The 144,179-nt window shown below is 38.0% G+C and overlaps 6 protein-coding genes across 11 annotated transcripts; 4 read left to right on the forward strand and 2 right to left on the reverse strand.

Annotated features, from left to right (window-relative positions):
- Positions 1 to 2,097: 2,097 nt before the first annotated feature.
- On the forward strand, positions 2,098 to 64,855 carry LOC108275431 (proprotein convertase subtilisin/kexin type 5). Of its 2 annotated transcripts, XM_017486246.3 has the most exons (16): positions 2,116 to 2,435; positions 6,663 to 6,866; positions 7,668 to 7,736; positions 7,893 to 7,935; positions 11,689 to 11,834; positions 12,400 to 12,594; positions 14,959 to 15,045; positions 15,271 to 15,469; positions 16,254 to 16,477; positions 18,913 to 19,155; positions 21,864 to 22,109; positions 22,332 to 22,530; positions 23,952 to 24,157; positions 27,577 to 27,677; positions 28,558 to 28,729; positions 31,681 to 32,716. In XM_017486246.3, exons 1-16 carry the CDS (start codon positions 2,231 to 2,233, stop codon positions 32,085 to 32,087), a joined length of 2,946 nt encoding a protein of 981 aa, XP_017341735.1. In that variant the 5' UTR covers positions 2,116 to 2,230; the 3' UTR covers positions 32,088 to 32,716. The 2 variants fall into 2 exon arrangements, with proteins under 2 accessions (XP_053541479.1, XP_017341735.1); XM_053685504.1 differs by lacking the exons at positions 18,913 to 19,155; positions 21,864 to 22,109; positions 22,332 to 22,530; ... (2 more) ...; positions 28,558 to 28,729; positions 31,681 to 32,716 and adding exons at positions 53,463 to 53,705; positions 56,883 to 57,128; positions 57,355 to 57,553; positions 61,218 to 61,423; positions 64,710 to 64,855 and having other exon boundaries at positions 2,098 to 2,435.
- On the forward strand, positions 34,716 to 36,695 carry LOC124627616 (beta-1,3-galactosyl-O-glycosyl-glycoprotein beta-1,6-N-acetylglucosaminyltransferase 3). Its single transcript, XM_047153954.2, has one exon. It carries the CDS (start codon positions 34,807 to 34,809, stop codon positions 36,106 to 36,108), a length of 1,302 nt encoding a protein of 433 aa, XP_047009910.2. The 5' UTR covers positions 34,716 to 34,806; the 3' UTR covers positions 36,109 to 36,695.
- On the forward strand, positions 43,854 to 51,729 carry LOC128634891 (proprotein convertase subtilisin/kexin type 5-like). Its single transcript, XM_053685507.1, has 3 exons — positions 43,854 to 44,378; positions 50,353 to 50,498; positions 51,071 to 51,729. The coding sequence occupies exons 1-3, from the start codon at positions 44,356 to 44,358 to the stop codon at positions 51,172 to 51,174; spliced, it is 273 nt and encodes a 90-aa protein (XP_053541482.1). The 5' UTR covers positions 43,854 to 44,355; the 3' UTR covers positions 51,175 to 51,729.
- Positions 64,856 to 68,651: 3,796 nt separating the features above from the next.
- Positions 68,652 to 70,543, forward strand: LOC108274561 (beta-1,3-galactosyl-O-glycosyl-glycoprotein beta-1,6-N-acetylglucosaminyltransferase 3). The gene has a single exon (XM_017484775.3). The coding sequence runs from the start codon at positions 68,742 to 68,744 to the stop codon at positions 70,041 to 70,043; it is 1,302 nt and encodes a 433-aa protein (XP_017340264.3). The 5' UTR covers positions 68,652 to 68,741; the 3' UTR covers positions 70,044 to 70,543.
- A 1,559-nt stretch (positions 70,544 to 72,102) lies between these two features.
- On the reverse strand, positions 72,103 to 107,509 carry bnip2 (BCL2 interacting protein 2). Of its 5 annotated transcripts, none has more exons than XM_017485880.3 (13): positions 107,263 to 107,509; positions 106,635 to 106,985; positions 95,666 to 95,761; positions 95,316 to 95,389; positions 94,197 to 94,379; positions 92,652 to 92,834; positions 91,191 to 91,293; positions 90,879 to 91,010; positions 90,529 to 90,615; positions 90,331 to 90,429; positions 87,217 to 87,252; positions 82,737 to 85,252; positions 72,103 to 82,304 (listed from the first exon to the last, which is right to left on the reverse strand). In XM_017485880.3, exons 2-12 carry the CDS (start codon positions 106,976 to 106,978, stop codon positions 85,204 to 85,206), a joined length of 1,386 nt encoding a protein of 461 aa, XP_017341369.1. In that variant the 5' UTR covers positions 106,979 to 106,985; positions 107,263 to 107,509; the 3' UTR covers positions 72,103 to 82,304; positions 82,737 to 85,203. The 5 variants fall into 5 exon arrangements, with proteins under 5 accessions (XP_017341369.1, XP_017341368.1, XP_053541481.1 ...); XM_017485879.3 differs by having other exon boundaries at positions 107,227 to 107,509; XM_053685506.1 differs by having other exon boundaries at positions 72,103 to 81,118; positions 82,216 to 82,304; positions 106,635 to 107,509.
- Positions 97,757 to 100,547, reverse strand: LOC108275225 (E3 SUMO-protein ligase ZBED1). Its single transcript, XM_017485877.3, has 2 exons — positions 99,718 to 100,547; positions 97,757 to 99,073 (listed from the first exon to the last, which is right to left on the reverse strand). The coding sequence occupies exons 1-2, from the start codon at positions 100,475 to 100,477 to the stop codon at positions 98,049 to 98,051; spliced, it is 1,785 nt and encodes a 594-aa protein (XP_017341366.3). The 5' UTR covers positions 100,478 to 100,547; the 3' UTR covers positions 97,757 to 98,048.
- Positions 107,510 to 144,179: the final 36,670 nt, after the last annotated feature.

The raw sequence follows: 144,179 nt of genomic DNA on the forward strand, positions 1-144,179 counted from the left end.
AGAGTCACCTGGTCACAACTACATGCAAGGAAATCTTACTGGCAGACCATACAATTCCCTGACATTTAGATAAAGTGATTGCTAGCAAAAAGGCAGTTTTCAAAGATAATACCCATTTCAGTTCAGCTGTGACACATTTCTGTTCATGGTGTTTGGGGTCCAGCCATAGATTGATAAACCACTTCTGAAAAGCCTGTAGCTCCAGCAAGCCAAAGTGTATCCCTAATGCAGCTGCCATTAGCAATCCTAAAATCTTTAATAGATGCCGTTATAACATATACATACACACAATAACATCTGCCACATGTTGGGGTAATGGCATGAGTAGAATTCTTAGTTAATCTAGCTTCAGGACAGTGATTTAGGTGGCTGAGGTTCCAGTGAGACCAAGACTTATAATGTGCTCAAGGAGGGTGGAGTATGCTGATGTCACTGGCCAAGTGGTGGTAGAGAGAGGCTGAGGACTTTGAACTGAAATTGAAATGCCTGTCCTTGGAACACCACCCTTAAATTGCATCTGTATTGTAGGGTGATAGGGACATGATAATAAGTGTTTTGCAGATCCTCTGACAAGAACCAGTCATATGTTTGTACTACCTAACCCATGGTATTGGCAAAAGGCTCTCAGATGCCAACCAGGAGTGCATGATTTTCCCTGCTGTCTAAGGCAAAGGATGAAACCCTGGTTAGTGTTTTAAACAGAACCAGACATAAAGGTGTCATGTGCAGGATCTGTTTGGACCATGCTGGGTTCTTGGTTCTGAGACCTGTGCTGTCCTATCCAGAAAAAACGTGTAAAGCTGCAGATAAACAGAAATCCAGTTAATTTAGCAGAAATAGCAATGAACAGCACGTGGTATGACAAGGGAACACAATTATAGCACAATATTCGGAGGAGGGAGAAACTGACTTATAATTTAACAAACAAGGCAGTGACGGTATAATACAGGTTAATAAGAGAACATCATCTCGAAGCTAATGGATGATAAGGAGCCCTAAAATGTTCTATGAAAAAAATTATATATACAAAATATACAAAAACACACTTACCTATGTAATAAAGGGGCAAGGGTGAGAGGAGTCTATCCCCAGCTTTTGAGGACAGGAGACCTTTAGCTCTGACCATGGTCATAAGCTGCTAAGTGGATCATACATATTTCATACATGTGGCAAGAGGAAGAAGAAGGGGGTGGCTGATTAACAGCGGAAATTATGCATCATATATTACTAGGTCACTTTGTTGGAAGTTTTGGCATGTGAGACCTTATTAAAGGAGATTAAATCCATCCATCCATTAATTTTCTATACTGCTGATCTTACACAGGGTCACAGGGGAGCCTAGAGCATACCCAAGGGAACTCGGGGCACAAAGTAGGGGACACACTGGACAGGCTGCAAACCTATCGAAGGGCACAATTGCACACACATTCACACACCTAATCACACACAATTTAGAGATGCCGATCAGCCTACAGCGCATGACGATAGACTGGGGAGGAAACTGTAGTACCCGGAGGAAACCCCCAAAGCATAGGAAGAACATACAAACTCTGAAAGGGCTGAAATGGGAATTATTATTCATAAGGTAGCAATTACTTTATTAAGAAACATCGAATTTGGATTCGATGTAATCTAAGAGACATTTACAGTACTAAACCCTAAGCTTAAGAAGACAATTGAATGAACTATAAATTTTACACTTCAGAGCAATGCTCTACTCAGTGGTCTACCTGCTAATTCTATTGCTAGGTTGCAATATATTCAAAACTCTGCGGCTAGACTTCTCACACATACCAAGCGCTCAGCTCACATTACTCTAGTTAACTAGACCTTATTATTGCTGTTTTAGTAGTTAAGTAGACCTTATTATTGCTGTTTTAGTAGTTAAGTAGACCTTATTATTGCTGTTTTAGTAGTTAACTAGACCTTATTATTGGTGGTTTAATAGTTAACTAGACCTGTGATGGGAAATGATTTTTTACAAGATCACAATCATAATCTCTGTTATGCAACTAAGGTAGAGAATTTTAGATAAATGATACATCACAGACTACAACATTTTCTAAAATGCAGTGTGAATGAAGCCGGACTCTAGGTGGCCCCTCAGTCCCTCTGTCCCATCCTCCGTAACTCGTTTAGAGAAGCAGGGTTTGTTAAGAAGCCGGACCGCTGGTATTAACTCACACAGCGCCGCTTACGTTTGTAAAACCGGGATTTCTGCGCACTGAAAATGCGTTTCAGAGCTTCGCAAAAGATGAAAGCTGTTTTAATACAGTTTTTAGTATTATTACTGGGTTGCCTTTTTATTTCTGTACAAGCAAACGTGTCGTGTCCCAGTGGACAGTTTGCTTTTAAAAACCGCTGCGTCTTGTGTCATCCCACCTGCGCCGAGTGTGAGGGCCACGAACTCTTCCAGTGTACCGCATGTGGCTCGGGTAAGTCATCATCCACGCATTTCTTATAAAATATCTCTCAGTGTGGCAGGTGTTATCCCTGCAAATAAACTTTTAAAAGTTGTACACGGTGCTAAACTCTTCTGCGCATGCGCCCGAGTCTTCGAGGTGTTTTTTTCTCTTTAACTAAAGGGCACTGATTTTCTTTCCATGCTGTAAACGGTATTAATATATATCTTTATATCTTTTCTTCACTGTTATAACCAACTGTTTTATCGTTTAAATTTAAGTGAAAGTTAAGTGTTTTAAAAGACTCGTTAAAGGTATGCTGTGCATCTTTGAAGTGGTCGGTAGCAGGAGGCTAATTGGTGTTATCCGTCATTTGTTATACTGAAGCTTACACACTTAGCAGACTTTCCAGAAGGACTGTTTTAATTTCCCATGCCACTGATCAGCATTATGATAGTGAGTCACTTGCTAAATTCCTCCACATGTATTTTTAGTTGTTGGAGGGGGATGTATGGGGGTTGTTGCCTCTGGGTTGGAGGGAAAACACTATTGTATGTATCCACAGGCGAAACAGTGAGAGCACTGCTGAAAAAACCACAACAGAAACCCTCATAGAATTTGTAATGGTTATAGCGGGAATTGTATTGGTTTGAATGGAAACTATAATGGTCCCTGTGGGTTTCTACTGGTAATTTGGTGCCTTCTGTGGTATCATGTTATGTCTAGTGGATACCGTTAAGGGCCAATAATGGTAATGGGAATTGTTTTAATGGTTAGCTGATGGTTTGTAGTGGTATTTGTAGTGGAAACCAAGCCACTATTAGCTACAAATTTATTTATATAATCTTCTTTATTTAATATTCAGTTTTTCAAAAAATATAATTTCCCCCGTGGGATCAGTAATGTCTGTCTATCTAGCTATCTTTCATTGTGCCAGTGATTGTCCTAATGTAGAGAAATAGTGGTAGACGGGTGTTAAAGGAGTAGAAATGTCCAGGTTTTGTCCTCTCTAGCATTTACTCAATAATTCTTATCCTTATCTCAGTCCACTGCATATGTAGCACAGTGAGAAGAATTTAACACCTTTCATTCACCTGGGAAAAAGCTGATTATTCAAAATTCACTCATAATGAAAGTCTTTTAAAAAAAAAAAAAAATTATATATATAAACTTGCCTATACAGATCAATGCAGTAAAAATGATTTCTGGTTCTGTATACTTCCCCTGAGGATTTACATTTTTACATGATCAAACCATCACAACTCTGAATACCATCTCTGAATACAAACCAGATGCAGTAGATGGAGTTTAGGTTGAGCAACTTAGAAGTATTCCATTAACAGTTCAGCTAATAGTAAACAGAGAACCATTGTAAGAGTCAGAGCCTTCAGGGTATCTGATACTTTAGTATGTGCTGCTGCTCAGACTACCTGTCTTCCCCTGTTCTTTCCTGTACAGTCCAGTTATGAATAGAAAACTGTAGATCAGCTACAGTTGCAATCAAAATTATTCAACCCCCATTGCAAATCAGGTTTATTGTAGAAATTTACAGACTCTCAGCGGTTTGCAATGAACAAATCAAACAAAAGCAATTGAAATAGTTCAACACAACAAATGCTTCAAGTGATTTCCCCAAATTCAACTGAAAATGCAACTTCTCCAGTTCAAAATTATTCAACCCCCTGAATAGAATCCCTCACAACAGCACAAATATACAAAACAGGTGTTGTCTGAAGCACAACTGATGCAATTAATCAAGGGCTTCATTAATTGCACCAGGTGTGCTTGAGATATAACAGGAAATACCTGAACTGGCTAGGGGCAGAGAAAGGAATCTATCAATGGCTGCAACCAGATTTCTGAGAAGGCCGGTTGTGAAAAACCCTCGAATGACAGCAAAAGACCTGCAGCAAGACCTGGTGGCAACAGGCACTGAGGTTTTAGTGAGCACAGTAACACATGTACTTAACTCAGAAGGTTTCCATGCCAGAACTCGACATACACCTCTTCTGACCCAAAATCACAAGAATCGTCACCTCAAAATCATATAAATAAGCCACAGAAGTTTTGGGATTCTGTTCTGTGGCACGAAGAAACAAACTGGAACTTTTCAGCACAGTGGATCAGCGGTATGTCTGGAGGAAGAATGATGAAGAAAGAACACTGTCCACAGTCAAGCATGGTGATGGCTTGGGGCTGCTTTGCATCCTCCGGCACTGGAAACCTGCAGCGTGTGGAAGGTAAAATGGATTCATTGAAGTATCAGGAAATCCTAGGAGAAAACGTCATGCCGTCTGTGAGGAAGCTGAAGCTTTGGAGTCATTGGACCTTTCAACAGGACAGTGATCCCAAGCATACCTCAAATTTCACCAAGGTTTGGTTGCAGAAGAAGTCCTGGAAGATTTTACAGGGCCATCATGGTCATCTGACTTGAACCCCATAGAAAATCTCTGGTGGGATTTGAAGAAGGCGGTTACAGCACACAAACCCAAGAATATTACTGAACTGGAGGCCATTGCTCATGAGGAATGGGCAAAGATTCCTCAGGAATGCTGCCAGAAGCTGGTGTCTGGCTATGCATCTTGTTTGCAGCAGTTCATAACAGCAAAAGGGAACTCTACTAAGTACTAAAGATGCTTGCCATGAAGGGGTTGAATAATTTTGAACTGGAGAAGTCATTATAAATTGCATTTTCAGTTGAATTTGGGGAAACCACTTGAAGCATTCGTTATGTTGAACTATTTCAATGGCTTTTATTTGATTTGTTCATTGCAAACAGCTGAAAGTCTGTAAATTTTGACAATAAACCTGATTTGCAATAGGGGTTGAATATTTTTGATTGCAACTGTATTTAACACTCATTCAGTGCTTCAATGTACTTGACTTGTGAGTCATATTTGCTTAAAATTACCAAGGATTAACAGCCACCACACCCAGCTAGTTGCCCAAATAGCCTTTAAAAATCTTTATAGACTTTCAGTACTGCATATGGCCTTGGTATAGAAAGACCATCAATATCTTTATTGATTTATTTTGCAGTCTTCTTCAATGTTTTATGAAAAAAAATTTGAACCAAAACAGCAATATAATGAGAATTTTTGGATCTATTGCAGACTGTTAGACACTGGTAATTTGACAGTACCTAATTAACTCAAGTAATATAACACTTAATTGAGCTGGTTTGGAATTTAAAATATATTTTCATCTTTTTCTGAAATTTATATAACTCTTTATCAAACATTAATCACATGTAATAGATTCAAAATAGGTTTTCCTAAATTGTGCATTCCCATGGTAAATTATAAAATGGAAAGAACCATACAGAGTTCCACAGGAATTGCAGCAGATTCACAGACCAAATAATGGTGGTCCTCCATTTCCCTTCAAGAATTTTTATCCTGTTAGGAGCAATCAACAAATCTGGAAGCCCTAGTGTGTCTAGCAACACAGTTTGTAAGCATGGCCATAGCTAACTACCAGCACAACCAGGGCTGTGCTTCTTCTGCCTTTTAGTCTCTAGAAGGCTTCAAGAACTGCCATTATTGACATCCTTCTTCAGAATGACTGCATAGCTTCAAGGCTTTCTCAGATACCCCAGCATGCGTTCGCTGCCTTTGGCCATACATTAAGGCAACTAAACAACACCACACTGCCAATGACATTCACTCTTGATTACCCTTGTTTACTTATCTTCCAGTCCTGGCAAAGTCTGCCAGACAGAGAACCCCCACTGTTGCTATTTAGAGAAAACTTCATGACTGACACAGACAGTTGACAACATTGGGGTTTCAAAAAAATCAAGCTCCTTATTTGTTATTGCCAGTTTTATGATTCCCTTTTAACTGCATGTTTAGTTTTCAGTGTTGAATAATGGCAGTTTCCAAGCTATATAAAATAATGTAGGTGTTTGTGTGTTTATGCTGGTGCTTATTTCATTCTGTGAATTTGTGATCTTTGTCATTTGGCTATGGCTGTTTTTATAGCACTTAACCCATGTGATGGCAGGGTGCAATTTATTAAGCACATACTCCACATACACTGCAGGGCCTATGAAGGCATTACAAAAGAGAGCTTAGGGTGTGGCTAGATGCTGCCCTTTAACAACAAGCTATGATTGGCATTTTATCCCTGTCTCATTTTAACTCTTGAAAGAAAATCTGCCACTTTTCTCACATTGATTTAGGTCATTTTATGGCAACAGCCTTGCATCATTGAGTAGGCCCATATTAAATATTAACTGGACGTTAATGAAATTTCCAGATGAGGATGGGAGGGAGCGCTTCCTGTACCAAGGCCACTGCAGAGCCCACTGCCCGCGGGAGTTCTACCATGATCGAGCTCAGTACACCTGCCTGCCCTGCATTGCCAACTGTGAGATCTGTGTGGATGGCAACATCTGTGCCAAGTGCAGGGAAGGATATAAAGTCCAGAGTGGCCTCTGTCTGCCAGTGCCATGTGGTGTGGGTAAGAGTTTTGTTTGCATCTATGCTGAGTTGAGTAGGGAGAAGTCAGGTAAATTGGCCAATCAGGTAAAATGGGCCAGATAAGGTTTGAGCTCAAATTCTTTATACTTTGGTCTTGTTGAAATCTCGTTTCTGATTGGTCAGAGAAAGTTGATTAATTTCCTTTAACAGGTCAACTCTGACAAGTGGTTTCACATCATGATTGCATCATGCCGTTGATTATTTACCTGTACCTGCCTGCCATGTCATGCTTTTATTACATAGCCAGTTGCTGCTAATAACTCATTTAAAAAAATGATCATCATTGTTTCACTGTCAATATTGTATGGTCTTTATAGTAAAATATAAATGAAGTATAGCTCATGGGACATTTTAATGTAATAAAATGAGAATATGTTCCACATTAGGTGAACAGGTGGCCCATTTTACATGATCACAGTAGGACTATCTTGGAATCTTTCATTTAACAATTTAATAGCTCTGAGTCTTATGACTTTTTGCTAATTGAATAATTTCAATTTAGATTAATAAAGGAGACTGGACTCATTTTGAAAATCATGCATTATTGGGTTGTTGAGGATATAAGTAGGCCAGTTTACCTGATTTAACCCTGTGTTACCAGTGAAGGTATTCAGTATTTTGCTTGAATTTTCTATTACCTGCTATCTTGCATTTCTATTGATTTTCTATTATCTCATAAGTGTAAAAATCATTGTTCAACAGATTAAATTGGTTTGTATTGATGCTTCTTGTACAGGCAATGCATTCTTTATTTTTAACCAACTCTACTATTGTATTACAGGTCAGGTCCAGGATCCAGGCTCAGGAGAATGTATTGACTGTGAGACTGGCTGTAAGACCTGCTCTGCTGGTAAATCTGACAGTCCTCACTCTCGCTTATTAAAGCAGCACTATTTAAATTAAACACTTATGATAATATAGGTATTCCTCTGCAGGTGTGATGTGACATAATCATGCATAGTTTGAAATGTTTTCTTGTCACTGATTACTCTATTTCTTATTCCAGATGACCCAGAGTACTGTAAGAGCTGCACAGATGGCTACTTTCTGTGAGTTGATCTATTACTTTTCACAGTGTCACAAGTAACTTACTGATATATCATACGTGTTCATATGAGGTGTGTTATTGACTAGGTGTTTATGTACAGTACTTTACTGTTATCTGCTGTATGGAATACACGGACTGTGCTGCATAGGCAAGCGAACAAACCACTGATTGAGCTTCTACCTCATGTTATGGACTTTTACTGTTGTGTGTTTCAGGTTTCAGGTTTCCATTGGCACATAGTCAAGCCTGGTTACCCAATATCAAAATGGCTCATTGTTCAGCCTTTACCTGCCTTTTAGAGGTCTTCCATTCTCTCTGATTCTCTCATTACAGCTTTCTCTCTCTTTCTTGATCTGCCTGCCTGTCTATCTTTTTCTCTTCACTTTTTCTGTGTGGTTTGGAGTCGTCAGAGTTTTCACTAATGAAGAACCAACATTCCACATGCTTCCCTTGTGCTTGCTCTGTTGCTGTGGAGGTTTGTCCACTCACATGGTTTACTTAAATGTGAAGAAACCAGATGAAAGGACAAAGAAGACTTTTTTCCAGAAGCACTGTGTCATGCAATAATTCATTTATTGCCCTTTCTGACAGATGGATGGATGACTTTATTAAGCCCCAGTGGCGAAATTAAGGTGTCTTCACAGCCAGGTACATTAAGTACAGTCACAATACAATATAAGAAGTAGAGTACAATACAATAACAATATAATTTCAATTAAATACAATTAGTACCACTGAGGTAGTGCGTATAGAAGGAGGTATACAAATATAGTGCGGATGCATTGCACAGTTAAAAACTTCACTGTGTGAAATAAGTGGATAAGGTGCAGAGCGGGAGATAAGACGGATAAGTCCGTAGATGAATAGATCCCATATAATTTATAAATATGATGAATGTAATATAGATATGGGATATGAAGAAATGATGCACCAGATATATAAATATGATTATAAATATGATAAATATTATTATATATAAATGGAGTGTGGAGTGCAAAAGTTGAGAGGTAACTTAGTCTAGTTCCTGACCATAGGTCTAATGTGCACAGATGGATTCATCTAACAAGGGCAGGTGAGGTCTGACAGGGGTAGATGAGTTATAAAGTTTGATTGCACCAAGCAGGAACGATTTCCTGTAACGTTCCTTAAAACAGCGGGATTGAATAAGTCTGTTCCTGAAGGTGCTCTTGAGTTTATCTAGTGTATTGTGAATAGTGTATAGTCATTGCTGTATTTAAGAAACATGAGCCACAAATGCATATTGCCATGGGCAAGAAATGTTGATGCACCATATTCTTCAGATAAGTATTTGCACTTGGAGATTCCTCCCTCTAGTGTTCTGTTTGTGTGAGTCCATTGGAGATCTGTGTTCTAGAACAGCAACGATGGATGTGCTGGCTGCTCTTACTTTACTAATTCCAGCACCACAGCAACACAGCAGGAGGTGCCAAGTAATACTGGAGTCTTTACCCATGGTGAAGCGAAAAGATCAGACATTAATTCATGCTTGAAGCTCTCCCTTCTCTCTAGTCTAATCTAAATATGAAACCATCTGTAACATTGTCTTGTATATGACTTTGCTGTATTGTGAGCTGCACACATTGCAATCTTTCATGTGACCTCTGACCTGTTTTGCAACACAATAGCCAGAAGAACGATTGAACCGTTTCAGTGAGTGTAAGGATGAATTCTTTCAGAATGCTACATACAGTCATGTGAAAAAACAAGGACATCTAATGGAAATTGTGTTTATTTATTTATTTATTTATTTATTTATTTATTTATTGCATATTTGGACAAGCAAACATTTGATCCTCTTTGAAACTGTGCCTGTTAATAAGGGTGATACACTCTATCAAATAACACATAAAATTGACATTTTGTAGTAATTTTCACAATTTAAATGAACAAAACAGATTGGTCAAATGGAAAAAGAAAGTACACCCCTACATTCATTACACCTTCAAACCTATAAAATTAGAACCAGGTGTTCATGATTGAGTGCCAGTGATTAGAACCTGCTTACGGAGTGCAGGTGGAAGCTGTCTTATTTAAACCCCTCTCATATTTAGTGTCTGGTGTTCCCTTTATTATTGAGGTGTGTTGTGTCATCATGCCAAGATCTAAAGAGTTGTGTAAGGCCTTCAGAAAAACATTGTGGATGCCTACGAGTCTGGAAAGGGATTTTACAAGCTCTCCAAATTATTTGAAATACATCATTCCACTGTAAGGAAAATCATCTACAGATGGTGCAGATTTCAAACGACTGCCAATTAGTCCAGGACTGGCTTTCCCAGCAAATTCAGCCCAACAGCAGACCTTCTGATACAAAAAGAAGTCTCCAAGATCCCTAAAATTTCATTACAGGATCTGCACACTTATACAATCAGAAAGAGATTGCAAAGATTTGACCTGCCTAAGCATATAGACAAAGACCAGGCCTTTTGACATAATGTGCTCTGGACAGATGAATCAAAGATAGAGTTGTTTGGCCACAGTAACAGCAAACATGCTTTTCAGGAGAAGCACCTCATACCAACTGTGAAGCAAAGTCGTGGAAATGTTATGGTTTGGGGTTGCTTTGCTGCCTCAGGGACTGGACAGCTTGCATTCATTGATTCAACTATGAATTCTGCATCCTATCAAAGAGTGCTTGAAGATAATATGTGGCCATCTGTCCAAAAGTTGAAGTTGAACCGAAAGTGGACATTTCAACAGGATAATGATCCTAACCACACTAGCAAATCCACCAAGGAATGGCTCAAAAAGAAGAAATGGTGGGTTATGGAATGGCCTTGTCGAAGTCTGGATTTGAATCCCATTGAAATGTTGTGGGGGGATTTGAAACAGGCAGTACATGCAAGAAAACCCTCAAATATCTTTCAACTGAAAGAATATGGCATGGAAGAGTGGTCAAAAATTCCAGAAAGCCTGGTGTACAATTATGCAAAATGCCTACAAGAAGGTATTTCTGCTAAAGGGCTTCTGAGGCCAAGGGTGTCTAGGGCCAATATCTATTGATATTTTTGTTGAATAAATGATTGAAAAAGCTTATTTTCCTTGTGGTTTTGTTCAGGTTTACCAACTTTATTAATAGGCACTCTTTCAAAGATGATCAAATGTTTGCTTGTCCAAACATGTCAAAAAAAGCCAACAATTTCACGTGACTGTACATTTCTCTGCTAACCAAATTTTTGATTATGAGACTATGTAAGAGGTATACAGTGAGGTGAACAGTGAGAACATTTTCATGCTTTGAAGCTTTACTAAGTGTAGTGCAACAGGTTTGTTGTTGCTTTGTAGGTGTTCGTTTGCTCTCCAGTATGTGGGTGGACTGTGTTCTCTGGTTATTGTTCACCCAGTTCAACAGGCTGCCTTAGGCATCTCTTTGTGCTGTTCATCCTGGGAGAGAAAGGAAAGATCTGGAGTGGAGTGCTGGCCATTTGACCTTTAAAATAACATTATTCTCTCTGCTTACTGTTTAAAGAGAACATTTAACCTGCTCATTTTATTCCTATTATTCATGGTGTAATATGTATATCTGATTAACTCCTTATAGTCCTGGCTTCTTCTTCTTCTTCTTCTTCTTCTTTTTGTAATCTTCAAGCATTTAATTCAGGAATTATTGAATATCTACAGTGAACCTAATGGAAATAAGGAAATGTGTTTGATATGGTTCCGCTTAGTGAAGATTTAAAATGGATTATTGTGAGGTTTGAGCCATAAAGGTTTATCATCAATTCTCTGTGTATAGGTACAGGCACCAGTGTCGCCATCACTGCCCCCAGAGGAGCTATGAGGAGCCAAGTAGGGGTGTGTGTCTCAGCTGCCCAGAGTCCTGCTTAGACTGCAGGAGTGAGACGCTCTGTCTGACATGTCAGACAGGCCACTTTCTCCACAGTGCGTATTACATCCACCTGAGTAATTTTACCCATCCCCTTTTCTCTCATCCATTATGTCTATCTGTGCTTTAGCTATGTGCGTTGTAACCTTTACTCCTAGTACCTTTATATGACTTCACTAGGCAGCAGGCAAGTATATAAGTGTGTGTGTGTGTGTTCATGATGTTAGAGTGAGCACAAGTGCATTGGGGTCATGATATTCATTTGACTTGGAAATCTACACCTACAACTGAATGCAAACCAGCAAAATGCAAAGTGTGAAATCATGGTTCAGTGCTGTGAAAGTATAGCAATGCAGTGGCACTCTAAATCATGCAATGAATGTTATGTAAAATTCAGCACACAGATGAAAGAAATCATAGGTATTAGACAAGATTAAAGAGATGAATCCATGAGAATCAGGGTTTATTAAATGAATGAGAACAATAAAGACATAGTCATGCAATAAGATAAAGGAGAGAAAAGATAATTGAAAGACCATCAATTCTGAATGTGTGATCGCTTTGTAGTATTGTTTTTTAAGGGGATCAATATTTGGATGTTTTCTTTTTCTTTGTTTCCAGATGGAGCCTGTGTGAATGAGTGTCCCCAGGACATGTTCGGAGATGCCAGAGGATGGCGCTGCCAGCCCTGTCATGCCTCATGTCTAACCTGCCATGGCCCAGGAGCTAGAGACTGTGACAGGTGCAATGGCTGGAACCATCCCATTTATGGGACGTGTCCCATCATCAGATGCCCTGAGGGCCAGTTTTTTGATAGTATGTATTAAAAGAGCACCTAAATTAAGAGAGCACTAGCTTTACTCTTAGTGCATTTTGGGAAGACATGACATCATTGAATTCATATAACAGATTGATGATATGGGATTTTAAATGTAGAGTATTCTGTAGTGGCCAGATATTACATGTTGTCAAAGGAAAAAACGGAAATTAAATCCTGTATTGTATATTTATTAGGTGAAAAGGACACACAAAGTATCGGATGTTCCAAAATTATATTACAGTTTAGTGTTTCATTTGTAAAAAAAAACTTTGAAACATTTATGAAACCCAAAAACCTAAAAAGCCAAGGCAGATAATATCAAACAGTAATGTTTAGTGTTGTGTGTGCTTGGTATTAATACTCACGAATCATAATACATCCATGCAGTGTTGTGAATTAATCACTTTTTAATACATTTTGAACAAATCCACCCTGCCGACTGACTGGGAGAAACCGCTTGAAGTGTGTGTGTGTGTGTGTGTGTGTGTGTATGTGTGTGTGTATGTGTGTGTGTATATATATATGTGTGTATATATATATATGTGTGTGTATATATATATATATATATATATATATATATATATATATATATATATATATATATATATATATATATATATATATATATATATATATAATATAACTATGAATTTAGTGGCTGTGTTTTGCTGAGTTTCTTAGAAATTTGTTTGCATATAGTGCAAGCCTGACCTCTGCTGGACACCTATTAATGTTGCATGTCATTATTTTGTAAGCAAATAAAGTTTTCTTGCTACATTACAACCCCTGGCAAAAAATTAAGGAATCACCACATTCACTGGATTTTTACTTCATAGCATATAATCAAATCACAGATATGAGATAAAACAATTTTTATTTAATAGCTTCATGCAACATACCTCACACAATTTAAATTAAATTGTTTTAATTTATGGCATATGTTTTCCAGATCAAGTAGAAAAAAAATGATGGAATCATCAACAAAACAAATCACAATTAAAACTTTATTGGCCCTCCTTGGGCTTTTATGACGGCCTGAATTATTTGAGGCAACGATGTCACTAATGAAAAACAATATTCTCCAACTTTCTCAAATAGCGGTTCACAGATCAGCTTTGCAGGATGGAGCCTTGTCATGGACCAATTTTTTAAATTTCCACTATAAATTTTTAATAGGACTGAGATCTGGACTGTTAACTGGCCATGTCGTTGAGTTGATATGCTTTTCCTGAAGAAAAACTTTAACACTCTTTGTTCTGTGGCAAGATGCATTATCAACCTGAAAAATGACTTCATCACCAAACCTATTTTCTATCGATGTATTGAGAAAAGTGTCCAAAATTTCAACCTGTGCATTGACCGTTGATGTCTCCCGTGGTCCTTTAACTTACATGCAACCCCATGTCGTTAATGAGTGCAGAAATGTGACTGTTTTCTTCTGGCAGTCATCTTCATATGTTTCATTAGAACAACACTAGACAAAAGTTCCAGCATCATCTCCTTGGTGTAGATTCATGAATCATCACTGAATATCACGTTCATCCAACCATCCACCTCCATGATTGCTTCTCTTTAGCCCACTGTCACATTGTTTTCTTCTGTTTAGGTGTTAGTGCTGGATTTCATTTGGCTTTTCTATACGTAAATGGCATTTCATTTAAGCCGATCTCTTACAGTTCTATCACAAACATTGACTCCTGTTTCCGACCATTTGTTTTTCATTTGTTTTGTTGTGCATTTTCTATTTTCAAGGCATATTGCTTTGAGTTTTCTATCCTGGCATTTGTTATCTTCCTTGGTCTACCCATATGTTTTCCTTTTATAACCTTCCCAGGGTCCCACAGAGTCAGCCAATGCTCCCCTTGGAGCACATAAGGTTAAGGGCCTTGTTCAAGGGCCCAACAGTGGCAGCTTAGCAGTGCTGGGGCTTGAACCTGACCTTCTGATCAATGTCCAAAAGCCTTAACCGTTGAGCCACCTACTGTCCTAAACTGAGTGGACAGTTAACCCCACACAGACAATTCCAAGGCATTTTAAACAATTCCATGATATTTTAAACAATTTTCCAGTACAAGTACTCTGTACACGCACCCATAGAGTAATGTTAAAAGGGGTTGATGTTTATAAGACTTTTCCATCTCAGATTTTGGACTTTTTTTTTTTCTCCATTTGTTAGAACATGCATTGGAACAAAAACCACCAATTCTTTGAGTCAACACTCATTTATTACATCATTAAAAAATCTGACATAGGTCAACATTGTACGCAGAATAGAATTTTGATATAATCGCAACATTAAAAGTAAAAAATATCAGACTGAAGTGTGAAGTGTCAGTGATACGTTATTTTCATGTTCGAAGGTGGGACTGATGACTGCCGTTATTGTGACGTGTCCTGCAGGACATGCTCTGGTCCAACAGTGCAACACTGCGAAACATGTGCAACTGGTAATGTAGAGAAGACATGTTGACTTTTTGCTCCTTTATAGTTTAGTAAACAGACCATACTGGTGTATTCTCACAAGATTTCCTTTAAATATCTCTGAAAGTGTGATTTGCAAATTGTTATTGCAAACATTATGTATTCTGTTATGATCTGCAGTGTCTTATAATTACTCCCTGTATATGTCTCTCTCGCTCTGAATTTCTGTCTCTTGCCATCTTTCTGTGTAGGGTATATGTTGGAACAGCAGGAGGCAGTGTGTGTACAGCACTGTCCATTAGGGTTCTATGGGAACAGCTCCAGTCTTCAGTGTGAGAGGTGCTCCACTAACTGTGAGGCATGTGAAAGTGGAGACCAGTGTTTGAGCTGTAAGAGTAGCTCATATCAGCTCTTTCTGTTCCAGGGCAGCTGCTGGTCAGAGTGTCCAGAGTGAGTAATTAACAGCAACTCAACCCAGCTATATATAGTGATTAATGAAAGCTTACATGATCCATTTAGCGCAGTCTCTTTTCTGTAATGGTTTCTGTTACACAGAACTTATTATTAGCAGTGCTATTTTTGTGTGATTAAGATAACAGAAGGGATATGTAATAGACTCTTGTATTCGCTATCAGATGTCATCACTGTAAAGAGGATAAGTAAACTTAGGATAAGTTCCTGCTTATAAGCTTGACTGCCTCTTAACTCACAATTCCCTTTAACCCATGAGTATCAAAGGCCATTATTAACATGGACTGAGATGGCAGCAGGGGTGGCAGATATTACAAATATTACATTCATTAGCTAGATCACCACGCAATTGGAAACTCCAGTTTGCTGCCCAGTCTCACATTTTGATTGCCTGGAACAGTTTATGAACACTATTTGCCTAAGTGGTAGCTAATGTAATATAATAATGTATGGTGGGATAGTTAGCTGTTTAAATGCCTTAATACAAATTAAGGGACATGAATGAGTAGGAGCTTTTTTCCTTTTTTCTGGTAAACCTACTTGTCCATTGGTTATCTCTGAATAAGAAAAAACTAATAGCCCAGACACAAAATCTGATTGGATCAGGTGCCCAGGCTACTGACTTGTCACCCCTGCTCAGCTATTTTTCACAAATTACTCAGAACCAGACTTTACATTTAAGATAGCATTTCAATATTGATTTATGCCAAGTGAATACTTTTTGTGTGTGTGTGTGTGTGTGTGCGCGCACGCATGTTGCCAGTGGTTATTTTGAGACAGAAAAAGGGACATGTGAGCCTTGTGATGACATCTGTTTGACCTGTGATGGGAGCAGAACTCAGTGTCTTGAATGCAGAGATGGTCTTTTCCTTGAAAACAGCATGTGCAGAGATAACTGCTCAGTGAGGACCTATGCTGCTGAGGATGGCACATGCAGACGCTGTGGCCCTCACTGTGACACCTGCACTGATACCAGTACATGCACCAGTGAGTCCACACACATGCAACAGCAGCAACATAGAAATAAGATTCATTCATTCATTCCAAACATCAATGATCCATTACATTACTGTACAACATGAGTGTCGAACATACAGTCCCTTCCGAAACTATTGGAACGGCAAGGCCAGTTCATTTGTTTTTGCTGTAGGCTGAAGACGTTTGGGTTTGAGATAAAAAGATGAATATGAGAAGAGAGTTGAGAATATAATTTCAGCATTTATTCATATGTTGATGTGTTAAACATCATGAAAGATAGCACATTTTGTGTCAGATCACCCAATTTGTGGGTGAGCACAAATGTTGGAACATGCGAAAGACAGGATTTTCTTGTTACCCAGGTGTCTTCTGTTAGACTTTTAAACAATAAATAGGTCTGAACATCTACTCTTGGTTTTAGCCTTCAGTTTTAGCTGTGAAGACTGTATTTGTTGTTAAAAAGGATAAGCCAACTGAAGATCAGAAGCTGTCTATGGGAGAAAAGCAAGCCATTTTGAAGCTGAGAAAGAGGGAAATCAATCAGAGGCATTGCACAAACATTGGGCATAGCAAATCCAACAATTTGGAATGTCCTGAAAAAGAAAGAACCCACTGGTGTACTGAGCAACAGATACCGAATGGGTCGGCCATGGAAGACAACAAGAGCGGATGATAGAAACACTAAGAGCTGTGAAGAAAAACCCAGAAACAAGAGTCAGTGACATCACCAACAACCTCCACAGGGCAGGGGTTAAGATATCACAATCCACAGTTTGAAGAAGACTTTGAGAGTGGAAATATAGAGGCCATGCCATAAGAATCAGAAAGCCAGACTGGAATTCGCAAAGAAATACAGAGATGAGCCACAAAAGATCAGGAACCAAGATTAACCTCTACCAAAGACTTTATCAGGGGACAAAAGTGGAAGGTTGTAGACTGGACAAGTCAGTACCAGACCTTAACCCAGTTGAGCAGCATTTCACCTCCTGAAGAGGAGACTGAAGGGAGAGAGCCCCCGAAACAAACAACAACTGAAAGAGGCTGTGGTAAAAGCCTGGAAAATCATCACAAAGGAAGAAACCAAAAATTTGTTGATGTTAGTGAGTCTCAGGTTTGATCCAGTTATTGCAAGTAAGGGATATGCATCCAAATATTAAGTGTTAGCCAAAAAATTGTGTGGTCTGATAAAAAGGTTCTTTATTCTATGTTTTTAACAGCTCTAGATGTAAAAATACGAGGAAATAAAAGCTGAAATCCTAAACTCTCTTTCATATCCATCTTTTGATCTCAAACCCAAATGTGTTACGCCAGTAGATGGCACTGCGGCGCGGCTTCTGACTGGATACGTGACTCTTGTTTTGGTTTGTTCGCTTCCTGTTTAGATATTGGCTTATGTGCAAGGGTGTAGCATAATCTGAGCCAGGTGTCTATGTTTAGTTTGATTATGTTGACTATTTAAACCCCTCGGTGACTGCGCACTTCGTGCAGTATTATATGTTGTAACGTTAAGGGAGTATAGCTCTAGCTCTAGCTCTAGCTCTAGCTCTAGCTCTAGCTCTGTGTGTGAGTGACAATGCGTGTAGCATGCTAGCGGTCTCTGCTCTGCTCTGCTCTGCTCTGTTCTGTTCTGCTCTGCTCTGCTCTGCTCTGCTCTGTTCTGCTCTTGAGTGATGCCTAGACTATAGTTACATGTTTACCCCAGTTCTCTTATTCAGTATAGACTGTGCTCCCTGTGTTTGTTGATTTTGTTTGTTTATTAACAAAGACAGCGCTCCTGCACATACTTCTTGTGTATCGTTACAAAATGTCTTTGGTGTAATGCACAAAAAAATGATTTGGCCTTCCTGTTCCAATACTTTCAGAGGGGACTGTATGACTGAGACCAGCCTAATAAATTATCTAATCTGGCCCACCAAATGAATTTAGAATCTGTGTTCTAATTAAAATCGTTTTGTGGACCGTCATTAAATTTAAACAATTAGAAAAATAACTTGTTGGGGTAAACAATAGAGGAATAAACTCGGGGACACAAATGTGCCAATGATGCGTAATTTTTAATTAGCATACAAAACATTTGATCTAACTATTTATCTTTCCAAAAAAAAAAAAAAAACACACGTCTTTAGGATTTGACCGCAATGGGGGTGAACACTTATGCATTCACAATTGTTATGTTTTGTTTTTTTGTGGGTTTTTTTGCAAACAATAATATGGTACAGTACATACAACATACAGTCAGCATACCTTTTTATACAGTACATTTATTTCCAGAAAATGTTTTATATTTTATCTTAATGATTTATTTGCATTTAGAGACTCCATAAAAGTGCAACCAAAATATCAAGCTTAATATTATGTTCAGCCTGTTGATTCTCATTAATCAGTATATCTCATTAATATAAGTGCCCCCCCCAATGTATATGCTTTGCATATGTGTTTTTCAGGATGTACTTTTCTTTACCTGCTTTTGAATGGCATGTGTAAAGCCAGCTGTCCAGAGGGTTATTTTGAAGACTTGGACCAGGGTGTGTGTGTGCAGTGCCATGAGTCATGTGCTACATGCTCTGGGCCTCTCTCAGATGACTGTGAGAGCTGCTCCACTTTGGCACCGAAGCTGTATGAAGGCACATGCTCAGAGGAGTGCCCTATTGGCACCTATTACCAAACCACCAGCATGGAGTGCCAGGGTGAATATACATTACACATTAGGTCATAAAAACGTCTTATTAAGCAAACTGATTAAAATATTATTTAGTATAATTAAGCAAGACCTGTAGATTTGCATGCTCTATTGTCTGTTTAAATAATGTCTGTCCGGTTTGGCATTTCTTATTAGCTAAACCAAGTCCAATTCACCTGAGGCATAATCTAAAATTATATGTTTAATGAGTGTAGGAAGGTGAAATTAAAGTTTGTGAAATCAAAATCGTTAGTTGCAACCCTAATTAAAATACATCTGTATCGAGTTATTTCCAAGTGAAATGATAGTTTATTGATTGATTGGCATGGTATTTATTTTCAGCCACTTAGTTTGCTATTTAACTTAAACTTCAGTTTACTGTTTGTCAACGTTACCTTTTATACCCAACACGACCTCAGTCTCCATCAGACGGAGGCGTAATAGTCAAGTGACTGACTGTGACCTCCAAGTCCTCTAAGGCAGGGGGACGTTTTATATTAAACACAGCAGAGAAGATAAACAGATTTTGTGTAGCACGGAAGCATGACAGTGATGCACGAGCACAAATTTATGTTATATCCAAAATGCTCCACTGTGTGCAAGGGCTTGGGGAAACTGGTACAAGTTTCTTAAGAGGTTTAGTTAAATTTAAGTTTATTGTCATTATAGGGTGCATTTGCATGCTTTCAGTGTAACTTCTGTTGTTTATTATAACGGAAGTGATCTGTTAGTAACGAGGCCGTGTAGCTCCTCATGCGTGGTGTAGGTGCACTGATACACAGTGGGAGCTCAAGTAAGATCTGTAATGTCTAATTATAATACTATGATCAAAGTAAACATAAGTATAAGAATATGCCCAAAGGCAGTGAGTAACAGACACACAAGGTGCAGTAAAAGTGAGATTTTATTATTCATTTAGGACTGTAGATTAATTCCGTGCTTTTTGTGGAAACATAAAAAGTAATGCTTTTTGTGCATCCATAAAAAGTAATGCATTATGCATTACTTTTTATGGATGCACAAAAACCACAGAATTAAACTACAGTCCTAAATGAATAATATATATTCTGGTGTGTATTGGGTTCTTTTCAGTCTTATATAATTGGACAAACAGTTGTATAAAGTTTTGGTCTGAACTTTATATTTGTATATAATCCATACTCAGTTTGTGAAAATAAAATCGTTAGTTGCAACCCTAATTGAAATACATCTGTATCGAGTTATTTCGAAGTGAAATGATACAGTTTATTGATTGATTGACACGGTATTTATTTTCAGCCACTTATTTGCTATTTAACTTAATTTTTAAATTACCAACTATACACATCAAATGATAATTTGGTGAATTGTTCAAATTTATTAGTTAACACATTCACAGTGCAGTATTCACATGCATATTAGAAAAGAAGGTATTGTCGACTTTTTAATTAAGTTAAGGACAGATTGGGGAAAATATATATAGTTGGATTTGTTTCTTACAATAGTTGGAAGTAACTAGTCATCAGTTATTTAGTTAACACCTGGATGTATTTTGTCTAATGTCTTAATGAGAGATGGCATCTTCGACCTAGGGGTACGAGTACGAGGTACATTTTGCACCAGGTTTACCTCTGGAGTCAACTTGAGGACACTGACAGGAAATCCCTCAAAAATGAAACCCAGCAAAAAAAATAGTTCTTTTCTACTTTTTAAAAAATAAACAAATAAAATAAATGTGACAGACAATAGTATTCTCTTTTTTAGTTTTAAATATAATAAATATATTTATTAAATGTAATAAATAAGCCTAATAGTAAATAAACATGACAAGCAGTTTTAATTATCTTTGTTAACTAATACAATAAACATGAGAGATGAACAGTGAGAAAATGAACTTTACTGTTTTACGATACGATCCATAATGCTCTCTGACTCCTTATCAGCGTCCGAATTCGCTCACTCCTTTTCCTTCCATTTCTTCCCCATAGAGTGGACTCAAATGTCATTCGCTATATAGGGAATAGCGAATGAGTGAACGAGTGAGCGGTTTCAGACACAGCACAAGAGTAGAGGTTCAGAGCTACAAATTGCTTAAACAGTCTAACAGGACACACCTTGGTTACAGGAAACACCATCAGACACATGTTGCAGTATTTTTGCTCACTTACAAATTGAGTGGTCTGATACAAACTGTTCTATGTCGTTTTAACACATCTACATATAAATAACAGGAAGTAAGAGCTGAAATTCTAAACTCTAGAGCAAAAACAAATGAATTGGCCTTGCCATTACAATAATTTCAGAGGGGACTGTATTTATGTTTTTGTTTTGTTTTTGAATCAATTATACTGTTATAAAAATTAAAAGAATATGATCGGATCTGCAGAGAGGGGGACAAAAGAACAAAGGGACAGCCCGTACAGTAATTAGCTGTTACAACATTGCAGTTTTAATAGTTTCCATTTCTCGAATGGGGTGTGTACATATAGTAACATGCTCGGGGATAATATTTTTAGTAAAACTCAACAATGTTAATTTCACCCAAACAGAACTGATTAAGTGGAAAATGAAAATGATTTTGTTATTTTAAAAAATTATTAAAATGGTTTTGTATAGTTTTTAGGACGGGCAAGCTGAAGGTGCTTTACTGGAGGTTAAGACATGTCAAGAGGGAGATTGCATACATAGCAGAGAGCATTTTGTAGTATTAACCAAATTGTTTTCTCGTGACTCTAGAATGCCACCAGACATGTGCATTGTGTATAGGCCCAGAGCCCACCCAGTGCACACGGTGTGTGAAAGGTCTAGCCCTGGACCCCAACACCATGATGTGTGGTGTGACCGGAGACTCAGACTGCCCACCCAGAACCTTCCTCCATGCCAATCAGTTCACATGCCAGGCATGTCATCGTCACTGCCAGTCCTGTGAGGGCCCTGGACCTACAGATTGCCAGACCTGTGCCCTGCCCCAGTATCTCCATAGTGAGAGTGCATTCATTTCACTCAGCAATTGAAAAGTGTCCTTGTAATTTGATTGGTCTGTCATAATGTAAATTAGTTTTTTTGTGTGTCTTAGAATAGAATAGAATATTATCATACTTTTGTAGACTTTGTTGACTTTTAGTTCCTGTTGGCTATCTCTCTCTTTTATAAATACTATTCTCTTTATCTAGAAAACGTAGGTATGTGTTTGTGTCTTCACAGATCGCTCTTGTGTGACTGAGTGTCCGGTTGGCACGTATAGTGCCCACGAGGAAGCTGATGGCGTTGAGCTGGGGTTCTGTATGCCATGTGATCATGTGTGTGCCACATGCTCTGGAGCATCTCCTAAAGACTGTCTGAGTTGCTCTCCTGGTTATTTAGACCTGCTTTCACATCTGTGTGTCCGCCATTGTCCAACGGGGTAAAACTCATTCCACACACACACACCTTCAGATGTGGCCAAACACATAGAACTCAGTTAAGTGTTTTAAAAGAAAGTTCATGAACAAGTGATGAGTAATAATTGATTCATTCTACTCAGGCTTTAAAAATGACATACTGTTTTGAAAAGAAATAAACGCACCCTTAGCAAGATGTTACAACAAAGAGATGACTCTCAACTACATGGGCAGTGCCAGAACATATCTTTCCTTTTAGAAGTCGGGTTTAATGAGAAACATTCCTGTTGCGGTTGGTCTGATCTGTTCTCCCACAATTGTATGATCTGTTCTCACACAATGTTCTTTAAAATTAGCTTTAGTGAGAATTACTTCTCTGGGTGTGTTCAGGCATTGAGACACTGACATGACATTAGTAGGCATTGAAAATAAATATACTATTTAGCATCAAGCTGATTTGACAGACAGTACTGCTCTTTATATTTGATAAGTCTCAACTGTAATCAGCGGTTACGGCTGGTCAAATATCGGTACATCATTGTGCAAGCTGCGCAGTTGAATTTAACATTCGGCTTACATTGTGACACATTTAGATTACTGAATGTAGGTGAGTTTCTTACAAGCACTGTAAAGGAAGAGAGTGCTAAGCTTGGTCTTGTTATATACAATACTTGTAATGTAAAAAATACTATATTTGGAAATAATGAGTGTGCCTGCAATCTAAATTCTAATCATTTACATCACTCTACTCAACCTTTTTGGCACCAGTGAACAACAAAATTGTTTGCTTGTTTGTGAACCAGCTTTTATGGGTAGGTTTGAAACTTTTTCGTAAAGTTGCCTTGAAGTCTCTTTTAATGACCAAAGACACAGCAATACAAAATGTTATGTAATCATCAATATTTAATATTGAAACGATATACAGTACCCTTAATGCAGTCATGTGGAATAAATAAGTACACCCCATGGAAATTGTTGGCTTTTTTGACATATTTGGACAAGAAACATTTGATCCTCTTTGAAAGTGTGACTCTATCAAATAACACACAAAATTTTAGTAATTTGATACAGCACCCTTGGAGCAGAGAGGGTTCAGGGCCTTGCTCAAGGGCCCAACAGTGGCAGCTTGGCAGTGCTGGGGTTTGAACCCCCGACCTTCCGATCAGTAACCCAGAGCCTTAACTGCTAAGTCACCATCGCCCCCCATACTCTAACTATAGTAACTAGTCACAGAGGTGGACAGTACAATTTTTTTTGTATGAGCCTACAATGAGTGGGAAGGAATCAGTCCAAGGGAAAATAAGCACTTACTTAGGCAGTTCTCCTAGAATCCTGAACCTCTCAGGGCCTGACTATCTTTTTTTTCACAATTTGATGAATATATTAAGATGATCTAGAAACTCAGAAATCAAAGTGTGGTTGACAAAATGTTCCTTATCACCAGGTACTACAGTACAGGCCACCATTGTGAGAAGTGTCATGTGTCCTGTGAGATGTGCTCAGGCCCGGGACCAGATGCCTGTATAGTGTGTGTCCCACCTCAGCTGGAGCTTCAGGGCACCAGGGTGTGTGTGGAGCGGTGCCCTCCCCGTTTCTACCAAAGCACACATACCTGCTGGGAGTGTCACACTAGCTGCAAGACCTGCACAGGTACAAGCTCCATCCACCTTAAAGGGGTCATATCATGATTTTTAAATGTTTTTAAACTGTAATTATTGTTTATTGGGTGTAATAGAAAAGTTTAATGTGTTTTTATGTTCAAAAAACACATTGTCACATACTGTACATTATTGCAGTACCTTTATTCCCAGGCTGACTGAAACGCTCAGATTTTTCCTTCCGAAAAGTCCCCCATTGCAAGTCTTTTACAGGACTAGCTAGTTTTGTCTTGATAGTTTTCTTAGACCCAGACCTATTTACATACTAGCATGAGGAGGATATGTTTTAATAGAGACTATAAACCACTTTTACAAATTGCTAAATGCTGTAAATTTGGTTTACACACACACATATATAATGTGTGTGTGTGTGTGTGTGTGTGTGTGTGTGTGTGTGTGTGTGTGTGTAAACAAAGCCATTAATTGTACACAGTGTACAATTGCTGTGCTGAGAATAGTTATAATTTCCAAATAATTTCATGTTTGTGGTGGTCATATGATGTTCCCTTTCCAGTGATGGGCACGCTGAAGGGCTGCTGGCTAATTGTGCGTAGCAACAGATGAGCTACAGTCAGTAATGATACTCAGTGGTCACTTTAATAGGAACACCTGTACCCCTGCATATTCATGCAAATAGCCAATCATGTGGAGTAGCACAATGCATAAAATCATGCAGATACACGTCAAGAGCTTCAGTTAAAGTTCACATCAAGCTTCAGAATGGGCAAAAATGTGATCTCAGTGACTACGTTTACATGGACAGCAGTAATCTAATTATTGACCTTACTCTGAGTAAGATAAAAATGTGATTAAGGTGTTTACATGAGTTGCTTTTAGAATACTCCTGTCATGTACCCGTTTTACATGTTATAGTACATAATTAGATTAACGGCACACGTCATTATGTCACCGCGTAATTTCCCTCAACATCCCTCCAGAATTTCACGTATCAACCTATAGTTCGTCTTTGTTATGGTACCGTATACAGTTTTGGGTATTTTTGTTTAATTTTTTTTTTACGAACACTTCGAGCACACTTAATTACTTGTCATGCTGTACATGCAAATAGACAACTGCTTGAAGCCATTGGCTGTGTCCCAAACCGCGTACTTACCATCTATATAGTAGCCGAGATACATGTATTTTTCCCCACTACAGGCCTATAGTAGGCAAGTATGCAGTTTGGGACGCAGCCATACTCTCTTGTTCGCCATAAAATGTTGAGCACTGCTGTGTGTGATTGTGTCCTGTTGCAAAATGCGGTAAAAACTCTCACACGACGTTCATAATGTGATTAAGGTGTTTACATGTCTGTAATACACATCCATAATGTGACTAAAACAGGAGTACTCCACATGTCTTAATTCAATTAGTGTTTACTTCGAGTATGACCTTAATCAGATTAAGGTAATTAAAAATTGCTGTTTACATGGTAGTTTCTTAATCACAGTATTGTCTTAATCAGGTTAATAGTGGATTATTGTTGTCCATGTAAACGTACTGAGTGACTCTGTCCATGGGGTGGTTGTTGGTGCCAGACAGACATTTCCACCCACAGAACTGGGACTCTGTGGATGTTTTTTGTTTGTTTATTTGTTTTCATACATTTCTATCAAACTCTAGAGACTGTTGTGTGTGAACATGTTGTGTGTGGGGTGGCTGTGGCTCAGGTGGTAGAGCAGATTGTCCACTAATCATAGGATTGGCGGTTCGATTCCCGGCCCACGTGACTCCACATGTCGAAGTGTCCTTGGGCAATGTACCCCAAGTTGCTCCCGATGGTAAACTAGCGCCTTGCATGGCAACTCTGCTACCATTGGTGTGTGCGTGAATGGGTGAATGAGAAACAGTGTAAAGCGCTTTTGATAAAAGCGCTATCTAAGTGCGCCATTTACCATTTAACATCCCAAGAGATAAGCAGTTTCTGAAACACTACAACCATAGCATGGTCAAAGTCACAAAGATCACATTTTTCCTCATTCTGTGTTCGAACTTTAACTGAAAGCTCAAGAATTGTGCATTGTGCTGCTGCTACATGATAGGCTGTTGAATAAAGGCATGATTTGCTGTTGGATAAAGGCACAAATGAGCGTGTGTACCGGTATTCCTAATAAAGTGGCTGGTGAATGTATATGTCTACACAGTGCTCCTTGGTAGTTGCAACTGGAAAAAAAAAAATAGTTAAAGATTATATATACAAGGTAGACCTGTCTAATAAACTTGCCCCTGAGCACATTTGATAATATATTTGTATTATTACATATTTATATTAAATTTTCCCCTCCCCACCTTTAAAATGTACATAATAATATGTGGTTGTGTAATACAACATATAGAATCTAGAAATGTACTATGGTGAGTAACTGTCCAAATTCACACGAAGGAAAGCAATTTGTATTTTAAATTAGCTGTACTTTTAATGGGAAATCTGAGTACTGTCACGATTCCCCCTTTAAGCAGCGTGCTCTAAGCGCAAATGCGCGAGCACCTGCTTTTCCGTTGTTGACCGTAATGACAACTGGACACGTGTGTTTTGTTTATGTTTCTGTCTCCTCCCTGTTCTGTCATTGGCTGGGATTTCATGTGGGTCTGAATTGCTCTCAGCTGCTAGCGGTTTAGACGCTGATTATGTCCGCATATATACCGCGCGCCTCCCAGCACACAACGCGGAAGAATAAATGTTTAGTTCGTAGCGTAGTCATAGTCATAGTCATAGTCATAGTCATAGTCATAGTCATAGTCATAGTCATAGTCATAGTCATAGTCATAGTCACGGTCCATGTTTAGAGTTAGTTCGCGCTGGATTATCCGCTTCCAGCCCCTCGTCATAGTTCGTTTCTTGTTTTGTTTATCGACCTAGATTCCTGCCTTGCCCCGTGTATGCCTGTTTGCCAATCGCCTGACCTCTTGCGTGTTTGTGGATTACGTTTTGGATCACGTTTTGGATTTGTCCGCCTGTCTCTCTTTCTAATAAACAACTGTTCATCCAGCACTTGCATCCGTCCTATCTCTGCTCCGTCACGATTCGTGACAAGTACCTTCCAACTATACATCTTATTTAAAAGCATTCATTTCAGACTTTCTAGGATACAAAAATCATCATGTAAGAAGTCTGAAATTTAATCCTGTCAACTAGGAAATTAAATGTTTTCTTGTTCTATCATGAACATCCGGTCATGGTAAAACCAGGAAGTAATAACATCACATCCTATCACAGAATGAATCATTTCAGTTACAGAATTAACCATTTATTAATGTCTTGTTATTGTGTCTTGAGTATTTGATTTTTATTTATCTTTACATTTTTATTATTGCCATATCAATTATTCATCAACTTACTTTCCAAATTGACCTCTTGTGCTCTATAACTATAAATCTAATGACTCTTTGTGAATGTGCATGTGTTTGCAGATAACACACCTCAGAGCTGTCTGACGTGCGACTGGGGCAGTATCTTACAGGAAGGGGTGTGTTACCCTCGCTGTGAAGAAGGCCGCTACTACTCTCAAAATGTGTGTACTGCAAGTGTGTGTGTGTGTTTTAATGCTTTTTGCTTCCTTATAGTTGCTATAATCAAATAATAAATCTTTAGCAATACACACATCAGTAACATCAGTAAAATGGCAATAACTGCTTGTGTAAGAAATGAAACATAACACCGAGTATTTCTTGGTCCATTTACATTTATTCACTTAGCAGATGCTTTTATCCAAAGCGACTTACAAATAACATTTCATTGTTATTTCCTTAATCAGGCTCAGTGTTTGTAGTGTACACACGCTGAGGGGATGTCCCCTACAACAGGAACTTGTGTTTTATTTAGCTACCTAAATGTGTCCTGATCTGGCAAAGAGAGATACATAAGCGCTACTAAAAAGAGCTACACAAGTTACACTGTGGTATCAAAGTCAGCTTTATTGTCATTTTTAGCACGTTGCATGGCAATGCATAAACACAGTTCCTTCAGGAGACTACCATGCAATGTCTATTTAGTAGAAATAGACACTGATGAGGACTGAAATACAACAGTAAGAACAAAGAATACATGCAGACAATAATACCATAACGTACACAGAATCACACAAAATTCATGTAAATAGGGAATATATAAATAAAGTATGGCAGTAGTGAAGAGACGATACATATAGGTAAAAAAACAACAGTGTAACTTAAGAACATTTTCTCAGTACTAGATGAATAAATATATATATATATATATATATATATATATATATATATATATATATATATATATATATATATGAGAGAGAGAGAGAGAGAGAGTTATTCCACATGTGTTGTATGCTGTTTTGGTTAATATACCTGTGGCTTTTGCAGAACTCACCTGTCCATTTGGTAAAGCAGTGCTTGTCTGTGAATTGTGTTCATCAGGAGGTGTGTGAGGCCTGTGATGAATCCTGCAAGCATTGCTCTGGGCCTGGTCCTGAGAGCTGTGTGACATGTCACACGGGTTTTGGACTGCATGCTGTAAACCGCCGTTGTGTGCGTTGCTGCCAATCTGACGGACCGGCCAAGAACTGCTGCCTCTGTCACTCGGCTTCAGGTGCATTCTCAGTCCAACTCTTTAAAAGGGAATGTATGTTTGTGACAAGGGTCAAGTGTGCGCAAGATCATTAATTAAGTGGATCAGTGTACTTGACTTAATTTAATCTAGTTTTAATTTCAATACAGTTCTTGGCTATAACTGAGAGTTTTTAACTGAGAGTTCAATTGTGTTTTCTTCACATTGTGATTAGATTTATTATGCTAGCTTGACAAAGCCAACATTCTGTTCTGCTATTTAAATTGATTATTATTATTATTATTATTATTATTATTATTATTATTATTATTATTAGTGGTGCTTGCATTGCAAAGAAAAAAATTAGATTACTTTATTATTATTATTATTATTATTATTATGGACAAAACTCATCCCACACCGACTGTGCTACAGATATACAAATCGACCAGCTTACTGAGGAGAGGTGTGCTATGATTTTATAAGCGCTCACACTTACAATGTTCGAATAGCGGACAAAAAAATGCACGCTTTCAACCCATTGAGAATTAATGTGGAATAAAACACGGGTGTCACAGCTTGGACGTCATTCAGCTGACTTGTTCGTATCACACATCCTCTTGTACATCTTATGGAGTACGCATGGCATATACACTTTGCTTTTCAGAATTTTCACCGGAAATGTCCGGAAAATGGTGTTATTCTGGCCCCATAGACAATAATCGGAAATTTTGGTCCCCCTTAAATCCCACACCATCAGTGACCGACATGAATGATCAAAGTGTTCAGCTTGGTTCAGAGAATCAGGAAATCCCATCTGCGAATTGATCCCATGTGCATGTTGCATGGCGTTTCCCATCAGGATTCACAAAACACACTAATATAAAATTAGTCTAAAGTAGCAAACAGCCAAACAAAGACTCCATGGAGATGTTTGATCTGTTTAGATCTCCATAGGAAATCTTCAGCAACTAACTAGTCTCGCACCGTTGGACTCTCAGACACGGATCATACATCAAATTGCTCAGAATTCTCTGGAGGTGTGTGCATTATGTTTCTTCACGTTTCGCTTTGAAACCAAATGTTCCCCATTGTCTTGTCAGTCAGCTCGCCTCACTCTTCTTGTCAGTCAGCTCACCTCACTCTCATCATTTGATAAATGAAATCTGACTCCTGCTGATCTGTTCTGTGACTCTGACTCATACGGCTCATGCTAAATTTAGCAGCCGCGTTCAGTTTTTAATCGGAGCGTCTGTTCGGTAATTTAATGAATTGTTTTTTATTAATATATAAAAAGCAGTACGACAGTATGGTTGGTGCTGCGGTGGGCAAGTGATGTTATCGGTGTGCGGCCGAACACCGTGTAACACCGGTAACACAGACTATCTCATCAAGCCAAACGTAGACATGTGATATACTGAAACACTCGACTAGCTACGTTATGGTTAATCTAGTGACCTCATGTGCCCAAGATCGGACTGCCATAAAGCCTATTTTATTAAAAACTCAAGTAAAATACACTCATTACGGCCGCCGATAAAGGTCAAATTAGTTATGCTTCAACAAACGCGTAACCTATCTAGTTATAATTATTCTTCAGAGACTCAAAATTTTGAAATGCGGCGACTCCTAGAGCTTTCAAGCTACATGCACCAAACTCATCACAAACCTTCTTCCTATTCTGACTTGGTGTGCTAACTGAACAGAATGACCGTTTTCCTGTTATGGAAGCTCAAAGTGGCCAAAATTTCCATTGACGTCCATTGAAAAATTTGGACTGTTATAACTCCTAAACCTTTCAAGCTGACAAACTTTGGAGAACCTTTCAGGCTGTTGTGCGTTATGGTTTTCCCATAGCGGATGATCAAAAAACCCCAAAACTCCCATGGACTTACATTGATGGAATAATTTCAAACATTTAGAATGGCTTTGTTAAGCCAACCACAAATTTTGTTGTGATGAACTTCACTTACGGTGGTGCTTGAAAGTTTGCGAACCCTTTAGAGTTTTCTACATTTCTGCATAAATATGACCTAAAACGTCATCAGATTTTCACAAACGTCCAAAAAGTAGATACAGAGAACCCTGTTAAACAAATGAGACAAAAATATCGTACTTGGTCATTTATTTATTGCGGAAAATCATCCAATATTATATATCTGTGAGTGGCAAGAAGTATGTGAACCTTTGCATTCAGTATCTGGTGTGACCGACACCCTTGTGCAGAAATAACTGCAGCTAAACTTTTCTGGTAACTGTTGATCTGTCCTGCACATCCGCTTGGAGGAATTTTAGCCCATTCCTCAGTATGGAACAGCTTTCTTGTTAATTTATGCAGAAATGTAGAAAATTCTAAAGGGTTCACAAACTTTCATGCACCACTGTATATAGTTAGATTTTCTGTTTCATGGCATCCTGATGGTGCTACATTGTATTCAGCCATGCAGGAATAAAATATACTTGGTCACACTTCATCAATCCAGCCTGTGCTGAATTTATTGTATAATTTTATTTATTTTTAGATACATCTCTTTTACTTTTTACTTTTTCTTAGCTTTCCACTTGTGTATCTTGTAATGAACTCTACAAGAAAAGGCTGCATACAGAGTGGGTGGGTTGACATGGAACACCTACTCAAGCATGATGTCGGGAAACTACAAGCCCATCATCCAAGGAGTTGACAGTAAATATTTCAGCGGTCTCATGGCCATGGAAAAAACTCCTGTTTTCTACCTAAATCCCACAAACGGCTGCCAAGCTTTTGTCAGAGATAAAGGGTTTAATATCTTATCATTTTCATATAAAGCATTCGCTTTGCTTTAGGAAGGATCAGGCTAGAATCTAATAAAGTGGCTATGAGAGTATTACTTAGAAACATTCAACAAACCTTTGAATGTCCACATGCATGTCCATATCACAGTTTAATTTGAACATGATAATTTTGCATTATTTGTGTGGGTTTTTTTTTTTAAACTGTTATGTTCTTTTCACAGCTTTGTGTTTGGAGGCTCCAGTGTCACCACATACCCAGGTTGAGGATGATGAGATGAATCTGAGGTCTCGGGTATACCAGCACACATCTGCCGCCCTGCCTGCTGCTCTGATCTTGGCTGTAGTCCTTGCACTGGGCATCTTTGCATTGACACAGGCCCGTGCCAGGAAGAGGCTGTGCTGGAGACAGAGTTATGAGAGGCTGAGCGGGACGGCGGGTGCCAGGCCTGATCCACGCCCCATGCCTCATGGAGTACCCGAGCCTGAGGACAGCGGAGATGATGCAGACGTTGTGTATACAAGTCGAGATGGATCCATCTATCGCAGGTATGGATTCATACACAAACCTGAGCCTGAGGAAGAGGAGGTGGATGAAGCCAATGAGAACACAATCCTCAATCGAGCATAAAGAGAGCAAAGGGCATGTTGAGATACCCTTCGAGATTGGGATCCGGATAGTTCCAAATTTTATATTGCAGTTTACTTTTTTCTCAGTAAAATGAAGGTTAGCATGCATCATCTCTCAATGTAAAATATTTTATATGTAAGAAACACCTATAATACACGCTTTTTTTAATGAATGGTTAGTTAAAAAAAACTTTATAGCATGCAATACATTTGAATCTGTAAATAAGTAGCTATTAGTGAAAGTTTAAAATTGATAGCTGTAGTAAATCATCTGTCGAACTGTGTTTAAATGAACAAATAGAAAACAATATTCTTTATAACTCCAGTTTCATAACTGAGTGTTTCCAAGGAACAGGACACTTTCATGAGTGTCCTGTTCCTTGGAAAAGACATATGCAAGTTTATCAAGTGGCATGTTTGCTGCTTTGTAAATATAGCTGTATTTGTTAAATTGCTTATTGAATTGCCAGTTCATATTGTAACAAATAATTTGTAATGTTCCATTTGTATAAATATAACATGTAATTCAGATAAAATGCCTTTTAAGTCTTTAAAGTGTTTAATAAATAAGTGTTTAATACTTTAAACACTTGCATTGTGTCATTTCTATAGTACAGTGTTAAGCACTATTTAGGCCTGGCTTCTAATACAGAAATGAATGAAAATCTAACATACACCCACATTTGTCAGGATTGACAAAAAACACCAAAATCTCCTAAACCCTATTTACATTACAGTTACTGTGGATGCCTCTATAGCTAAAAATTAATATAATAATACAGAATAATAATACATTATCCTGGCCTTATTGTGATTATGGCTGGGGAAGGAAGAATGAACAGGAGAGGATTACAAAAGGGGGAGAGCAGAGCAATAAAAACAAAACAAGGGGAGAGGATGTGACAGATCTGGTTTATTGTGTCGCAATGCTTTGCAAAAGTATTCACCCCTCTTAGCATTTTTCCTATTGCATTTCAACCTGTAATTTAAATGGATTTTTATTTGGATTTCATGCAATGGTGAAATGAAAAGAATAACTTGTTTAGAAAAAAAAAATAAACAGAAAAGTGATATGTGCATTTCTATTCACCCACTTTACTATGAAGCCCTTAAATAAGATCTGGTATAACAAATTACCTTCAGAAGCCTCATAATTAATTAAATAAAGTCCACCTGTGTACAATCTAAGTGTCACATGATCTCATATATATATAGAGAGAGAGAGAGAGAGAGAGAGAGAGAGAGAGCACTATTAAATCCATTATTAATAAATTGAAAGAATATGGCACTACAACAAACCTGCCAAGAGAGGGCCGCCCACCAAAACTCATGGACCAGGCAAGGACGACAATAATCAGAGAAGCAACAAAGAGACCAAATATAATCCTGGAGGAGCTGCAAAGCTCCTCAGTGGAGATTGGAGTATCTGTCCATAGGACCACTTTAAGCCATATACTCCACAGAGCTGGGCTTTACGGAAGAGTGGCCAGAAAAAAGCCACTGCTTAAAGAAAAAAATAAGCAAACATGTCTGCTGTTCACCAAAAGGCATGTGGGAGATTCCTAAACATATGGAAGAAGGTACTCTGGTCAGATGAGACAAAAATGTAGCTTTTTGGACATCAAGGAAAATATTAACTCTGGCACAAACCCTACACACCAAGAACACAAATCCCCACAGTGAAGCGTGGTGGTGGCATCATGCTGTGTGGATGTTTTTCATCGGCAGGGACTGGGAAACTGGTCAGAATTGAAGGAAAGATGGATGGTGCTTAATACAGGGAAATTCTTGATTGAAACCTGTTTCAGTCTTCCAGAGATTTGAGACTGGGACGGAGGTTCATCTTCCAGCAGGACAATGACCCTAAGTATATTGCTAAAGCAACACTTGAGTGGTTTAAGGGGAAACATTTAAATGTCTTGGAATGGCCTAGTCAAATCCCTGACCTCAATCAAACTGAGAATATGTGGTATGCTGTATACCAGTGAAACCCATCCAACTTGAAGGAGCTGGAGCAGTTTTGCCTTGAAGAATGGGCAAAAATCCCAGTGGCTTGATGTGCCAAGCTTATAGAGATGTATGTCAAGAGACTTGCAGCTGTGATTGCTGCAAAAGGTGGCTCTACAAAGTGTTGACTTTGGGGGTGAATAGTTATGCATGCTCAAGTTTTCTGGTCTTATTTCTTGTTTGTTTCACAAAAAAAAAAAATTCATCTTCAAACTGGTAGGCATGTTGTGTAAATAAAATTATACATACCTCCCAAAAATCCATTTCAATTCCAGGTTGTAAGGCAACAAAATAGGAGAAATGCCAAGAGGGGTGAATACTTTAGCAAGGCACTGTAGTTCTTTTGCCTGTTAGATGATAACATCAGATTGTATAAATACTTTTTAGTCAGCCTTAAAACAATTACATTTATTTACATAAGTGGACTTAAGCGTCATAATTTTTTCAGTGTTTACTGACACCCAGCCTTTTCCTTGTTGAAGAGCAAACATACTCTCAGTTGTAGAAAAACCACACCTATATGGCTTGTACATTAACTGTGTAATTCCTTGAAGCCCTCCCCTACTGCTCTGTAACTGGCCCATTGTCAAGTATTTCACAACTCGCCTGCTATTAATGCTGCGTTTTTTCTGCAATGTCACAGTCAATCATTGAGAGTGTTTGCTGGTCGAGCTGAGTTTGAACGCTGATACATACAGCTGTTTCACCTAGAAATGGCTTTTAAGGGAAAAAAGTTTTGGAGATATATCTCTTTATGTTTTTTTAGCTTTTCACTTATTTACTTTGTAATGTACTCTACAAAAAAAGGCTGCTTAGAGAGTGGGCTGCCGGACATGGAACATCTGATCAAGCACAGTGCAGGAGAACTACAAGCTTGTTCAGCCATCATCCGAGGAGACATGGATGGAGTCAACAGCAAACACTTTGGCAACCTCCTTGCTGGGTGGAAAAAAGCTTCTCTTTTATCTGAGTCTTTCTACCTAAATGTCACAAAGGACTGTCAAGCTTTTGTAAGAGACAGTGGGTTTCTAACAGCTCCTTTGAGCAAAGAGGAAAGAGACTTTCCAATCGCTTACTCTATGGTTATCCATGAGAAGATTGAGATGTTTGAGAGGCTCCTGCGTGCTATTTACACTCCTCAGAATGTTTACTGTGTTCATGTGGACCAGAAGTCACCTAAGATCTTTTCTGAGGCTGTACAAGCTATTGTGTCTTGTTTTCCCAATGTGTTTGTGGCCAGTAAGTTAGAGAGTGTTGTCTATGCCTCTTGGTCACGAGTTCAAGCTGACATCAACTGCATGGAGGACCTTCTCAAGTCTCCTGTCAAGTGGAGGTATCTCCTCAACACATGTGGGGCAGATTTTCCCTTAAAAACCAATGCAGAGCTTGTTCGCTCCCTGAAAAATCTCAATGGAAAGAATAGTATGGAGTCAGAAGTCACACCCTCACACAAAAAAGCCCGCTGGGAGTACCATCATAACATCACCAATACTGTGACTCGAACAGGTATTAAGAAGACCCCTCCACCCATCGGCACCCCTATGTTCTCTGGGAATGCATACTTTGTTGTTACTAGAGAGTTTGTAGAATATATCTTTAAGACTCCAGAGATCCAGAACTTCATGGAATGGGAGAAGGACACGTACAGCCCAGACGAGCACATGTGGGCAACACTACATAGGATGCCTTCGGTGCCTGGCTCCAACCCCCCCAATGAAAAATTTGATGAGTCGGACATGCTGGCCATAGCGAGGTTGGTCAAGTGGAGTTATCATGAAGGAAACATAAAGAATGGAGCACCATATCCACCATGCACTGGGACATATAGACATGCAGTGTGTGTTTATGGAGCAGGGGACCTGAACTGGATTCTGAAGCAGAAACATCTCTTTGCTAACAAATTTGACCCACAAGTGGATGATATTGCTATAAAATGCATGGAGGCTTTTTTACGGTACCAATCAATTTATGGTCAGTCTTTATTTAGCATAGGTAAAACAAAAATAATTCAATAATGCTGCTACACATTTACAGAATGTATACCAGCTGTGTACATTTTTTCAAGTTTATTCAAGAAAATATTCTATTGTTCAAAGTTCATGAACCTTAATGTAGCGAAGTCAGTAATATTTGAAATTAGCTTTAACAGTTAAAAGATTTTAACACTAGTAAAACAGACAAACTTCAGAAGAGTGTGTATGTGTGTCTGCGTGTGTGTCTGCTTGTGGGTGAACTCAGTCTCATGGCAATAGATGAGAGAACTATTAGCAAGCAGTTAATTGTAAGACTTTGTTACAGATTTTAAATCAAGACTAAAAACACTTTTATAAGTTGGCTTTTTAATCTGTGCTTCTGTTTTAAGTGTTTTATTTGTTTGATGTTTTTTTTTTCTTTTAAATACTCAGTATTTTATTTGTCATTTTATATTGTATTCTATGTACAGCATTAAAATTAAATAAAAAATCTTTTGTTTTCAATGTGCTTTATAAATTAAATGTACTTACTTGTATGGTCAAAATAAGGTTCTTTTATGCATTTTGCCAGAGACATTATGCAAGTGCTAATTCTCTATTTGTTAAAAGAATAAAGACAATACACTGTACTATCTTAACTTATCTTGATTTATTTCATCCTAAAATTGACAGGTAACACGGAATAATAAAACAATGTGTTATTATAGCAAGTTAAATATATATTAGAACGTGTTATCAACAGTTTATTACAGTTTGACTTGTTGAATTTTGATATCAGTCCTCCCAGAGGACTGATAATTACCTCCCAGATAGCAATTTGGTTTTGGGACAAATTTGGCTGCGAGTTTGTCCCACATACCACCTGCAATTACGGACCAAGATTGGCCCGAAAACCACTTGCTGAAAGTAAGAAAAACCCATGCCAGAAATAAACCAATATTCACCCACAACTTATCCATGTACACAGAAGCCAGCCATAACTGGCCCACAAAAATGCTGGAATGTCCAAATGTCAGCCAGAAAAGAGCCGTAACTGGGCCAATATTATTCTAGAATCCCCAAAAGTGAGCCAGACAACAGAAATAACAGATAAAAATACAAATATAGAAAAATTGGTATATTATATGTATGTATGTATGTATGTATGTGTGTGTATGTATGTATATATTAGAGAGAGAGAGAGAGAGAGAGAGAGAGAGAGAGAGAGAAATGACATGGGGCAGGTGCAGATCAAAGTCTTTATTTTTACTTAGCAGGCTACACACAGGCACACGGTAGCTTGGTGGTTAGCATGTTCGCCATGTGCTGCGGGGGTTTTCTCCGGGTACCGGTTTCCTCCCCCAGTCCAAAGAAAAAAGACATGCATGGTAGGCTGATTGGTGTGTCTAAAGTGTCCGTAGTGTATGAATGTGTATGTGATTGTTGCCCTGCGATGGATTGTCCAGGGTGTAAACTGCCTGATGCTCCCTGGGATAGACTGAAGAAGGAGTAAGCGGTAGAAGATGGATGGAGGATACACACAGATAATGCGGTCTAGACAGGAACAGATGGTCTAGCTTTAAACATGAGACTGGATACGAGGCAAGGCACATCAGCCAACAGAAGGAGGACCCAAAGTCAAGGCGCGTGTCCGCAACAGTTCAGTCATGTGCACGCGCGCACTCAGAAGCCGTGAAGCAGTGCCATCGCCTTGTGCCCGATGCTCCCTGGGATAGGCTCCAGGTTCCCCCGCGACCCTGAAGAAGGAGTAAGCGGTAGAAGATGGATGGATGGATTATTTTGGCCTTGGCCCACCTTGAAGATATGTCTGATGTTGTGCTCTATGTACACTTGTATAGACACTTGTTGATTTGTACAATATACCATAACTTTTTGAAAACTGTTGTTCCTGGCTTCCCTAATTTAGAGGTCTTTCCAGTTGAACTGTGAGCTGGTTACTCTGTACTGCTCAACCTAGACTGTGTCGTAATACTACATGTTGATCTAAACGGTTACCAGTAATCTCCATGATGTTACTTGCTTGGAGATTTTGAACAACTCTCATCAAGCTCCTCAGTTGCTCCATAACCATTTCTTGTTTTGCAGTCAGGACATGTAGCAGTGCTGTGCTGTGCTGAAACATTTAACACACATTTTAATGTTACCACATCACTGTTGACAGTCTTACACTTGCACTGAATATATGATTGAAGATGTACAAAATAAAACAAAGAAATCCTACATCTTATGAATGGATCACAACATGGTATGCTTTTCCCCAGGGGTCTGGGTGGTTTCTGATGCCACACTGAATGTGTTGCTTGCTCAGGAGACTGTAAAGATTATTCCTGCCACAATGATAGTTCAGGTGTGTGGTTCAGTGATATTCTTGCAGAACTTTTTTCTTGCAACAGTTGGGCAGTCTGGTGAAGTGGTTGGGTAGGAGTTACCTCTTCAGGCAAGTCAATAGCTTGACATAAAGAAGACCCAAGACTTCTTTGATTCCATTCAGATCCAGGAGCAGGACTCATATCCAACAAGGATGGTGCTGAAGTGTCTTGAAACTGTGTAACACCTGTAGACTTTTGGGGCCATACAGAGGAGGTGATGCATCTGGAGAACTTGGTTGAAGCTCATCATAAGTTGATAGCATGCTTCTTTTCAATGGTGGTGGTTGTATTGGAGGAGCTTGTGGTAAACTTCTTTTTGGGTGTAATGTCCTCCCCATCACTATCATACTCAAGATGCCACCTGTTTCGTCTCCTGAAATTTCAGCAAAAATCTCCTAAAGTCTATTTACATTAGTTACTGTGGTTGCCTCTATAGCTAAAAATTAGAATAATAATACAGAATAATAATAATAATACATTATCATGGCATTATTGTGATTATGCCTGGGGAAGGAATAATGAACAGGAGAGGGTTACAAAAGTGGGGAGAGCAGAGCAACAAAAACAAAACAAGGTGTGACAGATCTGGTTTATTGTGTTAGTTCTTTTCTCTGCTAGATAGTAACATCAGATTGTATAAAGGCTTAAAACATTTACATTTATTTACATAAGATTTAAGGACTTAAGATTTAGAATTTTTTCCATGTATGCTGACCACCCAGCCTTTGCTCTGTTGAAGAGCAAACATACTTATACTGTTTGTACATTAACTATGGAATTCCATGAAGCCCTCCCCTCACCTCCTTTTAATGCTGTGTTTTTTCTGCAATGTCACACTCACTTTTTGAGCGGTGTTTGCTGGTTTCATGAGCTGAGTTTGAACTCTGATACACACAGCTGTTGAATGAATTTTTCAGATAAACCTGTTCCAATACATCTGTTTACTTCGTTTATATTATTTACATATTTTTCAGATAGCCCGTAAAAAGTACAGTGGCCGTCAAGTGCAAAACACACTAGCAAATCAGAAAACAAATTAAGAAATCCGAAAACAAATTAAGAAATCATAAAAAACAAATCCGAAAACAAATTAACGAATTCAAAAACAAATTGACAAATCAGAAAACACATTAACAAATCAGAAAAAAACGGAAAAGGTAGGTACATTTTGTGAATGGATTACTTACCGCTGATTGGACGACACATCTGTCAATCAAACACTGGGATAAGTGAGAGACTTTAGTAATCTAGTATATAGTTATTTATCTCTTTATTTTCTTTTATTTATGTAGTATTGTTTTGGTAATATTATTATTATTATTATTGTTGTTGTTGTTGTTGTTGTTTCTTTTTCCATTTTATTTAAAATTTCTGCCAATCTACTGCCCACACTCCAGTCCAGTAAGTGGCGGTAATGCACTTTTAGTTGGTTTGCCAACTGCCATTAAAACAAGAAGAGGAAGAAGAACATCTGTCAATCAAGATACACAGAAAGTACAACAGGCTGCAGCGCTGCGTTAGTACTGGAAAGTCAATTCGTGTGTGGACGTCTTAATGTATTGTCCTTACTTCGACTTAAAATATAGCGTTCTGCCCAATTTCTGCAGTTCATAGGGAAAAATCTCGAAGTTTTAAAAGAGACACGACAGAACATGGAATTTCACTTTATTTTCGCATTCGCATAATTGCCAACATGTTTGACAGGCCTTTGCAGCATTTCAACAAAAGTATGTTGTATGAAAAATACAATCGAGGAAATAAGTATTGAATGCGTCAACATTTTTTTCCCAGTAAATATATTTACTGAAAGAAAATATAGGCTATTCACATGAAATATTCACCAGACATTGGTATTAACTCAAGAAATCTGGAAACACAAAGAAATCCAAACATTAAAATCCATAAATGAAGTTATGTGTAATAAAGTGGAATATCACAGGAAAAAAGTATTGAACACGCTAACTGAAATGTATCTAATACTTGGTGGAGAAGCCTTTGTATGTAATGACAGCTTCAAGACGCTTCCTGTATGAAGAAATTAATGGGCCGCAGTATTCAGGTGTGATTTTGGTCCATTCTTCTAAACATATTGTTTTTAAATCTTGTTCAATTAGATTCGAGTCAGGTGATTGACTGGGCCATTCTAACACCTTGATTTTTTTTTTTTCCTCTGAAACCAATTGAGAGTTTCCTTTGCTGTATGCTTTGTATCATTGTCCAGCTGGAAGGTCCACTTAGGTCTTGTCATCATCCTGGTGGATGGCATCATATTCTGCTCAAGAATTTCCTGGTAAAGGGCTCCATTCATCGTGCTTTCAATTATACGAAGTCTGCCAGTACCATGTGATGAAAAACAGCTCCACACCATGACGCATCCACCTCCAAACTTCACTATTGGTATAGTGTTTTTAAGGTGATGTGTGTCTTTTCCCAACATGGTGTATAGTATGACAGCCAAAAATGTTAATTTTGCTCTCGTCTGAGCAGATTACACTCTCCTAGTATTTCATAGGCTTGTCCAAATGAGTTGTAGCAAACTTTAAATGAGCCTCAACATGCCTTTTCTTTAGTAATGTAGTCTTACAGGGTGAGCATGCATAGAGGCCATGGCGGTGGAGTGCATTGCCTATTGTTGTGATGATGGTACCTGCTGCCTCCAAGTGTTTCTGGAGCTCTTTCCGAGTTGTCCTTGGCTCTTGGGCTACTCTGCTGTCTATTCTTCTGACTCCCTGGTCAGAAATCTTGCGAGGAGCTCCTGTGCATGACCGGTTGATGACTGGGTGATGTTGCTTCCACTTGTGGATAATGGCCCCAATGGTGCTTCCTGGATGATTCAGGAGTTTTGAAATATGTCTGTATCCGATTCCATCAATATGTTTTGCAACAATAAGGTTGTGAAGGTCCTGGGAGAGCTCTTTGCCTTTACCCGTCATGAGATGTTTCTTGTGTGACACCTTGGTATCGAAAGGCCTTTTTATAGAACATCAATTTACTAACCCAGCTGAGATTAATTTGCACAGATAGGGGGTATAATTACTTTCTAACTACTTACCAGGGATGCACCAAAATGAAAATTCTTGGCCGAAGCCGAATATAATGAAAACTTGGCCGAATATGTTTTTTCGCGTTTTTTCCATTTATTTTGCCATTTTTTTCACCATTGCATAAATTAAATAGTCAAAATGTGCTTTATACTATTTTGTCTTGCTTTTCAAAGAAAAAATAAATTACAAAAACTACAATTTCCGAATATTTATTTAACACAGAACTTTTTTTTTCCATTCCAGCAGGCATAGTGAAAGGAAATTCTCTTATATTGTACTTATCATGTACTCTCATATTATGAACTTCTATTAAATACCTATAATGAATGAATTCATTTAATTACCTTGTATTCATTTAATTACCTCTTTAAGTAAGCTGATCAACTGCCATTTTTCTTATAGCTGGCACATGTATTTTCTGTGTCTTGAAAAGACTTATTTTCATAGTGTGCTGTGTGTTTTGTTTTGTCTATCTGGCTGGCACCTGCACCAGTAGAAACCGTCCACGCACTGCCGTTATCAATGTGTACAATGTGTATAAATACTTCTGTTTTGAATTAATAAAACGGAAGTCTCTGTGAACATTCATATGTGTCAGTGTGTGTGTTCGTTCGGACTCTCCAGGCGCCTGAACTCTGCGGTAAACCACACTTTCTAGCTCATAGCAGCACAGAACTAAAAGTTAATAGAAGTAATGGTAGAACAGGCTGGAAGGCATGACGGAAGATCTGAAAGGCATAATCTGAGATACATGGAAATCTAACACATAGTCTACCAGCAAGGCACAATATAACTTTAAATAAATAAATTAGTAAAATAAAAATATTTTTATGTGGTCATCTTTGAGCCCCCCTTGAATAGCCTATGTTAGGCCTATAATTGACTGCTGAAAGAATGTAACACTCTGTAGCCTACAACAAAAAAGTGCATTAAAAAGTGCATTAACAAGAGTGCAAAAAATGGTTCTATTCAGTTATATACAGCTGATTATATTGGGGATATATACCGCTCGCACGACTGCTTGAAGGCGTGGGCTGCGTCCGAAACCGAAACTGTTTGTTTATTCAGAATAAGGTCAATAATTAGATTATTGCTGTCCATATAAACGTAGTCATTATTACTTTATTTCACTAAATGACTTACTGTTTATATTTATATGAATATTACATTTTCTACAAGCCTGTTAATAAAACAACCCAAACTCTGACTGCTTTGATAGATTTAAAGATGGACTTGCCACATTGTAGTCTTTGACAGCACTTCAGCTGCATCCTACTGTTTTGGCTTCTTTCCTCTGCCACACTGAGAAGTTGTTGACAGCTACCGATTTGGAAAACCTCTTCAAAGCAGAACTCAGCCCAGCAGGTAGTAACCAGAGGCAAAAAGAATCCAAGACATTTTGCTTTTGATCAGACTATCTCCTTGACTGTGAAGGTTTGTTATTTGTAGTTTAACAAATGTTCTGTTTTTGGTGAAATTCAGAAAACTTTAAAGGAATACTTCACATGAAAATAAAAATTGTCAATTAAGTTGTTCTAAACCTGTAGGACTTTCTTTCTTCTGTAAACACAAGTACAGTTTTATTTGGTCTCTCCTGTTCATACAATGGCAGTGGATTGTAACTACCTTTCAAGCTTAAGAAGGGACAGAAATATATCATAAAAGTATTCCATGCAACTCTTCCTTATGTTCTGATGTTATGTGCTGATTGCTCATTGATGCAGCATACATGTGGTTTCTTGAGCCAGCATAGTAGTTCGTATGGTGATGACGGGAGTACATTGTATTGCTGCCATTGTACCATTTTATGTTCCACAGTCCGTTCGTAGTCTCCTAGGGACAACACCAAGGTGTTGTACAGAGGTAACGAAGCTGTGTCCAAGAACAGCAGGGTCATTAATAGTAGGCCAAAAATTAAGCCACAGGACACGTCTGGAAAAGACATAAATGCATCCCGATATACCAAAACCGAATGGCTTTAGTTTATCATAACCATCAACATGCCACAGATAGTTTGGCCCCATTTAGTGGTACGTACAAATCGAACAAATCTACGCTGTGTCCTCTGAGCTATTCCCTGTGGGTTAAGTTCTTGCAGCAACTGCATAACATCACGTTTTACACGTAACTTGTGTTTCTGTTGAAGTGCTAACCACATTGTCCGGTACCAAACAACTGTCCTGGTCCACGCAGCTCTGCTCTTATCGCATTCCTGACTTCATTTAATGGGGAATAGTTTTTTCTTCTAAACAGACCTGCATCCTTTATACGTGTTTTCAGCGAGCGCAAGCTAATCTTTATGTCACGGCATTTTAATAGCATATCCAAAATCACAGCACATAAATCTCCTTCCTCAAAGTAGCGCTTAATAAATTCCATCTTCTTCTTTCTTGCCAATATAAACTTTTATCTTCTAAGATTTAAAGTTCTGTGTACAAGAAGCAAAGTAGTTTACAATTTCTTACTTCCTGTGTATCTTGATTGACAGATGTGTCGTCCAATCAGCGGTAAGTAATGCATTCACAAACTGTTCCTACCTTTTCCGTTTCTTTCTGATTTGTTAATGTGTTTTCGGATTTGTTCATTTGTTTTCGGATTTGTTAATGTTTTTTCTGATTTGCTAATGTGTTTTGCACTTCACGGCCAAAGAAAAGGCCTTTGACAAAGAAGAACGTATTGAAATCACTCTCATGGCTGGATCAGGAAGCTGTTGCTAGGTTGCGATGGACTTTAACATGAAACATGGCAAGCGCTGTTGCCAAACTTATTATCAAATTAAAAAAGACCGGAAGTGTTGCAGACCAACCAAGAAGTTTACGTCCATCCACTGATGAAGGCACAACCGTCGTGTTGCTGGCAAACATAGTCCCCTATGTATGGAGACAGTTGGCACACCCAGGTAGCGCTCCATGTTCAAATACATGATATGAGCAATTTAAAACAGCTGAGTATGTTACAGTAATATTCATACAGGCTTCTGATTAAATATCTAGAAACCACCGTTTGGTTCCATTTCTTAACAATATATTAAGCTTTTATTAAACACATAGTCATAGAGAAATTGTGAAATAGTTACTGCGCAGCTGTCCGAATCCTGATTGTGGAAATCTCTGTATACAAAATTATAATATTAATAAAACAAGTAATTAATAATTATAATGGACAATTAATCAGAAAAATAAAGAATTATACTAGTTTATTCATCAGAAGTATAGCGTTGTAATGGAGTTTAAATGTGTTAATTCAATGCTGCCTCTAGCTTTTTGGGGTTCCAAAGCACATTTTGTGGGTGTTGGCTGGGTTTTGTCAAGTAGTTTTAGCAGACATCATTGCAATCGTTATAGGCTGAATATTCATTCACTGATTCCACACCTTTTTGCAGCACATCAGTGCTCTTAGGTTTTGGGAGTTCATCTGAACTGGCAGTATAAAAGAGTCAGAGACAAACATCTGTGCCCTTCTCCTGTGGCTATTTCTCCTGTAGTTACTAAACCACTGCTGCTAAATTGTGCTCTTCAAATAAAATAACACCCTGGCACAAAATTCAAATTCTCGTACAAATGATTTATGAATAAATCTATTCATATTAAATAAAATGAGTAAAACTATAAGAAAAGGGAAGTCCAGCAGAACGCAAACACAATAATGGAGACATAGACTTGATGTTTACCAATTTTAATTAACTGGTAAAAAAAAAATTTTATCCCAAGTTTATGTGCATCAATTCAAAATCAATGGAATTGGAAAGATAATATCCCTAGAGATCACTTAGGGATCGCTTTCTTTGTTTAACAAAATATTTTAAAATCCTTTTATTAATATTGTTTAGTCCTAGCTTGTGTGGAGCATCCACTTTACAAGTCCATGTGTATGGCTCTTATTGTAGAAACAATACCATATTTAAGGAGCACATTAATATAAAACCTATAGTTCAAGTTAGAGCCAGCACTACTGTCAGAGCCATGCAGTATACAAAAATAATACACACTTACTGAACACTTTCTGATCAGATTAGAAAATTCAACCGTGCTACGTTATAAAACAATATAATAATAACAATTAGCAAATAGCAAATTGCTTAATTAAGTTCCAAAGCATGGTAATATACAAATTGTAAGCTCTTTACTTGTACTGTGGTAGGCCAAGTGCTATATTGAAATTTAAAACTCTGTAATTCTGTTCTAGTTAGTGGACTATCTGATACTGAAGTGGATGATGAGGTTTATGATTTCTTATGCAAATATATATGCAAATTGCTAGTGTTGTGATGGTAAACAGTGATGATGCTGAGTTTGAAAACACTGTAATAGAAAAGTTTACATGTGGTTTAGCCATTTAAGCACTACAGGCTGAGCAATTCATGTCAGTCGTTATATTCAAAGTAGGCATTTCCTTGCAACAAAGTTTTTGCTTGCTGAGCGTCATGAATGTTGCGAAATTAAGTGGCAAGGATTTAAGACAATTATCCAAACTTGAGAAAATCCATAAGTCAAACTTGACACGGTCCCTGTAGAAATAGATAAAGATGATTGCTATCCTTCATCCAGAGCAGCAGAAGCCTTGCATTGTTTTGATGCAGGTGACAGTCCTCTGATGAACAATGCTATATTTGCTATTACAGAACACCCTGTCCTTGTCAATAGCTCAGAAAAGAGAGTTCCAAGAAAAACAATGCATTAGTCAGGACACTGACATCGTCTTTCAGCATGAAGATATTCCTGAAGAATGAGGACGCGCCCATTCCGGATGAGTGTACATGGTATTCTTCTTACCGAAAAAGCATGTTAGTTATGATAGCAAAGACCTAGTACTGTTTTAGAAAAGAATATGGGCACATTTTTTTCATTCTGCTTTGGTGAGCCACACTCTGTCCTTGTCAACAGCTCAGAAAAGGGGGTTCCAAGAAAGACAATGCATTAGTGAGGACATCATCTTTCAGCATGAAGATATTCCTGCATAACATGCAGTTGCAGAATGAGTGCCCATTCCGGATGAGTGTACCAGGCATTCACATGCGGAAAAAAGTAAAAGTTTGCTGAACTTGCACATGCATATTACACATAGCATATGTTCTTACCGAAAGAGCATGTTAGTTAGTAAAGGCATGAATGACCCCCCAGACAGGGGGGGTGAATGTAACCCTCCCTGGTGGTTGATTATATGAGACCACCGCTGTGTTGTCTGACACAACTAGCACATGGTGACCTCTCAACTGAGGAAGAAAGAATTTCAGTGCTAGGAATACGGCCCGCATCTCTAGGCGATTTATATGCCACTCCATGCCACAGCTGGACAGCCATTTAAGACTGCACCCCAGCCCGTGAGGGACACGTCTGTCATTGCCGTCTTGTGGTAAGGAGACACCCCTAGAGTGTGACCCGAGGCAAGAAACTGCGGGCAGCTCCAAATACTCAGAGCATGTAGGCATCGCGTGACACTGATTACTCTCAGAGGTTTCATCCGAGGATGAAACCTCTGACTTTTCAGCCACCACTGAAACGATCTCATGTACAATAGGCCCAACGGTATGACATTGGCTACTGCTGCCATAAGGCCCAACAGTCTCTCGTAGAGACTGGAGGGGATGCCCAGACCTAGCTTAATCTTGCTCAATGTTGATAGGATCAATCCTACATGTGATGGGGATAGAACCACCCTCATCGTTGTAGAATCCCATATAACCCCTAGAAAAGTTGTCCTCTGCACTGGAGAAAGCATACTTTTCTTGAGGTTCAACCTGAGCCCCAAGCTCCTCATGTGGGCGAGAACAACCTCTCAATGTTGAACCGCCTGTTCCCTGGATTGTGTTAGAATTAACCAGTCATCCAGGTAGTTTAGTACACGGATCCCCTGGAGTCGCAAGGGTGCCAGAGCCAGAGGGGATAAAGCTAGCCCGAAGGGAAGAACCCGAAATTGGCATGTGTTGTCTCCAAACGCAAACCTCAGGAACTTCCAGAGGCTAGGTGATATTCCTGTGTGGAAATATGCATCTTTCAGCTCTATCGTCACAAACCAGTCCTGGAACTGAACCTGTGGCATGATAAGTTTGAGCGTCAGCATCTTGAACCTGTATGCCTGATGACGGTTCAGATGACGCAGATCTAAAATTGGCTACATACTCCCATCTTTTTTGCGGACCAGGAGAAGTAAGTTCCCAAAAAGGAACTTACTTCCTGCGCTAACGTCGGGCTCTGGTCTGTGCTGACTACTGTGTTGAGCACACCTCAGAACCGGGGGGTCGAACTATAAACTGGTAACCCTTTTCTATAGTAGACAGAACCCATGGAGACACATTTGGCAGTAGTTTCCACGCTGCCCGATGGTCTTTTAGTGACGTTAACTATTCCACATTCTATTGGAGGGAAAGCATCAGATTTTTGTTGCCTTGTGACAGCTCTCTGAACAGAGAACACTGAAAACTTGGGGACCACCTTGGCTAGGGGAGGCCCTACAGTAGCACTGGGGGCTACCTGCCCTAACAACCTCATGTCCCCTATACATCCCTCCACGGCCCCTCAGGACCGCTCTTCTTTGCCTGCTTGGCCTTTACGACCATTCTCAGATCAAGCCTAGTAGCAGACTGTGACTGTGGCCTCCCGGTTCCCCTGGCTGTCTGCGGGGGTTGGCGGGCTGCCATACTCGCCTTCTCTGTCTCCCTTGCACTAGTGCTGGCCCGGGCTCCACTCGTGGATGCCCGGGTGAACTCGAGACAACAGGGAAGGAACTGGCGTTTTTGAATGCCACCATATGTCGAGCTCACTCAGCAGGTCTGCTTGGTAGGCCTGCAACACTGTCATTGTCTGCAGTGACCCACAAGCAAAACTACTACTGCATAGGCTTGCCCACCAATGCCACAGTGGCCTTACATGGTAGTTTGGATGGCAAAGCCAGCCCCCCTAATTACCTGCCGTCCATGGAGAGGGATAGCTCGCAAGTGCCTCCTCCACCTTCAGCATAGCTAAATAGCCAGGCCGTTCATTCCCCACAATGGCTGAATAATCCAACATCATGGGGTTATAAATATGGCTTATGCAAGGTTTTCCCCTAGAAGTCTGATATTTTGTCATGCACTTCTGGAAGAATGGGGAGTTTCTGCAGTGTGAGGGATTTACTTTCATTGGGGAGAAAAAGGCTCATCCAGCCTTAGTAATCACTTCAAGCAGCTCTTTATATGCTGCTCTCAGTTTTTAGCACATCCTTCTGGCTCCTCGGAGTTAGAGTTTTGTGTGTGTGGTTTTTTTTCCCACTCCCCCCCCCCCCCCCCCCCTTTTGGCTTACCATAGCAGAAGGAGGAGTCGCAACACGAACTCCAAAATCCAGCGGAGAGCCGAACCCGGAAGACAGAGCAAGAGATAAAGCAGCACTCGTCTCCGGCTCCTCTTCTGGATCCATAAGATCCCCCAACTCGCTTGGGCTGCCGAGAAGAGCGCGAGTCGCGAGCCGAGCTGTTTAATGTAGGCGTTACCATGCGCAGCCTCTCGAGGCTGCCATCGCATGCTACACTCCTAAACACTTCACCCAGAAAGTGTGTGCTATTCCCCGTGATGGAACGGGAGCAAGGCGTAACACACTTTCTGTATTCTTTCTCGCTCATTACTTCCCCTTCTTTTCTTTTCTTTATTCGAAAAAAAGGTATAGACAAGTTTAGAGATTGAGAAAATATAGAGTAGAAGCGGGGTTTTTTTTGTTGTAGTTTTGTCACACACACACACACACACACACACACACACACACACACACACACACACACACATATATGTATATGTATATATGTCACCTGATCTTGGCAGGCCTATAAGTAAAGGCATGATTTTACACAAGGTACCTGATAATGATCCTAACCACACTAGCAAATCCACCAAGGAATGGCTCAAAAAGAAGAAATGGGGGTTATAGAATGGCCTTGTCAAAGTCTGGATTTGAATCCCATTGAAATGTTGTGGGGGGATTTGAAACAGGCAGTACATGCAAGAAAACCCTCAAACATCTTGCAACTGAAAGAATATGGCATGGAAGAGTGGTCAAAAATTCCAGCAAGCCTGGTGTACGATTATGCAAAATGCCTACAAGAAGTTATTTCTGCTAAAGGGGCAATACTAGCTTCTCAGGCCAAGGGTGTCTAGGGCCAATATCTATTGATATTTTTGTTGAATAAATGATTGAAAAAGCTTATTTTCCTTGTGGTTTTGTTCAGGTATACCAACTTTATTAATAGGCACTGTTTCAAAGATGATCAAATGTTTGCTTGTCCAAACATGTCAAAAAAAGCCAACAATTTCACGTGACTGTACATTTCTCTGCTAACCAAATTTATGATTATGAGACTATGTAAGAGGTGAACAGTGAGGTGAACAGTGAGAACATTTTCATGCTTTGAAGCTTTACTAAGTGTAGTGCAACATGTTTGTTGTTGCTTTGTAGGTGTTCGTTTGCTCTCCAGTATGTGGGTGGACTGTGTTCTCTGGTTATTGTTCACCCAGTTCAACAGGCTGCCTTAGGCATCTCTTTGTGCTGTTCATCCTGGGAGAGAAAGGAAAGAGATGGAGTGGAGTGCTGGCCATTTGACCTTTTAAATAACATTATTCTCTCTGCTTACTGTTTAAAGAGAACATTTAACCTGCTCATTTTATTCCTATTATTCATGGTGTAATATGTATATCTGTTTAACTCCTTATAGTCCTGGCTTATTATTCTTTTTTTTTTTTTAATCTTCAAGCATTTAATTCAGGAATTACTATGAATTATTGAATATCTACAGTGAACCTAATGGAAATAAGGAAATGTATTTAATATGGTTCCGCTTAGTGAAGATTTAAAATGGATTATTGTGAGGTTTGAGCCATAAAGGTTTATCATCAATTCTCTGTGTATAGGTACAGGCACCAGTGTCGCCATCACTGCCCCCAGAGGAGCTATGAGGAGCCAAGTAGGGGTGTGTGTCTCAGCTGCCCAGAGTCCTGCTTAGACTGGGGGAGTGAGACGCTCTGTCTGACATGTCAGACAGGCCACTTTCTCCACAGTGCGTATTACATCCACCTGAGTAATTTTACCCATCCCCTTTTCTCTCATCCATTATGGCTGTCTGTGCTTTAGCTATATGCTTTGTAACCTTTACTCCTATATCCTTTATATGACTTCACTAGCTAGCAGGCATGTACATAAGTGTGTGTGTGTGTGTGTGTGTGTATTCATGATGTTAGAGCGAGCACAAGTGCATTGGTGTCATGATATTCATTTAACTTGATATCCACACCTACGTCTGAATGCAAACCAGCAAAATGCAAAGTGTGAAATCATGGTTCAGTGCTGTGAAAGTATAGCAATGCAGTGGCACTCTAAATCATGCAATGAATGTTATGTAAAATTCAGCACACAGATGAAAGAAATCATAGGTATTAGACAAGATTAAAGAGATGAATCCATGAGAATCAGGGTTTATTAAATGAATGAGAACAATAAAGACATAGTCATGCATTAAGATAAAGGAGAGAAAAGATAATTGAAAGACCATCAGCTCTGAATGTGTGATCGCTTTGTAGTATTGTTTTTTAAGGGGATCAATATTTGGATGTTCTTTTTCTTTGTTTCCAGATGGAGCCTGTGTGAATGAGTGTCCCCAGGAAATGTTCGGAGATGCCAGAGGATGGCGCTGCCAGCCCTGTCATGCCTCATGTCTAACCTGCCATGGCCCATGAGCTAGAGACTCTTACAGGTGCAATGGCTGGAACCATCCCATTTATGGGACGTGTCCCATCATCAGATGCCCTAAGGGCCAGTTTTTTGATAGTATGTATTAAAAGAGCACCTAAATTAAGAGAGCACTAGCTTTACTCTTAGTGCATTTTGGGAAGACATGACATCATTGAATTCATATAACAGATTGATGATATGGGATTTTAAATATAGAGTATTCTTTAGTGGCCAGATATTACATATTGTCAAAGGAAAAAATGGAAATTTAATCCTGTATTGTATATTTATTAGGTGAAAAGGACACACAAAGTATCGGATGTTCCAAAATTATATTACAGTTTAGTGTTTCAGTTGTAAAAAAAACTTTAAAACATTTATGAAACCCAAAAACCTGAAAAGGCAAGGCAGATAATATCAAACAGTAATGTTTAGTGTTGTGTGTGCTTGGTATTAATACTCACGAATCATAATACATCCATGCAGTGTTGTGAATTAATCACTTTTTAATACATTTTGAATAAATCCACCCTGCTGACTGAGAGAAACAGCATGAAGTGTGTGTGTGTGTGTGTGTGTCTGTGTGTGTGTATATATATATATATATATATATATATATATATATATATATATATATATATATATATATATATATATATATATATATATATATAAACTATGACTTTAGGCTGTGTTTTGCGGCGTTTCTTAGAAATTAGTTTGCATATAGTGCAAGCCTCACCTCTGCTGGACACCTATTAATGTTGCATGTCATATGATTTATAAGCAAATAAAGTTTACTTGATACATTACAACCCTGGCAAAAATTATGGGATCACCACACTCATTGGCTTTTTTACTTCATAGCATATAAACAAATCACAGATATGACTCAAAACAATTTTTATTTAATATCATCATGCAACATACCTCAGACAATTTAAATTAAATTGTTTTAATTTATGGCATATGTTTTACAGATCAAGTAGAAAAAAAACTGATGGAATCAACAACAACAAAAAAATCAAAATTAATACTTTATTGGTCTTCCTTGGGCTTTTATGACGAATGAAAATAATGAAAAACAATATTCTCCATCAAGCTGGTTCCAACTTTCTCGAATAGCGGTTCACAGATCAGCTTTGCAGGATGGAGCCTTGTCATGGACCAATTTTTTTAATTTCCACTATAAATTTTTAATAGGACTGAGATCAGGACTGTTAACTGGCCATGTCGTTGAGTTGATATGCCTTTCCTGAAGAAAAGCTTTAACACTCTTTGTTCTGTGGCAAGATGCATTATCAACCTGAAAAATGACTTCATCACCAAACCTATTTTCTATCGATGTATTGAGAAAAGTGTCCAAAATTTCAACCTGTGCATTGACCGTTGATGTCTCCCGTGGTCCTTTAACTTACATGCAACCCCATGTCGTTAATGAGTGCAGAAATTTGACTGTTTTCTTCTGGCAGTCATCTTCATATGTTTCATTAGAACAACACTAGACAAAAGTTCCAGCATCATCTCCTTGGTGTAGATTCATGATTCATCACTGAATATCACGTTGATCCAACCATCCACACTCCATGATTGCTTCTCTTTAGCCCACTGTCACATTGTTTTCTTCTGTTTAGGTGTTAGTGCTGGATTTCATTTGGCTTTTCTATACGTAAATCCCATTTCATTTCAGCCGATCTCTTACAGTTCTATCACAAACATTGACTCCTGTTTCCGACCATTTGTTTTTCATTTGTTTTGTTGTGCATTTTCTATTTTCAAGGCATATTGCTTTGAGTTTTCTATCCTGGCATTTGTTATCTTCCTTGGTCTACCCATATGTTTTCCTTTTATAACCTTCCCAAGGTCCCACAGAGTCAGCCAATGCTCCCCCTGGAGCACATAAGGTTAAGGGCCTTGTTCAAGGGCCCAACAGTGGCAGCTTAGCAGTGCTGGGGCTTGAACCCGACCTTCTGATCAGCAGTGGGGGTGAATACTTATGCATTCACAATTGTTATTTTTTTTTTTTTTTGTGTGGATTTTTTTGCAAACAATAATATAGTACAGTACATACAACATACAGTCAGCATACCTTTTTATACAGTAATTTTTTTTTCCAGAAAATGTTTTATATTTTATCTTAATGATTTATTTGCATTTAGAGACTCCATAAAAGTGCAACCAAAATATCAAGCTTAATATTATGTTCAGCCTGTTGATTCTTATTAATCAGTATATCTCATTAATATAAGTGCCACCCCGCCTCATGTATATGCTTTGCATATGTGTTTTTCAGGATGTACTTTTCTTTACCTGCTTTTGAATGGCATGTGTAAAGCCAGCTGTCCAGAGGGTTATTTTGAGGACTTGGACCAGGGTGTGTGTGGGCAGTGCCATGAGTTATGTGCTACATGCTCTGGGCCTCTCTCAGATGACTGTGAGAGCTGCTCCACTTTGGCACCGAAGCTGTATGAAGGCACATGCTCAGAGGAGTGCCCTGTTGGCACCTATTACCAAACCACCAGCATGGAGTGCCAGGGTGAATATACTTTACACATTATGCCATAAAAACGACTTATTAAGCAAACTGATTAAAATATTATTAAATATAATTAAGAGGACAGTATAATTATGCAAGACCTGTAGACTTGTGTGCTCTATTGTCTGTTTAAATAATGTCTGTCCTGTTTGGTGTGTCTTATTAGCTAAGCCAAGTCCAATTCACCTGAGGCATAATCTAAAATTATATGTTTAATGAGCGTAGGAAGGTGAAATTAAAACAGTGTAAAAGTACAGTCCCCTCCGAAACTATTGGAAGGCAAGGCCAATTCATTTGTTTGTGCTATTCTCCCTTCAGTCTTCTCTTCAGGAGGTGAAATGCATGCTCAGTTGGACTAAGATCTGGTGATTGACTTGACCAGTCTAAAACCTTCTACTTTTCTTTTGTTGGGTTGGCAGTGTGTTTTTTGTCATTGTCCTGCTGCATGATCAACAGATCTTGTGTAGCATGGAAGCATGACAGTGATGCATGAGCACAAATTTATGTTATATCCAAAATGCTCCACTGTGTGCAAGGGCTTGGGGAAACTGGTACAAGTTTCTTAAGAGGTTTAGTTAAATTTAAGTTTATTGTCATTATAGGGTGCATTTGCATGCTTTCAGTGTAACTTCTGTTGTTTATTATAACGGAAGTGATCTGTTAGTAACGAGGCCGTGTAGCTCCTCATGCGTGGTGTAGGTGCACTGATACACAGTGGGAGCGCAAGTAAGATCTGTAATGTCTAATTATAATACTATGATCAAAGTAAACATTAGTAAAAGAATATGCCCAAAGGCAGTGAGTAACAGACACACAAGATGCAGTAAAAGTGAGATTTTATTATTCATTTAGGACTGTAGATTAATTCTGTGCTTTTTGTGCAAACATAAAAAGTAATGCGTTATGCATTACTTTTTATGGATGCAAAAAAAACCACAGAATTAAACTATAGTCCTAAATGAATAATATATATTCTGGTGTGTATTGGGTTCTTTTCAGTCTTATATAATTGGACAAACAGTTGTATAAAGTTTTGGTCTGAACTTTATATTTGTATATAATCCATACTCAGTTTGTGAAAATAAAATCGTTAGTTGCAACCCTAATTAAAATACATCTGTATCGAGTTATTTCGAAGTGAAATGATACAGTTTATTGATTGATTGGCACAGTATTTATTTTCAGCCACTTAGTTTGCTATTTAACTTTTAAATTACCAACTATACGCATCAAATGATAATTTGGTGAATTGTTCAGATTTATTAGTTAACACATTCACAGTGCAGTATTCACATGCATATTAGAAAAGAAGGTATTGTCGACTTTTTAATTAAGTTAAGGACAGATTGGGGAAAATATTTTGGATTTGTTTCTTACAATAGTTGGAAGTAACTAGTCATCAGTTATTTAGTTAACACCTGGATGTATTTTGTCTAATGTCTTAATGTGAGATGGCATCTCCGAGCTAACAAAGCACGCCTTAAAGTTGTTGTTCTGTCTGGTTTCGCCAAAACTAAAACTAGTGAGACGAGGTACATTTTGCACCAGGTTTACCTCTGGAGTCAACTTGAGGACACTGACAGGAAATCCCTCAGAAATGAAACCCAGCAAAAAAAATAGTTCTTTTCTACTTTTTAAAAAATAAACAAATAAAATAAATGTGACAGACAATAGCATTCTCTTTTTTAGTTTTAAATATACTAAATATATTTATTAAATGTAATAAATAAGCCTAATAGTAAATAAACATGACAAGCAGTTTTAATTATCTTTGTTAACTAATACAATAAACATGAGAGATGAACAGTGAGAAAATGAACTTTACTGTTTTACGATACGATCCATAATGCTCTCTGACTCCTTATCAGCGTCCGAATTCGCTCACTCCTTTTCCTTCCATTTCTTCCCCATAGAGTGGACTCAAATGTCATTCGCTATATAGGGAATAGCGAATGAGTGAACGAGTGAGCGGTTTCAGACACAGCACAAGAGTAGAGGTTCAGAGCCACAAATTGGTCACACCTTGGTTACAGGAAACACCATCAGTCACATGTTGCAGTATTTTTGCTCACTTACAAATTGAGTGGTCTGATACAAACTGTTCTATGTCGTTTTAACACATCTACATATAAATACCAGGAAGTAAGAGCTGAAACTCTAAACTCTACAGCAAAAACAAATGAATTGGCCTTGCCATTACAATAGTTTCGGAGGGGACTGTATTTATGTTTTTGTTTTGTTTTTTAAATCAATTATACTGTTATAAAAATTAAACGAATATGATCGGATCTACAGAGAGGGGAAAAAAAGAACAAAGGGACAGCCCGTACAGTAATTAGCTGTTACAACATTGCAGTTTTAATAGTTTCCATTTCTCGAATGGGGTGTGTACATATAGTAACATGCTCGGGGATAATAGGGTAATACATCCACTTAAGAGATAATGATTAATAAAACAATAAGGTATAATAGCCAATTGCAACACAGTTATAAAGTTTAATATACCCAATACAGTCTATCCTTGTCTCAGATATCAGCAGTATGAACTGTATTTAAGCATATACACATGCATCCTTCATGTGCCTAGATGGCTGAGTGCAAAAAAAGTCTCTTTCTTTCTCTCTTTGTTTCTTTCTCTTTCTTTCTCTCTTTCTCTCTTTCTTTCTGTCCATCTTTTTAGTAACTGACATCATTTGATACACTTTTTAAGGAATTCCTTTGGGAACAGGCAGGTTTGGGATTAGAAACACCTCTAAACTACATACAGTAGTGTTATCAACGTGTTAATGGTCTATTAAAGGAGAAGAGTATATATACAGTATAAGAATACTTTTCAGCGTAGTCAAGTGCAATTGACTATAGACTTGGCTTCATCTATTGAGTGAATGTATTGGTCAGCTACTGTAGTCTGTGCAACCCCTATAAAATACACAATTGAAGAAAATGATTATTTTCAGTAAAACTCAACAATGTTAATTTCACCCAAACAGAACTGATTAAGTAGAAAATGAAAATGATTTTGTTATTTTAAAAAATTATTAAAATGGTTTTGTATAGTTTTTAGGACGGGCAAGCTGAAGGTGCTTTAGTGGAGGTTAAGACATGTCAAGAGGGAGATTGCATACATGGCAGACAGCATTTTGTAGTATTAACCAAATTGTTTTCTCGTGACTCTAGAATGCCACCAGACATGTGCATTGTGTATAGGCCCAGAGCCCACCCAGTGCACACGGTGTGTGAAAGGTCTAGCCCTGGACCCCAACACCATGATGTGTGGTGTGACCGGAGACTCAGACTGCCCACCCAGAACCTTCCTCCATGCCAATCAGTTCACATGCCAGGCATGCCATCATCACTTCCAGTCCTGTGAGGGACCTTGGCCTACAGATTGCCAGACCTGTGCCCTGCCCCAGTATCTCAATAGTGAGAGTGCATTCATTTCACTCAGCAATTGAAAAGTGTCTTTGTAATTTGATTGGTCTGTCATAATGTAAATTAGGTTTTTTGTGTCTTACAAAAAGAATAGAATAGAATATTATCTCACTTTTGTAGACTTTGTTGACTTTTAGTTCCTTTTGGCTATCTCTCTCTTTTATAAATACTATTCTCTTTATCTAGAAAACGTAGGTATGTGTTTGTGTCTTCACAGATCGCTCTTGTGTGACTGAGTGTCCGGTTGGCATGTATAGTGCCCACGAGGAAGCTGATGGCGTTGAGCTGGGGTTCTGTATGCCATGTGATCATGTGTGTGCCACATGCTCTGGAGCATCTCCTAAAGACTGTCTGAGTTGCTCTCCTGGTTACTTACACCCGCTTTCACATCTGTGTGTCCGCCATTGTCCCACGGGGTAAAACTCATTCCACACACACAGACACACACACACACACACACTTCTTCAGATGTGGCCAAACACTTAGAGCCCAGTTTAGTGTTTTAAAAGAATGTTCATAAACAAGTAATGACTAATAATTGATTCATTCTACTCAGGCTTTAAATAAAAATGACATATTGTTTAAAAATGACATATTGTTTTGATAAGAAATAAATGCACTGTTAGCAAGATGTTACAACATAGAGATAACTGTCGACTCTATGGACAGTGCCAGAACATATCTTTCCTTTAAAAGTCAGGTTTCCCATGCTTTAATTATGAGAAAAATTGCTGAGGTCAGAGTCATGATCGGTACACAGTCAATGTTCTTTAGCATTAACTATACTGAGCAAACATCATTTCTTCTTAGGGTGTGACTGCATGTCGTGTCTCGGACATTGAGACATTGATATGACGTTAGTAGGCATGGAATATAAATAGACTTCTTAAAATCAGGTTGATTTGACACAGTACTGCTCTTTATATTTGATAAGACTCAACTGGCAAATATTGGTACGTCCTTGAGCAAGCTGACTGCACTGTTGAATTTAACATTTACATTACATTGTGGGTTACATTGTGACACAGATTACTGAGTATAGGTGAGTTTCTTACAAGCACTGTAAAGGAAGAGTGTGCTAAGCTTGGCTTTGTTATATACAATACTTATATTTGAAAATAATGAGTGTGCCTGCAATCTAAATTCTAAACATTTATATCACTGTACTCAACATTTTTTGGCACCGGTGAACAACAAAATTGTTTGTTTTTGAACCAGCTTTTATGGGTAGGTTTTAAACTTTTTAGTAAAGGCACCTTGAAGTCTCTTTAATGACTAAAGACACAGCAATACAAAATGTTATATAATCATCAATATTTGATATTGAAACAATATACAGTACCTGTATTACAGTCATGTTGAAAAAATAAGTACACCCCATGGAAATTGTTGAAATATGAAAATAAATATGAAACCATCTGTAACATTGTCTTGTATGTGACTTTGCTGTATTGTGAGCAGCACACATTGCTATCTTTCATGTGACCTCTGACCTGTTTTACAACACAATAGCCAGAAGAACGATTGAACCGTTTCAGTGAGTGGAAGGATTAATTCTTTCAGCATGCTACATACAGTCATGTGAAAAAATAAGGACATCCCATGGAAATTGTTGATTTAAAAAAAAGTGGGTTTTTTTTGTTTGTTTGTTTGTTTGTTTGTTTTTACATATTTGGACAAGCAAACATTTGATCCTCTTTGAAACAGTGCCTATTAATAAAGGTGATACACTCTATCAATTGACATTTTGTAGAAATTTTCACAATGTAAATGAACAAAACAAGTACAGCCCTAAATTTATCACACTTTCAAATCCATAAGATTAGAATCAGTTGTTCAAGATTGAGTGCCAGTGATTAGAACCTGCTTAGCATGTGCAGGTGGAACAGGTCTTAATTATATCCCTCTCATATCCTTCAGAAAAAACGGTTGTGGATGCCTATGAGTCTGGAAAGCGATTTAAAAAGATCTCCAAATTATTTTAAATACATCATTCCATACATACATCATGTAAGGAAAATCATCTACAAATGGCGCAGATTTCAAACGACTGCCAATTAGTCCAGGAATGGCTGTCCCTGTAAATTCAGCCCAAGAGCAGGCCTTCTGATGGAGAAAGAAGTCTCCAAGAACCCCAAAATTTCCTCACATGATCTGCTAGTAAGTCTTACAACTGTTGGTGTCAAAGTGCACGCTTGTACAATCAGAAAGCGATTGCAAATTTGACCTGCATGGGAGGCATGCCAGGAAAAAGCCTTTGCAAGACTGCAGTTTGCCAATGTGCATATAGGCAAAGACCAGGCCTTTTGGAATAATGTGCTCTGGACAGATGAATCAAAGATAGAGTTTTTGGCCACAGTAACAGCAGACATGTTTGGTACAGATCAAAGACAGCATTTCAGGAGAAGCACCTCATACCAACTGTGAAACACGGTGGTGGAAATGTTATGATTTCTGGTTGCTCAGGGACAGGACAGCTTGTATTCATTTATTCAACTATGAGTTCTGCATCATTTCAAAGAGTGCTTGAAGATAATGTGAGGCTATCTGATAATGATCCTAACACACTAGCAAATCCACCAAGGAATGGCTCAAAAAGAAGAAATGGAGGATATAGAATGGTCTGGTCAAAGCCCGGTTTTGAATACCGTTGAAATGTTGTGGGAGGATTTGAAACAGGCAGTACATGCAAGAAAACCCTCAAACTGTCACGTATCAAGAAACTCTGGACTCTACTTCCCATCAGCCACTGCACTGCACTAGTTGTCACATGACCACCTGCACCTGATTCATGTTTTGGTTAATGAGCACTCATGGGTTTAAATAGTCCTTGTCTGCACTATTAGCTTGTCTTTCGTTGTCTTAGACTCCCGTTGTTCATGTCTCGATGTTTGTTTCTTGCCACAGTGTGTTTAGTCAAGTTTTCATAGTGTGTTTGTTTCTTAGTACGTTTCTTTAAATAAATGTCATTACCTGCATCTGCGTCTGCATCTGCTTCTGGCTCAACCATCCGAACCGTGACACAAACATCTTGCAGCTGAAAGAATATTGGATGGAAGAGTGATCAGAAATTCCAGCAAGCCTGGTGGACAATTATGCAGAACAGAAGTTATTTCTGCTAAAGAGGGCAATGGTGAGGCCAAGGGTGTACTTACTTTTTCCACAGAATGCTATAATGTCTATTGATATTTCTGTTGATTAAATGACTGAAAAAAGCTATTTTTTCCTTGTGGTTTTATTCAAGTACAGCAACTTCATTAATAGGCACTGTTTCAAATATGATCAAATGTTTGCTTGTACAAATATGACAGTAAAAAAGCCAACAATTTCCATTGAGCGTACTTAAATATAATTAAACTAATAAAACTATGATAGGACCCAAGATGGATCCCAGTGTGGCACTTTTGTTTACTGATAAATAATCTGCTGATCTCCTGCCACACCTTCAGTTGTGCCTAATGAGTAATTCTAAAACCATGCACATGCATTCAAATGAAAATTGATAGTCTGTATAGGAATGATATATTGTGTTAAGAAATTATTAAAGGCTTATTTTTATATATATAGTTTATCAACCAAAGAAGTAATGAATGGAATGGCACTGTTCAGTGGTATTTATTGGTCACATATACATTACAGCACAGTGAAATTCTTTTCTTCGCATACCCCAGCACGTTTGGAGGTTGGGGTCAGAGCACAGGGTCAGCCATGATACAGCGCCCCTGGAGGGTTAAGGGCCTTGTTCAAGGGTGCAATAGTGGCAGCTTGGCAGTACTGGGGCTTGAACCCCCAACCTTCCTATCAGTAACCCAGAGCCTTAACCGCTAAGTCACCACTGCCCCCATACTATAATTATAGTAGCTAGTCACAGATGTGGACAGTGCAATTTTTTTTGTATTAGTATATAATGAATGGGAAGGAATCAGTCCAAGAGAAAAGAAGCACTTACTTAGGCAGTTCTCCTAGAAATCCTGATCCTCCCAGGGCCTGACTATCTTTTTTTTCACAATTTGATAAATATATTAAGATGATCTAGAATCTCAGAAATCACAGTGTGGTTGACAAAATGTTTATTACCAGGTACTACAGTACAGGCTACCATTATGAGAAGTGTCATGTGTCCTGTGAGATGTGCTCAGGCCCGGGACCAGATGCCTGCATAGTGTGTGTCCCACCTCAGCTGGAGCTTCAGGGCACCAGGGTGTGTGTGGAGCGGTGCCCTCCCCGTTTCTACCAAAGCACACAAACCTGCTGGCAGTGTCACACTAGCTGCAAGACCTGCACAGGTACAAGCTCCATGCACCTTAAAGGGGTCATATCATGATTTTTAAATGTTTTTAAACTGTAATTATTTATTTACTTAAAGATTCATGTGCTTTAATGTTCAAAAAACGCATTGTCACATACTGTACATTATTGCAGTACCTCTATTCCTCTATTCCGGAAATGTAATGCCCCTTGGGTTAGCTTCAGCCTCCAAGGCTTCTAAAACTATTCTACGCTCCTAAGTAACATGTCATTTTTAATGTATCAGTTTGAGCGTGAGTCAGATTGAGAAAATGTGGTTGATCAAGCAGAACCAACTTTGCAAACACGACTTGAGCAGAAGGTTTCCCAGTGGTAAGTTTTTATTTTGTAACTGTCTTTACCTTTCAGATACGATGTAAATGATGACACCCCACTGGTGGGCCGGCGCGTTATTAAGTGCAGAACTATGCTTCTGTGTGTACATGGGTATTTATGCAATATATCTTTGGAAAGCTAAGATTCTTGTGATTCGATTGATATAAACCATTTCAAGATACTATTACAACAGAAGCTATATTCAACATCTCTGTTAGACCACCAACATACAAACACCTGAGGCAACTTAGCCTTTAGTTACCGTTGCAATCAAAATTATTCAACTCCCGTTGCAAATGTTCTTTATTGTCAAAATTTACAGACTTACAGCTGTTTGCATTGAGCAAATCAGACAAAAGCAATTGAAATAGTTCAACACAACGAATGCTTCAAGTGGTTTCCCCAAATTCAACTGAAAATGCAACTTATTACTTCTCCAGTTTCAAAATTATTCAACCCCCTGAATAGAATCCCTCAGAACAGCACAAATATGCAAAATATGTGTTGCCTCAAGCACACCTGATGCAACTAATCAAGGGCTTCATTAGTTGCACCAGGTGTGCTTGAGATGGAACACATGAAATACCTGAACTGGCTAGGGGTAGAAAATGCGTTAAATACCTGGACGGGGCAGAAAAAGGAAGCTATCAACAGCTGCAACCAGATTTCTGAGAAGGCAGGTTGTGAAAAACCTTCGAGTGACTGCAAAAGACCTGCAGCAAGACCTGGTGGCAACAGGCACTGAGGTTTCAGTGAGCACAGTAAGGCATGTACAAAACTCAGAAGGTTTCCATGCCAGAACTCTAAGACATGCACCACTACTGACTACAAAAGCACAAGAAAAGTCGCCTCAAAATCATATAAATAAGCCGTAGAAGTTTTGTGATTCTGTTCTATGGAGTGATGAAACAAAACTTGGGACTGAACTGGAACTTTTTGGCACAATGGATCAGCAGTATGTCTGGAGGAAGAATATTGAAGAAAGATCACTCTGTCCACAGTCAAGCTTGGTGGTGGCTAGGTGATGCTCTGGGGCTGTTTTGCATCCTCTGGCACTGGAAACCTGCAGTGTGTGGAAGGCAAGATGGCTTTATTGAAGTATCAGGAAATCCTAGGAGAAAACATCATGCCGTCTGTCAGGAAGCTGAAGCTTTGGTGTCATTGGACCTTTCAACAGGACAAGGATCCCAAGCATACCTCAAATTCCACCAAGGCTTGGTTGCATAAGAAGTCCTGGAAGATTCTACAGGGCTATCACAGTCACCTGACTTGAACCCCATAGAAAATCTCTGGTTCGATTTGAAAAAGGCAGTTGCAGCACACAAAACCAAGAATATTACTGAACTGTAGGCCATTGCTCATGAGGAATGGGCTACGATTCCTCAGGAATTCAGCTATGCATCTCATTTGCAGCAGGTCATAACAGCAAAAGCGCGCTTTACAAAGTATTAAAAATGCTTGCCATGAAGGGGTTGAATAATTTTGAGACTGGAGAAGTCATTATAAGTTGCATTTTCAGTTGAATTTGGGGAAAACACTTGAAGCATTTGTTATGTTGAACTATTTCAATGGCTTTCATTTGATTTGTTCATTGCAAACAGCTGAAAGTCTGTAAATTTTGTCAATAAACCTAATATGCAATGGGGGTTGAATACTTTTGATTGCAACTGTAGCACATTAGCAGAGGTCTTCAACTGAGCCCTGGGCCACAACACAAAACTCCACATTTGAACAGTCAATAGCAGATACTTCATAAAATAATCAAACATACGTACAGGTTCTGATCCAGAAGCACAAGATTGTCTGAGCAAAGTGGGAATTGCCCCATTTTTCAGGAGTAGTCTTTGTGTGTAGCCTGCGTTGTACGCGCCCAGGTTCAGGAAACTGTCCTCCTTAAAATGCGCTGTGCACAATCAAATGTTTGGGTCGTACTTCTCAGGAACAACATCATAAATAAACAGTAACCACTGATTCCTAATTTCGTCCGTTTTTGGAAAAGTAAACGAAGGGGTTTTACTTTCCACTGGAACACACAGTGTTGACATGGTGCCTGAATTCACTGAAGCCGCGCCTTCTGTCTTCATGCGTGTCTTAGGCATGTTATGGAAGTAATATCTGCATAAAATGCATAAAATCATGCAGATACAAGTCAAGAGCTTCAGTTAATGTTCACATCAAGCTTCAGAATGGGCAAAAATGTGATCTCAGTGACTCTGTCCATGGTGTGGTTGTTGGTGCCAGACAGACATTTCCGCCCACAGGACTGGGACTCTGTGGATGGTTTTTGTATGTTTATTTGTTTTTGTACCTTTATATCAAACTCTAGAGACTGTTGTATGTGAACATCCCAAGAGATGAGCAGATTCTGAAATACTACAACCATATATTTGTATTATTACATATTTGTATTTAATTCTTTTTTTCCCCCTTTAAAATGTACATAATAATATGTGGTTGTGTAATACAACATATAGAATCTAGAAATGTACCATGGTGAGTAACTGTCCAAATTCACATGAGGAAAAGCAACTTGTATTTTAAATTAGCTGTACTTTTAATGCGAAATCTGAGTACTTTCCAACTATACATCTTATTTAAAAGCATTCATTTCAGACTTTCTAGGATACAAAAATCATCATGTAAGAAGTCTGAAATTTAATCCTGTCAACTAGGAAATGAAATGTTTTATCTTGTTCTATCATGAACATCCAGTCATGGTAAAACCAGGAAGTAATAACATCACATCCTATCACAGAATGAATCATTTCAGTTACAGAATTAACCATTTATTAATGTCTTGTTATTGTGTCTTGAGTATTTGATTTTTATTTATCTTTACATTTTTATTATTGCCATATCAATTATTCATCAACTTACTTTCCAAATTGACCTCTTGTGCTCTATAACTATAAATCTAATGACTCTTTGTGAATGTGCATGTGTTTGCAGATAACACACCTCAGAGCTGTCTGACGTGCGACTGGGGCAGTATCTTACAGGAAGGGGTGTGTTACCCTCGCTGTGAAGAAGGCCGCTACTACTCTCAAAATGTGTGTACTGCAAGTGTGTGTGTGTTTTAATGCTTTTTGCATCCTTATAGTTGCTATAATCAAATAATAAATCTTTAGCAATACACACATCAGTAACATCAGTAAAATGGCAATAACTGCTTGTGTAAGAAATGAAACATAACACCGAGTATTTCTTGGTCCATTTACATTTATTCACTTAGCAGATGCTTTTATCCAAAGCGACTTACAAATAACATTTCATTGTTATTTCCTTAATCAGGCTCAGTGTTTGTAGTGTACACACGCTGAGGGGATGTCCCCTACAACAGGAACTTGTGTTTTATTTAGCTACCTAAATGTGTCCTGATCTGGCAAAAAGAGATACACAAGCGCTACTAAAAAGAGCTACACAAGTTACACTGTGGTATCAAAGTCAGCTTTATTGTCATTTTTAGCACGTTGCATGGCAATGCATAAACACAGTTCCTTCAGGAGACTACCATGCAATGTCTGTGTAGTAGACATAGACACTGATGAGGACTGAAATACACCAGTAAGAATGAATAATACATACAGACAATAATACCATAACGTACACAGAATCACACAAAATTCACATAAATAGGGAATATATGAAATATATAAATAATGTGTGGCGGTAACACCAGTAACATCGAATATCGCAGCAAGCCTAACCACAATGTAGACATGTGATATATTGAAACACTCGTCTCAACGAGGACAGGTGCTTCATGGTTATTTTAGTGACGTCACGTGTCCGTGATTGGACTACCATAAAGCCTATTATATTAAAAACTCAAGTAAAATACACTCATTACGGCTACTGATATAGGTCAAATTAGTTATGCTTCAACAAACACGTAACCTATCCAGTTGTTATTATTTTTCAGAGACCCAAAATTGACACAGGCCCGTGCCAGGAAGAGGCTGTGCTGGAGACAGAGTTATGAGAGGCTGAGCGGGACGGCGGGTGCCAGGCCTGATCCACGCCCCATGCCTCAGGGAGTACCCGAGCCTGAGGACAGCGGAGATGATGCAGACGTTGTGTATACAAGTTGAGACGGTTCCATCTATCGCAGGTATGGATTCATACACAAACCTGAGCCTGAGGAAGAGGAGGTGGATGAAGCCAATGAGAACACAATCCTCAATCGAGCATAAAGAGAGCAAAGGGCATGTTGAGATACCCTTCGAGATTGGGATCCGGATAGTTCCAAATTTTATATTGCAGTTTACTTTTTTCTCAGTAAAATGAAGGTTAGCATGCATCATCTCTCAATGTAAAATATTTTATATGTAAGAAACACCTATAATACACGCTTTTTTTAATGAATGGTTAGTTAAAAAAAACTTTATAGCATGCAATACATTTGAATCTGTAAATAAGTAGCTATTAGTGAAAGTTTAAAATTGATAGCTGTAGTAAATCATCTGTCGAACTGTGTTTAAATGAACAAATAGAAAACAATATTCTTTATAACTCCAGTTTCATAACTGAGTGTTTCCAAGGAACAGGACACTTTCATGAGTGTCCTGTTCCTTGGAAAAGACATATGCAAGTTTATCAAGTGGCATGTTTGCTGCTTTGTAAATATAGCTGTATTTGTTAAATTGCTTATTGAATTGCCAGTTCATATTGTAACAAATAATTTGTAATGTTCCATTTGTATAAATATAACATGTAATTCAGATAAAATGCCTTTTAAGTCTTTAAAGTGTTTAATAAATAAGTGTTTAATACTTTAAACACTTGCATTGTGTCATTTCTATAGTACAGTGTTAAGCACTATTTAGGCCTGGCTTCTAATACAGAAATGAATGAAAATCTAACATACACCCACATTTGTCAGGATTGACAAAAAACACCAAAATCTCCTAAACCCTATTTACATTACAGTTACTGTGGATGCCTCTATAGCTAAAAATTAATATAATAATACAGAATAATAATACATTATCCTGGCCTTATTGTGATTATGGCTGGGGAAGGAAGAATGAACAGGAGAGGATTACAAAAGGGGGAGAGCAGAGCAATAAAAACAAAACAAGGGGAGAGGATGTGACAGATCTGGTTTATTGTGTCGCAATGCTTTGCAAAAGTATTCACCCCTCTTAGCATTTTTCCTATTGCATTTCAACCTGTAATTTAAATGGATTTTTATTTGGATTTCATGCAATGGTGAAATGAAAAGAATAACTTGTTTAGAAAAAAAAAATAAACAGAAAAGTGATATGTGCATTTCTAGTCACCCACTTTACTATGAAGCCCTTAAATAAGATCTGGTATAACAAATTACCTTCAGAAGCCTCATAATTAATTAAATAAAGTCCACCTGTGTACAATCTAAGTGTCACATGATCTCAGTATATATATATATATATATATATATATATATATATATATATATATATATATATATATATATATATATAGAGAGAGAGAGAGAGAGAGAGAGAGAGAGAGAGAGAGAGAGAGCACCATTAAATCCATTATTAATAAATTGAAAGAATATGGCACTACAACAAACCTGCCAAGAGAGGGCCGCCCACCAAAACTCATGGACCAGGCAAGGACGACAATAATCAGAGAAGCAACAAAGAGACCAAATATAATCCTGGAGGAGCTGCAAAGCTCCTCAGTGGAGATTGGAGTATCTGTCCATAGGACCACTTTAAGCCATATACTCCACAGAGCTGGGCTTTACGGAAGAGTGGCCAGAAAAAAGCCACTGCTTAAAGAAAAAAATAAGCAAACATGTCTGCTGTTCACCAAAAGGCATGTGGGAGATTCCTAAACATATGGAAGAAGGTACTCTGGTCAGATGAGACAAAAATGTAGCTTTTTGGACATCAAGGAAAATATTAACTCTGGCACAAACCCTACACACCAAGAACACAAATCCCCACAGTGAAGCGTGGTGGTGGCATCATGCTGTGTGGATGTTTTTCATCGGCAGGGACTGGGAAACTGGTCAGAATTGAAGGAAAGATGGATGGTGCTTAATACAGGGAAATTCTTGATTGAAACCTGTTTCAGTCTTCCAGAGATTTGAGACTGGGATGGAGGTTCATCTTCCAGCAGGACAATGACCCTAAGTATATTGCTAAAGCAACACTTGAGTGGTTTAAGGGGAAACATTTAAATGTCTTGGAATGGCCTAGTCAAATCCCTGACCTCAATCAAACTGAGAATATGTGGTATGCTGTATACCAGTGAAACCCATCCAACTTGAAGGAGCTGGAGCAGTTTTGCCTTGAAGAATGGGCAAAAATCCCAGTGGCTTGATGTGCCAAGCTTATAGAGATGTATGTCAAGAGACTTGCAGCTGTGATTGCTGCAAAAGGTGGCTCTACAAAGTGTTGACTTTGGGGGTGAATAGTTATGCATGCTCAAGTTTTCTGGTCTTATTTCTTGTTTGTTTCACAAAAAAAAAAAATTCATCTTCAAACTGGTAGGCATGTTGTGTAAATAAAATTATACATACCTCCCAAAAATCCATTTCAATTCCAGGTTGTAAGGCAACAAAATAGGAGAAATGCCAAGAGGGGTGAATACTTTAGCAAGGCACTGTAGTTCTTTTGCCTGTTAGATGATAACATCAGATTGTATAAATACTTTTTAGTCAGCCTTAAAACAATTACATTTATTTACATAAGTGGACTTAAGCGTCATAATTTTTTCAGTGTTTACTGACACCCAGCCTTTTCCTTGTTGAAGAGCAAACATACTCTCAGTTGTAGAAAAACCACACCTATATGGCTTGTACATTAACTGTGTAATTCCTTGAAGCCCTCCCCTACTGCTCTGTAACTGGCCCATTGTCAAGTATTTCACAACTCGCCTGCTATTAATGCTGCGTTTTTTCTGCAATGTCACAGTCAATCATTGAGAGTGTTTGCTGGTCGAGCTGAGTTTGAACGCTGATACATACAGCTGTTTCACCTAGAAATGGCTTTTAAGGGAAAAAAGTTTTGGAGATATATCTCTTTATGTTTTTTTAGCTTTTCACTTATTTACTTTGTAATGTACTCTACAAAAAAAGGCTGCTTAGAGAGTGGGCTGCCGGACATGGAACATCTGATCAAGCACAGTGCAGGAGAACTACAAGCTTGTTCAGCCATCATCCGAGGAGACATGGATGGAGTCAACAGCAAACACTTTGGCAACCTCCTTGCTGGGTGGAAAAAAGCTTCTCTTTTATCTGAGTCTTTCTACCTAAATGTCACAAAGGACTGTCAAGCTTTTGTAAGAGACAGTGGGTTTCTAACAGCTCCTCTGAGCAAAGAGGAAAGAGACTTTCCAATCGCTTACTCTATGGTTATCCATGAGAAGATTGAGATGTTTGAGAGGCTCCTGCGTGCTATTTACACTCCTCAGAATGTTTACTGTGTTCATGTGGACCAGAAGTCACCTAAGATCTTTTCTGAGGCTGTACAAGCTATTGTGTCTTGTTTTCCCAATGTGTTTGTGGCCAGTAAGTTAGAGAGTGTTGTCTATGCCTCTTGGTCACGAGTTCAAGCTGACATCAACTGCATGGAGGACCTTCTCAAGTCTCCTGTCAAGTGGAGGTATCTCCTCAACACATGTGGGGCAGATTTTCCCTTAAAAACCAATGCAGAGCTTGTTCGCTCCCTGAAAAATCTCAATGGAAAGAATAGTATGGAGTCAGAAGTCACACCCTCACACAAAAAAGCCCGCTGGGAGTACCATCATAACATCACCAATACTGTGACTCGAACAGGTATTAAGAAGACCCCTCCACCCATCGGCACCCCTATGTTCTCTGGGAATGCATACTTTGTTGTTACTAGAGAGTTTGTAGAATATATCTTTAAGACTCCAGAGATCCAGAACTTCATGGAATGGGAGAAGGACACGTACAGCCCAGACGAGCACATGTGGGCAACACTACATAGGATGCCTTCGGTGCCTGGCTCCAACCCCCCCAATGAAAAATTTGATGAGTCGGACATGCTGGCCATAGCGAGGTTGGTCAAGTGGAGTTATCATGAAGGAAACATAAAGAATGGAGCACCATATCCACCATGCACTGGGACATATAGACATGCAGTGTGTGTTTATGGAGCAGGGGACCTGAACTGGATTCTGAAGCAGAAACATCTCTTTGCTAACAAATTTGACCCACAAGTGGATGATATTGCTATAAAATGCATGGAGGCTTTTTTACGGTACCAATCAATTTATGGTCAGTCTTTATTTAGCATAGGTAAAACAAAAATAATTCAATAATGCTGCTACACATTTACAGAATGTATACCAGCTGTGTACATTTTTGACATATTGTATATGTGACTATTATTATATGACTATTTATCTTTAGAAGTAGAGTTTATTCAAGAAAATATTCTATTGTTCAAAGTTCCTGAACCTTAATATAGTGAAGTCAGTAATATTTAAAATTAGTTTTAAAAGTTAAAAGACTTTAACACTAGTAAAACAGACAAACTTCAGAAGAGTGTGTGTACGTGTGTGTGTGTGTGTGTGTGTCTGCGTGTGTGCATGCGGGCAATTTTTTTTCTTTTAAATACATACTCAATATTTTATTTGTCTTTTTATATTGTATACTATGCACAGCACTTTTTAAAAAATCTTTTATTCTTTTAAATGTGCTTTATAAATGAAATGTACTTACTTGTATGGTCAAAATAAGGTTCTTTTTTGCATTTTGTCAGAGACATAATTAAGTGCTAATTCTCTACTTGTTAAAAGAATAAAGACAATACACTGTACTATCTTTACTTATCTTGATTTATTTCAACCTAAAATTGACAGGTAACACTGAATAATAAAACAATGTGTTATAGCAAGTTAAATATATATTAGAACGTGTTGTCAACAGTTTATTACAGTTTGACTTGTTGAGTTTTGATTTCAGTCCTTAATTACCTCCCAGATAGCAAATTGGTTTTGGTCCGAATTTGGCTGAACTGCGGCTGCGAGATTGGCCCACATACCACAAGCAATTACGGCCCAAGATTGACCCAAAAGCCATACCCATGCCAGAAATAAACCAAAACTCACCCACAACTTATCCATGTACCCAGAAGCCAGCCATAACTGGCCCAAAAAAAAAAAAATGCCAGAATGCCCAAATGTCAGTTAGAAAAGAGCCATAACTGGAGCAATATTATTCCAGAATCCCCAAAAGTGAGCCAGACAACAGCCTTTACAACAGTTATATAATATTCATATAATCTGAAATTTATAAAAATGTAATTTAAAAAAATGGAAACAAAGCAATTGCAAAGTCAAAAAAGTGTTTTACTGATGTTGACAACAAGTAAAAAACTGAAATATCAGAGAGAGATTATGAGCAGAGCAATAAACTAAAATGTCATCTTAAATTAAAAAGAATGTGAAAATGTGGCAGATAAATAATATACAGAAAGAAAATAAAAACAAAAGCAACAGGTAAATAGTTGTTACAAAACATAAACAAGTACAAGCTAGAAAGACAATAGAAACTAAGTAATAAATAACATGTTTCAAACATTAAAAATGTAATAGAAATAAATTTGTAGTGCATAAAGCTCTAAAAATAAACACATTGGCTAAACGTGTAAATCCCAAATATTTGGAACAGGTACAGTTGTGTACATGTAAGTCGCTCTGGATAAGGGCGTCTGCCAAATGCCACAAATATAAAGCCAAAATTTTGGAATTTAAAAACCAACAAACAAAATGCAAGCTTAAATTAAAAAGAATTTGTACAAATATGCCAGATAAATGAATAAGATACAAAAATAAAATAAATAAGCAACAGAAGTTAGTTGCAAAATATATGTAGGAACAACCTAAAAAGACAATAGAAACCAAGTAATAAATTAAAATGTTTCAAACAATAAAAATGTAATAGTAAAATATGTAAAGTTGTAGTGCATAAACCATTAATTTGCAGAAATAACAGAAGCCAATATAGAAAAATTGATTAAATGTAAAAGAATTATAATTCCACATATACATACACACACACCATAACACCGATGATCAGGGCCGATTATATCCTGTCAATCAAAAGAGGGTGGGAAAACACACTGATTTCGTGCTGTGTGTAAAGATGATGTCTCTTGTGTGGAATTATGACAAAACTGCAGTTTGTAAGCTCTGTAAGTTCTGCACTGCTAAAATTTTACACCGGAAGTGAGCAGTAGTGAAGCGGGAGTTTCAGCGTCGTGTCTATTTTTTATTATTTTTTGCCACGCTGCTCACGCTGAATTAAGCGCCAGTACACCGTTGAAAGATTTAAATGAAGATGAGTTGACAAAAAAAGTATATATTGCACAGAAAAATATATTTGTAGTGTAGTTCATAGTTAATGTTAATATATAAAAAAAAGTTTGTATTATATATGACCAGTTTGATGCTCAATGATGAAGCTTTTGTTTGTGGTGAGTAAATGTGAGCCTAACAAGGTTTTTTATATATATATATAATTCAGTCAATGTTAATATGAATTAATAACATTCAATAAGTTAAGAAATCTTAATTTAATCTTCAAAATTTTGATAATGTGTAAATGTTATTTTGAGCAATTTGTTTTGTTTATGACACCATTTACTGTGAAACAACTTGTTGAAATGAAGAGAATAAAGTTTTTATGTGCATTTCTTTCAGAATTGTGGAATTAATGAATTAATTATTATTAATTTATAAGAAGGTATAAAAGGCAGAACTATCGGTGTCAGTTATCGGTATCAGCCGAGATATATATATATATGCATGTGTGTGTCTATCTATCTATCTATCTATGGGGCCGAAGCTCAGCTCTTGCTCTCTTGTGGAGCAGTTTATCGGTGCACCAGCTGCTTTTGAAACATTGCTGGGACCAGACATGTGGCTTGTGGTTCGGCAGGCTTAGAAAGTACATTTGGGACTGAAACATGAACTGCCTCAGGTAGTTGCACAATCCATAATTCGGATCTAGAAGGTCTATGTCAGTCCACTGGAGAAACTGGACGGACATGAATGATGGCCAGACATCCATATGTAAATATTGTTACAATCAACTATCTTTCGGGATTGAAGTCTTGATTTGTGTGTACTGTCCCACAAAACATTGTTTCCGAACTCCCTCCCAGAGTTTCCAGCCTGCTCTAGTCTGCTATACTCCCAACCTCCCAGGATGACATCACTAATATTTAAAGAGGAAGAGAGGAGAGAGGAGGAGATGGAGGAGGTGGAGGAAGAGGAAAGTGGTCAGTGGTTAGAAGTAGTTACCTGTGATTGTGTGTTAGGAGATCGTGTTTGCTTGCCCATGTGGGTATAGTATTCTTTGTTCTGACTGAGTTTGGTTCTCCCTGTACTTGTTTGTGATATATTCACCACTGTATATATTTTTCACTTGCTTTACCGGCAGTAGGGGTGTGGCTGCCATTTCTTTTGGGAGTGGAATCTTTTTTTGTCTATTTTTGGATTAGGGAGTTAGGGAAGTGCATTTGTATTTTTGTTGTTTTTCTTTTAGGTAAAAAAGCTAATAAATCATTTTCATATAAACAATTCCCTTTACTTTAGGAAGGATCAACCTAGAACCTAATAAAGTGGCTATGAGAGTATTACAGAGAAAGATTCAGCAAACCTTTGAATGTTCACATGCATTTCCCTATCATAGTTTAATTTTAACATAATATTGAATTATTTGTGTGGGGCACATCTGCCACCCTGCCTGCTGCTCTGATCTTGGCTGTAGTCCTTGCACTGGGCATCTTTGCATTAACACAGGCCCGTGCCAGGAAAAGGTTATGAGAGGCTGAGCGGGACGGCGGGTGCCAGGCCTGATCCACGCCACATGCCTCAGGAAGTACCCGAGCTTGAGGATAGCGGAGATGATGCAGACGTTGTGTATACAAGTCGAGACGGATCCATCTATCGCAGGTATGGATTCATACACAAACCTGAGCCTGAGGAAGAGGAGGTGGATGAAGCCAATGAGAATGTTGGAAAATTATATTAGACATTAAAAGAAAAAACCCTCCATTTTACATATTATAATAGATGAAAAAAATTTTGTGTCGTGAGGACCCGAGCGAAGTGAGCCTGCAGGGATAAATAAGAAAGTCCATGCATATGCAAAATAGACACGCCCACACACTCACAGAGAAATGAGTTTTGAGAACAGGGTTCATGTAATTAATGAAAATACATGAAAGTATTACTTTTTAACAACAATGGGTTTTACATAAGATCTTGGTGGAAACATAGTTTTATTGTTCACTGTCCAGCGGTTACTGGGAATCTGTGTAGCATATGATATATATCTTTTCTTTATGAAAGGCACAGTGAAGTATGTTTTTGGGGAAAAGCATTTATCTTTTTCCTTTTAATAGGAGGTCCAGGGTTCTGCCTATAAGAACCAGGGTAGATGGTTTTGGATTGTACATTTAGATGCAAGGATAACATTAAAAGACATTAAACAAATGAAATATATAAAAGCACCCATCCAGAACACAGTAGAGGTAAAAAAAGAGAGAGGCCATGGCAGAGGAATAGATAAGGACCAGATGCACTCATGACTCAGCAAAAGGAGAAGGCAGATACAGGACAGCTGCACTAACCAAAAAAAAAACCTCGAGGCCTGTTAGAAAGACATAAACTGAAAAAGGTGTGCAAAATTGTGATAGACACACCCAGTGGTACACGTATGCCAGAACTGTATATAAGGAACTTTTGTAAACAATTGTATTTTGGTGCATGTTACACTTTTGTGTGAAGCGTGTACCCCTGGGCCCAGCCAGGTTTATAGTCTTACTGACTGTTAAATAAACCTGCTTCTTCTGAATCCAGTCTCCGTGAGTTCTGCTATTATTTCTCTAAAAATATAAGTCAGATTGCTTAATTACATTTATAGTTTAAGTTTGTGAGCTAGCAGGGCCAGAGTAGGTTGAAGAAGCCAAAAATTTCCTGCAAGAACGCAGTCCTCAATCGAGCATAAAGAGAGAAAAGGGCATGTTGAGACCCTTCAAGATTGGGATCCGGATAGTTCCAAATTTTATATTGCAGTTTACTCCCCCCATCCCCCCCTCAGTGAATTGAAGGTTAGCATGCAGCATCTCTCATTGTAAAATATTTTATATGTAAGAAACACCTATAATACACCCATTTTTTTATTTGAGATTGAATGGTTAGTTAAAAAAAAAAAAACCTTTATAGCATGTAATACATTTGATTCTGTAAATGAGTAATTGTTAGTAAAAGTTTTAAATTGATAGCTGTAGTAGATCATCTTTTGAACTGTGTTTGAAGGAACAAATAGAAAACAATATTCTTTATAACTCCAGGTTCATAAATTTTAGTGTTTTCCTCTAACAACTGTCCTGTTCCTTGGAAAAGACATATGCAAGTTTATCAAGTGGCATGTTTGCTGCTTTGTAAATATAGCTGTATTTGGTAATGTTACGTAACAGGATTTGGATACAGGAAGTAAGCGTAGGAGAGCAGTCTTTATTGTGCCACTTAAATAAACACACGAGGAGGCAGGAAACCAGATTTATACATAAAACTCTAACTCAAGCAAAGAGTGTGAAACTTAACTCAAACAGTTTTCCTTTAACTATAAACAAGACATGATACAATCCTCTAACAATGGCAGTAACACATTTAACTAAAGCATGAACATCTCGTTTATCTATAGTGTAGCACAAGCATTCTTATCTATGACAGGACTTAAACTTTCTTGACTACGACAGGATACAAACACTCAACTACGACAGGGTTTAAACTAAGTGACAGGAAAACAGACGGAGCATGGTAACATCACAACCTGGCACCATTATACATTCCGTCGTCTTCTCTGTTAGTGCATTCTCGGCTCGGCTTTACGTTATGTTACGTTACTTTAACACTTTCATGCCTTAATGCCACTCCATGTGCGCAGCACCACGAGGGGTTTAAGTAAACAGACCAAAGACGGCAGCAAAGTATTTACGTGTCCCAATCAGGCAATTGGGACCCAATCAGGCAATCAACCCAATCTCTGCTCGCTCCTTGCGCTTGTGCCTCCTGTTGGCTGAAGTCCGATTTGTGGAGTACTTCCACTGGACTTTGGAATAATTACGTCACTCTTTCATAACAGCCGGCTCGCTGATTTTTCGTTTGACTGTCCAAGGAAACTGAACGGCTCTATATCGGCTGGAATTTGTTTTGTTTTGTGAAGGTACACCTTTGAGGTGGTTCTGTGAATTAGTCTATACATTATTTGTGTTTACTCTGCTTATTGGTTGGGGTTTATTTTATTTTAGAAAATATGGTATGTAATTTTGCCTCACAAATTTGTGAGGCAGAATCGTGCAATCCGATGGCAGAGTTGTCGCGGGGGCTCTCGTAGGCGTACATGGACTCTTTGCGTTTAGGGGGATTGATGCCGGTTGGCGCTGTCATGCGCGAGGTTGATGCGCATGTTTTTCTTTTTTCTGATTGTTTTGTTTGGGGGGAAGCTTGGGGTTTTATTGTTGCATCAAGGTTGAATTGTGGTCTTCATAATTTTGTTTCTGGCACACAATTAATTTTTTCTGTTATATCAAAATGTTAGATGTTAATATGAGTGTACTATCTCTCTCCACGTGGAATGTGAATGGGTTAGGACACCCCATAAAAAGAAGGAAGGTCATTACTTTTCTTAAGCGTAAGAAATATGATATTGTGTTTCTTCAAGAAACGCATCTTTCCCCGCAGGAAGCTGAAAAATTTGGGAAGATATGGGGTGGTCATGTTTTCTTTAGTGCTGGCTCAAGTAAGAGCAGAAGAGTCATTATATTGGTAAATAAGCATCTACAATTCAAATGTCTCAAACAGTTTAACGATAAATTAGGGAGAGTAATTATTGTTTTAGCAGAAATTCAGGGCAAAGTCTTATTTTGGCTAATATTTATGCACCCAATGCTGATCATCAGGGCTTTTTTATAGATCTTGAAGGGAGGTTGCAATCTGCTGGCACCGCACATGATATAATACTGGGAGGAGACTTTAATCTATTGATGGACTCAGTCCTTGACCATAGTGTTGCAAAAGTGTGTAAGCCCCCTAGAGCAACAGTGACGCTTCACAGGATATGTAAAAATCTTGGTCTTGCAGATATTTGGAGACTTTTGAACCCATCTGGTAGGGACTATACATTTTTTTCTTCAGTCCATAAGATTAATTCTAGAATAGATTTTTTTTTTGATATCCAAATCACTCATTTCATCTGTTGCTGATTGTTCAATCGGAAACATTCTAGTCTCAGATCACGCCCTGGTGAGTTTAGAGATGTGGCCACAAACAGAGAAGAAGAAATCATTTAGTTGGCGCTTTAATGTATCTCTTTTACAAAATCCTGATTTCCGACAAATGTTGAAGACTGAACTTGATGTTTATATGGAGACCAACTGGTCCTCAGTATCCTCTGTGGGCGTGGCGTGGTAGGCACTTAAGGCGGTTCTTAGGGGTCGGATCATACAGTATGCCTCATTCATTAAAAAATCCAAAGCACGAGAACTCGTGGAGTTGGAAGGACATATTAAAAGTGCAGAGGCAGAGCTGAAGCGCCGAATGTCGTCTGATGGTCTCAGAGAGTTGACCAGATTGAAATATAGGTATAATACTATTTTGTCGAGGAAAGTGGAGTTTTGGTTATTCAGGGCAAGACAGTCATACTTTGAGTCGGGGGACAAAGCAGGAAAACTTTTGGCTAGATATATAAAACAGAGGGAGGCCCTTTCTACCATTCCCGCATTGAAGTCTGTTAGTGGTGAAATTTTTACCTTGGCCATTGATATTAATAATGCTTTTAAAGAATTTTACTTTGATCTCTATAGTTCAATGTCTTCATCTACTGTTGAAGATATTAGAAACTTTGTGGAACCATTGGAACTCCCGAAATTGACGACGGAGCAAAAAAATTCTCTTGATTCTGAGATAACCCTGGAGGAGCTTGGCGAGGTAATTAAGGCCCTGCCTACAGGCAAGTCTCCAGGGCCAGATGGCTTTGCCGCTGAGTTTTTCAAATCTTATGCTACAGAACTGGCTCCACTTCTGTTAGAAGTTTATACAGAAGCATTAAAGAATGGAAAGCTTCCTCCAACCATGACACAAGCCCGGATCAGTCTGATTCTTAAAAAAGACAAAGATCCAAGTGAGTGTAAAAGTTATCGTCCAATTTCCCTGATCCGGTTAGATGTAAAGATCTTGTCGAAAATTCTGGCTAACCGATTAAGTAAAGTTATGACATCTCTTATACATATAGATCAGGTGGGGTTTATTCAGGGCCGTAGCTCTTCTGATAACATTAGACGTCTCATTGATATCATGTGGTCAGTAGCAAATGATCAGTCTCCGGTTGCTGCCATCTCACTTGACGCCGAAAAGGCGTTTGATATGGTAGAATGGGATTATCTTTTTAAGATTTTGGAAGTGTATGGGTTCGGGAATACTTTCATTGGTTGGATTAAGCTGCTTTATAGACACCCGGTAGCGGCAGTACAAACAAATGGACTAATTTCAGATGAATTTACTCTAGATAGGGGCACCCGGCAGGGTTGCCCTCTTTCCCCATTATTGTTCTGTCTTGCCCTGGAACCATTAGCAGCTGTGATAAGAAAGGAGAATGATTTTCCAGGGGTGGTGGCGGGAGGTGTGGCGCATAAGCTTTTGCTTTATGCAGATGATATTTTATTTTTCGTCTCTGACCCTACCAGATCTATGCCTTGCCTCCACAGAATTATTCATTCCTTTTCCAAATTCACAGGATACAAAGTCAACTGGTCTAAATCCGAAGCTTTGGCTCTGACAGCGTACTGTCCTGTAACGGCCTTTCAGCCTGGTGCCTTCCAGTGGCCCAAACAGGGCATTAAGTATTTGGGTATTTTATTTCCAAAAAATTTGTCCGATTTAGTTAGTGTTAATGTTGACCTGTTAATAAAAAGGTTTTCGAGTGATGTAGACAGGTGGTCTTCTTTACATTTATCTATGATCGGGAAGGTTAATGTTATTAAAATGAGTTGTATTTCAAAATTCAATTGCCTGCTACAATCTCTCCCTATAGATGTCCCTCTTTCTTATTTCAAGCAATTTGAGAGTATAGCAAAGTCTTTTATTTGGAATGGTAAGCGTCCCAGGCTAAATTTCAATAAGTTACATAGGCCGGTTGACAAGGGTGGGCTAGGCCTACCCAAGATTCTGTTTTATTATTATGCGTTTGGTCTCAGACATTTGGCTCATTGGTCACTTCCACCTGAGAGAGCCCCTCCCTGGTTCTGCATTGAACAAGAAGTTCTTGCCCCTATTTTGCCACTGCAAAGCCTTTCCATTAATCTAACCAGAGAAGTTAAATCACACCCCTTTATTTCACATCTGCACTCAGTGTGGACAAGAGTGTCCAGAGTGTTTGATTCTGATATTTATCTCAATGTTGCCTCGAGCCTATGGCTAAACCCCAAACTACGTATTAATAAGTCCCCTTTTTGTTGGTCAGAGTGGATCACGAGGGGGGTTAATACACTTGGTGATCTTTATGAGAGTGGTGTGATGATATCTTTTGAAAAATTGGTTCAACATTTTGGGATCCCCAGATCTCAGTTTTTTAGGTATCTTCAACTACGCCACTTGCTCTGTACTATTTTTGGGAGTAGCATGCACCCCCCTAAAGTGGCAGATACTCTGGGAGAGGTGATTTCAGCTTTTGGAAGAGAGCATGAAGCATCAGTGTATTACTCCTTACTGATTCAGAGTCTAGGGGACGGAGTCTCGACCACTCTCAAGAGATTATGGGAGAAAGATTTAAATTTGGAATTGGGGGAGGGAGAGTGGGCTAGGATTTTAAAAAATATCAAAACTGCATCTGGAGACGCAAGGGTGAACCTTATACAATTTAAGATTTTACATCGGTTCTATTGGACCCCCTCTAAATTGTATAGGCTTGGTCTTAAAGACACACCCACCTGCTGGCGATGCCATTCAGAAGATGGAGACACCACCCATGTTTTTGGGGGGTGTCGTAAGATCCAAGAATTTTGGTGGAAGGTGCAGAGCTTTGTATGTGAGGTGTTGAACACTCAGATCTCGTTCTGCCCTAGACTCTGTATTTTGGGAAATGGGGAGGTCACAAAATTGGAGGATAGGTACAAAAAAGATTGGGTTTTGACCAGTGTGATGATTGGTAGACAGGTTACTTTAAGGGGATGGAAATCAAATGGAGCGCCCTCATTTCCAGAGTGGTGTATGGAGATGGGGAGGGTGGCTGCCTTTGAGGAGGGGTCAAGCAGAAGGATTGGAATTGGGAATTCCTTCAGGAAGAAATGGAGCAGTTATTTGGCGTTTTGGGGGGACTCTCGAGGATTGGCAGTGGAGAGTATAATTTAGGGTTTAGTCTATGATTATATTGATTATTGTATTTATTTATCTATTTATTTTTTAATTGTGTGTATTTTTATTTTATTTTTTTTGGATATGTGAGTTTATATTCTATTGACCACAGGGGTGTTCGTGGGGGGACCAGGGTGGGGTGGGAGGTTGGTAGGGGGAGGGGTTATGGCGAGGATTTATGTTAAAATAGTTTGATTCATTATGTATGTTGTTTGTCTATTTGTGTTAACTTGTGAATCAATAAAAGTGTTAATTACAAAAAAAAAGAAAAACACCAATGAACAAATGTGATAGAACATTCAGTGTATTCCATTCATATACGATTTAATTTATTTATGTAGTCAAGTAATGTCTACATAAATGGAAGAAAAATGGATGCGCACACTGTTTTGTTGTACTCTAAGAGATCATCCATAAACATGGGTAAACATTATTACTGCATTCTATTGGACTGTACAAACTAAACAGCTAGCTTCAATGCCATAATTACTAATTATCTTTATTGTGACATAAACTAAAACTAATGAATAAACTATTTAATACATAATTCATTAAGTACAATATCCTTTACATTAGTTAATTAATTAATGCTTCACTCTCTTGCAACCAATAAATTAAGTATATAAAAACAGCATACCAGCCTTTCACAACATTTAATACATGTGCTGTTAGCAAAGATATGAAATGGATGAGTAAAGCTACAAGACAATATTTAGTCACCATAACTTTTCCAGAAGATTTCATTAAGGCCAATGAAAGGCCACAGAAATCTCCACTCTTGCTTTAGTGGTGCCTGACATAGTCATTCACCTATTCTCATAGGTTCAAATGCCCTCGATGTGCTTCATAACCAGCACTGTGAGTGGGAAACTTCTGCACACCATACATATGTCTTTGGTTATAGTCAGATCCTGAAAACTCTCAAACCGAGAAATAAGCAAATAAAAAGTGGGAAGATTCGTCTTGTAGGGCTGCAAGGCAAAGGGGAAAAAAGGAAAAAGTTATCCTTGCAGGCCAGAAAGATGTGTGTAAGAAGGATCTATGAAAGCTCTTGTTGTTATATGCCTGTATAACATGCAGTTGTGAAATGAGGATGTGCATATTCAGAATGACACAGGATAAGACATGACACCACATTTGCATTGAAAAGAAATACCAAATGAAAAGACAGAAATGTGCACATGCTTATCACCATGTCCACATCAACATATTTCACAAGCATATCTTCTTTCAGAAAGAGGCTGTCCATAAAGTGGCACACCAGACTATTCACTACACTAAATGGACCTGCTTAGACAAAAAAATTCCTGAGCTTTGAAGAACAAACATTTTCAGTGGTATTTGCATGACTGCGGTTAAACGCATCACCCCTGAAATCAGCTAAACAAGTTTATCAAAGAAGACAATCTATTACTAGCACAAGCTAAACTGGAAGATCATACAGATTGTTGGTGGCATCGGGCAGGGTAGCGCTGATAAGCGGTGAAGCATATAAACCTGCTACTGTATGCCATATAGTAAAATACTTTATGTGACAGAATACCAACAGGCACAATTTGTAACTAAATAGCTGCAACCCATCCCCTTTAAGACTGAATTGTTTTAGTTTTACAGAAAATCTTTGAAGCAGAAACCCTCATTACAGTAGCTACGAGACAGTTTTGGGGCTCTGGTACCCTAAACAGCACAAAAACAATCTTATATAATGAATCTTTCAGAGACAAGCTTCGCATGAAGATATGATTGAATACACATGCTGTTAACAAAGAAATTAAATGGATGTAAAGCTACAAGACTAGGGAAGTTCAGTAAGAACACAAGTTTACACACACAACAATGCTAAAGCTATTGAATCGGAATGATCGTGTCCCTTAGCTAACCAACTAGCTCACAACTTAGCATCAACTAGAAACACATGAAATACTTTAGCACAATGAGATGCACAACAATGCAGTGAAGACCTTCCCTGTATGCATAAACACCTCCTCAATACACATTTATGATGATGGTAATGATGATGATGATGATGATGATTATTATTACCTCAGGAAACCTTTGTGTGATATACCTTTGAGTGTAGCTTGGAAAATATCAAGGAATTGCAATTCATCATTGGATGTCCATTATGCACATATCCAGGGGGTGGGTGGACATTGTCTAAAATGAATTAGAAAGACAATAGCACTTATAATGATTTACTGATGATAATAATAATAATAATAATAATAATAATAATAATAATAATAATAATAATCTATGTATTTTGTTTATTGGTGATGGGAATTCTGGCTCTTTTTAGTGAGACGGATAAGAAGAGAGAATTCAACCTGCTCCCAAACAATTGTTGCTAGTTTTTGCTCTGCACCAGACAGAGTTGCACTGCATTTTATGAAATATTTAAGGTCTATGTTTTCCCTCCTTAGTTGCAAAGCAGAATATGTTGTTGTGTTTGCACTGTGAGTAGTTTAGTTATTGTTCCTTTGGAGTTTTCATTTCCTTGCCCAGTCTTGCCTAAGTCTAGTACTTTGTTTCAGTTTTCCTGTGTTTTGTTTGTTTTTAGTTGTTTAATCATTAAAGACTTGCACTTACATCGACTCCCTGGATTTGTGGCAATATGTGGCCTTAATATGGATGCAGCAGAATTGAGGGTGCTAAGGTAGGAGTTGGTGACACAGGTCCTTCTCATCAAGTAGGATCAGCTTGAGAAACTGGCCAGCAACTAAAAAAAAAATAAAATTAGCCCAGCAGAAAAGCCAATCAATCAATCAGTGGGGTGAACTGAAATCAATTAATTCATTTAACTTGGCAACACTGGTGCAACATTAGTCCTTGGCAGTGCTATATATTCACACACAAATTAACACCTAGGGACAATTTAGCATAGCCAGTCCACTTACTAGCATGTGTTTGGGTGGAAACGCACGTGAACACAGGGAGAATATCAGCAACGTGCGTTTCCACCCAAACACAATTGTCCCTAGGTGTTAAGCAGGGGGCATACCTGATTCTACCTGTTTAGTTAGTTGATCTTGACTTTTTCAATAGATTTAGGTGCAGCTTCTGCTAGATTGGAATGAAAACCTGCACCCACACCTGCCCTTTCCAGATAAGATTGCCCAGCCCTGGCCTAGAGAATTTCAGACTGCTGATTCAAGATAATTCAAAAATAAGCTCTATGTCTGGTGTGAACATGAGTTTTTAACAATTGTGGAAATGCACTGTTTTTCAATCATGTCTTCTGCATCTGTCTTTTGGTGAAACACCAAAGCTAGCATAACGTAAAGATACTTGTTTATTAGTATTATTGTGGTTTCAAACATACAACAGAATACCAGGATATCAGTAAACAGGTGGTACATTCATTGGTCTGACCTGTTGAACAGAGAACAATCCAATGGGCATTTATCACATGCTGTTTCAGTAGTGCAATGATGCAGCAACATTGTACAGAACATTTCAATACATCATGGAGAAAATAAGACCACAGGCTTTGAACGATGACAGATGAAGATAATTAGCTACAGTTAGTGTTAAGCACAGGAAGGGACTTGGCAACAAAGACAAAGATCTAAATCAAAAGTTGTAATATTTGAGGTAATGCTAGAGAAGCAGGCAGACCAAAGATCATAGAAAAAAGAAAAAAGAAAATTATACGTGCATGCAGTAAGAGAATGACCTTTAATTTTACAAAATACATGAACTTTTGAACAAATAACTGGGGTAATTTCAAACACATGATCCTGACCTAAAACTGAAGGGGAAATTAAGCAAATTGCTACTTTAATTATTCCGTGTCAAAATTGTTCAAATACATCAACCAGAGTTAATTGTAAGTTTAATGTTTTTGCAAGCTGCTTGTGAGTAATAAATTGATCAGTAGTCCACCTAAAAATATTTCCTTTATTGAATTTTCTTGTTTACTCAATCTTTAAAAATCAACACACTGAATCAAGAAGAGAGTCCAAACATTTCAGAAGTAAAATAACTATCAACCAGCAGTTGGTTCACATCAGAGAAAACTTCCAAAACTGTGACATGTGAATGTGAACATTCTTTTATAAATAAGGACACAAACTGAGTGCATCACTACTTGGTGAAAACCAGTGGTCATCAAGAGTCTTGGTGTAGTAAAATGTGTTTATATAAAAAAAAAAAAAAAAAAAAAAAAAAAAAAAAAAAAAAAAAAAAAATCCCACTACAATAACCTTGGAATAACCTTAACGACCTGCATTACACACTGTATTAAAGTAATTGCGGTGTGCTCCTGGTACTAATAGTCATATTGGAAAAAAGGAAGACATTTTCTCTGGAAGTTTTACTTGCAAGAACATAGGACAATAAACACCCATCCCAAATGTATGCTACAGACGTCAATACAATCTATGACTAGAATAGTAAACTTATGAATTGATCCGTTTCCTTAGGATCGTTCTGAAGAGGCAAAGAGGGAGAGAACACTTTCCTCATACAACATCGATATGGTTTTCAACAATAAACAGTAACATGTATGACGCGAGATTTCAGCAAGTCAAAGTAACACCATAAAGGACAGTCCAAAGCAAAAAAAACATTATATATATATGTGTGTGTGTGTGTGTAATATATATATATATATATATATATATATATATATATATATATATATATATATATATATATATATATATATATATATATATATATATATTTTTTTTTTTTAATTAATCTTTTTTTCCCTTTATCACCATTTTAATATAAATATATTTTAAATGTAATGTGGTAGAACATGCATCAACTAACTTGAAAACCAAATGCCTTGAACCTCAGGGAGAAGCAACAGGAATTATTGACAATGACAGCTCACTCCAAATTTATACATGTAAGATTATAAAAATACTTGAAGCACAGAATTGAGATTCCAACTTGTGTTTGGCACACTAATACAATAAAGAATAAAAGCTCCACCATGTAACAGGGAACAGAGTCTTGGAAGGCACAAACCCCACCCCACCCCCAGTTGAGAGAGACACAAAAAACCCCAATCTATTTTCCTCCACCTCTCATTTCCTCTTCAACTTCACTCTGTGCCTCCCATCTCCCCTTTGCCATGCATTTCTTGGTCAAGCCTAGAAGAGAAAAAGGTGAAGTTTCAATATGAGTAGTGAAGATTAACCATCCAATCAAATGCTATTTCAGATTCTAGGCTTTATGCAAAAAAAGTCATCTAATACCACATGAATGAGGTTCATGTCTGAAAATGGCCAGACATCAACAGCTACAACAGTCAAACTTATTATTACACATTTTAACATGATAGCATTTAGATTTTTATATAAAATGCAATAAGACAGACAAAGCAATACAACAGTGAATGTTAGTTTTTGATCAAAGGGGTGTCATGGATTTAAGTTCAAATGCCTTGGTACAAAACAAGCAGAGAAGAAAAATCAGGTGTAAATTTTTATTAATTAGACACTGATTATTTACATGACCCTTTTCACATGCACATTATTGTGCACTAAGAACTCTACTGATGTTTATTTAAAGTAACATCAGCAATTAAGACCAAGTTTTAAGTGTGAGTTTCTTAGTTTGAAGCTGCAATGAACATGTGAAATCTAATGCAAAAAGTGTATAAAGCAAAATCAGTCTGTTGACTGCGACATGAACTCAAACCACATGAAAAGGATCATTAACTCGACCTGCTCAGACAAAATATTCTCATTAATGATTTGCTTAGAACAATTTCAGTGCTCTTACGGCCCTTGAATTTACATTGCTGTGAAAAATTGTCATATTTATACAAAAGTATTTGATTTCTTCTGGTTTTTTGTGTATAACTCATACTAAATAGTTTTAGATCTTCAAACAAAATACAACATAAAACAAAGGCAAACTGAGTAAACACACAACAATTTTTATTGATGCCAAAAAAAAAGAGTTACTCAACACCTATCACACATGTTATGACAAAACTAATTGCTCCCTAAAATTTAAAATCTGTTTGTGCCACCTTTAGCGGCAATAACTGCAACCAAACACTTCTGATAACTGGAGATCAGTCTTTCACTTACTTCTAGGACTAGGATTTGCTCATATGTCTAGTCCAGTTGAATCCTATTATGACTGTAACTATAGGGCAAATACATTTTCAGACAGGCTCAGTTGGTTTTGGATAACTTTTTTTGCTTCCATAAATAAAATTATCATTTAAAAACTGTGTTTTGGGTTTACTCAGGTTGCCTGTGTTTTATTTTAGATCTTATTTTAATTTCTAAAACAGTTTAGTATGAGAAACAAAAACAGAAAGAAAAATCATACTTTTTTCACAGCTCTGTAGCTAAAGCAGTATTCAGGTTACTCAAGAGGACAACTTGCAATACAAGTTGAACTGGAAGGTCTGCACTCTATAGCTGGCTTCACAGGTCTGGGTAGCACTGGTAAGAAGTGAGGCATGAAAACCGGCTGTGAAAGTATCTCATGTGACAGAAAACCAATGGCACCATTTGTGACTAAAACTCTGGCAATCCATCCCCCTTAAAACAGAATTTTTGTAGCTGTACATACCATTTAGTCTACACTTTACACTGTGGAAATGAGGTCAGCATTCAAATCTGTATCTTTTGTTCAGAGAAAAGATGGGTAAGGTGAGATATTATATATATATATATAATTTAATTATTTATTTATTTATTTATTTATTTTTTTACAGGGGATACGAGACAAATAAAATTCCAAATACTGTCATCACTCTTTCCAAAACGGTGCAGACTGTCAACATTAGAGACCCCTCTCAAGAATTCTGTGACACTGGTTTCCCTGATTCAGTGAATTTAAATGAGAATCTATCAGTAATTCAACTTAAAAAAAAAAAAAAAAAAAAAAAACCAAGACAAAAACACAAAAACAAGAAGAATCATCCATCATAAACGAACATGCAGTGACTGGCAGTTTTTCATTCAGCAACAAACGTCACATGCGTGGTTATTATTAATACAGTTCCGCAACAGTAAGGGTTAGTTTGTGCAAATGGAAATAATTGCTATGGAGACCAGGGGGGAAAAAAACCTAGTGTGAATTATAAAGATACCTTTTACGTGTATTCCTATTTTTTTCTTCATCAAACCTTAGAAGAAGGGCAGGGACAAGGGTTAAGGTACAAGAGAGCTTTTTAATTTTTAAAACAGCCAACAGCAGAAAATCATACACTCTACTGTCTAAAAGAGACGTGCTTTAAGCTCTTGGATGCAGACAGAATTCTTGTTATTACAGAGTTGTAAAAATGATGAAGGAATTCAACAGTGATGATAGACATTTAATGAGTAAAATGCCTTTACATTTTTGGTTCCTTTTTCCTACATGAAAAAGCCATAAACAAATGGTAGTTGTATTCACCACACCACAGAGGAAGAATTCTGCCCACTGTGTTCATGTGTAAGGTCATAGTATATTAAAGGGTTTTTACTCTCACTTGCATGTTACATGACTTGTAATTATGCTTGTCGACAATATTGTGGCCATATGCTACAAGATTCTTTTATTCCTCAGAAAACTGGCATAACCAGTATGTTGTACTTGAACAGGGCAACTGGATCTGCGTGACAGTGTAATACAAAAATCAAACATAAGCTCTTCACAAACATTGACATAGGCCTAATGATCTATTTAAGCTCATGGCTTTTCTACCCATTTACTGTTTCTTATTTTTGCTTACACTTGTTTATGTTTATTTGAAATGTGAAAGTGGAAAAGTACAAGTCTTATACCCATAAATGTCAAAAGTTTTCAATTATATTTAAACCGTTCCTAACCACCAAGGCAGAGAATATCACCTGGATTTTACCAACATGTGTAAAGGGGCCAGAGTTTCCCTTATCTCTGAGTGGGGCCTCACCAAAGGCTTTGGCTCAGTCCCACAGCCCCTAGAAATCTACCGATTAGCAGGCGTGTGGCTAACATGGCCGACTGGGTTTCACTTGCTGTACTGCTGCTCATGGTTTAACCTGTTAAATTAGTCAGACTGCTAACGCACAACAGTGGGTCTGGAATGGGGTCTCTGTGCACATGCCCTCATTCTTCCCACTGGGTTAAAGAGTCCTCTCTCTTCTGCTCTATGCGCAGCAAGCATGTTGAGGTGCTGCTCAAAGCTAGCCTACTGTGTTAGCCTTTCTGATTTAAAAAAAAAAAAAAAAAAAAAAAAAAAAAAAAACCATCAGGGTTGGAGTCAGGTTCCCTCCAATAAACCTGCATTCTGTTCACCAGGCCGTTTTTCCAAGGATGAGCACATTGTACACACTGCCTCAGCTTTAACCATGTTAAGGAAGCAGTCTCTGGTTCAGACATCCCCTACTCTGACTGCAAACTTAACAGCTATACTAACAGTTATACTTAGACCGGTCACAATAATTACTTTATCGACTTATCGTATGATATATGGACGGGACCTCAACCATTTTTGCTGACCTCGATATTGCCCATTCTGTTTATGTGTGTGTTTGTTTACATAAGAATGAATGTCACCAACATTTTGTATTACAGTAGTGTGCTCACGATCATTTCAGGAGATCAGGTTTTCACACAAGGGCAGTTTCACATGATTTTGTTGATACATTTTTAAGTTAATATATAAAATGTGTAAATATTTGGTTTCATTTTTGCATTCTCTCATCAACTAAAATGTTGTTGACTAAATCAATGCCATTTTAGGCAGAGTCAAATTGACTAAAATTAATAAATATGATGAAATATTGACTAAATTTAAAGGATATTTATCAGAAGACAAAAATTATGACTAAAAACAATTAAATTTAACAATGGAACTGGCCTGAGAGCCTAGGTTAAATCTTTTGATTTAATACATTTATGCACTTTAATTTAAAAATAAATGCTCTTTGTTAACAGCCAGATTAGTTCTTTGCAATAAACAACCGAACACAGCACCTTTGGATTGTGTTGGTTTGTTGCGCCCTCTTGTGGACAGTTGATTTAAAAATCTGGCGTTCATTAGTCTTTTTCCCTAACTGAAATGTCTTTAGAACTTGAATTTAATTTGAACTTTGGAAATATTTAAGTGAAAATTATAAGTAGAATTACATCAGTCACATAAAATGGCCTTAAAATGACAAGATTGTTTATAGCAATTATTTCCAACAAAACTAGTCATCGTTGCAAGTCTTCCTTTCGTCCTCTTTCTAACGCCACAAACCTTCTCAAGACATATACCGATGGCCCTGTTGCCTCTGATGGACAAAGGCATCAGGATATGCCTGTATCTGGACAACTTATATGCCTCCAATTGGATTTCACACCATCCATCTGCATACATTACGTTGCTTGGCATCAAACACTGAGTAAAATTATTGTCAATGAGAATGCTAGCCACCCTGTCATTCCAACATGTGGTAGACATTATCACACTTGCAGAATGACTCCAGTAATGCTGCTGGGTGTGGTACAGGCTCTTGTTGAGTACACTAGGACTATGAACTTCCCTTAGCCATGGGAATCATTCCCCTGTGCCTGTTGGAAAATAAGATCTTCCAAAAGTGGTTTATCACTGTGTAGCTAAATTACAAACACCACAGACAGACAAACATCCTTATCTCAGCAAGAGATCTATGAGCTCTACCTTGCTAGAAAATCGTGGCTTATCTCATGGAAGGGTTTGTCTTGGGACCAGAGCCCCTTTGGAAAGAGATCCTTTACCAACTGGGAACAATGTGGTGCCACAGAGGCACAGGGAAGAGTGTTAGACTAAACCACATCAACCAGCTAGAATTAAGGGTAGTCTATGGGCTGGACATGCACCCTATGAGGAATGTATGTTCTTGTGTATTACTGAAAGATGCCAGTAGAGGGAGTTTGTGCTGCTGCTACCTTTGCACCCTATCCAGGTTGCACAAGCTTAACATAATCTCCTGAACAACTTTCTAGTCAGTCTTAAGGTGGGTGAGTTCTTCATGACATGTGGTCATTCAGAACCAGCACCAATGGGAACTCAGCAAGAAATTTACAGGGAAAGATATGAGAATGGTATTTATAGCAAATACTACGAATTTGTAGGAAGATCTCGGCTTATGTGAGCATATGCACAAGAATTGTCCAGACATCCAGGTTATATTAAAATGCATTTCAATGTTTCTCCAACTACAAGAATCAATTAATTCATGAAAAAATGTAAACTGCTATTAAGAAATTCACTTACTGCTTGATGCAATCTGGTATTGACACATATTCCATTGGTACAAGCTCAGCGAGGTCTGAAAGACTGTACACATACTTTATTTTTTGGCTAAATTTGGAGCTGGAAAAGTAACAGACAAAAATGAAAAGACTGATTAGTTAAAATCATGTTTTGTATTTGGTAATCTGATACACTGATTTGCAAAGCATTAAGACTGACCTTATAAAAGGTTTTGTGATGGTCAGGAGTGTGCGAATAAACCAAGAGGGATGGACAATAATCAAAGACTTCAGATTCTTCCTTAATCTATAAGCATGAACATGGCAAATCTCAACAAAACATAGAAAACACATAATAGAAAATGTACAAATTTAAAAATATTGTAGTAATTGTGAAGAATAACCATTTACACAGCAGCAGCAGCATTAGTGCATCCTCTGCACAAATTCAATCTATATCTTTGCTGCATAACACTAGGACATTCAGTTATAAACTGATTTTTAAAATTACATTTTTAAAACCTTTTAAAATACATCAAGACCCAGACAGACTGAATTAGCAGAACTCACCTCCGGTCTATCTGTTGATAGCACTTCCTCAGCCAGCCCACACTAGGCATCTTACGGCGTGAGGTGGCACCATTCAGGTACACAATCATGTAGTTCTCAGCCACCAGCAGCTCCAGAGTGCCAATTACATACCTGTTTCCAAAAGAATCAATACATTTTTCATTTTTGCCAGTTCCGTGTCATTTCAAATATTTGGTTATAAAACAATCTTTGCTACCATAATGCTTCAAATATACTGATAAAGCAAAAAGCACATGAAAGCTTGCTTCCTGTAGATGTCAAATGATTCAGAAAAAACTAGAGTAAACCTACTTGAAAAGATTGTCCATGATGTATCTATAGTTTTGTTGATTGCTCTCAGGCATGAAGCAAACGGCAAAGACGATAATAGCATTCAGTCCATCTCCATAGTAACCTACAGAAGTGGGAAGCATGTCTGAACATAGCTGCAAGCAATCCTTACCACAGAATAAATTACTGATGGGACATTATTGCAACATATGCCAACTAATGCAATTTCACTCACCAATTCAATACATGCCCTTGGTTCATGACTAATAGTTGCACAATTTTAACTGAACAATATACACTTACCAAGCACTTTATTAGGAACACCTGTACACCTAATCATTCAAGAAATTATCTAAGTCAGCCAACTGTGTAGCAGCACTGCAATGCATAAAATTGATCAGATACAGGCCAGCGGCTTTGGATAACGTTCACATCAACCCTTAGCCGGGCTGGTTTGAGAATTTCTATCACTGCTGGGATTTATATGCACAACAATAAAGGAAAACAGCCAGTGAGTGGTAGTTCTGCGGATGGAAACGCTGTGTTGTTGAGAGAGGTTGGAGAATGGCCAGGCTGGTTTGAGCTGACAGAAAGGGTACAGTAACTCAGATAACCACTCTGTACAATTGTGATGAGCAGAAAAGCATCTCAGAACACAACACATCAAACCTTGAGGTGGACGGACTACAACAGCAGACGACCACATCGGGTCCAACTTCTGCCTGTAAAGAAAAGAAAGCCGAGGCCGCAGTGGGCACAGGCTCACCAAAAATATACAGCTGCAGACTGGATAAACGGAGCTTGGTCTGATGAATCTCTGTTTCTGCTGAGGCACACAGATGGTTGGGTCAGAATTTGGAATCAACAGCATGAATCCATGGACCAAACCTGCATAGTGTCAAAAGACTAGGCTGGTGGAGGTGGTGTAATGGTGTGGGGAATGTTTTCTTGGCTCACTGTGGTCCTGTTAATACCAATCATCTCTTGAATGCCACAGCCTAGTTGAGTATTGTTGCTGACCATGTGCATCCCTTCATGGCCACCATTTACCCATCTTCTAATGGCTACTTCCAGCATGATAAAGCACCATGTCAAAGCAAAAGCAAAATTCATCTGGTTTCATGAACATGACAATGAGTTCAGTGTTCTTCAGTGGCCTTCCCAGTCACCGGACATGAATCCAGTAGAATACCTTTGGGATATGGGTGAACGGGAGATTCACAGCATGAAAGTGCACCTGTAAATCTGCAGGAACTGTGTGACCAGTATCTCAAATGAATGTTTCCAATATCCTGTGGAATCCATACCATGAAAAATCGAGGCTGTTTTGAGAGCAAAAGTAGGCCTGGCCCACTATTAGTATAGTGTTCCTAATAAATTGCTCCGAGAGTGTAGTTGCAAGGGCAGAAGGGATATAGAAAATTAGTAATTGACTTCAATTATCCCAGCTGTAATTTTTTGCAGTCAGGTTTTATTACTCACCTCCATGGCTGATGACTCTTTTGTAGGGCTCAATGGCCCTCATATCGACGCGGTGGTCCTGCTCCCCAATACGGAAGATCCTCCAGCGTCGGCCATCCTCGCGCTCGTCACAGGCTGAATATTCGTTCACCGATTCCACACCTTTTTGCAGCATATCAGTGCTTTTGGGTTTCGGGAGATCATCTGAAAGGCAGGATAAGAGAGTTAGAGACAAACATCTGTGCAATTGTTTTCTCCTTTGGCTATTTCTCCTGTAGTTACTACATTTTCATAAACAACTGCTGCTATTGTGCTCTTCACATAAAATAACACCCTAATGCAAAATAAAACTCAAATAAAATAACGCTAATGATTACAAGAGGAGCCTACGCAGCTTCAGTGCTTGGCCCCTAATAAACACCCTAACACTTATCCCTCCCACACTGAGCATATATACAAATAGCATCCTATATATATATATATATATATATATATATATATATATATATATATATATATATATATATATATATATATATATATAAATAATAAAAACAAAAACATGTACTAAATGAAAGGACATGTACTTAGGAGAAAAAAACCCTTAAAGCCTCAGGTTTTGCTTACAACTTTCACCTGAGTAAGATTTAATTTGCTCAAACTTCAGCTACTTGATGAAAATCATAAAAGCTTCAAAGACACCACTAGTCAAAAGAGAATCAATCAAATCACTCAATGAATACACTTCAGATGGGGTAAACCTCTGCTTTAAGGAACACAATAAACTATAATGAACCTATTGATATTTTAAATAAAATTACGTTGATTACTGCAACGACAGATGCAACGACTAAAGAATGTTCCACAAAATTGAGTTTTCCATATTTTCTCTTCAAAAATAAAATAAATTGAATAAAATATATATAAAAGTCAGAAATATGACAATTGTTACTATGACCTTGCAATCTTAATATTTCACTGAAGAATTATTTCACTGAGTCATTCACGGATACTGATTTAGAAACATGCAACAGTGACACATTCCGATAATAAAATGGAGAAGAAAAAAATAATAATCCGCAATGGATCATTGCCTGGACTAGGAATCACTGATGGTCCTGAATCATTCAACAGGCATGTGTAAAAATTAAAATAATGAACAAACAATTAAAGAGGAATGTGAAAAATCAAGTTGGTATGGATTTGGCATGAACAGTCACCCAGGTACCCTTACCACAGAGGGCAGGCCAGAGGCCTACTCCCAACCACTAGGAGGAAACAATCCGTCCGGACAGAGAGTAGATGGCAGCAGATTGGAAACACAAAACAAGAACACTATTTAACCATGAGGGAATACGCAAGGGCTTCTTGGGCTCACTTTCCTGATGAGAGACCACTTGAGAAATATTGCAAGCCTTGAGCTTAGAGCAATACCTATAGCTAGCTTAGGTCAATCAAGTGCATTAGGAATTTTTATATTTATCGGGGGTTAGGACTAAAAAAGGGACTTAAAATATAGCAGACCTGAGAAGCTGTCAAACACAATGTTTCTCCCTCCACTCTTACCTTCCCATTCAAATTCGTTGCTGTTGTCTGATGGGGTGTCCATGCCGTCCAGGTCTAACTCTGTGCTTTCATCCAGCTCATCAGAAAGCACAGAGCCCTCACTGCGATCGAGGTTCAGACTGATCTCTGGGGCCAACAGTCTCCTCTTTGTGTTCTTGCCTTTGTTCGATTCATACTGTGGAGCTTCAGAATAGTTTATAATGAGGATTAGCAATAAGTATACTTAATATTACACATTGAAAGGACAACTTTTTTAGGGTAGTGCAGAAATGACCTCCCACAGATACTTCAGAGCGTGTTTTGGTTTAGGAATTAGAATGTTTACATTGCTAGATCTGTAAATTATTAATGAATCTCCCAATACATGACATTTAAATACTATCATATTAGCTTGACTATTATTCTATACAAACAATAGTTACTTATTTGTTATGGCTGTTGAAGCCCTTAGCATCAAAATCAATTTCCATGACAATATGCAGTAGACAGAGGCTAAACACTCAGAAATACAGAGTATAATTTTACAGTGTAGAAAGTGTCAACCGAATGAGCATGTGCATTGATTATTTATGGTCTGTTTCTTGCTGTATGCACATCTGATTATGAACATTTAGTTAGAAAAGTCACATTTTGAGGGATTACAAAAATACTTTTCCTGCTTACTTTTTCAGTCATCTAATGTCAGTCTAGTGTTTCGTACTTGCATGCTCTAATACAGCTTTAGGAAAAATGCCAACCACAAAAGCAACCAACTGCCTAGTTGTTTCCTGTCCCCTTATGCTTTTTTTGGTTTAGATCATGCTAATGCTAATCAGCAGACTGCTTGCTAGTAATGACCATTATGTAGAGCAGTATGTAGCCAGGTTCAAACGGTCAAAGGGTTACACTACCCCCGGCATTAAACCTGAAGCAATAACATAATACAAGTTACATTATATGGTGTACAAGTGGTCTGTCCTTTACTGGGTCAGTTGGTGGTAATTTAGCTGCTACAGTAGTGGTACAGAGTTTCTTAAAATTTGCATCAATGGTAGTAATTTTTGTACCATCTCTAATACAAGCATTTGCCAAACAAAAACTTTTTACACATTGTTTAAAGAATATAACTATGGCCCATACCAGAATCGTCCTCTCCAGATGTGTGGGTGAAGAGATGTTCATCAAGGTGCATCTCCCCTTCTTCAGGTAGTGGCCTTGAAATTTAGTGAGAAAAGTGAAACTTGTAAGCTTTCAGTTGGATAAAACATACAGGTTTAATATACAGGGCTCAATATACAGGGCTCCACAGAGAGGACACAGACAGTGAAGTAGTATTGTACTAGGTACAGCAAATAAAGGTTTCTGAAACCGCAAATATAGTGAAACATCCACTAAAACATTGAACAAAATTCACTGTACAGTCCTTCGGGGAAAATATTAAGTAACCTTCATCTAAATGCACCTTCATTTAACATTTAGTACTTAATTACCTGGGGAAGTCCTCATCTTGCCACTCCTCTTTGAACTCCATTCCTTCCATTCGCAATTGAGCCTCTGTAGTGCTGACTGATTCCTGTTGCTCAAAACTAAAATATCAAAAGATACAATCACTTAGGCAGCAACCTTGGTGTTGACAGGCAGTTTTCTTTGAACCAGAGCTTTTGTTGCTGTCAATGTCTGTGGTTTAGCAGGTAATTCACTCGCAACAAAACTAGCCTTGCTGAGCCTCAATGTGACTCACTGCTGCATGTCAACCTGAATCATTTTACAGTCATTCTAGACCTGTCTCTGGAGTCAAACAGGTTTACTGTTAAGTAGGAAGGCTTTTGGATTTAACACACTCGGACTCCGAGAGACAGTGCATTCGTGCCTACGCTATCTGAAAATTACTTTACTTCATGTAAGTGCTACAATACACACAAGCTTTGGAGTCTATACAGTACATAGGGCCTAGTAAAGATACAAACTTCTACAGTGCTTCATGAAAAAACTGTTGCATAAAAGATAATGAGAATCTACTATTTAAACTTTCATCACCTTAAGCAATAAAAGGACTGTCAGTGAAAATCCTTCTACACAGTCGCAGATTTCTGCAGTGTATTGGAATTGCAGCAATTACAAAAAGAGGATTAACATATTTGGAAGTTTTGCTGTTTGGAATTAAAATAATGACACTTGCAAGTACAGTGGTGCTTGAAAGTTTGTGGACCGTCTATATTTCTGCATATATATGACCTAAAACGTCATCAAATTTTCCTTAAAAAATAAAAGTCCAAAAAGTAGATAAAGAGAACCCAGTTAAACAAATGACAAAAATATTAAACTTGGTCATTTATTGATGAAAATGATCGAATTTTACATATCTGTTAGTGACAAAAGTATGTGAACCTTTGCTTTCAGTATCAATTTGTTAGACTGTTGTAAAGCATTATCAAACTTATGCAAGAAATCATTATGTAAAGCCAAAAAAAAAAAAAAAAAAAAAAAAAAAAAAAAAAGGGATTCATATAACAAATGGTTTCCATTTCAAAGGTGGTCCTCAGATGTGAGGATAGAGGAATACAAACACTGGCTCACTGTCTCACACTGCTAATTACCATGCCATCCATGTTCACCATCACGCACATGGTCATTCCTAGTAGAGTTTCAAGTAAAACTAATTAACAAACCTTTAACAAGACTCCACCTCTAAGCTCATATATTATTAATGAGACAATATTTTTCCTCATCTTCACAGAGAAAAGCTCAGCAGAAGCAAGCAACAATTTTACTATGTTTGTCAAACTGTCAGCATGTCTGTGAATCAGGCATGTTATCATCTGAGTGCCATCTGAAAAGGGCACTGGAGTCCTGATTTCCTAATTTACACCTACTGAAGAAATGAGATGTCATGATGATTAATATTAGACTTAATAATAGAATATCCCTTATTACCTAAAATAAGGGAGAAACTGAAACGCATTCTGGTTGGCAGCATATGCAATAAGGTTCAAAGAAGATGCTAGTAATAGGGCGATATGGCATTTTATTTTATTTATAAAAATTATTTCTCTCCTGTAGTAAACCCTCTGTACTTCACAGGCTGACTTCTCAATATTGCTATGCTCTGTATCTACAGGTTGTCAAAAAAGTCAGAAACCAATGAGAGTAAAACTACATCGTGTCACAAAAGTCCCTATACATCTCTCTCTCTCTCTCTCTCTCACACACACACACACACACAGACACACGGTTGCCAAACTTAACAAATTTAAAAAAGACAGGAAGTGTTGCGGATCGATAAAGGAAGTAGACATCCACAAAGGTACAACTGACATGGTGCTAGCAAACATAGGCCTCTATGCATGGAAACATTTGGGACACCCTATATTAGGGCTGGACGATATGGCCAAAATGTATATCACGATATATTTATTAATTTCAGTCGATACAATATAATTCCTATATCGATATGAACAATATAAATCCTCAGAAAAACTGCCAAGGACGCCCACAACAGATGTCTGTACCTTCAAACTTCTGTAAACTTCTCCTCCTATAAAACTATATAATAATTTAGAAATAAAAACGGCATAAATAAATGAACGTTCACCTTTTATTTGAATTTAACCTTCATACAAACAAGAAATGTGTAATCACCGTCAAATAAACATAAAACTCACTGTCAATATTAATATCTTTCACGTTAAACTACAACATAGGCTGATTATTTTATTCTTATAGACTGAAATTAAAGTGCTTCATCCAGGATAAAAAAAAAATATGAGAAATGCTCAGAGTTGCTGAAGAAAACAGAAAGTGTGAGCAATAACAACTACACATGTTGCTGGGGCAGGGACATTGTTGGGGGTTGATGACACCCTATGACAGGCTCTAGAAGTTTCTGGCAAGAAATACAAGCTGGTCTACATTATCTGGCTTCAAAGATGCCCTTTTACATGTGACAATATTGCCACCTGTACTAAAAACCCTCTCAGAGGGGGAGCTTGTGGCTTGAATACACAAGTAATGTTTTGCCAGTTGGCTTACTCTGGGGAAGTTCTTATGAGAGACTTTCCACCAATCCAGAGGATTTGAGTCATTGTCAGCATCTGGAGACAGAAGGTAGTTGCTGAGCTCCCTCTCAACTGCCTGCTGTACACTCAAGCCTTCTGTGTTGGTACTGGTGGACCTGTTTGAAAAAAAGCTAGCCAGAGACCGCTTTGTTTTCTTGGCTGGTGTCACTGCTGCAGAAGCATCTCCCATGGCTTCTTCTCTGGACTCCTCTTCCCTTACCACAAGAGCTCTCTCTCCCTTCAGCATCTCCAACACAGCTTTCTCTTTGATGTATTCTCTCTTCTCCTCCTGAGTGTACTGAAGCTTGAATCTTGGGTCAACGAGGCATGCCATGTCAAGTAGATCATCCGTGGCTGGGTCATCATACTTTTCATTCAGGTATCCCATCACTGTTGTCTTTATGGTCCTGGTGAGGTCTGTGTCATCCTCTGCTTCCTTCAAGATGGAGGTGTTGAAGAGATGCATCACTGGTTTTAGGAATGACACACTGACATAGGACTCACCGGACAAGGCATCGGTGAATTCAAGGAGCGGGCTTAGAGCGGCATCTATAGACTCTAAAACGTCCACATCTTGCCAAGTAGGAACTAGCGACCTGGTCTTCTTGTCTTTTGAGAGGACCTCTGTGATGGCCCTTTTCTGCTCCAGAACCCGCCTCACCATTTGTTGACGGGAGCCCCATCTTGTTGGGGTTTCACTGATGAGCTTGTGCTGTGGCAAGTGATACTCCTCCTGAGCAGCTGCAAGGTCCAATTTCTTCTTCCAGGAGTAGGAGAAGGCAGCCACCACCTTTTTACAGACCCCAACTGCTCTGTCCACGCGCTTGTCTTGGTGAACTTTCTCTGTACACAGAGAGAGAAAAAAATATTGCAATATGTAGTTCTCATTTGTATTTTAACTACAAAATTTGATTTATTTATATTATTCTTACAGCAAAATCACAATTCTTCTGCTTATGTACATTTTGTTGTTTTTATTTCACACCTGATTTGGCGAAGTAAACATCTGTTTCCATGCCAGTAAAACACCTTTGAATCTTATTAATATAACTGATGTACGTATAAATCCATACAAATATGTATGTCTTAATTAAAGAATAAATGAATAGCCTATTCAGTCACTTAAACTGGGGGAATCACATGAAATCATAGCCTACACAACACAGAGCACCTCAACTCAAGTGTTTTAATTATCAAATCAAATGCACATTATAACACATGCTCAATGAACTTCTTTTGACATGGCATGCAAAAACCACATAGCAAGCATAAAATTGTGTGAACACAAACATACTATAAACAAATATAAAGAATATAAAATTGCTATCAAAACATACAAGCACTGATAAGCTACATTTAGGTTAGGTTATTTTGTGTTAAGCATATCGCCTATTTGTTACTGCAATGATTGTAGTAATATATCCTCATGCCATAAGCAAAATAACTTAACATAATACTCAAATGTATATTAACTGTGTATAACTTACCAATAGCGGAGTTCAGTCGGTGCCCGAAGCATTGCAGCCTTGTCCATCTGTTCAACTCAGCGGCTTTGATGATATTGGTCCCGCTATCTGTGGTGATGCAGACCTGGCGCTCCTCGCTGAGTCCCCAGGAGGCGAGCGCGTCTGTAAGTCCGGCTGCAATTGCTTCGCCCGTGTGATCCTCGGGAAAGTAAACCGTCTGGAGGCATAAGCTGACAAGCTTCCAATCTTGGTCAATAAAGTGGACTGTCAGGCTCAAGTATGGTTCCAAGGTTCGGCTTGACCACAGGTCAGCTGTGGTCGCAAAATATGACCCTGACTTCAGTTGCTCCTGCACCCTTTCCCTAACTTCACCGTAAAGTGTAGGTATAGCTGGCCGGGAAAAATATTTCCGGCCAGGGAGCTCGTATCTGGGGTCGATGACGGACATAATTTTCCTGAAGCCCACATTTTCTACCGTACTAAACGGCATCGTGTCCTTAGCCAAAAAGTTTGTGACAGCCTTAGTAACGTCTTTATAACGTTTAAACTTTTTGTCATGAGGCATGAATGCAGCGATCCGCGTTTGCTGCATCGGTTTCTCTTTTGACACAGCTGGTGATGGGGATGTGGGTCGCGGTGATATTTCAGAGACAGGTTGGCTTAAACCTTTATGATGCCTCATGTTCTGACTCTCAGAATATTCTATCGGGTGGAACTGCTTCAGATGGTGGAACAGATTTGATGTGTTCCCGCTGCTAGTCGGCACCACTCTCCGACACATTTTGCAGCGCACTGAAACCTGAAGTTTATCAGAGCTTAGATAGCCAAACCACTTCCATACCACTGAATTAGTCTTACCTCTCTTATCGACTATTTCGTCTGCTTTCTCTTCACTTGTGGAAGCTCGCTCAGTCGCATTTGTTCTGCGGTCAGGGGTACTCATTTTATAGCTAAAACTTGCCGTGTTGGAGCTTAGCTTAACACTGCCAAGCACTGGCTGCGTGCCTGTGGTTTACGTCATCACGCACGTAGCTAATTGTGTTCTGCTCATTCTCCTCGGCTTGAATACAACAAACTGACTCCTGCGCCCTGAACGTCAGTCAAATGTTTTAATGTATATCGAAATATTGGAAATGTGTTTAAAAATCATATCACTTTTATTGAAAAAATTTATATCACGATATATATTGATGTTGAATTATTGTCCAGGCCTACCCTATATACATACCTAATTTTTATTTATTTTTTTATTTATGACATATGCTCTACATGTTCACCTTTACTGTCTATGCATTTTCTCAGCCATTGTATCATGCATTTGTGGATTTTGCTTAACATTTTCGGATCAACATATTTGCTCAACATATTCCCATTGGTTCCTGACTTATTGGACACCCTGTAATTTTCAAACGGAAATGAGAAAAATGAATTCCCATTGGTTAATCTGGCTCATTAACGTTAGCGGGTAGTCAATAAAGTATGATTAAACAAACTAACGGACACGTTCATTTGATGTCTGGAGCTGTTAAATAAGGAATCGAAATTATGACTCCATGGACCATTTTTACAGCGGAACCATTTTTTGTGCAAAACATGTTATTTGACACTGAATAACATTTTTTGGAGTATTTGCACCATAATGTTCATAAATGGTGTATGAAAAAGTATGAAAAATGCAAAAAATAAAAATAGTCATTTGAAAATTCAATTCACCCTGTACTATATTGAAAACACATTAACACATTATTTGGTGTATTACTTTGTGAATTTAATTTATTTTTTAAATTATACAATCATTTCAAACCTGATGATTACAATACACTTCAAAAAAGTTGGGACAGTCAACTGTTTACCACCGTGTAGCATCACCTTTTCTTTTAATAACACTTAAGTGTTCGGGAACTGAAGACACCAATTGGTTAAGTTTAACAAGTGGAATTTTCCCCAATTCATCAATTATGCATTTCTTCAGCTGTGCAACTGTACAGGGCCTTCTTTGCCTTATTTTGCGCTTCGTAATGAGCCACAAATTCTCAGTCAGAGACAAGTCAGGACTGCAGGTAGGTCATGCTAGCACTGCACTCTCGGTTTACGCAACCATGCGCTTGTAATCCAGGCAGAATATGGTTTGGAGTTGTCCTGCTCTGGATGGCAGCATATTTTCTCCAAAGTGTGTACATATCTTTCTGCATTAATGGTGCCCTCACAGAGGTGCAACTCACCCACGCCATGGGCACGAACACACCCCCATACCATGACAGACGCTGGCTTTTGGACCTGATGCTGATAACAGCTTGGATGGTCCTTTTCCTCTTTGACCCGGAGAACATAACAGCTGTTTTGTCCAAAATCTATTTGAAATGTTGATTTGTCGGACCACAAAACATGATTCCACTGTGCTATTGTCCATCTCAGATGAGACAGAGCCCAGAGAAGTTGGTGGTGCATATGGACAGTGTTGATGTATGGCTTCTGCTTTGCATAGTGAAGCCTTAACTTGCATCTGTGGATGCAGTGGCGAATGGTGTTGATTGACAAAGGTTTACCAAAGTATTCCCGAGCCCATGTCAGGATATCCATTACAGACTCATGACGGTTTTTAAGACAGTGACGTCTGAGAGATCTGAGATTACGCACATTCAGAAGTGGTTTTCAGCCTTGCCCTTTACGCACCGAGATTTGAGTGGATTCCTGGAATCTTTTAATTATATTGTGCACTGTAGAAGGTGAAATGCCCAAAATCCTACCGATTTGTGTTTGGGGAATGTTGTTCTCAAAGTGTTGGATTATTCGCTGATACATCTGTTGGCAGATTGGTGAGCCTCAATCCATCCTTGCTCTTGAAGGACTAGGCCTTTTTCGGAGGCTCCTTATATACTATGATTAGACGATTGGTCACATTGCCATTAGTCCTGGGCGCCAACCGCCCCAGTCCCAACTTTTTTGGAACGTCTTGAATGAATCACTTTCAAAATAAATGTTTATCTTAAAATAAATAAATAAATAAATAAAAAAAATCTATGATTAAGTAAAACATCAAATACCTTGTCTTTAGACATTTTTTGTTTAAATACAACTCAAAGTACATTTACAAATCACTCCTCTTTGTTTTTATTAGCATATACCTTACTGTCCCAACTTTTTAAGAATTGTGGTTGTATATACAGTGAGCTGAGCTGTATGTGTCTTATGAAAACAATCTACAAATAAGCATTTGGAACTGGAAAATATTCAGGGGGTTCAAACCCAAATTCTGCTAGCTAGGCACCAAACAAAAACACTTTAGAGGCCAAAGTTTTAACCCGGGGATGCAGAGGAGTTCCCTCACTTCAGTTTTACTAAAGTCCAGTGAACAGTGCACTGCAGAATCACAATGACTCACATTGCATAAATAATTGCATTCATGTTTATCAGTCTGCCTCAAAAAGAACCTGTACACTTGCATAACAGTGCTGATGACAATGTGATAAACTGTCCTTGTATTCATGTTTTCCCTATATGATCACTTGATGCTTTTAGAAAATGAGTGTTTACACATGCACTACATTCACAATATATTACATCATTGTACCTTTCAAGAGCACAGGTTCCCTGGAGTACCCTGTCCTGCAAATTTTTTTTCTGCATTAACACATCTGATTCAACTAATCAGTTACTTAATAACCCTTCCTGAGGTGAAGTGAGTGTGTAAGAGCAGGGAAAACACTCAAACGTCCAGGACACAGTGTACTCCAGGAGTTGGGAACCTGTGTGTGTGTCCGAGGGAACCTCGCTCTAGCAAGTCACTAAGCAGATGTTAGTATCCTTTAGACGTTAGAATGCTTAATTTCCTTCTTGCTCCTTGTTAAATAAAATACTTTCGAATTTTGTAAATACTGATTAAAAAGCTTTGAGCTTATTCATAACATTACTCTACTAGTTAGCAACTAAACTCTACTAGTTTAGTTACCACTGACAAAACTGTCATATTGCACATCTATAGGTTTAATGTTTTCATGTTCAGTTTTCATGATAAAAAATATGCATATAACTATGTAAAGTCTGATTGTAAAGAATGTATTATTTTTCCATCATTGCTGCTGATTACTGTACATCGCATCAATTTGTCTTGTTTACACAACTCGTACTGAGTTTTGATAAATTACTATTATAGTGTACTCTTATTGCACTTATTATGATCTATTTTAATCATGTTTATGTTGACAGTTGCTCCTGGTTGCTGTTTATTCTGTACCTTGTGCTATGTGTAAGCATTTACCTGAGCTTCACATTATGTCTTGATGTACTGATAAAGAAACTCAGTTTGACTATTGTGAAATGTCACAGTTACACTTTTGTGGCCAATACTGGATACGAATTGGACATTATATACACAACATAGTAAATTTAAGCAAAACGTACAGTCAGATTCAGAATTATTGCCATCCATCGTAGAGAGAGGTAAAAAGTTTCATTATTTAACAGTGTTATGCCCAAACTATCACTTTAGAAGTTATAGAAATACAGTTGTACCATTTATTTTAAAATATCAAATGTGTGTGTTCACATACAGGTGGAAGCAGACATAAGAGAGTGACAGAAGAAATAGGTCACATAGAAATACTTATGACATTATAGCCACAGCTTGAAATTGTATAAATGGACCCCCGAGTAGTACAGAAACAAATTAGCCCTATCCTCCAGTGATCACAAATCCAAGAGAGCAAAATTGCCCGTGCTCTCTAGGTGGAACAGATATACCCTGCCCTAACAAATCATAGCGACACTAGCCAATCGTGAGCATCTGTGAACTCCTGCATGCGGAAACTAGGGATGCCCCGAAATGAAAATTCTTTGAGCCCCCCTTGAATACCCTATGTTGGGCCTATAACTGACTGCTGAAAGAATGTAACACTCTGTAGCCTACAACAAAAAAGTGCATTTAAAAAGTGCATTGACAAGAGTGCAAAAATGGTTCTATTCGGTTCTATATGGCTGATTATATTGGGGATATATACCGCTTGCGTCCCTGTACACCTTGCGGAGTATTATAGTACATACAGTATCGTTAGATACGTTGTTAATGTTATGTTCCCTTAAATAAATAGGTCTTTACCTGCTTCCGTACTGTACTCCCCTACGTCTCGCAACATGACAGAATACTCCGGAACAGAAACAAAACAAACGCACATGTCCACAGTAAACAATGTCATGGTTGTCAACATCTGAAGAGCATGCACTCATGCACATAGCTCGTGCATGCGCGCGCCCCCTCATCGCTCCAAGCACGCTGCCGGAAGTGGAGGTCATGAAATTTGCGCATCTCACTCTGGTTGCTAGGCTATTTGGCGCATCATCAAACACGTCATTGTTCGGTCAAATTTATTTGGCCTTTTCACTTATTCGGCCGAACACCGAAAGTGCTTTTTTAGCTATTTTCGGCCGAATAATTTCGGTTGCCAAACATTCGGTGCATCCCTAGCGGAAACAGGTGGATAGCACTTTCCTCAGAGCATGTTACACAGCCCTGTGATGCAGCATGAGCAGCAGACTCAAGAGGCAATGACTCAGAGGAAGCAAGTGATAGCCTTGTCCTTCTAGGGTTTGTAGTTATCGTATGATTGGGAGAGAATTGGCCAAGACTAAATATAAATGTAACTGATACATTTAAAAAACAAAAACAAACAAACAAACAAACAAACAAAAACGGTTGTGCTATGTGTTGAGCAGCTCAAGTGGTCATCCGTGTCTTCATGTTTCACTGCGCTATAAATAAAGGACCCAAAATTCCTTCATTGTTCACCAACATGAGAAAGATTAGAGCAGTGGTACTGTGGGAACAGGAATTGCTAGGGGATCATGAAGCATAAACTCTGAGAAAACGTGTACTAAATGGTACCACTCTTCATCACTGGCACATCTTTAGCCATGAGAAAGCTGGACACCCCTCTACCCCTGGCATGGTACCCCTCCTCTTTGGTACCTTTAAGCCACTTTTTTACTGCACGATACAACTCGGCTCACTTTACTTTCCTAAGCTTGCTTTTCCACTGCGGTTTAGTGCCGCCTCAACGTGGGTCCATTTTCCACTTATCTTCATGCAGGAATAATGTTGTATTATCGAAGCCCTGTACAAATACACGTTCAGGCCATATTCCAAATCCCTTTCCTGTTCTAGACCCTAAGTAGTGCTCGATACGACTAAATTACATTCAGCCGTGACAGGAGTGACTTCGATAAACACATGTTTGGAGATCAGTAACAAGCAAGATGTAAAAATCTAAGAAAGAAACCTTTGTTGTAATTTTATCTGTAATGAGATAAATGATACATACTTTTCAATTAATAGAGTATTACCGTATGCAAAGTATCTATTAAATGACATTTATTCAGGCACAATATAGCACCACTCGTTAAGGAGAATCCCTACTCCCTCGGAGTGTGGCTCACATTTAGTATCGGCTCGCTTGAAACCTCACCAAGTTGGTACTAAAAAAAGTACCAGGTACTATCCATAGTGGAAAACCACCAAAAAGTGAGCAGAGTCAAGCCGTACCGTGGAAAAGTGCCATTAGTACATCTTTTCCCTAGAAATGTCCATGCCATGTACCTTTACTCTAAAGGATAATTACAGTCCAATTAAGTATCTTAAATCATTTTTAAAGCAGTTCTTAGTCATATATCCAGGTGAAAGATGCATATTAAAAAAGGTACAAAAACGATTCAATCCCAACCTCAATATCTGGAAAACAACCAATCCTATAAATAATGAACCTAATGTGTTGTGTCTGTGGAAAGTTTATGGACAGAACGTTATATGTCTCTCATGAAGAGACTCAACATTATTGTACGCATTTAAATAATGTTCGTGAAATAAAACATCGCAGGGTTTGTGATGACCGTCCAGCTAACAGGTTATTAAAGGTGAAACATGTAGATGAGGTGAGCGAGACTCTGACCTGCCATTACGCTCCGGTGCAGTGTGCGCGTCCGGAAGCGGCACCGGGGTGCCGCTGTGTGTCCGTGTAGACTCCTCTCTTCCCTCTTGCACTCCTTCTGGTTTTCCCGGACTAGACAAGACAGGATGCTCACGATTACCCGCAGAAGGCACGGCCTCTCTGGGTGCGCAGTCCGTGGTCACCACATCTTCATCGCTTCCTTGTTCAGCGATGCGACGCGACTTGTTTTCCAGCGTCGCGCTGATTCTGGGTGTGTCTGCTTCACCACCGCTCTTATTTATCCCCGTGTTATTTCTCTCGGTCTCTTTCAAGCTTCTTTCACTCTCACTCGCATCTGTAGCCATGAGCGAGCTGGACAGTCGGTTTTAAAAAAATAGATAACAGCCGGTGAAGAAGCGCAGAGGGACAGGAAGCTCCAGCAGCACCCCAACCAAAACAATCCAGTGTGACCAGCTAGCTTATAGCCTGGCTAATCAGCCTGGAAATTATTCTTCTGCTCGGCCTACCAACTAATTAACTAATCATAACACTGATTTAAACAGTAAACATTTACAATTAATTTACTCAATAAGCAACCGACATGTTTAAATACCATATAATACACGCAGTTTCTGTTGAGCTAGCCTACTTTTCCGACTCTCTTCCTTCCTGCAGCAGGAATGTTGACACCGCTTCAGCTCGCTCTGGACTTCAGTGCTGACGGACAGGAACTGACCATTAAAGCACACTGAGCATCAAGCTCTCAATCAACAGACACATACGGTCAAAATATTAAACGGGTTCTTATCTATAAGACATTACTCAGTGCTGAACGGAACAACAGCCTCACTGACGCTCTCTCAATAGCACAATTATCGGCTCGACTGCGAAACTGCAAGGAGCCGCAAATAAAGTGTCCGGCGTTCACTTCAAAACAAAAGTCCCTGTGCTGTCCAAGCAACGCATATTCTCAATGCATCTGCAGGCATCAACACTTCAAATTTAATACTTTTTAAATAACATATTCAAGACATTTCCAAAAAAATAAATAAGGCCTGCACGTCACTTCAATCATGCTACACGATACATCAGCTATAATGGATTGTGTTCATGCATATACATCCATTTCTGGGTTTAAGTAAACTGTTGCAGGGTAATCTTCTATAGAGGGATATGGGAGACCAGAGCAAATATCCTTTTTGCATTAACATTTGCTCCAACAGTGAAAGAAAAAAAATTCCAGTATTTCCTTTCCATGACTTTTCAAGAGAGGAAAAAAATTATAGAGAGATGGACTACGGCAGTCAGAAGAGACTCTTTTTTTGTAATTTAATGCCAGGATAATGTAACAAGTAGTGTTATAAATGTACATAAGTGTTTGTAAAGAAATATATATATATATATATATATATATATATATATATATATATATATATATATATATATATATAATATATATATATATATATATATATATATATATATATATATATATATATAAAACCTTTGCTACTTTGTAATATTTCTTTTGCACTGAATAATACTTAATAATAATAATAATAATAATAATAATAATACTTTTTTAGTTGGAGGTACAAATAGTAATATAACAATAGTAATATATTTCTGACTTTATTTACTTTTATGCGTTAGACCTTGTGGCTTTTATTTTGGCAGAAACCCTCAGGATGACCTCCTTTTATTTGGCAACAGTTTTTTTTTTATTCACTTCTCATTAGCAATCAGGTGAAATGCTGTAAAGCTCTGCCCACAAAAATGTTTGTCCAAAATTTGTGCAAAATCTACCCTGCTGAAAAACAACATAGAACCCTTTGTAGAATTTGGTGTTAATGGTTATAATGGGAATTGCATTGGTTTTAATGGAAACTCCAACGGCCACTAATGGTCCCTGTTGGTCTCTCCTGGTAATTTGTTGCCTTCTATTGGTCTCATGTTATGTCTAGTGTCCATTATGTTATGTTATGTCCATAAAGACTGGTAATGGTTTTAATGGTTAGCTGATGAATTATAATGTAGTAGTTGTAGTGGAAACCATAAAAAGTTCTGTGATGGTTTCCATTGTTTTTATTGGCACACTGGCCTAGGTAACAGCCTCTAGGATAATTTGATAGGTTGTGTGGACTCTTCGTTCCCGGAAGTCCCAGTTGGTCACAGATGGAGCAGAACACAAAGAGTCGCTTAATGAATGGCCTGCCCCGGGTAAGTGCGGGGATTGGGACACACCCCAGATTTTAATGTTCAGTTTCATCACCAACGTGAAATCTAATGGTGTACAGCAGATGGCAGTATTGCTCGCAAAGACCTTAAACCCTAATAAGATGTATCTTATTCATCTTTGAGATGGATAGCGACTTTCCATCATGTCTCGGACTACATCTTTGCGTGCATTTTATTTTCTAAATCTGCTTGTTTTGAACCAAAGTTTTTGAGAAAATATTTGAGATTCAGTTCTGTAACTTGTTTATTGGTAGAAAGTGTAGGCCTAGCTTAAGTTTGCGTAATGAAGTTGGAAGGGAAAAAACTTCAAAAACTACAAACAAGTAGACAAAATCTCTCATGATCTTCAAGTTATTAAGGTGTGCTAGTAGATCACTTATTTGATCAGTAAAAAAAATGTCTGTGATGTTGCATTAGCAGCTAGCAAACATGGTCTACCAGTTTGACCAGTCTGACCTGTGTTTTGGCTGGCTGGACTTAACTGGATCTTTCTGCAGGCATATAAACTGTTAATGAGGATTCAGAATTGTAATGTCTTTGTGTTATGGTTTCTCACAGTGTAAACAAAATTAGAAGTAGAACTGCTTTTTATTAACTGAATTTAACATTTAGTCAACACTTTGTCGGTAATGTCCCTGCCGACTCTACTGTAATTTAAGTACAGCACAAACTCACACTTCATTTCACACTGAGGAAAATGAAGAAAGATCACTTAGTGTGCACTAGATGGCAACAGTGCACTAAGTTATTCAGATCCTGACCTAGTCTGAATAAGTTCATATACATAATTATGGATTCCAGCTGGTTCAGTATTAGTAGTCTGTCTAGTCTTTAAATATTAGGAATACGTGAATACGTAATTTATAAAACACTTAACTAGAATAAGGACTATTGTAACTGTAATCGAATTATGAAGTTGGCATCACTACAATACTTAATCTTAATTCATTAATATATATTTGTGTGCAGAGAATTTAACATCATTATCTCTTGTTCCAAAACACCAAGAAACAATTAGACAAACATGGGTGAAGAAACACTCTTTTTGTCTAACAATTTTATTTTATTGTTAATACATGATCATGAATAGCAGCTATGGGTATTAAACTCATCACATGTTTTCTTTGAAAGATTTAATTAAAATGATCAAAATGAATTGTGGAAAAATTACTGAACTTTTCCTACTTGAACTGAAGAGTTTTTTTCTGTTCTTTTCAGCAAAGTGAGTAGAAATGAAAAGGCAGGTGCATATTTCTTTGCAAATATTCTATCATCTTTTGATTTTTTTTTTTTTGCATGATTAAGTTTATGATTTATTATTCTTGTCTTATTATTAAATGAGCTTTGTTCATGCTGCATGATGAGGACTAGCAATTAGTGTATGCAAATGAGAAAGGACTACAGGAAGCTTTCACTAATTTCTTGACAGATGAACAAAGAAAAGTGCACACAGCTCTGGCGGCTGCACGTGTGTAGTTTTTCTCTTTATGTCTGTCTTTAGAACCATTATAGTAACTTTGCATTGCATTGTTACAATTCACCTTTGTGCACCAGTATTCCCTTATTTTAAAGGAAAGAAAGATTGTTTTTTAGTAGAGATGGAGGCATTAATGGTGACTCTTTAACAGTAGCTCTTTGCTAAATCAGAACGTTGCTCCATGTCTCAACTATGTGCACAGGATCATTTGGTATAATCTCTAATTAACACACTGCTATTTGCTCTGTCTGATCAAGCGGTCTCATTAATCCAACAAAATTGAAAGTTTACAATACCGTTTTATCTCTCACTATGATAATGTTTGCATTGGTTTCTTATTGGTATTATTCACAAATAAAAGCTGGTGTAGACTTTGAAGTTTAGGGTTTTGTTATTATGTGCATTCCAAGACTGGTGGAATTATTTTGGGTGCTTGATTGTTGGCCTTGTCTTTCTCATCAACTAAAGCAAATTTACTTACTGAAGCACTAATATGCTTTGAAGAAGCTGTAGCAAACAGTGATATTCTCAGTTTCATTTGTGGATCAATAGGAAAGTTAGTGAGAAGTCTGTACACACCCCTCAAACACCAAAAAACTCAACATTTTTTTAATGAAAAACTGAACATACATTACTTTGTCTTTTTATTGTAATGTTGATTTCGGTTATTGTGTTTCTGCAGTATAAATTAGACTACACAGTAAAAATGTGTGTTTTTCTTCTTCTATGCACCAAGCAGCCTCTTCTCAAACATTTGCAGCAGCAGAATTAAAGTGTGTATGTGCAGGGAGAAAACAGATTTTGGGTAGAATTGATTCACCTGATCATTGAAATGAGTATCAGATCCAGCTAATGTTATAAATGTTCCAAGAATCGAGTGCTGAAATGTTTGATCTTATTCTTATCTGGAACAGAGTGAGATGAAGTGAGTGACTAATTTATGAGGACATAACAAGGAAGCTATTAAGAAAACAGTTTTCCCAGCTTCAACTGACATCATGAAAGAACTACCAGGGGCAAGAAACCTAGTAGTTTAGTTTTTAAAGATTTAATGCCTAAATGTTTACAACTAGGGTTTTACCGTTCTAGGAATGCATCATTCAGCCTTTAATGTGTTTGTATGAAATACAAACTAAGAATAAAAAGGATTGAAATAGAATGCAATTTCTTTTTTTTACCATTCTTTTTGAATGAAGCTGTAACCCATTTGTGAACCTGTACAACGTAAGAGAATATCCAATTTCCACAAGTGGAGCGTTGGGAAGTGTTTAGGCTACTTGAAGTATATCTCTTAATGAGAAAAGGCGAGAAGAAATTCATGTGCATGTTTTATGCAATCCATTTCTGGGTGCCCATGAATAATGGTGTGTGATTGTGAAGCCAAAAAAAAGGAAACCATGGAAAAAAAGAGAGAGGAAAAGAACCTGGTAAAATATGTAAAAGATGTTAAATGAATATTTAAGGGAGGATGAAATATTTAACGGAAACAAATGAGCAAAACATTTAAAGCAGTGTGATAAATAATAGTGGGAGTCATAAGGAAAGCAGTCCAGTTGTTGGAGAGGGTCCTCAGAATTCTTGCCATGCTCACACTTGTGTCTGAGCCCAGCCTTGGCAATTTATTTATTTATTTATTTATTTTCCATATGGTAGTCGTTAGAAAGGTTCGACAGGTCTGGCACTTTGTAAAGGAATATTGGCTTTTTGTTGAGGGTACTTTGGATGGATGCCACAGGCCAGTCAAAATTTAATGCCTCAGTTGGTCTTGTACAAGTTCAGGGCAGGATGTTGGCACTGGCCAGAAGGAGAGATGATATTTTATGCCAGAGGACAGGACATCCTGTTAGAAGGCTAAATTAACTCGGAGCACTAAATTTCACTTTGGGTGAAATTCAGTACACTACACACTTATAGTTCTTCAAGTTGGTACATTAATGCAATAATATGGTCATAGTCTTTATTTATACACAATTCCAACTTCCAAGGAATATTCCTCTAATGCAGAACATATTTTCTGTTTTACCAGAAGCATTACACATAGTGCAAACAAATTTGGTGTCAGACCTGTTTGCAGTCTGAGGCATATTTGTATTCATATTCATGTCAAATGAGTCACTGTCTCTAGCTTTGTATCAGTGTAAATTCTAGGTTGACACTCACAGCTTAGGACAACAATGCTTCAGCATTCCCCATGAGCATTTTATGCACTGTATACAGTTTAGTGTTACACTTTTGGAAGAAGAAGAGAACTTTGTCGTATATACATAACAGTAGAGTGAAATTCTTTTCTTCAAATATTCCAGCGTGTTAGGAAGTTGGGGTCAGAGCTCAGGGTCAGCCTTGCTCAGTGGCAGCGACCTTCTGAACAACCCCAGAGCCTTTAACCAAAGACCCACCACTGCCCGAAGTAACTGGCCGATACGGGGTCACTTTAATACAAAACGTTTCAGTTTAATGTGTAGAACAATACTATTTAGCTAAATTATTTACATTTATTACCATTCACTCATTTCAAATTAGATGTGATCTAATTGTCTTTTGCTCCTGCTATGAGGTCTCTCTTTTTTTAATCCTGTCTTGAAATGAGCCAAGCCACCTATAGCATTTTTTCTCCTATAGCAGCCTTTAACAGGTGTTAAACTTGTATTTAAGCTGTGTGATGTCAAACTCATCACACACCTTATTTAAGATTTTCCTTTCTTTCTTTTTTTTTTTTTTTTTTGCCAGTCACTACACTCTTCTTTTAATTTACATTTTTTGAAGATCAGAAAATAATTAAACCAGCAAAACAAATAATTAATTGAGTCAATGAGAACAATTAGTTCAAAGACACCTTTGAGAATTGACTGTGCATAGTGAATTGGTTAATTATCATGCTACAAAATAATTGAGTGGCGCAAGTGCTCTCGCTGCTTCCTGTGTGTGTGTGTGTGTGCGCGCGCGCCGCCTGTGTGCGCGCCTGTGTGTGCGCGTGTGCGTGCGCGTGTGTGGGCGCGTGTGTGTGCGTGCATGCATGTGAGAGGGAGAGAGGGAAATCTGTTTTTTTTTTTTCCTAATTACATTTAAATTTACTCTTCACTGCAAGTTGAAGGTACTTTAGAGCACATAAGTGTATTTTGTTGACTATCATTTTATAACACTCTTTCAGTGCAGAGATTGATTTCTGTTTACTGTCTTCATAGTGTGTAACACAGGGATCTTGCATTGACCCATGACAAAAGTGATGCGCTGCCACCTGTGTTTAGCTCGATTATAATGCGTATTGAATGTTGTGGAACTAATGTCACTGACCTGTGTGCCTCATACATCTGAGTCTCTCTCTCTCTCTCTCTCTCTCTGTGTGTGTGTGTGTGTGTGTGTGTGTGTGTGTGTGTTTTGACAGCTTCAAGGGGCCTGCTGCAGTCATTGCTCTAACCCTGCCTACAGCCTGACATCATTACCCCTGTGACTTACAGCTGAGCTGCCCTGACTGAACACTTTTATTTCCCTCTGTGGTTAGCGCAGCGGACATAGCCCTTCACATTCTGTTAGTATGCTTATGGCTCTAACATAAGGATGAGACCCTCTTTCATTCGCTTGCCTTCCTCCATCTTCACCGCCAGAGTGAACTCTGGCGGGGGGGGGGGGGGGGGGGATAACTGCCTTCTTTAGTTTAGGCTTTGCTTCATGTGGCAGGCATTTTAGTATTAGGCTTTACTCAGTCTTTTTACACAGACTTTACTCAAAAATTCCCCCTGTGGTTTGATAATCAGCTCAAGTTTACTGTAAGCATGCTTTTAGTATTCCTATGTTTAAGTGGCCAGAGTGGTTAGTATTTGTATTACATGTGCTCTAATTACAGTGATCTTTAAATTCTTTAAGTTTTCATAATACCAACTCAAATACTGTTCAAGCTTGGTGGTGTAGTGTGACTGAATGCCTTACATGCTGCTTGCTCACTACATCTTTGAGTATTGGGAGCTGAAGAACTCCCACAGTAGTCTTTATTGGTTTATGAGAATGACAAATCTCAAACGTTTGGCTGCCTTGTAACTTTCTGCCTAATTAATGCAAAACCATAGTCTCCCAAAACCATAGTCATGACTCTATTGTCGCACCTTATAGTTGAGAGACTTTCCAGCTCACATTAACAGTCATCATGGTTGATTTTTATAATCTCCTTCTAGTGATGTTACAGTGGGCCGTACTGCAGGTATCCATGTTTTTGAACAGGGTTTCTTTTCCCATGTTTTCCCATTTTCCACGTTTTTCTCATTGCAATTATATCAAAGTAGAGCATTACAGGAAAACGTTTTTTGAAGAGATTAACGATTAATGACCCACAATATTATCTTACAGCTTATTATATCATAACCTTTATCATTACCTTTAAATACAGAATGGTTGGTGGTTACTGCATATTTAATGGTTTCATTGAATTCAGTTTTCACTGATATTTATATTATAATCCACAGTCTATTACATTAAGCTGTGCTTATTTTTTAACTAATTACTGAATCAAAACTGTAATGGACCTGAGCCCAGCACTGCTAGCAGGGCAAACAGCACAATTCTCTAATGGAGCATGTTAATTAAAATTAGCTGGTAAACAGGGCAAGTTGCATGGAATCAGTGGCCAGCAGCATGTGCCAAGTTAATGCCTGATATTCAATAATTATGTCCACTACCCGTAGGGCAGCTGGCTGAACCTCTGATCTACAGATGCCTCAGAGGACCAAGTGACTGCAGCTCTGACTCATTTCTCCTGCCATGACACCAAATGTAAGTGAAGGTGAATCTGTCTTTAATTTACAGGCCAGCCTGGAGTATAAACCTTAAGTCACATTTTACTGCTAAGATGAAACGCGCCTGCACAAACTGGAAAGACATACACTAGCTGTTAATCCATGAGTGGTGTGTAGTATTTTAACCCAAGCTCATGAAGCAGAATAACAGCAATGTTTGCCTCTAAAAGACAGCTGCCATGGCACACGTTTCGGATAGATGTGTATGGCTTCTTTCTTAAGAAATGAGTGTGCCCAAAATTGGACGCAGCAGTGTTTCCTCTTTGTCAATGCCATCCAAAAAGAAAAAAATAAAACAACACTTTCTTTTCACCGATTCAGCATTTTAAAACATGCTACTTAATTTCTCCATTTACGGCCCACGTAATTAAAATTTCCGGCCCTGCGACCTGGGATCATTCTGTAGGATAATAAATGGGTTGAGGGCATGAGTGAAGTAGACTCCTGTGTGCCCTGTGAAAGCTTGCAGCTCCAAACACTGTCAAGGTTAGCCAGATGCTAGCAGACAGAATACGGAGAGAGAATTTAAAACAATGAACTAAATCTTATATCTCATAAACCTTTGGTGCACATTAGGGTGATTTTATAAGGCGACAGTTAAAGCTTACAAAATATGTCTAAAATTTTAACATCTATATAGAATTATATAGGTATCTTTATAGTCTAATAAACTGTAAATTAGTGTAATAGTGAAATTAATCTATAAAAAAATTGTTATAATAATAGCAAAAAAATGGAAGAAATCTGGGTCGTCTTAACCCTCTAATGGCTTATTGAAACAAATGCACAGATACAAAACAAATTTTTAAATGCATAGAACCTATAATTCTGGCACATTGAACACAATATTTTAAACTTTCAACAGCCTTTTACCTGAACACTGTATGCAGAATGACCAGTATTCAGCTTTCTTCATTTTGGTTCATCAGTATACTAAAGGTGCATTTGGGATCCAAAATTATATATAGATTTGCATTCACTGAACAAAATCCCAAAGTTTGGGGACAAAAATGGTATGTATCAGAACGTGTGTAGCTTTGAATGAAGTTCTCATATTGAATTGACAAGCACACTGTCATTGGCTCACATTTATGTTTCTCCACTTTGACTCTGACTACAAATGTGTTTGAACTGTTCTTTTTGAGGGAAATCTATTAATAATCTGCTGCTTGTCCGCTGATCTGATGTGATCTGAGTGATGGCTCGGCAGCTAAACTTGCAGTTGCTCTATCATGAATGTTTTCCTAATTGCCAAGCATCACTCCAAATAAACGGCATAGGTGAATTTTCTCTATTTCAGCCCCTGTAGCTCTATGAAGAATTCATTAAATCCTGTACAACCAAACATTGCACAACCACAGAAATACTTATTCCATCCTTTGTGGAAAAAGAAATCTTTTCTCTCCGGTTTTCTGAGACCTCTCTCCATATTTCAAATCATACTGACCTAAAAAGCTTGATCAAAGACTGTTGAAACATCTCAGCCTGCAGCAAGCAATAAATTGGACCATTCAGTGTTTTTCCACCGACAAATTATTCTCCTGAGCCCTCACATTCTTACTAGCATCTCAATTAGCTGGGGACAGATGCACCAAGTATTCAGAAATATAATGTTTAATGTATTATTTTCCAATATTTTAACACCACTGTTCATAGGTAGAATAGAAATTCTTAATTTTGTGAAAATAATAACTATTTGCTACCATTTGAAGTTTGGGCTGCGTGTGTGACGGCGTCGAATCTGCTCCAGCTCGTGCTCTCGGTTTAAATCCCTGCAGGCTGTTCCACAGTGCTGAAGTGGCTTGCAGCATTTCTCCTTTTATGTGGTGGTTAAAAGACAATATTTCTCCTTTATCAGAGAGGATAGACACAATTCCCCTAGCTTTAACTGGAAGACATAATAAAAAGAAAGTTTACTGTAAAAAGAAAAGTAACAAACCTAACAGGCTGTGACAAGTCACATATTAACTCGCCTTTGTTTCCAGAGGATAAGGTGCATGTATTTTTTTAAATTAATTTGAGCACATATATTGTTGTGCAGAATTTTCAGTGTACATATCTGACATGATAGCCCTGTGTGTGTGTGTGTGTGTGTGTGTGTGTGTGTGTGTGTGTGTGTTGAAAATTTAATTGATTATGCTCTATATTATTATTATCAGTAGTAGTAGTAGAAAAACAGTTTGACCCATAATAATAAAATAATAGTAATAATAATAATAAAATCAGTGCATATTATATATATATATATATATATATATATATATATATATATATATATATATATATATATATATATATATATATTATAATAAGTTTATATTTAAATAAGTTTTACTATTCTACTGACTCAGATTTTGATTTAATGCTGTTTGATTAGAGCAGATTGTTAAGACGACTCAACCATACCTGGCTGTCAGTATCAGTTTCTGTTGTCTGAATGGTGAGAGACCCATTGTCCCCAGTGTGCTTGAGTAATGGGCAGGAAGAATAATCCCGTAAAGATGTATATGACATTGTAACATATAAGCATCAACCGCTCCCATCGATCACCACACCAATGACCCAAGGTTTCCCAATGACAGACTGATATGCTTAAATTCCTGTTGTTTTGGAAGAGGGCATGTCATATTAACCCTTGGAAATGGAGTTGTCCCAGTGCGCTTGAAGCCAGATTCTTAACAGTGACTGATCTGAGTGCTTTTCAAGCATCATTTATCACAGACAGCGCTCCAGCAGTGTGCCATGACACGGGGTTGTAACCGATCTTAATGTGTAAGAATAACAGTCATTGACAACCTATTAGAATTGTACAGCTGGGGAAAGCTAGTAATGGCCAACTGATTCAATGTAATTATAAAGAGAAAATGATGTCAAAATTTTAAACTAGCGAGGGCAGCATGAATTACTGGAGAGGTCAGGTACTTAGCAATAATATATCTATTCATTATACCTTTTTTTTTTTTTTTTTAAAAAGCAATCCTTATTTTTAAAAAATGAATGCATATTTTGAAGTATTTAGGTGTTGCCTGGTTTTAGGAACTATTATATGTCCTGTTATAGATTAATTCTAAAAATTATATATTATGTTGAAGCATACCATACGCACGAAGAGCACTACAGCTTATTTACGGTTAGTTATATTACTGATGTCATTCTTTATCGAATGATGGGTTTTATTGCATTTATCACACTTGGGAAACGAAAATAATTCAAATGGTTTATTTAATAACAATTAACGCACATTGATATGCATATTAAGTATAAGAGTGAGCATGTGTAAAGATTTCATTAATCTCATTTAGTGATTAATCTCATTTGTATTCATCTCTCCTTTTTCTTACTAGAACGTGAAAAATAGCATGTGGTGAAAGTCAGTAAATTTATATAGTGAAAGTCATTAATTATATACATAATACAGATGTCATCTGGAGAGCACTGCAGTACAAACAAACCATTTACCAGCCTGCAACAACAAAATGATCCTCCTGTCTCAGAGGTTAAGTGGAATGCCAATATAGTATTGACAAAATGTCATGTTCTTGCTAGAAGCTCTTATTCACACATGACGCTATGCCTCTTTATTAGGATACCGACACGGCAAGTGCAGCCAGACTCACTCAGGGTCAAACCATTCAGCATAGTGACAGGTTCAGTGTCGAGTGTTCAACTATAACATCTAGAAAAACACAAATATAGCTTATGTTTGTCTAAAATGAACGTTCCTAGCTTTTTATGACCTGGTTTTAGGTCAAGAAATGAAGTCGTGGATTGTCTGAGAGTGTATCAGCACCAGTCTGGCCATGCCCTGAGAATGACCCCTTCATACAGAGTGTCTATTGAAGCCAGAATGTCGTTCTTTTATTGTTCCTTTGTTCATTGTGGCTCAAAATACGGACGAGCTGCAACTGTCTTAGCTGCACAATTGCAGAGTGCTCCATTTCTTTTCAGTGAGTGTCTCTCTGGCCTTAGCAATATGCACAACCGTTGGATTTAACTGTGTGTACGGCCATGAGTGGGAATTGTCAGGACTATAACGCTTTTATAGCTTCACATTTGCTCAGTGGATCTGGGACTACCATTGCGCATAATTAACTACCAATGAAGTGCTCCCCAGAGTCAATCTGTCTGCTTTATTAACAAAGTAATGCAGTTATGCTTTAATTGGCCCTTTTATTGTTAGGCAAATTAGATGAAATGATAGACCACATGGTTATGGAAAAGAGACCATTAATGGTTGCCGTGTCCATTAGAATATGTTATCAAGGATATAATGCTGTGTGTTTCTTGATATGTTGTGTTTGTTTCAGCTGCTAAGCATTGTTGGTCCTCGATGCAGTGTGTGTAAATACCGTTGTTGGAACTATTTCATTTTTTAGCATCGTGTCCATTCATGCATTCGGAACCTTCTATAAAATACAATCCAGACTGATGACTTTAGTAGACTGTGTGTGTGTGTGTGTGTGTGTGTGTGTGTGTGTGTGTGTGTGTGTGTGTGTGTGTGTTTTGCAGTCTGTCATACCAAGGCAATAAAAATGACACGTTCCTTCTCCTCTTTGTCACTGCTGCTTATGGCAATGTAAAAGTATGTCATTTTATAATGGATTGCACCAGTTTAATACTTCTTCAAGGTCTTTTGTAAACTAAGTGAACTGAAAGGCAAACATATTATATCTTCCTGCAAAAACTTTACTCAAACACAGTTAAAAACTGACATTTGCTGTAGTTGAAGGTTCTACCTGAGGCAGAACCAGTTCTTTCACATGAAATAATGTCTGTTTTATTATTAGACAGTCAGTTGTTGTAATTTTTTAAACTGATTATACTTGTTCATAGTGACCAATTAAATGTTTTGTCGACTATGGGTGTGTCTAGAGGGTGTTTTTGATTTTTATGTGTATAGAAAGACTATCTATCTATATATATATATATATATATATATATATATATATATATATATATATATATATATATATATATATATATAAATATATATATATATATATATATATATATATATATATATATATATATATATATATATATATACACACACACACACACACACTATCTTAAAATGTCATGCTTTGTATACATGTGTAAGTACGCTGTTGTGATGGAATTTATATTTAGATATTGTGGTATATTAAATATATATCTATATTTATATACAACAAACATATTCAGTAGAATTATTATAGAATTTTTATTCGGTAAAATAATTATTCAAACATATTCTGAACCAGCTGATTTTGATTGCAGTGTCCTTAGGGCTTGCTGTTCTTTCAGGACTCTTTATTTCTCTTAATATAATGAATCACTTATTTACTAAAGGACTATTTTATATCTTAGTCTCAGTAAATTATTATGATATATTATAATAAAATATTATTATAATTTGTTTCTGTTAGCTATAGATTTTCTCAGAGGAAAAAATGAAAAAGAAAATCTGTAGTGTTTGCTTAATTAAGGACATCAACATGCCTAACTTGTATATATCTCCTCTTGTAAGCATGTTCAAAATTTGCAAAAATATCACAGAAGTCTCCTGGATTATGTCACTTATCATCAAGTTAATATTCCAAAAGTGTCTGTTTTTTTCACAACAAAAGAAGCCAAGCACAACCAGCATTTGGAAAATAGCTTCAAAGTATTTTTAAGGGGAATTAGCATAAGGTTGATAGAAATTTATTATTCAATATATGGACCCAGAAAGTTAAAAATGGAGAAGGAGAGAAAAATGGTAAAAAAATAAATAAATAAATAATAATAATAATAATTTTTTAAAAAATTTAAAAAAGGAGCAGTTTCAAATGAGACTCCAAAGCATAGCTCAGAGTAGACAACCACAGGCTTGAACTGGGGCTGTAAGGACATCAAACGCATTGCCTATGTCTTGAAGGGATACTAGAGGCTCTTTTTCCCATGGTTTCATACTTTGCTGCTGTAAAGCTTCAGAACTGAAGCTGAGAATTACCTGCAAACTGGGTCTTAGCACAAAGTCTCCTCTGTTTTAGGATGCATCATTAGTGTTGTGCTAGAGATGAATGGTGACTTTCTGCGCCAGTTGCTGGCCTCGAGAGAGAGAGAGCATGGGGCACGCTCCCATCCTGTCCCCAGCCTGCATGCTGACATTACCCTGGTTCTTATTTAACAGCCAGGAGGCCATGACCTGTAGTAGTAAAATTACAAAAGGGCAAAGAAAAGGAGAGGGGGGAAAAACAGCTTGGCAACAGAACTCGAATCCCATTCTCCCCAAAGAAATTAAAGGTGGTGATGTTTCAGCAGTGGTTCAGTTATCCTCTGTGACCAGCTAAATGTTATAGATACATACAGCTCTATCCTCCATCCTGATTCTGCATACTCGCCTGCCTTTGTCAGGACACAGAGGCCATGGTTGGAGGTGTCCAATTTTGCTGTGCGACCCTTGTGCTTGACACTTCAGAAGTGAAAAATGGAAGCTGTGTTTGAAAGAAGGTTACAGTTAAAGACAATGCAAGGTATATCGACTGCTAAATCATTGTCAGAGAAACTAATGATAAGATATCATAAGACAAGGGGATACCATGAAAGATAGAGTGCACTTTCTTGAACCTTAATCAACCGCTGTCTGTTCTCTCCCTACATTCATCTTGATTTTGCATAGACATGCACATCTTCTGCCCGATGCTGAATGGATACATCAGCTTGTCACGGAAAGTGTCACACAAAGCCTTATTTAAATTGTAAGTAGAGAGGCTCTTTGTTGTGCTCTTAGTGATGAATGGAAAGAAATAATCATGACAAAGAACACTGAGGCTGCCTCATCCTTCTAGACTTGAGGTATCCAGGATTCCCTGGGCAGCACTGACTACAGAGGGAATATAATGCCACATCTCTTGCGGAAATTTAGATTAAAGGCCTGTATTAGTCTCAGACCTAAGACTCCTGTGTGTATATAATTTGTCATTGCAATAGATGATTAATAATCTTAAAGAAATGCTCAAAGAAAAATTGGTTTTACATTGAGAAATAAAACCTTAATCTCCTCTCAGTGCAATGAGTCAAGCAACGGCTCATTAATTCACGAAAATAACATCGCTCCTTCGATGTGATGCATTATACCTGCTGAAGTCATTTTAAAAACACACATGAAGTCAGAATAACAAACACTGAAAGCTAGGGTACCCAAGGAGCGATGATGGTGGTACATTTTTAAGTATTTTCATCAAGAACAAACATCCCATGGCTCTCTGATTTTATTTGAGCCAAAACAAAACAAAATAACTTATATAGAGCATAATTATTCATTTCTACTGATAACCTAAAGCACCATATAACATAATGCATAATTCACTGTAGACACTGCTTTTGTCCTCACTGAAAGAAAAAAAAAATCTTTCTGCTTTACCTCATCTTCCCTGCCCATGATACACACACATATTCTCATAGTACTTCTACTCATTAGCCACACTGCTGGGGAGAGAAAAACAACCTTCACATGGCTGCAGGTGATGTGGACACAGGATGTTCAGGAATCTCAAGGACATATCAGCTCACCTAGATTAAACAACAGTCATTCTCTCTTGTTGAATGCCCCCGCTCCCAAAACTGCTAAGCCAGAGAGAAAAAAATGAGGCCCCGTGTGGCCCTGCTGCATGCCTTAGAAAAGAAAATGGAAGACTACTTTAGCCAGAAGGAGACACAGGATGGTGAAATAATCTTTAATCTCTGTCCCTCCCAGGCACAGGCAACACCTGTTATCCTCGCTGGTGTTATAAAAGGGCGGCACACAGCTTTGTTTTAGGGTCGGTAATTATTGCGCTAATTATTCACATAGGTGCTGGGTGATTATGGGCGCCTGTTCAGGTGAACAGGCATCCCGTTTGGTGCCAGATGAGTCGCCCGTCTCTCGGTTTTCTACCTCGCAGATATTTGACCTCTTGTGCTGTTTGCAGTCTGCACTTGGGGAGAGAAACAACAAGCAAAAACTTTTAATTGCTGCTGAGATACAGCATTTAAAGACATAAGCTTTGGCCATCTGTTAACTGTTTAGATAGGCTGGTGTTGTTTTTATCCTCATGTCTTACAGAGAAGAGGATGTGTTGTTTTTGTGTGAAACAAAAGAGCAAAGAGATTGCTTCTGTTTTTCCTCCTTTAACTGCTGCCCCCTGTTAACAGGTCTGACATTAGTATTTGCATTGCAGTTTTTGTCGACTGGTATTCATGAGAAAACACTTTTTGTTTTGGAGTATTTTTACTGAACATAACAAGCCTTTCACTATCATATTAATATTTAATGTATCCAGATTGTATATTTAATATGGCCTGGAGGGAAGATTTGGGAACCTTTCAATCAGATTTATCCATTGTTAGACTAGATTTGTGTCAACTGCTTTGAGGAAACAGTGAACAGATTTTTTTTTAACCTTTAACTTGTCATATATATATATATATATATATATATATATATATATATATATATATATATATATATATAAGCCAATTAATATTTGTCTGATTAAAAATCAGTCAATAAATATGAAAAAAAAAAAATTAAGAACCTCTAACTCCATTTTTATTGTCCTTGTATTCTAACTATGTAGGAAATACTATGGGAACTTATTAAATAACGTAAACTTAATTTTTTAATTGCGCTCTTACAGTTTCTATGCATACAAACTTAGAAAAAAGGTTCAATCTAGCATCTTCCTCTGGGAACAGTTTTATGTAGAAGCCTATGAGAGAGGGTTTCCACTTTTTTTTTAAAGACCATCCCAAAAACCACTGACAAGCCCATTTATTCCAAGAGTGCCTGAAGTGAAATTGTACAATATTATTTGGCAATGCTGCTATTAAGAACTCTTGTCAAGGTCTCAATTTCTCAATATAATTTTACTTTAATAAAAAATGTTAATAAAAATACCTGTCACATGAGCAAAATCAGCCATCTAATCTAAATCTAATTCCTCCACATTTGAAGAACACACATTGGATCAAAGGCTAAATGTGAATGAAAGCAACACATTTATCTCTTCAAGACTGTTTGTTGTAAATTGCTTTGTTTGATGGTGTTAATGTCCTCCCTCCTTCTTCACCGAGATTGCCCGACTTATAAATATGAATGGCTGCTCAGCTTAGCTGCCGCTCAAATCCCTTGTGGTCAGTTTTGTGTCATAGCTCAGCGCATGATGAAGCATTCAACCCCGCTGGTGTAAATGACAGTGACACTACAAAGCTGAACAATAGAGACAGACAGGAGCTCATTATAACAGCGCTGTTAATGATGAACAGCAGGTCAGTCTGTACAGCTCGCATAAACTGCAGCTCTAAAGTAGATATGTCAAAACTTTGACCTATTTTGCTTGTACTGGTTAAATGAAGTAGTCTGTTTTTTTTTTTTTTGTGATCAACCTTTTACTTGGTTTTATAAACCAAAATCAAGTATATTCATAGACTGATAGTATATGTATGCCAAAATAAAAGCAAATGAAAATAACTGAGAGAAAAAGCTAGTAATAACCTAAGCTATGAACAATCTGTCAGGGGATAACTAATGCTACTTTGTACATGTGCAGAAATACATTACCTACACATACTGTCAATTATCTTCTCCATCTCCTGTACATTGGTTAATGTTTAAAAATATCAATTGTTACCAATTGATACCGACTGTTGATTTTAGCCCCCTAAATTAAAGCAGTGGATTGGTCAAGACAGGCAATGTCTAGGAAATCGGATAATCACAGATGTTTTTGATAGACCTTTAAGTGGGAACCATAGCTTTCTTTGTTAACTTTTCTTTAATAGAACTGTAATGGATTTGTAGAGTGTTCATTGAGGAGAAATAATCATGGGTTTGGGATCCACACCTCTATAACACCAAGGGTATTATAAATTATTATAAATTATCAATTAAATTAATTATATATGAGTTATAAATTATACAAACCATACCTATTGGTTTTTTATGTTGGATCATTCTGATCTATCATGGTGCATGATGTTACTGTCCCACTCCATGGGACTCCATAAAGTTAACTTTATTGCCATTCCTCTCATCACAGACAGATGTAATGTTTAGAGTGAAATATAGGTCTCTCAGAATGATGGTTCTTACACTTGAATGTTGGACATGATGATAAGTGAGAAGCACAATGGTAGTGCAAAATCAATAAAGGCTATAAGTACAGATAATAGACTATGCAATAAACGATACACTAAACAATATAGTTAACAGACTAAACACTCCTTAAAATTCCTTACTGTGTTTAAGGTGATATTCTTTGTTGATTTTTATTGTGTTAGTTTTAGCAGGTTATGTTTTTTGTAAAATGGGTGAATATGGTACTGTATAAGAGTATAAGAGTGAATGTTGGTGTTTGGTGGACACGTTTGTCCACTCTCTAATTTACCACATATCATACTAGATGTCCAAGAGAGCTTAGCCCCAAATACCTAAATCACTCTGAGGAATTGGAGTTGTCCAGAGATGAATGTCTCTCTCCATCCTTCAAGAGCAGGAATATATCCCCTTCCTCTAGTGTTTTTGTTCTTTTTTTTCTTTTCTCTCATTCTTTTCAGCCCCAAATCCACAGCGGTATTAGGAGTAAAAGATTGCTTGCTGTGAATTTAAACCCACAGACAGCCTTGAGAAAAGCAAAGTCCAATGACAAACGTAATTCTTCAAGGAAGTTCGGAAAGGCACATGCAGGGAAATGGAAGATAGCAGCAGGGTTTCTTGGAAAGGTCAAGATTTGTCTGTCTGGAATGCCCAGCTCAAATATAAATGCTTTGTAATACCAGTTGTGCTGATTGCTTTACTCTCTAGACAATGTCAATTTTGTGGAAGGAGTCGCAGATTAAGTTGCAGGCATGTCAAGGGCCCTTGTAAGTGTGGAGTCTTGTCAGAGAAACAGGTCCTAAAGCCCATGCCTATTACTGCACAGACCCACAGGACAGATGTTGAAAGCTTAGGGGGGCAATGGAGAATAATAGCACATTAAATTCCTAATGTCTCCTCTATGCCGCATTCGGGCAGAAAAGAATTCTCTGGTGAGCTAAACACCTTGTTCTTTACCACCAGACCCCCTACCACCACCCACATATCCATTCTTCCTTATTTTTCTTTCCACCATCCATGCTTAGTCCCTCTATCTCTTTTGCTCTCTCAATCCCCCCTCTGCCTCTTGAAATCCTACCCCCGAGCTACACACCACACACAACATTTATCACAGGCTTGACCTGTTCAGATGAGCGAGAGGATACAACGGGCTAATGAACTCATTAAAATTTGCGTACATCTGTGTGTGCTGTGTGTATGCATATGCGTATGCATGCAGGTGTGTATATTCACCCGTGTGTGTTTTAAGGTGTAATGTGTATATGGACAAATGGGAAGTAGGGACCGTTTTTCTCAGGATTCATCGGCAGGAAAAATGGGAGTACGATGCAAGACCATTAGCCCCTCCTCAAAGTTCAGATTGTATGCATCGGTCTTGTGGGATATGATGGCTGTTTAGAGAAGTGATATATATCCGGGATGCTGTATTCCTACGCAAACCGTAAAGCTGACAGAGATAAACATATTCAGCAACTCAAGGAGGCCAAGATCACGTTAATATCAGTGTGCTGTATTTAAACACTTTAGCTTTGAAGATGAACTTGACTCTCTGAAGTGACTGGTGTATTTTAAGCTAGTTGGTATCATTTTAATTTGTTTTTTTTTTTTTTTTTTTGCAAAGGATGTACTTGGATGCTCATTTCTGATTAAATAGTGTTTCTATATTAATATGAACTGCATGACAAGCAAAATTCAGGCCCATTTAATCGATTAGACATTTCATTAAATTTAAAAATGGAGTACGTTTTATTGCATTTCCCTGATACTTTACCGTAATCCTGTAGCTAATGTACACACACACACACATACACATATACCCCACCCCCAATTTAGAGGACCCTCACCTCACCTGAGGCTGGATGTACAGTGTGCTGAACAGAGAATGGGGTAAATCACACTTTGGTGGTTAATTAATCTTCTGTCTAGTTTTGATGAATGACTCTCAAGTTGTCTTCTGCTATGGTGTGTTGTCTCTCTATTCCCGGGGTCTTGTGTGGACAGAGGCTGTGTGAAAGTCAAAAGAGGGACAAAATGTAGAGAGCTCACATACTCTGGCTTTGTTTTGGAAGTTTCTGGGTGCTGTAATAGTCGATGGAGCAGCTGCTGGTGTCCCCACCTTGTGTTACACTCCTCAGTCTCTCTCAGCCCAGGGTATGTTTGTCAGATTTGACAAAAATGATTTGTTGCCAGTAAAAATAGAGCACCTTGGGGGGTAAATGCATTAGTGTGAGTAATTTATTGTTGATATTTCTGAAGATAGGTGCTTAAGCGATCTTAAACATACCAACTCTAGTTACACATTTGGAATTCATCCGAGTTGATTTTCTGTAGAGCAAGGTCATGATAATGGATTATCCTTAAATGCTTAATTACCTGATTGTCACAAAATAAAAGTGCAGATGTTTGTGCCTTTACATATATGTTCTTCAATCAATTTTCTTCAGTCAAGTTTCATCCCTTCTTTCTTTCGTTCTTCTTCTTTGTTCAATCTTTTTTTCTTTTGCCTTAATTAATCTTTGGGGTTTGGCTTTACTAAATTATGCAACCTTATAAAGTTTGATTGTAATATTATATAAATTAAAAAATATATATATTTGCTTTTAGTTGAGGTGTCTCTGGGGAATAACTACCCTTAATCAGATGCAAACAAAAACAATTATGCAATTTGAGCATAAAACACGGGCATACATTATTTATCAACCCAACATACAGTTCTCTGTGAAAATTATTGACAAGCTGCACAGCTGAATGAGGATGGGAATATCCATGGTAGTGACAGTTGTAAGTTTGGGATAATAAACTAAACCCACCTCTTAAATCTTTAATGGACCCTCACTAATCCCCTAGTTTAACAGGCGGACCCTCAGGGAGCCTATGTACGGTGTTATGGTGCAACACAGAAGCAACAATCTCCTTTGATTCAGTTCTTTGATCCCTTCATTTTGATGCTAATTTCTGGCAAATTTCAGCATATGGAAATTGAAACACCTTTTTGTACTTGAACATTCTCCTTGAATCAGTGTGATGTGTTTTACATCCTACTAGCGTGGTTAGAGCAGTTAATTTAAAACATAAATTGCATACTTTTCTTCCCGTATTTGGTCAGCAGAGTATCAAAGCATGATGAGCAGCACATAAAACCATAAATGCTACAGCTTATATAGCTGAAATGGACAATTTACAAATGGTCATAAATGACCAAGACAGTAAGTAATATCCTGTCTTGGCATAGTTAGCACGTGTGAAACTAACGAGCTAGTGAATGGAGCAAGTGGTGGCAGATGGACTGGAGGCGTGGAGCTGATTGGATGAGCCGGATGATGAAATTCAGAGGCCTCACCCAGCCCATGGACTTGATTAAGCTAATCTCATCTCTATCAAAGCATTGCAGGGCTTGTGGGAATGCTATTATTCATGGAGCTGGGGTAATTACAGGCAGGCAGGCGCTCAGGCTAGTGCACCAGCCAGAGAGTGGCAGAGAGTCTGGCCCTCAGGCCTTCACTCCTTCAGGATACGCAATGGCTTCTACTTGAAAAAGACTTTAATTGACGCGAATGCAGCAATATATAGTGCATAACCAAAGATTTAAAGATACAAGTACATCACGTTGTTGAAAAGATGTTTTCATATTTTACCTGAATCATTTTTAATTTCCTGTATAATATAGCTATTGCTGGGCTTATACAGTATTTAGGGATGTATCTGTACCATTTTTTCCAGACCAACTATGAGTACTTTTTTTGGTATTTGTCAGTAATGATACTGACACTGAATTCCACTTAATAATCAATCAGGGATGTCAGTGAACATTTTATTTAGCTATGTTTATGTTCCCCAGTTTAAATAGCAGCCATAAAATTACACATTTGTGTTCATACACTTAGGCTCCTATACTTTTTTTTTTTTTTTTTTTTTAAATAATGTTAGCAAGCTTTAGTAACCTTGGACTGAGTAGGGATGCCATGGAGAGCAGGGTTTTTTTTCCCCACTTCTGTACAGCTGTAAGTAATGTACATTTTAGTTTTAATTGCATCAGAATCCCTTGTTTTTAAATGACTGATCATTTCAAATGGCTTATCATCAAATACAACAGCCAATATTTTCACTCACCTAGTGTTGTCTGCAGGCAATTTGTTTCTTGCTTAGCTAGTGGTTGCTGCAGTGCTGGCAGTGAACTCTTTGAACTGATTTCCCCTAGATATTTTCACAGGGCACAGTTTGTAGTCTAATTTGCTTTGATTGAGTTCCTTAATTGTGAAATACATCCAGATCTAGCTGTCTTCCATGTTGTCACATCAGATACAACGTGATGCATCACATAGTATCAGATGTTGGTATCAGCATGCTATCGGAATAATTCCCAATACCAGTGTCAGTATTGATGCATCCCTACTTACAACACTGTATAACATTCTAGGTAGCACATTTTTACACATATAAGCAAAAGACACCCATCCATCCATCCATCTTCTATACCGCTTATCCTTACACCCTGGACAGGGTGCCAATAGATTGCAGGGCACAATCACATACACACTCACACACCCATTCATACACTACGGACACTTTAGACACGCCAGTCAGCCTACCATGCATGTCTTTGGACTAGGAGAGGAAACTGGAGTATCCGGAGGAAACCCCCGCAGCACGGGGAGAACATGAAAACTCCGCACACACAGGGCCACGGTGGGAATCAAACCCCAAACTGGAGGTGTGAGGCGAACGTGCTAACCACTAAGCCAAAAGACACCCAGTGTCAACAAAATCATTAAAAGAGGAGTCAACTGTCTAACACAGGAGACATGAATAAACTCATATCAATCTTCCATTTGTCATCATATCTAAGATTGACACATCATATCTCTCTCTCTCTCTTTCTCTCTCTTTCTCTCTCGCTCAGTCTCTCATATCACACTGTGATGGATTTAATTAAGATTAAGTGCATTTGTCCTCATAAATTCACTTTGACAGTGTTGTCTACTTGTGTGGAAAGCTTAATAGGAGGACATTGCGAGGTTTAGAGATTACTTTTATTAGATAATGTATAAAACAAATATATTAAAACCGCCTGAACAGAAAAGATTTAGTGTGTGGGCAGATCCGTAAGATTTACTGTGCTGAAATCTCTGAGGTCCTTACACAGATAATTAATCTACTACGACAACATGCATATTCATGTGTTAAATTCTTTTTAGGATATATTTTTAGGACAAATGCTTTCTTTGTATACAACGGGAAAATATCTTGTTAATTCATTTGGAATTTAAGTGTTGAATTTTAGGTTTTATGATGCTACAGCAACTAGTCATCTGCGTGCATCTGTAAAATGCTTTAGAGGTGACGCACCATATGATTATATAAATCTCTGGGTGCTTGTGTTCCATTTGTTTTCTTAGTGTTATTTACTCTTCATGCAAATAGCTAACACAGCAAACAAGATGCTCTTTTATTGACTGTTTTGAATCAACATCCATATCCTGGGGGTGGTTATCAGTTAATTAGTGAGATACATGAAATTACATTTTCATACAGTGCTGTATAATCTTACACTGTGATTTGCAGGTTCTAAAATGTCATATGTACTATGAAATCCATTTTAATATGGTGCAACACCAAATATGAAAGAATGACTTAATTTTACATTTATTACATTTATTTATGTCTACACTTGTCACTCGTTTTTTCCAATCTGCATGATTTTTTTCTGACTATTACGTTTTACTTAGCATTCTCTGAGAGAAGAGTTTTATTCTCTAGTCTTTTCAGATAAATGTGAGATGGTTCCAGCAGCTTCACGTCTCCTGCTCCCTAGTGTTGGCGTACCCTGTGTGGGGTTGGATTGTGGTGCTTTCTCCTGGAGGAAAGAGAGAGGATATGAGTGATGGCAGTACATAATTAGATCCTGGAGTGTGAGAATGTCTTTTGCCGGTGGCCAGTGCTGTTTCTGGCTTTGTGGATCCACTCTGGGCTGTGTGGTCTTTGAGCTCTGCTAGCCTGCAGTCTTGGGGATGTTTTCTAGCTCCACAACTGTCTCTGGAGACCAGCATACAGTCATTAACAACTGGCCATGGAGCTAAGATCTGAGTAGACAAGTTGGATGTATTCAGATCTGGAGAAAATACAGTCAGGCATTTCTTTTTAATGTCTGTTTTGGAGTGCCAGTATAGAGTAAAGTCAAAATGCACTGGAAGATGAAGGAAGATGGAAGTTGTGTTTTGGTGGATGTTTTCTTTAGATGTGGCAGCCATCAGCTCAAAGAAACCCCTAAGACAAAAAAACAAGTTGTAAATCCGATGAAAGGCTCATACAGATTCAACCCTGCATCCTAACTTGCTGGGTTTGTTTGCCTCCCACGGGGATGTTTGCACAGAAAGGGAAATGAACAAAACATGTAGGAGAGAAAAGGAAATATGTACCTGAGTCTTGATTGTTTGTCAGTGTTCTTTTTTATTAGATTATGTACTGGATGGTTTTGCAGTTTGGTAATTACATTGCAGTTTTTTTCCTTTAGTGAATTGCTTTAGGAAATTGGATTGTGACAAGTCTAACTGTCTACTTATGGATTTACTTTGACTACAGTTAATTACATATCATTTATCATAGTGCGCTTTATCGCTGCAGTTGTTAGATGCTTCTAAGTGACTGATGCCACTACACTGACTATTATTTATTTGTTTCTTTCTCAGTAATGTCATAAGAACCTACTTCAACATTCATATCTGTGGTCAAAACTATTTTGGACACACACATCCCTACCATCACCCTCTGTGAGAAGGACTTAAGTGACGCTCTCCTTAGTGTGCAGCTTAAGTAAATCAAATACGACTATTAAACCTGGTTATTAAAACAGTGTCCTCTTATCCCCCCTTTTCTCCATCAAAGCACAATAATTCTGATTTACACAGTTTAAAAACCTCAGCCATATTCCGCTACCTTCCCAAGGAGATCGAGTAATTAAATTGGTACTTTTTACAAGTTGTACTCAATAAATCTGAATAAATTAACAAGGCATTACTAAGACTGCTACATTAAATTTGCATAGTGTGTTTAATGAATATGCAACTGCAAGTGAAAAGGTCTGCTACTGTGAACCCTCTAAATTAGCATAACTACTTCCAGCGTGTTTCTTAAATAATGCTCTCATTTGCACATCACTGAGTTGGCTAATTCTAACTTCAGTCAGGGTAGCCTTGTAATTAAGACTCTTGCTTTAATTTTTAATGAAGTTTATGTTATATCAATCCTGACAGTAATGAGGGGGACATGGAAACAAAAAGGCTGCTAATAATTAAATTCACAAACCAGTTCTAGGGATAATAATTCCTGAGGAGGAATTACATGACTAATTATCAATTAAATATTCATACTGTTGCATGGGCTGGCTCACTTAACTGCTTGTCTTGTTGCCAGGACTGCTGAGATGCAAAATGCCTTCTTTATCGCCACCTTGACTGGGTCTCTGTATCTTTTTTTTTGTACATGATTAATCATGTTGACACTCAAAATGAAATGCTTTTTCCTGAGCTCATATATTGAGCTGTATTATCAGAGTTGGTTTAGCTCCTGTAGAGATTCATTAAGGAGGTTTAAATACATACACACAGTAACGTTCAAATGCATCATATATGATTCTGTTGTATAGTTAAATTATGTCATATTCGGCTTTAAATTAGCAATCGGATGTTTTTCTCATTTTTCAGCATTACTTTACTGATTTTATTTTCACCTCATTATATTTAGAGCCCTTTTAATTGATAATGACCTGCAGTTAAAAGAAAAAAAAGAATGTTTAATTCAAATGTGTACATCAGCTCCATGGGAGTTCTCATACATCCAACATGATTTGATCAAGTATTTTCAAAGTCTTGAATAAAGTCTAGACCTGCACTCTCACCCAACCTCAGGATCAGACTTTGGTCACTGGTGTGAAACAGCAACATAACCCACTGCATCTTGCAGAAACATGATTTAATGAGGTATTTGATACAATAGTTATTTCTTCCTGTCACTGCCAACATCCTCGCAAGGTTTTATAAGGTAAATGGAACACAATAATACTACATGAATTGATCACACTCACTCTAAATAATTCAAACTAGTCATTAGAAAGTTGTTTAAACATAATTTAGTATAAGCAATGAAATCATGTTTTCCTTAGAAACCAAATATTTTATATGTAAACTACATGTAATGTGTTTTTTCCCCATGTATAATCTTTCAGATACTAATTTAACTAAATACTTTATAAAGCCTGGCTCTTTCAAAGTATAATACATATGAATTTTAACTGTTTGCTTCCTGTTTCTGTTTGAAATTACATGTCACTGCTTGAACAGCGCATTGTATTTGACTTTTTTTGTTGACATGCTGCACATCTGATCGCTCTGATTTTCCCATCATTATGAATCACTGAAAGCCCCAGTCTTTAGTCCCAGTTGCTCTTTAAAGACAAAGTCAGGTTTCCATAATTAAACTGGAGTGTGTCTAATTAGGCTTGGCTTATCAAACATATCTGTGTCAGCCAAAGCATTAGTGCCTGTCTCAGCACATACTAGTACACAGTAATGGTGCATAGCTAATTGCTACATGGAGGAGGCCTGATTTCCCTCCCGCCCCATTTTTTTTCATTTCTTAATGCCACTACACTTCTTTTGACCACAGGGATGATGTTTAATTTTTTATTAAAACTCATCGTACCACAGCTCTGTTGAATGCTTGATTCTGAATGGTGTTGATTAATTTTGTTACAGCAGCTGTTATTTCTGACTGTAATTCTAATTATTTACTTGTTCTAATACATTATCATTTCTGTAGTAACAACTTTCACAAGGACTGTGTAATTTGTAATTGATAATGTGAAGTTTTCATTGAGGGAAAACATTTTTGGAAGGCGTCTCCAGTGTCAGTGCTTTGTAACAGGTAAAGCAGCTCTTTTTTATTTATTTTTCCAGCACAGGAAAATCTTCAGGTTTCTCTGTAACATCACAAGCTGCATTTTTTTTTCAAGATATAGCGAAAAGAGAGACATGTGAGGGAATGACAGTTTATGGCTGCTATAGTATTACAAATAAACAATTAAAAAGTACAACGTATCATAGTATTCTGTACACAGTACAATGTGTAACTTGTGTCCTGCTGCATCACATCACATCACTTCACACTCGTACTGATTATTTACTACAATAGCAAATCTTGTTTTATTCCTTTCTTATTTCTTTGACAGTATATCTGACTCTAATTGCAGTGGATGTTTTGTTTATTTTCTGATTATAGCTTATATACTCCACTTGTATCAGAATAGTTGGCTACTCCTAACACATTTCATGCTGGATGGTAAAGGATGGTTACATTGACTCGAGTCATCCACTCAAGTTATTTGATGTCTGATACTCTACATCTAGAAGATCATATATATTTAGAAATTGTGCATTTAGAAATTGACATTTAATTGTATTTTTTAATATTATTATATGACCACAGTTTTTATCCTAAGTTCATGTCAGTGTTAGTACAGACACAACTTGCTGATTATCAGAAAATTATTTTATTTTAGGAGATATGCTCTACTCCATTCATTTTTTTTATGATCTTTATCAAATAAGCACCATAAAATGTTAATAGCTGTGATATCTATATAACCATGACACTGCATTTTGCACATATCAGACATGCCTTGAAAGTTCATTAGAATGAGGTACCCAAAATAACACCTTTAAGAGGCTATAACTAGACTCTAACCAAATGTTTGTTGGCCTCGATGTGTACCAGCAGCAACATACTTAAAAATGAGACCACAGGTCCCACAGAGCTTTCTGAGAGCATGGTGTTCCAAGCTGTTATGAGACATTTTTTCCTGCTAATTTCCCATATTTATTATTAGTTTTACACTGCCATAACCTATTTTTAATATTCCGTAAGAAAATCATTCACTACTTCATACAAATGAAGATGTGGCTTTTATTTTTGCCATAATGTGTGCAGTCTTCTCTGTATTAGTCCATCATATTGCATGCATAACTATACAAAATTATCTTGTCATCATTTTTTACATAGAAATTGCAGTGAGGGCTTTTAGCTTATATTACCACTTTAAGGGGTATAAATTTAGGATTTTCTGTCTGTTGTGTAATGTGTACCATTCAGTCATGTAGTTCATCTCTTTTCGTATGCACCTTTTTACAATACTGATTCTTTTCAGCATCATTACCTTACTAATAGGTCAGTCAGTTATTCATAATATTAAACTGAATCCACAGTAATCTGTGCTCACACATGCATTAGTGAGCTGCCACTCATCAGTCTCCACAGATCCTGTGACACAGTAATGAAGCAAAGCCCTGGTGACTCAATTTAACACTGCCAGACTCCTTCAGATTATAGTAATTACTTCAGTAACTGGTTAATTTCCACTGCACCCCCAAAAAGGGGCTCTCTTTTTTTGTAATCAGCATTCATTTGGTTAATAACCAGTTTAATTGGCTTAATTGGACCAATTTGCGAAACAGTTAAAGGCATAGTTAAACCCTGATGTGTGAGCATCGTGGCTGCTGTTGTGATGTCTCTTTTGCAGTCTGACAGTGTTTAAAAAACTGTCATACTTACCGCTGGAAGAGTATTCATGGTCTGCAAGTGTTTTAGACATCTACTCATTTATTCATTAATTCATTTATTCATCTCGAGTAAGTGTAAGTGCAGGAATACACCCTGGGTGGGATGCCAGTCCAACACAGGGCACCATGTGCACACACACATTCATATACTCATTCTCACCAAGAGGCAGTTAAGAGAAGCCAGTCCTTCTACTGGCATGTTTTCAAAGGGAGAAACAAGGATTCTGTACAGACAGTAGCAAAAGCTCAGGATTAAACTGAGAACCCTGGAGCTGTCCAATACACGATTAACCCCTAAAACATCCAGGACCAGTTCCCACCTCACACGTTTAACTATATACAGACATTTCCTGTTTAGTTTCACTGTAGTAACTGAAAAAATCATGGTAGTTAATAAATGATATGTTTTACTTAAATTTCCAGTTTTCCAATATATTTGTCAGAACATTGATTACCTAGTGTAGAGCTCCTTCACTGCTCTGCTTTCCCCTTCATAAATGTGGTTTTCTGACAAACGGATCTACCACCAGCTTTCCACAGGTGAGCTCAGTTCTGTGCTCTCTCCCACTACCCATGACTTGTCTGTTGCTAAGGTAACAGGTTTTTGAAAGTCAATTATTTGGGCTCATAATGGTTTTTGTCCAGACAGGGGAATTGGACATTTCCCTAACTATTGGAGTTAGGCCCTTAAAGGCGCAGTGGGCCACAACTCAGACCGAGACGCGGGTATTTTCTACTATCCAGTGGCACTTGACATTTTGTCAGATCTGCGCGCTCTGGTTTTCTGCTCATAACCCCACGAGAATGTTCCGCTGCTGCACAGCCGCTATGACATCTCTGAGGATATTGTAGTGCAAATGGTATTAAATTCTACTACATATAAATTTAGAACTTTATTAGAAGCAGATTAGTCACAGGATCCAAAAGGTGTGCTTCTGTGCTTGGATAAGAGATTACAGTCTGAGAATGTAATGTCCTTCTCAAGTATTATTGGGCTGGATGTTGAATTGTTTATTCCATATAAATAAATGTGCTCTGTTTTCACAGTCCATATTAAGAGCCAGTGAACAGTCCAAATAGTGAAATAAGCACTAATGTATATATGGTACTTTTATTGACTCACATAAAGCTACAGTGTTTATGTGAAAGAATATAGTATTTAATATTCATTGCTGACTGACTTGTGCACATATTTTCTTTTTAGCACTGTTGGTATTTTTGTGATGCATTTCATCTATACCATTTTAAATTGGAATATAAAATGGCAAATAGAATTCTGACGTTAATTTCCAATCATTGAGCCAAAGAGATTTGCACCCTCTCGTTACTGTTACACTAGGCAATTTAGATACTCGCGGCCGACCATTTCGTTATGTGTGTAGCAATTAGACGAATAGACCGTACATCATGATTATATTTAAAGGGGGAGTAAATCCATTGAACCATAACCTGTGATTGTATCACACATAAACCGTAAATAGAAGATATCTTGACCTTTAAGATTGCCTATTCAAATTGTGGTTGTTCAGTGCCGTTTTCATCTGTTCTTGTTATTGGGGCTCTGGCACACATCACTAAATAGTCTCACCATAGTGGTAAAGGGATGAAGAAAACACTTCATATCTTTCTATACATTTTATGATATCCATGTCTTTGTGCATGATCACTTTTTTTTTTTATAACTGTAAAAGAATAATAGTGGCAATAGTGTGTAAGAGACATTTTTTCAGAATCTATCTTTACAAAATAATGTATAGTATATTTTGCCATCATTCTGTGTCAGTGTTTGTTTGGATTTCAAATGAAAGTCAACTGGAATATGGCTGTGTGATTTATGGCTGGTCTTTGGACTGCTCCTGGTCCTCTCTTAAAGAAGAATTTAACAAGGGGATGGGCCTCTCTAGGACTACTCTGTGGGGGAAAAAAAAAACCTCTCATGTAATTAATTAAACATGCACTAAGTGGTTGACCAGATTAATTCATCTAATTGTGTTCAGGTTGGTAAAATGCATAAGGAATTAATAAAAAGTGTGATTATGCATATGTGCACTGCATCAGCTTGTGGTAACTAGAAAATCTGTTTACAGCACTTTTTTTCAATCTTCAATCAGATTTTGGACTATCCCTCAACTGAAGAATACTTTATAAGCAGACATTGTTGAGTGTTGTTTTCTTTGTAAATTCTCACATGGAAGAAGACCCAACACTATAGTCACTTCCTCTCTCAGTGCTCTTGATTAGATTTTGCAACTGTAGTAACTGATGGAGTGCACTTCATGAAGAGTTTTCTTTGCAAAGCAATATGACTTTGCCTTTATAAGTAATGTATGCATTGGGGCCTTTCTCTGGGTCAGACTGTAAGAGGCATGATGGACCACTAGAATAATTAAACAGGACGAAGATGCCTTTAGTATATGGCATTAACTATTGGTATTCTTTAACATGCCAGCTTGATACAGCTAAGTCAAGAGTGAAGTAAGTTTCCATATGCAAAGGTTTATTAAAGTGTACAAATCCAAAACAAACAAAGTCCGATACACAATGTACTTTGATGAGCAGGTGTGACACCCTGGCTTTTGATTAGTTCTGGATTAATACGAGCTTTCTGCATTTCTCATAGCACATCTCGTTACTGGCTCATGTTCTCTTGTCTCCTTATTAAACAAATGAATTAGTGCTTGCAAAAGTGTCATGGATATTACCTTGCAGCAGGAGGCATGCAGAGCTGGTCAACTCACGAGGGTCAGAGGAAAGCCTTGTCATGCTTAGTTGACTGTTTGTATGGCCTTATTAACGGCTTCATGATTTACTGGGAGGCCCTTAATTTCACCCTACTGTGGAAATGCTGCTAATTCAGAGCGATGTAAATCAAAGCCAATTAAAGTATTTGAATGTCTGTGACGGGCCCTAACAGCTTAAAGTGATACTCACTCATAAACATAGACAGCAGTAGACAAGGAAATAAGTGGATAAGCCAATGTTAGTGCTGTAACTATTACACAAGTTTCACTTTGTCATAATGTGCAAAAACTCCATTATCATAACTCTAATCGTGCACTGACTTTGACACTTTGTCTTTGAGAACATATGATTATTATGAAAATATCAGATTAAAGATTTAAATACGGCATTTAAAATGTATGTGGTGGTCTGGGAAAACCCATCATACGTTGCTGTGGCTTAATTCTGGCAAACAGACAAAAATTATGAAAAATCAGCTTTTAGACAAAATCTTTCCTTCTGGTTATCTTCCTGCAAAGATCATGTAGAATAAGAAGCCAGTTTAACAACCCAGCAGTGACAACAGTCTCTGCCTAAATATGTCCAAAACCTTGCATGATTTCCTCACACATTAAATGTCAGCCCTGGATAGCTACATGTCAGACATTACAGACATAAGCCATGTCAGATGAATTTGTGAATTTTAATCATTGACCAGCTGTCAAAATATCCATGATTCTCCCACTGCTGTGGAATTGGACTGGAATCAAGTCTTTAAAATGGTAACCAGTCTTTAAAATGCATTACTTCTGGTTGAGATACATGCAAATAGAAACACATTTCATGTGAAAAGTCAATATTTCACCCTGTGAAAGGCTTTCCCAGGCCGTCACCTATATAGTACATCAACAAGACTGGAATTACCCAGTCTAGGACATTTCAGTTATGCACCCACTTCTTGTTACTCTCCACAAAGTCCTTTGTAGTGATGTGTATCCATGTAGTAAACTCCAAATTAGGTGCTGATGTGTGGCATGTGAGTGTGATCTTTAGCGGGAATGAGTGGTGTCCTGGGAGAATAGGTTGTCCCCAGATACAGGAGATAAAAGCCTGGTCCCAGTTGGCTAAGTGCCTGCTCCTCATTATCAAGGTCTCAATGAAACACACAAGCCTTAAAGTTCCACTGCGTCATTGCCACTCCTGATCAAATTAAAAGGGTTCATCATCAGATGAGGCCATACTATTTACTAAAGTGCCTAAAAAGAAAGGGTGTGATGTTAAAAAAGAAGCCCTATTGGTGTGGTACAATGTGTTAATACAACCTTAAGAAAATGTCTCATTGACATTGACTTAAGGAATAATGGACCTGGCACAAACTGTACAAAAATGCTAAATTGGAGGTTGTAATCTTAGCATATGTGTAAAGGAGACTAGGGTTTGCCAAAGGTTTTATGAAATGAATGAAATTGTTCTTACAGCATTAGAAGACTCTCTTACAAACTCTTAGCACAGATCAATGTGTAATGAGGTGTAAATTTAGTGTTTGTTGTGGATAACAAATTTAATTTGTGTGTATGTGTGTGTACAAGTTGAAAGCATTCTAACTCGCTGCTATGAATCTCTGTACGCTGTTCATTAGACCACCTCCTATTTTACACTACATCCATTATTATCCATTTCAAAGCCCACTTTCATGGTTTTATTCTCTATGAAATCAGCCAAGATCCAATAAAACCACTCTAATTCATACATTTTTCACACAATATCCTCTTTTATCTTTTTTTTTCGTTTTTGTTTCATTTTTCAAAAGAATAAGAATATTTTATGGCAAAGATGACTCATTGCATGGATTTTAATCAGCTCATAATTATTCACTAGCACTTCTCTGTACAGGATTTGAATGTATTTCAGTCTATTAGACCTGGAGTGTCATCTGATGAGCTTTGTGCTAACTTTGAAACCATCAGTGCTGTCAGTGTCCATGATCCTCACACTATACTGCATGCTATAATGCTGCCTTTCGTGCCACCACATTTGAAGCTTCTCTTATTGTGCCAGCTGTTCACAGTGAGAAGAGCTATTTTACAGTGAACTGCTATCTGTCAGCAGACTGAGCAAGGATAGCTCTTTTTCAGGAGGTGATCAGTGTCATCCATCACCAAACCTAAGGAGAGCACCATGACTGCAATGAATTATGCAGGCGGGCAGGGCCGGGAAGTCCCCTTGTTCCCAGTCACACTTGATAGCCCAAACCCTGAACCCAGGTGAAGCACTCATCAGTCCTGCGGTTTCTCTCCATATGGACTCACTGAACTGGGAAGATTCGAGAGGCCTTCCAAACCATGTTAGCAGCATCTTTTAGCAAACACATCACACATGCAATCACAGTTATCGATTTACACACAGCACATGCTCATAGGCAGGTGCCGCTCAGTCTTACACTGATGCCCAGCTGTGCCACAATCTGTATCTACTCTGTCGAGGGGTGCCAGATGTGTTTGCCTGTCACATGCAGTCTTTCTCTTTCAGTTTGACACTTGTTACACTGACATAAAATTGAAATTAAGAATGGGACAACAGTGTTATTTATACTGTCCACAACTAATGTCCACAACAGTTATGTGAGTTACGGAACTTTCCATGGTACTGAAGCCTCTCCTATTTGAATTTCTATGCTATAAATGATATTTCCTGGTGCTTTATTAATACATAATATGTAAACAGGATTAGTCCAGGTGCATATGTGAAAACTAGAATGATTTTGTAGGTATTATTATATTTATTAATGGTTCTGCCACTGGTGTTAAAATCAGTATGACTTTTTCCCTAATGCACCACACAGTTACTGCCCCCACCTCATGGCCAAACTAAGGAACTGCTGCTTACAGAACAAAACCCATAAACCGGCAGTACCACAGCTTCTTTTTTTTTAAAGCTTATCCATTGTTGACTTTTAACGTTAGGATATTTCGCTTGTAGGCAAGCTACACTAGAAATGAATTTACCTACGAAGAGAGAAAAAAAGAAAAGGTTACTACTGATTTTTAGCATTTTGTAAAAATAGACAATGTAAAATGTAAAATATATTAGTATACAGACGACTTGGGTCCCCCCCCCCCCATGTTCGGTACCTTTGCTGCAGTTTCTGGCCAAAAAAGTGGTTAAGACAAATGAGTCTTGACCTGGCTTTTTGTAAACCCCCCCTTGATGCCCCACCGTCCCACCCCATGCTCAGCTGAGACACACTTTACACCTGATGTGCTGTATAATGAATGTCTAATTCGTGTAATTAGTCCATTAAGTATAATCCCAGCATATGTTGGCCATGCCCTGGAGGCGCTGTTCTCCCAGGTACTTCGTTTGATGTCGCCGAGAAGCAGCTAATTAATTTTACATGCATACTAATATGGGAGTCGCTATATGGGCCAGCCCTCATGTTTATCCTTCTAACCTTTGTGGGAAATGAACTACATCACACCTACAGCACAACGGCCAAAACGACTGGCTTCTAGACGCGATATCTATTTGTTTTTCAATCATATATCAATTTTCCTTTACATTTAGCTTGGGTAGGACTGGGTAGGAGAATAATAATCTGCAAAATAAGACATCCCCCTATCTGATAATTAATTGCTATTCTTCTGAATATTCATACATTTCCTTACAAATTATGCGTGTAATTGCGCTATGATCCATCGCAGGGGAGAGGAGAAATCGCCACAACCCTTTAAGAATGAAAGATAAGAGCAACTAACACTTTAGAGACAAATCCACGTCAACTGGGTTTAGAAGTACATTTTACAACAGTTTACACAAACAGTAGTATTTATCAATAAACAAGCAAAAAACAAATAGATCAGAAGAAGAATACTTTCTACTTTAATATCGCGCTTTTCATTTTTCGTCAAGATTCTCAATGTTGTACATAAAAGATGAATGAAGAGAAATAATAACAGCCCACAATTGTATGTAATACATACATAATAGCCTACTACTACTACTACTACTACTAATAATAATAATAATAATAATAATGATAATAATAATAATTTACATTACTGCAGGCCTATTATTATTATTATTATTATTATTATTATTATTATTATTATTATTATCTGCAGCAGCAGTGCTAGTAGTAGTAATAATTTTTCTATATGCCATTTTACCTTTCATTTTTTAAATAAAATATTTTAAGCCTTGGAAAGTTTTGGAGCTGTTTTAATGCTGTTTAATGAGGTGTTGTGTTCCTCTGAGTTGAGCTCTCCTTGCCGGGTCCCTGATCTGTAACATTCGAGTCATCTGTCCTCGGGCATATGGGTGGTACACACTTCCTACTGCTGGTATGCCGTCTGACGAGATTGTTTTGCTATCATTCGCCACAATATAGAACGAATGTGCTCACTCCTCTTTGAGAGGCATTTGTTTGGCATTGTGCTGGCTTAGTGGCCATGGAGGGCAGACGTGTGAAAGTGGCTGTTTGATTCCCCTTTTCATCCCCGTGACCTTATGCTTTTGTGTCCCGTCGCCCTGGGAATGTTACGCCTCACTACTCGACTTTGAGATGGTTGCAGAGAACGCCTTTGTTTTTTTCTCCTCTTTTTTTTGAACGCACACAAAATTCTTATGGCCTACCCGCAACACCTACCTACACACACACACACACACACACACACACACACACACACGTACACGTTGTAACTTAAGGCCGGAGTCCTGGTTCACAAGTGCAGCGCAATTTGGCTTAGCACAGCTTTTGTTCAGCGCGTACAAATGACCAAACTCACGCCAACTTTGTACAGTTGATCTACTGCTGTTACCCCGATTCCCAAGTTCTGGGATGACGAAGAGGAGGAGGAGGAGGAGGAGGTGGCAGGTGAGAAGGAGGGTGGCATTTTCAGGGTGTAGGCAAAGTATATCAAACCTTATAGACAGAAAAATAAAAGCAAGTGCATAAAAAGCTTAACAAAAAAAATTAATTGCTCAAATGAGTGTAAATTGGTTAACTTTTAAGTTAAGGGCAAAACTGTATGAGTTGTGAGTTGGGTGGTCTGTCCTCACACCATACTGTTACACTGATACTGTACTGTGCCATTGCTGTAATAATGAAGTGTGAACACATTGCAACCGGATTTAACCGCTTGTCGATAATATATCATATATTACACACACACACACACACACACACACACACACACACACACACACACATATATATATATATATATATATATATATATATATATATATACACACATACATATATATATATATATATATATATATATATATATATATATATATATATATAGTGTGTGTGTGTGTGTGTGTGTACACACACACCACACACACACACACACATACACTATATGTATGTATGCGTATATATATATTCATGTGTGTGTGTGTGTGTGTGTGTGTGTGTGTGTGTGTGTGTGTGTGTGTGTCTTGAGAAGATATAATGGTGAGACTGGTGTGAAGTGGCAGGTTTATTAAAGAATACTTGCTATCTCACAAAAGGCTTGGTTTGATCGACGTCGCCAGGACTGTTTGGAAGACTTCTTGCGGAAAGAAAAGCCTGGAAAATCGGAATCCTTTGGCCCTTTTCTGTCAATACACAAACAGGGGAATGACACGTTA

The sequence above is a fragment of the Ictalurus punctatus genome, chromosome 14 (genome assembly GCF_001660625.3).
Source record: "Ictalurus punctatus breed USDA103 chromosome 14, Coco_2.0, whole genome shotgun sequence".
In the NCBI taxonomy this organism is placed as follows: Eukaryota; Metazoa; Chordata; class Actinopteri; order Siluriformes; family Ictaluridae; genus Ictalurus; species Ictalurus punctatus.

Bases quoted from the DNA above. Each gene is read 5' to 3' on its own strand.
- LOC108274561 (XM_017484775.3), top strand. From the start codon at position 68,742: ATGGCTTTTAAGGGAAAAAAGTTTTGGAGATATATCTCTTTATGTTTT.
- LOC108275431 (XM_017486246.3), top strand. From the start codon at position 2,231: ATGCGTTTCAGAGCTTCGCAAAAGATGAAAGCTGTTTTAATACAGTTT. The intron at 2,436-6,662 runs GTAAGTCATCAT...TGAAATTTCCAG, and splicing joins GTGTACCGCATGTGGCTCGG to ATGAGGATGGGAGGGAGCGC. The intron at 7,936-11,688 runs GTGAGTTGATCT...CTCTGTGTATAG, and splicing joins TGCACAGATGGCTACTTTCT to GTACAGGCACCAGTGTCGCC.
- bnip2 (XM_017485880.3), bottom strand. From the start codon at position 106,978: ATGGCTACAGATGCGAGTGAGAGTGAAAGAAGCTTGAAAGAGACCGAG. The intron at 95,390-95,665 runs GTAATTAAGTAC...CTAAATTTCAAG, and splicing joins CAAGATGAGGACTTCCCCAG to GCCACTACCTGAAGAAGGGG. The intron at 87,253-90,330 runs GTAAGTGAATTT...CCTTCTTCTAAG, and splicing joins ATACCAGATTGCATCAAGCA to GTTTGATGAAGAAAAAAATA.
- LOC108275225 (XM_017485877.3), bottom strand. From the start codon at position 100,477: ATGTGTCGGAGAGTGGTGCCGACTAGCAGCGGGAACACATCAAATCTG. The intron at 99,074-99,717 runs GTAAGTTATACA...CTCTGTGTACAG, and splicing joins CCGACTGAACTCCGCTATTG to AGAAAGTTCACCAAGACAAG.
- LOC128634891 (XM_053685507.1), top strand. From the start codon at position 44,356: ATGGAGACAGTTGGCACACCCAG. The intron at 44,379-50,352 runs GTAGCGCTCCAT...CTCTGTGTATAG, and splicing joins GAGACAGTTGGCACACCCAG to GTACAGGCACCAGTGTCGCC. The intron at 50,499-51,070 runs GTGCGTATTACA...CTTTGTTTCCAG, and splicing joins GACAGGCCACTTTCTCCACA to ATGGAGCCTGTGTGAATGAG.
- LOC124627616 (XM_047153954.2), top strand. From the start codon at position 34,807: ATGGCTTTTAAGGGAAAAAAGTTTTGGAGATATATCTCTTTATGTTTT.